General features: G+C 43.1%; 2 protein-coding genes across 5 annotated transcripts in view; both read right to left on the bottom strand.

Moving 5' to 3' along the window:
• Window positions 1–2,934: 2,934 nt before the first annotated feature.
• Window positions 2,935–97,313, bottom strand: hmgxb3 (HMG box domain containing 3). Of its 3 annotated transcripts, none has more exons than XM_041194113.1 (22): window positions 97,226–97,313; window positions 77,818–77,968; window positions 66,895–67,069; window positions 64,982–65,614; window positions 62,087–62,173; window positions 59,697–59,843; window positions 55,681–55,752; window positions 54,466–54,839; window positions 51,964–52,091; window positions 49,408–49,509; window positions 43,902–44,023; window positions 42,324–42,428; window positions 38,109–38,261; window positions 35,567–35,865; window positions 28,050–28,177; window positions 27,365–27,496; window positions 22,846–23,030; window positions 21,125–21,344; window positions 19,701–19,834; window positions 13,248–13,367; window positions 4,746–4,955; window positions 2,935–3,477 (listed from the first exon to the last, which is right to left on the bottom strand). In XM_041194113.1, the coding sequence occupies exons 2-22, from the start codon at window positions 77,964–77,966 to the stop codon at window positions 3,031–3,033; spliced, it is 4,122 nt and encodes a 1,373-aa protein (XP_041050047.1). In that variant the 5' UTR covers window positions 77,967–77,968; window positions 97,226–97,313; the 3' UTR covers window positions 2,935–3,030. The 3 variants fall into 3 exon arrangements, with proteins under 3 accessions (XP_041050047.1, XP_041050048.1, XP_041050049.1); XM_041194114.1 differs by having other exon boundaries at window positions 55,693–55,752; XM_041194115.1 differs by lacking the exons at window positions 2,935–3,477; window positions 4,746–4,955 and adding an exon at window positions 8,275–8,359.
• A 6,878-nt stretch (window positions 97,314–104,191) lies between these two features.
• Window positions 104,192–110,304, bottom strand: part of LOC121281291 (signal peptidase complex subunit 3-like) — a 13,502-nt gene continuing 7,389 nt past the window's right edge. The window contains exons 3-5 of one of the 2 annotated variants that reach the window (XM_041194160.1): window positions 110,087–110,163; window positions 109,682–109,797; window positions 104,192–104,349 (exon numbers count right to left, since the gene is read on the bottom strand). In XM_041194160.1, the coding sequence (XP_041050094.1) occupies window positions 104,217–104,349; window positions 109,682–109,797; window positions 110,087–110,163 (326 nt within the window). In that variant the 3' untranslated portion in view covers window positions 104,192–104,216. The remainder of the gene's footprint in view (window positions 104,350–109,681; window positions 109,798–110,086; window positions 110,164–110,304) is intronic. The other variant, XM_041194161.1, reaches the window with a different exon arrangement.

Here is a 110,304-nt window from a genome sequence, read left to right as displayed (position 1 = left end):
CACCCCCCACCCGACCTAAAGATCCTGGCCAATGTACTACCAATATCCAGACCAGCAACTGATGATGCAACACTATGAGCTAACAAAAATAAAACCTACAGTCCTCCAATCAATATGCTGAATACTTCAGATTCTTGCCATAAGTGTCGCACATTTCAGCAACTAATTGTAGCATTACCTATCTTTTTTGGCCTTTACTATTTTCGGAGGAGTACAACGAATACGCTGAAGATGAAGACTGGCTAACATTTCATTATGCATGAGAACATGTCATTCAGGTATCCCCAATGAGATTCCATACATCCTAAATTAAGTTTGCACATACAACATAAAGATAATTGTAATGCTATATAACCCACACTGTGATCAAACAGCATGAGCTTGGCTGGGAAGAGGAAGTGCTATTAAAATTTCTTTTGGTCAGATGACTACAAAAACCTAGATACTGAAGATACTTAATGTATCGATCAATGTTCTTTCCAGTGTGTATATTAACTTAAAGGTCAGGCTTTGCATTTACAGAAGGAAATGCAATGTAACTCAACTTGCTACTTTTTGCAATTCAAACCACCGGTAATGCTTAATCAACAAAAATCCTAAGAGCAAAGTTACCAAAACATTTAAAATTAACAGTCTTTTAAGGACTTCCATAACTCACTGAATAAATCATCCTTCACAGATCATAGAAGTCCATTTTACTATGTGGAAAATCACTAAGGGCAGTCATTTAAAGATTTGGACACTGTCGTCAGGACATGGAGCAGCACTCCTATGGATCTCCCGTCCATTCCTGTTGCAAAGGCATGTCACCTGAACCCAGGCTTCAGTTCTTTCCAGAGGCAGTTAAGTAGAATAAAATACATATATTTATGAACAATGAATCTTTAGAGGGGCTATATAGCTGAATCTTGACACATGAAAGATGTTATATTCCAAAATTGATGAGGAAGGTCATCTTATTATTCTGAAAGCAGGATGCTGAGAGAGTTAGACAGAGTCTGACCTAATTAGTAAGAAGCTCAAAATCATTCAAAGCATTTTAAACTAGCAAAATAACTGGTGAGAAACTGTCAAAGTATAAATCAACATTTTCCATCTTTAAGCAGTATTTTCGAAAAGTGAGAGGACTGGTCTTAGTAGTTGTGCGGACATCAAAGTGGTTGAAAGGAATAGTTCAGAATATAATTTACAGACATAAAGAAATAAGTTACATTTATATTGGACTTTTTAAGACCTCAGTATGTCCCAAAGTGCTTCACAGGCTATGAAGTAGTTTTGAACTGTTGTTATTAAGGAATAGAAGAAAATGTCACACTTATATGTCTGGAGTGCTTTTCTGAGGTTTGGGCTGAGATGCGAGGGATCTTTACTCTGCATCAGGCTGTTCTATCACCTGAGAGCACTTGATGCTCACACTAGATACACAAAAAGGAAATACTTCCATTCACCAGCATTATCAACACTCATCTTGATGAGCATTAAAACAACAACAAATATAAACAGCCACTTGATATTTCAGAGAATTTGAATACTGTTGAAAAGGGAATCATAGTACAAGATGAAAAGCTTTGGCAATATCAGGACAAATGCAAGAATGCCTAATTTCAAATGATCAGGACAATTTATACCCCTGGAGAAAGGGGTGCTGATTGATTGGCAACTAGACTCTGACTGGCTGTGTTGTTGCCATGGAGAAAGCAACAGGGAACTATAGGCTCTCCATGCTTCCAAGTAATTCAAAAAATGTACAAGGCTTGAACATATTCTTTTTGTTTGCAGAGAACGGAACCATGTATGAATGTATATTGCTCCTAGCAAGCCTAAATGAGCCACTTTACAAGCTTGAATATTATCTTAAATTGGTTGCTAGTGTAGCTATTAGTGCACTCAGGATTGTTCAGCAAGTGCTTCCTAATCACAGAATCACATCTAACAGTAGACATTTGGTTTTAGGTTTTGCAAACACGGACTGGTTGAGTACAATATGTACTCTGCCTATTACAAACAGCCGGAGGAACATGTTGTTTGATTCGATCAGCCAGTTGTTGCAGCAATACGGTCTAGGCACCTGGCATCACACCAGCACTGAAATTCATACATGACGTTGCTCAACTGTGTAGTCAGTAGAACGTCTTTTTGGATATTCTATTAGTGGAAAGTACCTTTTGTGTCGCCACTGCATAGTAGCAGCATGAAATAGCTTGCTTAACCTGCTGTTCAAATTTTTGAGATACCTTGCCTTTCCAGGTAGATGGGGCACTTTACAGATCTGAAAATATGGCCTTTGGCCCATTTGTGAGTTTGCGCGACACACAGCAAACAATGATCTGATCAGGGTAGTCATTGCCTGTAGGATGGCTTTTATGCGCTCTATTTCTGCAATGAGATTGAAAGGTGAGTAAATGACAAGGGTCCTATTCACACGATTGCTGGTAAGGCCAATCTTATAGCATGTGGAGCTATACAAACCGAAAACATATATTGACCGGTGAATGCAGCTTTGTGGTGGACAATAGCGAAGAAACCATTAGTGGATTTCTCAACTAACACATTGGAGAAAGGGAGTGAGTTGCACTGCTGCATCTCAAAAGGAAACTGGAGCGCAGGATGGAGCGTCTTAAGGTGTGTAAGATAATTTTTATATACAGCTGCAGATTCAAAGATTGTGAATGTATCACTTTTTTTAAAAATCAGAAATATGCATGGGGTAGGAGGTTTGGGCTTGTCCATCAAAAACACGTTTTTCATGGAAATTTATAAAAACGTTCAGCAAATCTTCAGAGAAAGCTTTGGCAAGATAGCTCTCTTTTCACCAGTAACAAATATAGACTGCCAAAGTTATCTCTGTGGTAGTATAATTTCAAGTAGAACCCACATCAAAGCTTCTTCAGCCCATGACCACTAATAGATTTTTTTAAAAATGAGGATAAGAAATCACAAACACACAATATTTTTAATTAAATAGAAGTTGTGAATAAATACATTACTTGACAAATCATTTTCCTTAACTAATATTAAGGATCAGTAATGTTATGCCAGCTCCTCAGTTTCACTCTCTGTGTTAAGGTGCGCTATCCCCAGTCTGTACAAACTATCCCGTATCACCACCTCTCCAGGTTGACAGCTCTGCAATACTTCATTGATTTGTTGGTTTACAATGTCTCTGCTGCTGAGGAAGTCAACCAAACGATTGTATAAAAAATAGTAAGTAGCATTTTCAAAAGTGATGGACTTTTGCCGCACATCATGCACTTTGCTGTCTGGAATAGCTTTGAGGAGATTGCTGTATGGTTCAAGTTCACTGCAAAGACTGGCAGAATGGTGTCTTGCTGTTGTGTTATTTTCTGCACTCTGATCTGCATCATGGTATACAATTCTGCGGGCATTAGACTTGGTTATAGGATGTTGAATGTTGCTCTCCGTTACAGCCACATCCATGGTGTAATGTTGATCAAGTAGCTCTGGACAGGATACATGCTGAAAGAAGAATCCAATTTTAAATCCACCAGCAGAATATCTACCATTGGGCTCTGAAATGCCTCCTTTATTACCTATTATTGTACAAAACCAGAAACTCATATGAAGCTTGTTAATGGCACATATCTAGTGATATATTTGGTTCCACTGAAAGGTTTCAGGACTCCTTGAGATTCTCACAGACAAAAAGGTGGGGGGGGGGAAGGAGGCACAGAGGAGGGTGCTGTTGATTGTGTATAATATAGTGCATGGAACCATTCATGGGGTTATTCAGGAAATATCCCCATTTCCCATTTATTCAGTTCAATCCCTGGGCACATGCAAGATTAGCAGCTTTAATTTTCAATACTGCTTTGGTGTTCCAAGTTGTGTCCTTGCAAAGGATAGAAAGAGAGAGAAAAGCCATGGTGCTGCAATCTGCTCAATGTCTAAGGCAATCAGGACCAAAAATGGAATAGAGAGAAAAAAAAACTATATTTACATAGTAATTCTCACATCCTCAGGAGATCCCAAACCAGACAGGCTTTGAAAATATAGTCACCGTTGCATAGGCAAATGTGTCAATCAATTAAAGTGTCAGCCTTGGTTAAGTGGTACCACTCTTGCATCCGAGTCAAAGGTTCAACTCACACTCGAGACTTGAGCACAAAATCTAGACTGACAACATCAATGCAGGACTGAGGGAGCGCTGCACTGTCGGAGAGGGTGTCTTTCAAATGAGACATTAAACCAAAGCCCCATCTGCTCCTTTAGTAAAAAGATCTCACTGCACAAAGGAGTAATTAGAAGGGATGACCAAAAGTTTCATCGAGGAAGTGAGATTTATGAGGGATTAGAGGAGAGAAAGGTGTAAAGCTGGAGGGGTTTTGTGTGAAAATTCCAGAGTATCCAGCTCAAGTGGGGTTGCTAATAGTGGGGCAAAGAAAGGACTCATTCACAAGAGGCCAGATGGAGAGTGGGTTGGAGTTGTGAAGAGAAATTAAACAGATGGAATATATGAGAGATGGAAAGGAAATGCATGGAAAAATTTAAAGCCATGACAATGTATATGAAAAGTTGAAAAATCATAGTTCATACAAATAGTTAACAGGCTAATGAACGTGAAGCAGAAACCATGTCACACTCCCGGGTTAGAAGCTACTTAAACATAGATAAGGATTATATTTAAATTATATTTAAACAAACATAATTCACTGGTTCTCAGGCCATGTGTTACAAAATGCATTAACTTTCAGCTAACTACAGTAAAAAGCAGATGCAATACAAACCTTTGGTGGCTCCAGCGGATCTGAAAAACAGCCTTGTTTATGTCCCCATATTTGTCCAGCAATTTCAGGGTACCGCACATCTGCATTTAATGCAACATGTGGAGCCATGTCAACCACATATACAGGGGGCCAGTAGCGTGAAGATACCAGGAGGTCAACATGATCACGTGCAGATTCTTTTCTTACAAGATACTTTGATCCACAAACAACCTGGTCACAAAATTTGGGAACTTTATTTTGCAGCAAATGATAATCAGCAATGCTAAATTCAGCAATTTGAAAAATGGAATGAAACGAACTTGCAGTGACAACACCTTTCACAACCTTAAGATATCCCAAAGCACTTCACAATGAAGTTCTATTGAATTGCAGTCAATGATGCAGAGAAATGCAGCAGCCTATTTTCAAACAGTAATAAGATAAATGGTCACATAATCTGTTTTAGTAATATTGGTTGAGGGGTAAATGTTGGCCAGTATACCAGGAAACTAAAATCATAAGATCATGAGTTCTAAGCTCCACTGCAGGTCAATCCAAATTGACCCCTTACAGCAGTAGTGAGTTGAAAGCACGTTCTTTATACAAGGTGTTAAACCAAGCCCTGTTGGCCTAGGCAAACGGACGTTAATAAAAAGCCCTTGGCTCTACTGGCAGAACAGCAAAGAGTTCTCCCAATGCCCTGGTCAACATTTATCTTTCAATGCACACCATCAAAGTACTGACCCTAACGTCACTATTTTTGAGAGCTAGCTGTGTGCAAATTAACTGTCATGTTAGTCTACAAGTAATTATAAGGTGCTGGCTGTGAAGAGTTTGAAGACATCCTATGGGTGTGAAAGGCATTTCATAAACACTAATTTGTTATTTTTAAGTTTTCCAATCAATTTAGGTTAAAAGTTACAGGTATTCCATTAAAAGAAAGGAATTCTACACAAGTATTCTGACAATTAGCTTTGTATTTGAACAAAGGGCCTTGATGGGAACATAAGACTTAGGAGGGGTAGGCCATATAGCCCTTCAAGCCTACTCTACCATTTGATAAGATCACAGCTGATCTGATTGTGGTCTCAACTCCACTTTCCTGTCTGCATCCCCATAACCCTTGACTCACCTATCAAAAAATCTATCTAACTCAGCCTCCACTGCTTTCTGGGGAAAATAATTCTATAAATTAATGGCTGTCTGAGAAAAAAAAATCTCTTCATCCCTGTCGCAAAAGGGAGACTTTAATGGTAAACTGTATCCCCTAGCTCTAGTCTCCCTTACAAGATGAAACTTCCACCCAGTATCCATTCTATCAAGTCCCCTCAGGATTATATGGTTCAATAAGATAATCTCTCATTCTTCTAAATTCCAGTGGTTATAAGCCCAACTTGTTCACCCTTTCTTCATAAGATAAGCCCTTCATCCCAGAAATGAGTCAAGTAAACCTTCTCTGAACTGCTACTAACACATTTATATCCTTTTTCAAATAAGTCTACCAAAACTGTACACAGTATTCCAGATGTGGTCTCATCTAGACCCTGTACAGCTGCAATAAAACTTCCCTACTTTTATATTCCATTCCCCTTGCAATAAACATCAACATTCCATTTGCCTTCCTAAGCACTTGCTGTACCTGCGTACTAACTTTTCGTGATTCATGTACCAGGACACCTAAATCTCTCTGTACCACCGAGTTCTGCAATCTGTTTCCATTTAAATAGTATATTGCTTTTGTATACTTTCTGCCAAAATGGACAAGTTCCCATTTTCCCACATTATACTCCATCTGCCAAATTTTTGCCCACTCGCTTTACCTGTCTATATCCTTTTGTAGGCTCTCTACCTCCTCTTGACAACTTACTTTCTTACCTACCTTGGGTGTCATTGGCAAATTTATACATTCCGTCTCCTCATCCAAGTCATTGATATAGGTTGTAAATAGCCGAGGCCCCAACACTAATCCCTGTGGCACTCCATTAGCTACAGCTAAACACGAAAATGACAGTATTACCGTGACTCGTTGCTTCCTGTTAGCTAACTAATCCCTATCCATACTAATATGATACCTTCTACACCATGAGCTCTTAATTTGTGTAGCAACCTTCGATGTGACATCTTACCAAATGCCTTTTGGAAATTCAAATATACCACACCTACAGGTTCCCTATTATGCTTGTTACTTCCTCAAAGAACTCTAATAAATTAGTTGAGCACTATTTCCCTTTTGTAAAACCATGCTGATTCTGCCTGATCCCACTAAGTATCCTGCTATAACCTTCTTAATAATGGATTCAAGCAATTTCCCTATGACAGGTGTTAGGCTAAGTGGTCTATAGTTTCCTGCTTTCTGTCTTCCTCCTTTCCTGAATAAAGGTATTACATTTGCTATTTTCCAATCCACTGGGGCCCTCCCAGAATCTAAGTAATTTTGGAAGTTTAGAATCAAATGCCTCTACCATCTCTGTAGCCAGTTATTTTAATACCCTAGGATGCAGGCTTTAGGTGTAATAGTTTTGCAAGTACTTTTTCCCTGATGATTGTAAGTTCCTCTCTCCCCTTCACCTCTTGGTTTTCAAGTATATTTGGGAAGTTTTCCAAGTCCCTTAACACTCCCTTATTGTAAATGCTTGAACCCAATTCCATTTCTATGGTATAAACTGGATAGGATGTCCACTGTGTTTTAAAAGGGTACTTACTACCAGAACTCACTCAAATCGCCAAAATCAAGAGAACTGTTAATTAATCCCTTTGTAATTACAGGACAGAAATGTGGATCCCCTAGGCACTTATTCCAAAGAAATTAATATGGTGGAAAATGTTCTAAACAAAGTGGCCCAGGTCTCAAGAGAGTGAGTTTACTGAGTCATTCTTCCACCTGTAAGGACTTTTTAAAATTCAGATTCTGGGAGCTCAGCATCCAAAAAGTGACTCCTGATGCATAATCTACTCAAACTGATTTCTATAGGGTGTCAGCAGACTTGTAGAATTGGTTTTAGTAACTCCAATAAGGCAAGAACACACCAGGGGGGCTTAGTGAAAAATAGGTCTTCCTCACTGCTGGTTTATATTGACGCAAGCTCTGTTGTCTCATCTGATAGGAACAGGAGCAGGCCATTCAGCTCCTCAACTTGACCTGTCATTCAGATGATGGCTGTCTGTACCTCAAATCCAGTTACCGGTCCCTGCCTTTTCTCCATATCTCTTGATACCCTTACCCAACAAAATCTGTCTGTCTTGGTGTAAAAGGTTGTGTCAACTGAAATTTCTACCATTTGTACAACTGAACCAATCATCTTCTCTTTTGAATTCCAACTTCCAAGAGTTAACAGCCAACAGTCCATTAAAATTTTGCTTAATTATTGTGCAATAGGTTTTAATAATTTGTATAAATAAAACCTAAATCCCTTTGATCCTCCGCAGCTGAGTCTCTCAACATTAAGAAAATATTCTAACTTTTCTAAAGAATATGAAAGCACCAAAGTGACGTACAACAAGGAGATCCCCTTATAATGCACTCACTCCTTAAGACTGCTGATCAATGGGACTGGTCTGTTTAAAGACTGAGAACCTTTCCTCTGTTCCATTCCCCAAAGAACTCTTCCAGGGCTTTGTCATGTTTTTAGCAAATTCTAAAAGACAGAAAAGAGCCTACAATAATCCTCTGCTGCCCATTCATAATTTCTAAACATATTTCTGTAAAAGTGGACAAGGTTATGTTCTCATTGATCATTACTGTGAAACAGGGTAACATTCAACTTCATTAACCATGCATTTCCTTTGACCTAAATGGTGTGCTCTAGTGTCAAAGAAACCATTGTGATTTCGCTTAAATTCAACAGTACTTTGCACATTTTTTGCATTTGTATTTTAAATGCTAAAATTATAATCCTAGAAGAAAACAAGTGAAGGTCTTTTCATAAAAGCAAATTCCCACAGAATGCAGTCACATGGCTTTCTGTTAATTTCCGACAGCATTCATGTTAAATGGAGCAGACATGAAATGCTGGATCAAAATAAAAGCAAAAAAACTGCGGATGGTGGAAATCCAAAAACAAAAATAAAAATACCTGAAAAAACTTTCTATTTTTACTTAGTTCTGTTGAAGAGTCATACGGATTTGAAACGTTAACTGTGTTCCTCTCCGCAGATGCTGCCAGACCTGCTGAGTTTTTCCAGGTATTTTTATTTTTGTTTTGAAATGTTGGGTCACTCAACTAAAGGTGGAAATTTAGATTACAACTCAACTACTGTTTCACCACCGCAGTGCACATACTTAGATGATGCAGATGCACCAAGGAAAAGAGCAACACAACATTCTGAGAATGATTGCAAATGATTTTTCAAATCTCAGCTGTGCCATACTCTTTAGTAACCAAGTGCTTCACTAAGGAAAAAGTGAAGGAGAGGAAATAGAGTAATGGCTATTCAATGCCACTCTCATTTACCTTACCAAGGCAACTGAAGTACTGCGTCTAGGCAAGGGAATGATATTTGGGCTAAGTGAAAACAAATGGGAAATTTGGCCTATGTGACATACTTTGCAAAAGCAAAATACTGTAAATGCTGGAAATCTGAAATTAAAAACCGAAAATACTGGAAAAAGTCAGGCCTGACAGCGTCTGTGGAAAGAGAAACAGAGTTATTATTTCAGGTCTGATTCTCTCTCTCCACAGATGCTGCCAGACCTGCTGAGTATTTCCAGCACATACTATTTTCATGCCATACTTTGTCATGGATATGGGCCAATTTCTGTAATTTCCCCAAAGTTAATTCCAGATCTTGGTGCAACTAGGTAAAGACTCACTTCTCCGGGTGGGGCAGAGGGGTATAATGAAAATAAAATTCAATCTTATCTGCTCAGACTTACCTTTGGGAATAAATCCAAGGCCACCACTGGTACACACATGAAAGCAGGTTATTTGAAGTGCTGTATGTTTCAGCAAAGGAGAACTAAGCAAAACTTTAAAATAAAGCAAAGAAAATCCTGCACCAAAACACCACCCTCAAATTATGGCTAGTCTCTATAGAGCTAAAGAACATTCTGCAAATACAGCTGTTTATGATTCAGAGCTGCAATGTTTCCAGATTAAAGTTATTTGAGGCAAACGAAATTACATGGACATAACATAAGAAATATGAGCATGAGCAGGACATATGAGTCCTCGAGCCTGTTCAACTATTAAGTAGAATCATGGCTAATCTTCAACCATTTGCTCCACCAATTCCAATATCTTATTATATCAGTCTTGCATATACTCAACAACTGAGCATCCTAAGTCCTCTGGGGTAGAGAACTCCAAAAATTAACAACTCTGAGTGAAGTAATCTCTCATCTCAATCCAAAATGTTCAACAGCTTATTCTGAGGTTGCCCTCCCTCCCACCACTAGCCTTAGCCTCTCCAGCCAGGGGAAACAGCCTCTCAACATCTACCTTGTTAGACTCTCAGAATTTTGTATGTTTCAGTACAATCACCTCTCATTCTAAATTCTAGAAATTAATCTAGTGAATCTATGTTTTTTAAATTCATTCATGGGATGTGGGTGTTGCCAGCATTTATTATCCATTACTAATTGCCCTTGAGAAGATGGCAGTGAGCCCCTCTTTAAAGTAGGCATATCATTCCTTAGGGGCAGAGATCAAATCTGTACAGTGATCCTGGTGTGATCTCACCAAAGCAGTGTACAATTGTGGCAAGACTTCCCTTACTTTTATACTCCAAACACCTTGTAATATAGGCCAACGTACCACTTGCCTTCCTAGCTGCTTGCTGTACTGCATGTTTACTTTCTGTGCTTGTGTACAAGGACACCCAAATCCCTCTGAACACAAACATTTAATAGTTCCTCACTATTTAAAAATGTTTTGTTTCTCACCATCTAAAATATTGTTTTTCCATTCTTCCTAGCAAAGTGAATAGCCTCACACTGCTCCACATTATACTCCATTTGCCCCCTAAATTACCACTCATGCAACTGTCTATATCACTTTGCAGATTAGTGTCTTGCTCACAGCTTTGTACTGTTGCCACACTTGGATACATTATTGGTCTCTTCAACTAAGTTATTAATATAGATTGTAAATAGCTGAGGCTCTACCACTGATCTTTTGGCACACTACCAGTAACAGCCTGCCGAACTAAAAATTACTATTCATTTTGTTTTCTGTCTTTTAACCAAACCTATATTCATGCTTCCCCAACCCCAGGTGAGCTTATCTTGTGTAGCAATCTTTTGTATGACACCTTATCAAATGTCTTTTGAAAATCCAAATATACAACACACCACTGTCCTGATCAAAGGTTACAGGCCTGAAATGTTAACTGTTTCTCACTTCACAGGTGTTGCCAAACCTGCTGAGTATTAACAGCACTTGTTGTTTTTATGCCATCCACTGGTTCCCCTAGCTACATCCTCAAAAAACTAAGAAAATTGTTAAACGTGATTTCCCTCGCCTAAAAACGATGTTGATTCTGCCTAATCACATTATGATCATGATATGCCCTTTTACCATGTTCCTAAAATATATTCTAGCATTTTCCCAACTAGTGATACCAAGCTAACTGCCTTGTAGTTCCCTGTTTTCTTTCCCTTTTTTGAATAGCAATGTTATTTGTTCATTCCATTCTACTAGGACTGATCTAAAATCCAGGGAAGTTTGGAAGGTTAAAGCCAAAGCATTCACTATTTCTGCAGCTACCTCACATAGAACTCCAGGATGCAGGTCATCAGACCCAGGGAATTTGTTGGCTTTAAATCCCAATATGTTCTCCAGTACATTTTCTATTCTAATATTCCTCAGCCATATTAGATTCCTTGCTCTCTACTATTTCTGGTATGATTTTGTATCTTGTGTTCAACACCATCCAGGACAAAGCAGCCCTCTTGAACGGCACTCCATCCACCAATTTAGACATTCACTTCCTCCACTATTGATGCACAGGGGCAGCAGTTTGTACCCTATACAAGATGCAGTGCAGCAACTCACCAAGGCTCCTTCGACAGCTCCTTCCAAACTTGCAACCCCTACCACCTAGAAGGGCAAGGGCAGCAGATACATGGAACACCACCACCTGCAAATTCCCCTCCAAGCTGCACACCATTCTGACTAGGAACTATATCGCCATTCCTGCACTGTCACAGTCTCAATATCTAGAACTTCCTCCCTAACAGCACTGAGGGTGTACCTACACCATAGGATGTAGTGGTTCAAGAAGGGCGCTCACCAATACCTTCTCAAGGACAATTAGGGATGGGAAATAAAAGCTCTCTTTGCTGGTGACACCCACATCCCATGAATGACTTAAAAAAGAAACTATGAAGACAGATATGAAATATTTGTTTAACATCTCTGTCATTTCCTTATTCTTATTTTATTTTCTCTTGTCTCAGCCTCTGAGCCCAAGTTTATTTTTGCTACTTTCTTTTTACAAACTTGTAGAACCTCTTAGGATCTGTTTTTATATTTCTTGCTAGTTTACTACTACTACTCTTATATTTTCTTTCTCTATTAACTATTTGATATTCTTTGCTGGATTCTAAAACTCTCCCAACCCTCAGACTTACTAACTTTCTTAGCAATATTCGAAGTGCCTTCTTTTAAGCTCTTTACCTCATTAGTTAGCCACACATAGATCAAATCTTCCCTGGCGTTTTTATTTCAAAATTGAATGTATGTTTGTTCAGAATTATGAAATATTTCTTCACCTGTTTTTCATTGTTCATTTACCATCATATCTTTACATCTGATTTTCCAATCTACCTTACCCAATTTGACACTCACATCTATGTAATTAGCTTCATTTAAGTTTAAGACTTTAGTTTCGGACCTAAGTATGTCACTTTTGAATTTAATGTGAAACTCTGCTATAATAAGATTGCTCTTTCCCAGAGGATCCTTTTCTAATGAACTCTATCTCATTCAAGACAAAACCTAAAATAGCCTGTTCCTTGGTTGGTTCCACAACATATTGCCACTAGGAAACAAAGTGTGAGTGCAAGACCTCACACAATATTCCAACTATGTGTTTATTAAAATTTTATATACACGTTAGCTATTGGCTTGTACATTCTATACCTTGTTATAAAATCTAGAATTCCTTCCTTTTTTTTTACAAAAAAAGAGCAAGCCCAAGCAACAAGAGATACTGGCTTTATTATCCTGTGGAACTGTAACCACAAAACCCTCTGATTTTCCACAGTACCTAGTATTAGCTATACATCTAAAGCATATGATTCATCACCAAACGATTTAAGTTCCTATCACAAGCCCAACTGCACTTGTGTCTCCTCTCCACAACAAAGGGAATTCTACATAAAGGTAATTCAGCAACTGGGGATTAGACAGGCATAACTGTCAATGGAACATTCCCAACTGAGGGGATACTGGTTGGAATGTCTGAAACCAACTTAGGTTTAAGATGGAAGATTGCGAGTTAAATAAAAGTTAATATTTAAAGTTATTTTAATAGCTATATTTCAATGACAAATAGGAATGTTTGCTTTCTAATACACCTTACCTGATGTAGACACAATTTATATACTTTTCCTCCTGTCACATCACATGGAGGTTGAATCTGTGAAGTTGATCCATCTAGCACGTAGGAATATAAAGCGAATAATGAAGATGACAGATGTTCCTGCAAAATATGTACCAGGGAAACATGACAAAGGGAAGTCAAAGCATATTTATCAGCTGTTTGGCACAAACAAGCTACATTCTGAAAACATTCAGGCAAAGAGTCAAAGAACATCAATTTTTAGGCTCAACTCTGGTGTGCTTTTAAATCAAGGCTGTTTCTCTCCCCAACCCGCCCAATTTTCTCCATCCTCTCCTGACCAGGTTGTCTCTTGCTGGGATTTGGGTCCATAGGTACTAGATACAGCTTTCAACCATGGAAATCACCAGAATTAGAACCAATCCATTCCTCTCCTTATATCCCCATTGATGCACCATCCAGCTGATATCAGGATAGCAAGGATCTTGACTGTTACTGCCTTAGCCAGCAAACAATGTGACTAATTGTAGTGCCCAGCCAAGACAAACTTAACAAGTATAGAAAAGCCATCAACCTTGCAGCACTTCATATCTGTATGGCTTTGTTTTTACAAAGGGCAGAATTTTTGCCCATCAGGTCATGGGGAGCTGCGAATGAAGTTACAGAACTGATACTGATGTTAATGTTAAAATGTTTTTCAAAAATCTAAAAAGAAATTGCCAAAATCAGAGAACATTCAAGTGATCACACAAGTTCCAGTGCAACGCACCAATTATACAAATGTAGGGTTCGGGTGAGATATAACATCCTTACGATCATGTTTTACTGATAGTCCTAATAACCGAAAACATGTAATATCACACCAAAATCTACACAGCATCCTCTCTATAACATACCCTGTCTTCAAATCTCCATCACTCCATTGTTGTGTAATTTAGAACAAAAATAACTTATATTTATATAACACTTTTAATGTAATGAATAGTCCAAGATGCTTCACAGAAGCATTGTAAGACAAAATATGAAGCCAAGCCACAAAGGGGGATATTAGGTCAGATGACCAAAAGCTATGTCAAAGTGGTAGGTTTTAAGGAGTGTCTTAAAGGAGGAAAGTGACGGTAAGAAGCAGGGAAGAGTAGGGAAGGAATTCCAGAGCTTGTAGCATAGGCAACTGAAGGCACAGCTTCAGTGCTGCAGCAATTAAAATTGCGGTTCCATAAGAGGCCTGAATTCAAGAAGGACAGCTATATCAGAGAGTTGTTGAGCTGGTGGAGATTAAAGAAGTTAAGGAGGGACGAAGCCATGGAGGGATTTATAAACAAGGATGAGAATTTTAAAATCAAGACACTGCTTGACTGGGAACCAATCTAAGTCAGTGAGCTCAGGGGTGATAGGGGGACGGGACTTGGTGCAAGTTAAGACATAGGCAGCAGAGTTTTGGGCGACCTTAAGTTCATGAAGGGTAGAAAGTGGAAGACCAGCAAGGAGAGTATTGGGACAGTGCAGTTTAGGTGTAACAAAGGCATCAATGAGGGTTTCAGCAGCAAATAAACTGAGAAAGGGGCAGAGTTACAGTGGTGGAAGTAGATAGTCTTAATGATGGCAGGAATTTGAGGTCAGAAGCTTATTTCCGGAAAAAATGTGAACAGACTGGCTTAATCTCAGACTGTTGCCAGGGGGAGGGAGGAAGTTAGTAGCTATGGCGCTGAATTTGGAGAGTGGACCAGAAATAAAGGCTTCAGTCATCCCAATATCTAATTAGAGGAAGTTTCTGGTCATCCAGTCTCAGATGTTGGAATAACAGTCTGATAATTTAGCAACAGTAGCGTCATCAACAAAGGTGAGATAGAGCTGGGTGCAGTCAGCATACATGTAAAAACTAACTGTGCCTTCAGATGATGTCACTGAAGGGCAGCATGTAGATGAGAAATAGGAGGGGGGTCAAGGATAGATCCTTGGGGAACAACAGAGGTAACAGCACGAAAGCATGAAGAGAAAGAATTGCAAGTGATTCTCTAGCTGTGATTAGGTAGATAAGAACGAAACCAAGTGAGAGTAGTCCCACCAACTGAATGACCTTGTTGGAGGATAGTGTGGTCAACTGCGTCAAAGGCTAGAGACAGGTTGAAAAGGACAAGGAGGGAAAGTTTACCTTTATCACAGTAACACTTTGTTAAGTAACTCTCAAGGACAATTAGGGATGGGCAATAAATGCTGGCCCAGCTAGCAAAGTCAACATCCCGTGAACGAATAAAAAAATACTATTTGTGACTTTGATAAGATCTATTTCGGTACTGTGGCAGGTGCGGAAACCTGATTGGAGGGATTCAAACATTGATGTCTGGGAAAAGACAGTAATGGATTTGGGTGGCGACAATACACTTAGGGATTTTGGAAAGGAAAGAGAGGATGGAGATGGTGCAGCAGTTTGCATGGACAGTGGGGTCAAGGGTTGGTTTTTTTGATGGGGTGATGATGACAGATTTAAAGGAGAGAGGTACAATGCCTGAAGAGAGAAACATTTACAATATCAGCTAACATGGGAGTTAGGAGGAGAAGCTGGGTGATTAGCAGTTTAGTGGGAGTAGGATTGACGGATCAGGAGGTGGGTCGCATGGAGAAGATGAGTTCAGAGAGGGTATGAGGTAAGGTAGAGAAGAACTAGAGAAAGATGCGAGTTCAGGGCTAAGGCAGTGGAATGCATTACAGGAAATTTGACCGGATGGGCAGGTGGAAGGGAGGGGCGTGGCAGAATTAGCCGACTGGTTTATCTTGATCTTAGTGACAAAAATGAGCTCCTCATGCTTACTGTTGAAGATAAGAATGGAGGAGACATGGAAGAGGGGCTTAGGAAGATGATTTGCAGAGAATAGAAGGGGGCTGTCTTTGCATTCCAGGATGGTCCAGAAATAGTGAGTAGTTTTAGCAGATGAGGGCAGAACCAGATAGTGTTTTAACTGATCTAGCCAGATCAAGCATGCATCATTAAACCAGTCATCTGTCTATGCTTTCAAGGCTGCATCCCTTGGACTTAAGGGAGCAGAGATGAGGGCCATACCAGGGAAACAGCCAGGGTAACACAGAGTAATGGTTTTATTAGGGTAAACAGGAAATAGGAAAGAGATGGTGATAAGGGAACATATGTTAATGCCCAACAATACAAGTAAAGCTATAGTGGCCTTTTGGTAGATCGTTGCTGGAAGCAGACAGGAGTTCTGCAAATATCACTGCTTTTTTAGAATGACATATTCCCAGCTGATTGCATTGTAGATAGCTTAATGTAAAACCTAACATTGGTTAACAACTGAAATTTTTTGGCAACCTTCACCAAACAGATGTGAAGTGCTAGCTGGATTACAAGGATCAGAGTTGAAGTTCACAATGCACTGGAACAGATTGTGGGAGACAACAGTCCAGCTTAAATTTCCCCTTCACAACTGGCAAAACCATGTAGAACTCTCTTGAGCTGTTTGGAAGCTAGATGGTACAAGTTTGAAAAGGACACGAGGAAGGAAGTCTTCACAGTCTGATAGTTAATTTCAATGTTGTAAAATACAAAATACTCAGCAATTACTCTACCCAGCCTATGACTACAGAAACAGTATTGGAATCAGTCAGAAAATTATCCTGGTTAACAAAAAGAGAATTACCTGGAAAAACTCAGCAGGTCTAGCAGCATCGGCGGAGAAGAGTTGACGTTTCGAGTCCTCATGACTCTGAGGACTCGAAACGTCAACTCTTTTCTTCTCCGCCGATGCTGCCAGACCTGCTGAGTTTTTCCAGATAATTCTGTTTTTGTTTTGGATTTCCAGCATTCGCAGTTTTTTGTTTTTATCCTGGTTAACCGTTTGGGTTATTACCACAGTGTGCAACAAAATCAATATTTTTGGATAGAAATGTTAGGCTATTTCAATCTATTACTTCCTTCAATCCTTAAAAGAGAAACCTCAGCAATTTTAGCAAATTATCTTATAGAACTGAATATCAGGAAACAGTAAACCTCACAGATAGTGATTTTGAAATGAAAAAGTTAAAACTTGGGTTATGATTAAATGATACAAGAGAAATTGTTCATTGTGGTCTATAAAACTTCTTTTTTTTATAATAGGAACAGGATCTTATCCAATTTTTATTTTACATATGAAGATTTACGAAGTCATTGGGCAGAACTTGCTGCCTACCGGGCGGCCTGGCCTAATCTCTGGCGGGCGGGGAGCCAATCCCCGCCGGAAAAGTGGGCCCCGCCACCATTTTACGTGGACGGGCCAATTAAGGCCCATCCAGTGTGACGTCCGGTGGGAGGTGTTATGTGCTTCCTGTGCGGGCTGGTGGGGGGGGGGGGGGAGAGATTCCCCAAAATTCCCCTTAAGGTTGGACGGGCAGGTCCTTTAATTATTTCAACGATCCTGTCAATGGCCTCAATTGGCCATTGACAGGTCGGCGGACTCGCAGCTGATTTTGCTGTGCCCCCGCCTTCCTGAAAATTTAAATATGGCGGGATGACATTGGGGGTTGCGCCCTATGTCATCCCGCATCATTTTATGCGTTGGCGAGCGGGCCCTGCCCCCTGCTCGCCAACGGCAAAGTTCTGCCAATTAATTCTCACAAGGATTATCAGAATACAGCAACCTATAAAGCATGTTCTGTGGAGAAATTAAGATGAAATTACATTGACCAAAAGAGAGCCTTTTTTTAATGTTATGAATACTTGAGGACCAGAAATGTACGTTTGGCTCAAATGTGAAAGTGCCATGAAATGCCACTTGGTCAGGCAAGCATGTAATGCTTCAGAAGAAGAAAATGTTGAACAATGCCAAACACTAGTTAGGCCACAGCTGGAGTAGTGTGTGCAGTTTTGGTTGCCACACTATAGTAAGGATGTGATTGCACTCGAGAGCTTGCCAAGGAGATTCACCAGGATGTTGCCTGGGCTGGAGTGTTTCAGCTATGAAGAGAGACTGGATAGGCTAGGGTTGTTTTCCTTAGAACAGAGGAGGCTGAGGGGGGACTTGATAGAGGTATTCAAAATTATGAGAGGCATAGATAGGGTAGATAGGAAGAAACTTTTCCCCTTAGCAGAGGTGTCAATAACCAAGGGGCATAGATTTAAGGTAAGGGCCAGGAGATTTACAGAGTATTTGAGGAAAAATATTTTCACCCAGAGGGTGGTTGGAATCTGGGACACTGCCTTACGGGGTGATAGAAGCAGGAACCCTCACAATATTTTAAAAGTGTTTAGATGAGCACTTGAAACACCATAGCATACAGGTCTATGGGCCAAGTGCTGGAAAATGGGATTAGAATGGCTGGCACGGACATAATGGGCTGAAGAACCTGTTTCTGTGCTGTATAACAATAAGACTCTAAGGATTGGCTTATTGAGCTTCTCCCTCCATCTGATCTTACAGGGAGTATGTTTACTAGAATGATACCTGAAATCCAAAGGTTGAATTATGAGGAGATTTTATACAAGCAAACATTGTACACCCTGCAATTTAGAAGATTAGTGGGTGATTTGATTGGTGTTTTCAAGATATTAAGGGGAACAGATAAGGTAGATAGCCAAAACTATTTCCGTTGGTTAAAAATAGGGACTGGAAAAAAAATCCCTTAACAAAATCTGAGATTTTAACCAGAAATAAACCTGCCTTTAAAGATCCGTACATTATGATTACATCAAGGCTTGCAGCATTAATTATTCCAAAACAGAAATATTCCTCCCAAAACCTACTAACATTATTAAATGTGGCCAGAATGCTATGTCGCTCCAATCCTGAAGTTTAAAGAATTAGAATCAGGGAATTAGTGTCAAAATATGTCATGTTCTCAATGATTAATAATCCGATATAGCACAAAGTCAGTGAAGGCAATTTACAGAATCACAGAGTGCAGAAGAGGCTCTTTGGCCCATTGAGTCTGCACCAACACATGAGAAACACCTGACCTCCCTACCTAATCCCATTTACCAGCACTTGGCCCATAGCCTTGAATGTTATGACGTGCCAAGAGCTCATCCAGGTACTTTTTAAAGGATATGAGGCAACCTGCCTCTACCACCCTCCCAGGCAGCACATTCCAAGCCGACACCACCCTCTGGGTAAAAAAGTTTTTCCTCCTGCCCCTCATCTTGAACTTGTGTCCCCTCATAACTGACCCTTCAACCACGGGGAACAGCTGCTCCCTATCCACCCTGTCCATGCCCCTCATAAACTTGTACACCTTGCAGGGCTTGACCCTACTTCAGGGATTCAACTTGAATGCACTAAATAGTACATCATTTGAAGTATTCAAAATTAAACTGCACAAATTCCCTACTCTGCATGGGGCAGCAAGGTACTAGTTTAAAGTCAAAACTATTTAGGCTAGAATGCACTCTGGAGCAGGATACGAATGGAGGGGAGGGGTGGTGGATAGAGGTGAGCTGTATAGGCTGAATCTTTGTTTCATGTTTTTTGTTTTGTACCGACGACTTACCTTGGAGTCACTGGGATGAAATGGAATGTCACATGACACTAGCAAGTTTTTTAGTTCAGCTTCACTGTAGGAGTTGAGCTCCTCTGGTTTGAAAACCTCATCGTGTAACAGTCTCACCAACATTCTTGGATTTCCTGTTGAAAGCAGGAATGGCATGTAATTCATTCTGGGTCAATAACACAAATAAGTCTCTATGATCTGTAAGATGATGTGAAATATCTATATTTCAAAGAATTTGTCTACCTTTAATTCTTTTCTTTTAAAAAAGATAAATTAAATTATGATTAGCATCTTTAGACCATACTAGTGCTACAGATATTGTAGAAGTGATAAACTTTTTGACAAGTGGTGCAGGTCATGGTTGACAACAACAAGAATTGGTATTTACATAGCTCCTATAACGTAGCAAAATATCCAATGAAGATTGAGACCCTGTGAACTCCATGGGATGAATTTTATGGGCCTTCAGCAGGTGTGCTTCCAGTGGGAAGGTGCACAAAATGGGATGGGTGCCCATCCCACCACCTTCCCACTCACCTCTGAGCTCACTCCTATAATACAGTGGCTAGGCAAGCGCCATAATAAAATGGCAAATTAAGGGTTAGTTAGGTTTGGTATCATGCACATTGACCCTAATAATATGTTGCCCGTGCCAACTGTGTTATGGCCCACACAATAATACATTTGGCCTGGGCAGCCCCCCTTAGATTGAACACCCCCCTTCCTTCCTACCAGCTCCCTCTCTTAAACCAACCCCCTCCCCTCCACTGCCCTTTCCTTAATGCACCCAAACCCTCCAAGCCCAAGGCCTCGTGCTTACTTGCTCCGGGGACCCAAGGCCTTGGGCTCATCTCTTCAACTGCAGTCCCAACTGATGCCTTCCTGGCGCTGCTGGGACTAATGAAGCTGCATCTCCAGAGAGCAGGACTTGCACCTCAGTGAGGGGCGGAAGTCCTACTTAGCCCTTGTTAATGAGCCCTGCAGTGCTTTATTGCTGTGGGGCTGTTTGGTATAGAGTTGGCTGGCTTCACACCAACATGGTTTCCAGAGGGGATGGGGGGGGGGGCCGCGCCCCACAACCCCCCTACCACACCCACCCCTGGAATTATTCCACCCCATATAGCTGATATATAATATTAAAATGAGAGATTAATGCTTGTATCATAATCAAAAAACCATTATCTAGCAATGATCCATGGTTGTTACTTTGGATTAATAACTGTATACTGACTATTAGCAAAAATCAATTAATGGTGGCTGCTAGGAATATATTATGACTCTTTCTCTAATTTTTGCTCCACCTAATGCAGAAAGGAAATCAGGAAATCCTGAGCCTCTGGTCAGTGCTTCCTTGTTGTCCATGCATCAAGATCAGGGACTCGTGTAGAAACACTACACTTAAACACACAAAAATTGTGTCTTACCAGCAACTGGCTGTGGCTGAGGGTTTTTATCTTTCTCACTATTAACCACGACAGATGCCCTCAGGAGTGGCGGAATGAATGGAGCAATTATGGAGGCATCAAATTTTGTGATGGGGATACTGGATGGAAATACTGCTTGTTCTATGGCTTCATTCTCCATTGTGGACCAAAAATCCTCCACGTTTACTTCATCTGAGGTAGGAAAATCGGGCCATGTAAACTGGAAAAGAATGTCAGAAAAGGATAAAGGCACACATGAAAAGGCAATGCAGTGTACTTGGTTAATGCTGCATGCTGTGCATTCCCAACATGTTGAATTCATTTGCTGCATCAGCAAAAAAAACATTAAAGTTCACTGAGAGCCACATAAGGGGTTACGCCATAATTCAGAGCATAAATGCACACCTACTGCTACTGAGGTGTACAAGATCAGGAAGATATTTGGTTTAATCCCCAATGTGTGCTATTTTGGTTGATGTCAGGCCAGAGTAAGGTAATTGGTCTCAGTTCCTAAGCAATTAGGTCGGGGAAAATGAGATAGCAGCTAGCGTCGCCACTCCAGAGCATCACCAAAATGTGGCTATCAGATGAATAACGGATTTATCTCAGTTGTGATGTGATCTACCTGCCTGCACATTAAGCTTGGGATTTGTATAAAGCAAAACTACATTAACAGTAAGGCAAAATATGTATAAGGAAGGCACTCAGTAGAGCCCACACCTCTGCCACACTGTGTTGACTCAAAATTGTTACAATTACACAGTTCTTTCTCGAGGCTTTTCCTTGCCTGGTTGATGCTCTGTAACTACAAAATTGAAAAAAGAAATCTTTGAGATGGCTTCAGGCCGCATCCAACAACCTGCTCTGAAAATGCTGCTCATATTTTGATAGCTTGAGAGAAATTCCACCATAACAGAGGTGACAATTGACAACATTCTAAATAAAACAACCCACACCATTCTAAAACAAAATATCTCCCAAAGTTAATGGATCCTTTAAAGAATTCCAGGATGTAGATCCGCTTCTTTGGTATAAAACTAATCAGTTCTTCCTTAGGCTGTACCCTATCTGTGTACCAAGTTTTGTTAAAATCCATCGATTGGTTTTTGTTTACAAACAGACTAACAACAGGGGTGAAAACGTTATCTCTGTCCACCTTCAGTGGCTGGTAAAAATGAGAATGAGATATTATGTATCGGGAAGAGGGCATAAATTAACAACAATCACAGGACCAATGCTCCTGCTATAAATAAATGGTCCCTGATGAAATTAATAGCATTTTCCTCCTGCACTGATACTCAATCATTTTGTCACTGCAGCTGATATGCTTTCCTCTAGCTTCTGGAACTTGCGAATTTGGACTGTGACAGAGTAAAAGACCGGAATTTTGAAAGTTAAGGTACTTCTGACTTGGCAGGTTCATATTGCTTCTGCAAAAAGAAGTGTTTTACAGTCAAATCTGGAGGCATCAAAAAAAAAATCAGTTGATCAATCGGTCAATAAAATCTCATGCAAATCATATCATTTAGGTAACAGATACCCAGGAATAATTGCTTGATAATAATCTGGGTATGGGCTTTAGATGACTGCAAACCAAGCAGAGGCAGTTAATCATTTAAGTGGAACACAAAGACAAGCTGGCTCATCCAATTGAGCAGGCTACGCAGGTAATCAAAAACTTGTAAAGTCCGATTGATCAAGTCACTAATTTTTAAACATACCTCAACATTTTTCAGTGCAAGAATATTCTCAGGGCTTCTCTGTGCTACCTCCAGCTTAGGTGCTACTCCACAGATCCCACAAATCATGTCATTGTAGTCACGGATGGTGAGGGACTCGAACGCCCAATAACCATTCCACAGAAGCTCTTGAAGCTGATTTAGCTGCTCATCAGACAAGATCTTCTCTGCAAAATAAGTGAGTCCACATATTAGACAACAGCATGAAGTTTCAGTTGGGGGGGCAAAAGGTCAGCGTGAGGCTGGTGGGGTGAACCTACTGCTTATTCTGAATCATCGATGTAGGGCCCAAGCCATTTTAACTCCCAAGCCTCATCAATGTCACAAGTTTCAACTCCTGCCCAAACCTGGCAGGAATGACCTGGACGTTTAGCAGCATAAGAAAGTGAGCAAGGCAGGACGCCACCAACATGGATCTGCAGAAGTATTTCCTAAATGTTAGGTAAGTTTTAGGGTGGGGCGAGGGAGGCAAAGGGGGAAGACAAGACAGGTAAGTTTTTTTTTATTAACATGAGCCTTGGCTATAATATCCTCAGTGATTGGAAAGCTCAACGGAGTATATCAATGACTAGAATGCAGCAATCCAATGATTTTCTCCTAGATTCTTCCATCTCTTTATATGTTTGTCTGTAACCTACAGTGAAACATGAGAACTTTTTATAATTTAAAAAATAATTAAAATCACTCCATTTTAGGATTTGACTAAATGAAGCTTTTCCATTGCTCAAATCTTTGCAAATGCTGACCGGAATTCTCTTATTCTTTTCAGAATTAAATCTTAAACTGTTAACTGCGACTCTATAAGCACATTTTTCTAAATTTCCTTTTCAGTGCTGGAAAGTGCATTTACCCCATGTTCAAACAGCTGTCTCTTAGTTAAAGCAGCTAATCTATCAATACCACGTGTTAAATTGAGGTTGGAGAAAAATACCAAAGTCTTAATACCAGGCATGCAAGCTCATGTCTTTTTGCTGTTAGATTGTCTTGCTTCTGTTAGATCATGCATATAACACTTAGCTATGCTGAATTCCTATTCTGCAACCTCATCCCATGGTTAACCCAAATATAATTGGGGGATTGAATCAAATCACAGCTTTTTTAAAAAACATTTTTTAAAACCCTTCAAAATACTGAGTTGACTGTGATATGTTTGGTGGGATGTCATGAGATTGTGAAAGGCTATATAACTACAAAACTCAGGGCCATAAGGATAAGATAGTCACTGAAAATCCAATAGCGAACGCAGGAGAAACCTCTACCCAGACAGTGGTTAAAATATGGAACTTGGAGATACTGAGGCAAATGGCATTGATGCATTTAAGGGAAGCTAGGTAAGCCCATGAGGGAGAAAGGAATAAAAGGGCATGTTGATAGGGGATGAGGCCCAAGTGGGCATAAACACTGGTAGAGATCATTTGGGCCCAGTGGCTTTCTGTGCTGTAGACCCAATGCAACACACAGCAGTTATGTGTTAAATGTAGCTCAAAAGCTTTCCATTTGGCTGTTAGCTGGAAACATTGCTTATGAACTAGTCATGTAGGAAATTTAATTTAAGTGCATCAATTGATAATATCTGTCTTGGTCAAATACAGGATAGTATTAGATTTTTAAATATGGGATGAAAAATTCAACATTATTTTAAGCAAATACATTGTTTTAAAAGAAATGGCTTTAAACAGCGATCAGAAGTACTTTTGTGCTTTTTAAAAATACTGTATCGGTGTTTTGATAATGAATGATGTCAATGCCGAAGAATAGAATACTTCTCTGTACACTTTGTTTCGATATCAATATGCCCAATTCACAAGGTTCAGATCCAGAACAAAACTCCCTCAGTTCTAACAATTTGTCCAAAACTCAGATTAACACAACCTAAATGCAGCCAGGCCTTTCCATTTCCAAATCAGCTATCTTTGTAATCCATCTATAAGAGATTTCAAATATACTGTTAACTTAAGGATGATTGATCATTATATCCCGTCACCAATTCTGAAATGGATTGATTTAAAAGCAGAGAAGGAAAAGGGGATGAGGGAAAAAAGAATAAATTCAATGCAATAATTTACACAATTTGTAAAAATTGATGCAGAGAGAACCAAAGATTTGATCAGGAATAAAATCAAGCAGTTATTATGGCTAGGAAGAAAACAGCTCAGCTTGTTGGACTGCTACTACAGATTTCTCCTCATCTTCTAGTCACACACGAGAAACATTCACTTTGGCTAAATTAAAAGTGCAACTACTTGTGGTAGTTACAGCTCTCTTCTTTCAACTTGAGTCCATCAGCCCAGCGGTTCTCAAACTGCAGTTTCAGGGGTTCCGCACTGCAGTGTTGGTCTTACAAGTAGGCAATTTCTCAGGATACCATGGTCAGGCGTAAACAAGTGAGTGGCGTCAGAAGGTGTACTCTGCTCCCTCACCCCATGTTCCTGTTCTTGTTCTATTCCTCCATCATTGCTCTGCTCCCCCCTTGCACCCTTACTGCTTTCTCAGTCCTCTTCTCTCCTCCTCTCCATTCTTCTGCCAATAGACAGACTCTGAAGTGTGAAACAGGCACATCCACACCACCTGATTCCTGTAAGCAAATGTTTGTTTTCTTAAAAAACTATCAAAATATGCTATGCAGCACTTTCTTATGACTAATATATAGTGTTGTGATTTAGATGAGAGATCCCCCATCATTACTAATCCATTTGAAAATGGGGTCCTTCAACCAAAAAAATTTGAGAACCACTGCATTAGCCTTTACATTTATATAACCTCACAACATTGAAGTTACATGTAAAGCCATCATTTTATTTACAAAAATAAATTTATTTTCATTGTTCATCAACATTATTCTGACCTGCAAATTATCTGCACATCCCCATCAATTTACAAAGAACAAGGAAAAGTACAGCACAGGAACAGGCCCTTCGGCCCTCCAAGCCTGCGCCGATCATATTGCCCGTCAACTAAAACATTTTGCACTTCTGGGGTCCGTATCCCTCTATTCCCATCCTATTCATGTATTTGTCAAGCTGCCTCTTAAACACCACTAACGTACCTGCTTCCACCACCTCCTCTGGCAGCGAATTCCAGACACTCACCACCGTCTGCGTAAAAAACTTGCCCCGCACATCGTTTTCTCCTCTCACCTTAAATCTATGTCCCCTAGTAATTGACTCCTCCACCCTGGGAAAAAGCTTCTGACTATCTCTCTGTCCATGCCACTCATAATTTTGTTAACTTCTATCAAGTCGCCCCTCAATCTCCGTCGCTCTAGTGAGAACAATCCGAGTTTCTCCAACCTCTCCTCATAGCTAATAACCTCCAGACCAGGCAGCATCCTGGTAAACCTCCTCTGCACCCTCTCCAACGCCTCCATATCCTTCTGGTAATGTGGTGACCAGAATTACAGGCAATATTCCAAGTGTGGCCTAACCAAGGTTCTATACAGCTGCAGCATGACTTCCCAGCTTTTATACTCAATACCCCTGCTAATGAAGGCAAGCATGCCACATGTGTTCCTGACTACCTTATCCACCTGCGTTGTCACTTTCAGTGACCTGTGGACCTGTACACCCAGATCCCTCTGCCCGTCAATGCACTTAAGGGTTCTGCCATTTACTGTATAATTCCTGCCTGTATTAAACCTTCCAAAATGCATTGCCTCGCATTTTTCCGGATTAAACTCCATCTGCCATTTCTCCGCCCAAGTCTCCAACCAATCTATATCCCGTTGTACCTTTTGACAACCCTCTTCACTATCTGCAACTCCTCCAAACTTAGTGTCGTCTGCAAACTTACTAATTAGCCCAGTTACATTTTCCTCCAAATCATTTATGTATACTACAAACAGCAAAGGTCCCAGCACCGATCCCTGTGGAACTCCATTAGTCACAACTCTCCATTCAGAAAAGCACCCTTCCACTGTTACCCTTTGTCTTCTATGACCAAGCCAATTCTGTATTCATCTTGCCATCTCACCTCTGATCCCGTGCGACTTTACCTTCTGTACCAGTCTGCCATGAGGGACCTTGTCAAAGGTCTTACTGAAATCCATGTATATAACATCCACTGCCCTTCCATCGTCGAACATCTTTGTCACTTCCTCGAAAAACTCAATCAAGTTAGTGAGACACGACCTCCCCTTCACAAAACCATGCTGCCTCTCACTAATACGCCCATTTGCTTCCAATATTGAACATACAAGCATTAGAACTACTATCATACTTTCAATTTAACTGTTCAAAAAGATTTCACAACAAATCTTATCCAGGAACTCCAAACAAAAATAGTGGGCAGCCCAAGTGTTCTGAAAATTAAAGTGAAAGTAACTACATAAAATAAAGGGATATAGCTCACAAAACATCTCAAAGCAGAAAAATAGTACCACAGGATTGCAATGCTGCAACTTAAAATAAGATAATAAATCAGATATCCAGAGTCTCCTGGCTACCTTTCAATAATAGAATCAAGGCCACCTGAAGCCAACCTGCACAAAAACTATTAAACCTACCTGTGAATTTTTGAACAGAGTTCAGTATGGGAGTGGTCACATCCCTTGGATCTTCCCCAAGCTTGATGTGGTTTCTTATTTTGAACAGCAAGTCCAAACTGACCAAAAGCTTGTTTCCAATATTAAATAAACCTAGAAAAGCAAGTATTAATTACTAGAATTCTTGAATTCTCTAAAATTTATTGAAAAACAACAGACATTTGCCTCTGAAAATTGCTAGATTTTAAGAATTATAGCAATGAGAAATTGTGCATGACTAGTCTAGAAGTACAAACTAAAAAGGTTTTTTTTATTCACTCATAGTTTAAAAGCCTGTCCACCGTGCTAGTTATACGTTTTTTAAATATTCATTCATGGGATATGGGCATCGCTGGCTAGGCCAGCATTTATTACCCATCCCTAATTACTTTTGAAAAGGTGCTGGTGAGCACCTTTCTTGAACTGCTGCAGTCCATGTGCTGTAGGTACACCCACAGTGGTGTTAAGGAAGGAGTTCCAGGATTTTGACCCAGCGACAGTAAAGGAACAGCAATATAATTCCAAGTCAAGATGGTGCGTGCCTTGGAGGGGAACTTCCAGTGAGTGCATCAAAAGTAATGAAATATGGATTGAGTGATAATGACATTGAACTGTCTATGCTGCTGTTCACTGACTCCAGGTGCAGCATTAAGGGTACGGTTCATACCTGAGCTGATGTCCATGAAGTTATGAAGCGCGAGACAGTGGGGATTCAAGCAGATTTTCGCCTGAACTATAACCACCTGGAACTGGCTTTCTGTCAACAGCCAGCATTCCTCAGGGCCAGCTACTGAGCTAGAACAAAAAGAAAAATGCATCATCAGCAATGTGACGTTCCATTCTATTTGTATTTGTAAGGTTAAGCAATAAAATTAGGATTTAGGAAATCACAGCACAGGAATGATCAGGATTGAAAATATCTGTTGGGTGAGGTATGTTGGGAATTGTGTTTCTTTTCCCAGTATTCCCTACAGCTCAAACCACTTACTAATGTTTTGGCACAACAAGGCTGTATGCAACAGGCTCCTATATTAACTGTACATGAAATAAATTCATTTCAAAGGGACAGTGTTTTATTTACTTCTGCGGCATAGAAATTGATAGCCATTAATTAAAAGAATTGTTTTGTGTGTTTTTGGAGCACAGGAGCGGTTTTATTACTTTGCACTTAACTCTTCAGTTTAATTATGAGTTGTTAACTTATTATAAGCCCATTAATGCCTGCACATTTCTCAACTGGTTGCTAAATCCGGGCAACTATCCCATTGATTTCCTCCTCTCCATTAGAAGGATCTTGCCATTTCCTCATTGTGCCCCCAACAACATTGCTGAAGTTATGGTGAAGAACCTCAGATATAAAACTGCCTTAGGACTCTAACAAGGCGGGATTGACATTCCAGTGTGCTACATTGGCAAAACGTAATGTGATTTTAAACTCAGGTACCAATGAGATAGCATAAATGATCTTGAGTTTGACAATTTGCCACCCCAAAAATTTGTGTCAACTTATGTAGAAAATTGTACTGTAGCTTGTAGACCTGGCCTCTCTAGCTCAGATCTCAACTGCTCAGTATTATGTATGGACTCCAGGTCAGAAGCCATTTACCCCTCTGCATATACATACCATGGGAGCACTGACTAATGTAAAGAGGACAGAACCTCTCTCTTTGCTCCCCACCCCCACCATCATCAAGGGAAAATTTTCAAAAGAGGCCCCTGGGACATTCTTTCTCATCCACCCCAGCCACTTGCTGATTCAGTGATTGGAAAGCAAGGAAACCTGAAGAAAATATGCTTAAATGAAAAGCAAGGGTGGATAGAGAGAAATTGATGTACATTTTGTGGGAAGTGACAGGGGAACCTAACCTTATGTATTTGGTACACGACACACAAATCTGTGCTCTTGATGAGCCCCAAATTAACTTCCTGCATTCTTTTTGAATCACATTATAGGAACTGAGTACAGTTAAATGAAAAATGCAGTACAAACTAGCAGCTGAACACTAAGGACTACATCCAAAAGTGCTCAGCAAAAGTAAAACGCTCCCACTGGACAGAGTTCAACAAAAGTGCATATAAATATACAATATGGTAGGCATCCAGACACATCACAAAGCTGAAACTGAAGTAGAGAAATGAACCTTAATAGCCTCAACACTGCCCTAAACACTGAATAGCAAGGATACTGCCATCTATTGGTGTATGTTTGAAATATCAGAAAAATGTTGAATGATTTCTAAATGCCAGACATTTTTGGCATTTTTTAATTGAAACTATTTAAAATAAATAGTGTAAAGTAATTCTAACAGTTTATAAACAAAATGTAAAAATAAAGTCTATTTTACATGCAATTTATAATTCAAGCAGATTATAACTATGACTGTACAGTCTTTAGAACATAGTAAGACAGCTCTGAGCAGACAATGCAACTTTAGAGAAGGGTTCACATAGCGAATACAGAATCACAGAATTGTTACAGCGCAGGAGGTGGCCATTCCGCCCATCCTGTCTGCACCGACTCTCCAAATGTGCATTTCATCTAGTGCCACTCTCCTGCCTTCTCCATGTAACCCTGCGGATTGTTTCTTTTCAAATAATCATCTGATTCCCCCTTGAATGCCTCAATTGAATCCTGACTCCACCACACTGTCAGGCAGTGCATTCCAGGTTTTAGCCACTTGCTGTGTGAAAAAGTTTTCTCTCATATTGCTTTTGTTTCTTTTGCCAATTACTTTAAATCTGTGTCCCAAGTTCTCAATCCTTTCACGAGTTTCTCCCTATCTACTCTGCCAGTCCCCTTACAAATTCAAAATGAGGTTCCTTTCACTTCGGTTCCTGTAGAGACAGTTTTAGGCTTACAGCTGTTTTGATCTTACACTGCCTCTGCCCTGCACACACAAAACTGCTGTCTGTTATACCCAGCACATCTCATTGAATTTAAATTCTCATTGTATCACCAGCCCCTTTGAACTCCACCTCTTCTAACAATAAGGCCCCTTTCATGGTACCTATTTTATTAGTAATATAAACAAATTGCTTGGTCTCTGCTAGCTAGGTGCCAGAATTCACTCCCCTTCTTGAATGCACTATTCCAAAAAATGCAAATGCATTCTACCTCTCTTATATCACAAAACTAGTACATATCAAAGCACCCAGACTAGCTGGCTTTAATCCAATTAAGACATACCCACAGACTAAACCTCTATTTTAAAAGAACAATATTTTCCAATAATATTATATACATTAATAGCTTCATGACACTAACCTAGAGGCTATCAAGGTCATTTTGGTGGGGCCTCTATCAAGGTCACTCTGAAACAGACTAATATGACTGTTTCTCAAGCTATCTCTTCCTTATGCAGAAGTGCTTGGTCTTCCAATGTTGAATCAACAGGTTAATTTTGTGCATTTGCAAAATACTCCCCATTCCAAATTTACAGATAATAAACATTGTTGGTTGCAAAGTAGCCGAAAGGCACAAAAGGCTTTGAAAATTAAGCTTTATCTGTATTTCAAAGATTAATACGCATGAACGCTCACAGTTGGTCACTCTTTGGTTGAGATACCTCTCCATATCAAATAGCATAGTCTAGACTTGACCATGACAGTGATATGGCCAGGTACCAAAAGGAAACGGCATCTGCACAACCACAAGGACAAGGGAAAAAAAATTGTCGGAGAAAGCAACAGAAATCCATCTCTGTGCACACACGCACTGGCAACAAGCATAACAGCGAGATAAAAAATCATCTTGCAGGACAGACTGACCTCTCACTGAAAGAAGTCCCAGATCAGAAGAACATAAGAAATGAGTAGGAGTAGGCCATATGGCCTCTTGAGCCTGCTCTGCCATTCAATTAAGAATATGACTGATCTGATTTGGCCTCAGCTCCACTTTCCTGCCTGTTCCCCATAATCCTCGACTCTCCTCTAGTTCAAGAATCTGTCCCTCTCAGCCCGAACATATGTAATGACTCAGCCTTCACAGTTCTCTGGGGCAGAGAATTCCAGAGATTAGTATCCCTGTGAGAGAAGAACTTCCTACTCATCTCCATCTTAAATGGGTGAACCCTATTTGTAAACTATGCCCCCAGTTCTAGATTCCCCCATGAGGGGAAACATCCTCCCACCACCTGTCAAGTCCCCTAACAATCTTACATGGTTGTAAGATTGTCTCTCGTTCTTCTGAACTCCGCTGAGTACAGGCCTAACCCACTTAACCTTTCCTCATAAGGTAACCTCTTTATCCCAGGAATGAATCTCACAAACCTTCTCTGAACTGCCTGTGTGATGACCGTTTTGTTTTGGGAAAAGCCAACGTTTGTGATGTACCTTTACGACCAAAGTGAAACTAAGAAAATTCTAACAATGTGTACTTAAACTTCTGGGACGTGCTCGTGATCTAGGCTGCTATGGAGCTGAAGCAAAATGCAAACAGGGAACTAAGTGGTTATCAAATTACAACTGGTCTCAAGACCCAGAAAGACAGATATCTGTGTGTAGAACAGAACCTGCAATTCAGAAAAGATCCTGGTGAAAAAGCAGGGAGAAGACTCTGAGACTAGAGCAGGGAATGTGTTATTGTGTGTGTTATACAATTGGAAAGGACAGAGAACTGATGACAGAGGAATCGGGGAAGTGGATTGGGCAAGACCTCTACTGCTGCTGTTTCAGATTCACCTGAGCCAATCAGACTGCTCAAAGGGGTCCGAGAAGGGAGCTTCTAGGCATTCTGTGCCATCAAAACTGTTGTGAGCCAAGCTGGGAAGGTTCTTCAAGGGTGTGTTTTTCGGGTATCAGACTTCGGATGGAATACAGCTGCCAATGAAATTGACTTGAGGGCCAAATCTATTGAGTGAGGAGTGAGAGATCCTACGTACTGGAGTCCAAGTTGAAAAGACTGAGAGATTGCACATTCTGTTTTTGTGCCGGAGGCGATGCGAGTGCTTATAACTATCTAACAGGAAACAGAGGGTAACGGTTGGCCAGATGTGACTAGTAGTGAGCCACAAGGATCAGTGCTGGGCCCTCAGCTTTTTACAATTTATATAAATGACTTGGATGAAGGAATTGAAGGTATGATGGCTAAATTTGCTGATGATACAAAGATAGGTAGGAAAGTAAGTTGTAAAGAGGACATAAGAAGCTACAAGCAGACATAGATAGGTTAAGTGAGTGTGCAAACATCTGGCAAATGGAGTATAATGTGGAAAAATGTGAAGTTGTCCATTTTGGAGGAAGAATATAAAAGCTAGTTATCTAAATGGTGAGAGATTGCAGAGCTCTGAGATGCAGAGGGATCTGGATGTCCTAGTCCATGAATCACAAAAGACTAGTATGCAGGTACAGCAAATAATTAGGAAAGCTAATAGAATGTAACTGTTTATTGCAAGAGGAATTGAATATAGAAGTAGGGAGGTTCTGTTTCAGTAGTACAGGGCAATGGTGAGACCATATCTGGAACACTGCATACAATATTGGTCTCCTTATTTAAGGAAGGATGTAAACGCATTAGAAGCAGTTCAGAGAAGGTTTACTAAACTAATACCAGGAATGGCTAGGTTGTCTTATGAGGTAAGATTGGGCAGGCTAGGCTTGCATCTACTGGAGTTTAGAAGAGTAAGAGGCAACTTGATTGAAACGTAAGATCCTGAGGGGTCCTGACAGTGTGGATATGGTGAGGATGTTTCCCCTTGTGAGAGAATTTAGAACGAGGGGCCACTGTTTAAAAATAAGAGGTTGCCCATTTAAGACAGAGTTCAGAAGAAATATTTTCTCTCAAAGGACAGAGTGTCTTTGGAACTCCCTTCCTCAGAAGGCAATGGAAGCAGCCTTTGAATATTTTTAAGGCAGAAGTAGGCAGATTCTCGATAAACAATGGAGTGAAATGTCACTGGGGGAGGCAAGAGATTACAGTCAGATCAGCCATGATCTCATTGAATGGCGGGGCAGGTTCGAAGAGCTGAAAGGCCTACTCTGCTCCTAGTTCATATGTAACAATGAGACACATATATTTATAAAAGCAAAATACTGCAGATGCTGGAAATATGAAACAAAAACAGAAAAAGCTGGAAAAATTCAGCAGGTCTAACAGCATCTGTGGAGAGAGAAACAGAGTCAACAGAGCTCTGAAGAAGGGTTATACGGACTTGAAATGTTAACTCTGCTTCTATCTCCACAGATGCTGCTAGACCTGCTGAGTTTTTCCAGCATTTTCAGTTTTTGTTTGAGACATATTTTTGTTGTATCAACTATTTAAAGTGAAATCTATCTTTTTATTTGAAATATCTCTGTCAATTAATGCTTGATTTATGTTGATTTTAATTGGTTTGTTAAAGTAAAAGTTTTAAAAAGTGAAATCTCTTCCATCAGTTTTCTTTCCATTGGTGTCACGAGAATTCCTTTCTTTTAAAAAAGTAATTGATCTCTAGAAGCATTGTAACACTTCTAATTTTCCCTCCTTAAATAAGGAGAACAAAACTGTATGCAGTACTCTAGGTGTGGTCTCAACAACGTCCACTTCAGTTATAGTAAGAATTTTCTACTCTTTTATTCCATCCACCTTGTAATAAAGGCCAACCAACACTCTATCTGCTTTCCTAATTACTTGCTGTACCTGCAAGCTAACTTTTTGTGTTTCAGGTACAGGACACCCATGTCGCCATGTACTGCAATATACTGTAGTCTCATTTTAAAAATAATATTTTGCTTTCCTATTCTTCCTACCGAAGTAAGTGACCTCACATTTTCCCACATTATAACTCTTCCGTTTCACCTCAGGCACAAAATAAGTTATTATTAATTTGTATATGAACAGTTCATTTTTGTTTTTAAACATCATATCTCCCTGCGAACAAATGGAGATGCTCTTTGTTTATAATTACTGCACTGCCCAGTTTTCCTGAAATCACAGAAGGAGTTGGCTTCTTGGTCCAGCACAGTTCAATAACTGGTTAGTGTTTAATTACAGTACGCTTGTGCATACATGCACAGTGCATGTTCATTGGCCAAAACCTTAAAGGTCGATGAGTGCTCCAAGTACATGCTGTTCTACCAGCATCACGTGTTATATTTTGATTTCCATTGTCCTCAACGGTCAAGGGTCAATTTCGTTGGTCACCAGCCATTTACAAGCCAGTTTTATTTTCTTTTCCTGCTTTTAAGATGTTCTGAGCAACATGTAGCACTGTGCTATGGACTGGTAGGACATGGGTTTGTGTTTCAGACTCATTATGCACCGAGCTCTCAAAATTAGTCGGTCTGTCTGCAGAAGCAACTGAGTAGATATGAAAAGGTGTTTAGATATTAGAAGACAAATAAATAAAACTTGAGCATGAAACCTCCCGCCTCCCATGCAGTGATGATCAATCACAGAAAAGTATTAATGGAAACCTGTCTGCAACCCTTAAGCAAAAGAAGGCTTTAAGAGGAGAATTGAATTAAAACATTTTTTAGGGTCCTGTATGGGTGACAGGGGCCCAAACAACATTTATCAATGAGATGTGCACCTGAGACAAATGGACACCTTAACCAATTGCTGTTAAAACAAATGTGGAGCACCATCTCAGTGGCAAAAAAGCTTTCAATCCCATTTCACCCACATTCTGCCAGTGTCCTATTTATAATGTTGAAATGTAGCAAGCTGAACAATAGCTCCCTTCAGCTCATTTTTAGTATATATATTTTAAAACTATAATTTCAGTTTTTATTTAGCATTGTAAATATATCTTCCTGGTATTGCTCAAGTTGACTCACAAGGAAGACTAAAAAAATGACCCCTAAGTGTGGTGGCTAAAGCATGATGTGAAATAAGTGTGATGTGAAATAAGTGTGATGCTTTCATGAAGTGCATGCTTGTGTGCATGATTTTCAATGTATTGTAGATGCTTGATTGGCAGAAGACTAAAATTGGAAGGTGTCCGTTTTAGCAAATACATTGCAATCTGGCATGCAGCTTCTGAAAAACTTAAAATCTAAAGTATTTTATACAATTTCACAGGAGTGATTGTTGATCCTTGTAGGGAAGCAACTGGTTTCTGCTCAATTCCCCCCAGTAGTATGGCAAGAGAGCATTAGCAGATACAAATATTTGCTTCAAAATTTCAAGGCATGCCAGTTGCTGCTCTGTTTAACAACACTTAAAACCAATAAATAACAACACTGAAGTAGTAAAAAGATCCTTACTTGTGGCCACCCTTGAACAACTGGCTGTCACACAGGCCACAGATGGTAGCTGAAGATTCAAAGTAATTAGGCCATGAATTTTGTTCAAGTGTTATGGTCTCGTTTACTGTCGACAATATCAACCGTGAGCTGTTCATTTCCTGAATTAGACTAAAAATTTCATGAAGTTCAGCCTCATTCTCAGGGATCTGAACTGTCCTCCTGAGCAGCAGTAATGTAGTTTGGCGCTGTAAATCTTTCGAGGCTTGAGTTAGCCCTTCCTCTGGATTTAGCAGACCCAACGAAAGTGCACTATTTATCTGAAATCAAAATGTAAAACTATATATTTTTAAAAATATATAAACCAAACAAAGAGCAAACAAAAGCTGTGTGCAATATCTTGAACATCTTTCAATTTTATTTCCTAGCTCTTTCTTCATCTCAATGGACACATCATCCTACAAATCAGTGTCATATCAAGCTGTAAGAAGTTTGATACTTTTCAATTAACTGTGAATACACGCTCTTTCTCATCTTCCCCTTGGCCTTTTAAAGTGGGGGAAAAAACCTAACCTTTTATGGCCTTTTCTGTCCTAGGTTCACTTGGCAGGAGAGCACCAGGGGCTTTCTGTTTCAAGACAAGACAAAACTGCAGTCGTGTCCCAATTAAATGAATGGGACAATGTAAAGGACCCCAATGGCTTTGGGCAGGTGAACTTGCCACCTGCTCAGGACAGGTCAACTTTGTGGATGGTAGGATCCTGCTAACTTTTAGGTGGGTAAGTAACCGAGGCAATTTTCAATGATTACCCGCTTGGGTTTTGCCAGATGGGTGGAGGTAAAATTGTACCCAAGATGACAGAAACAGGTACACCACCATAATAATCCAGAACAAAGCAACCCAATGTGACCTCACCTACCCCACCTTAAACATTCACTCTCTGCACCACTGATGAGCCACAGCTACAATGTGTACCATCTACATACCGCACTGCAGCAACTTGCCAGGGTTTCTTCAACAGCACCTCCTGAACCTGTGGCCTCAAAGAACAAGGGCAGCAGGCACATAGAAACTGCATCAAGTTCGCCTTCAAGTAACACACCACTCAAGTTCAGAACAATACCATCAACAATGATATTGTGACAATGTGGTTTGAGGCATAATAAAGAACAATTAATGTGTGCTCATTAGTCACACCAGATCAACAATTTAAAAAAAAAATTAATCAATATCTTAAAGGCAGCTAGTAATTGCATAAGTGGTAATTATCGCTCTTAACCACATAGTGAGGACAGATTTAGGATACAAGGGCTAGTAATTCAGAGGTTTGAATGAATAATCTGTGCTAAAATACTTCTCTTTTGTTGTGCATCCCCCCCCCCCCCCCCCCCCCCCCCCCCCCCCCCACTTCCCCCCCCTCCCCCCACCCTGTTCAGTTATGGGATGTAGGTGTCGCTAGCAAGGCCAACATTTCATAACAATCCCTGATTGCCCTTTAGAAGTGCCTCAAACTGCTGCAGTCCATGCAAGATCAGATTTCGGTAACAGTTCAAATCGCACAATGGTAGCTGGGAAATTTAAATTCAATTAATTAAATAAATCTGGAATTCAAAAGCTAGTATCAGTAATGATAACCACGAAACTACCTGTTTGTTGGGAAAAACCCATCTGGTTCACGATTGTCCTTTAGAGAAGGAAATCTGTCAGCCTTACCTGGTCTGTCCCATTTGTAACAGAGCCATAGCAATGTGGAGGATTTTTAAGTGTTTCTGAGATGGCCCAGCAACGAAGCTGTATCGAAGCTGTTACCAAAAGCTGGTTGTTACTGGTCATGGCTGGGAACTAAAAATGCCAGTTTTTAAGGAAAATGGCAGAGGGGGAAAAGTAGCCTTAGAGATGAAATCACCTAATGGTAAGAGCAGATATAATGAGAGATAAGCCAGCAGTGAAAACTTTATGGGTAAAATTAAGAAATAGAAACGATTTGGGAGATATGTATAGGCCCTTTGGGGAGCAGCTGTGAAGTGATATATTGCATAAATGTTGAGTTTACACAATCATGTAGCAGAGTGGCTTTAATGGGGGATTTTAACTTTCATATAGATTGGGCCAATCAGACTAGCATATGTCAGAACGGTAATGAATTTCTCGAGTGCATCTGGGATAGTTTACTGCAGCATTATATTTTAAAACCAACAAGAGGGCATGCTTTATTAGATTTAGTAATACGCCAAATATAGTTAACAGTGTGTGAACATTTGTCAAACAGTGATCGTGATGTGCCGTAACTTCCGGTGGAGTGGCGACTGAGTTGGATTGCCACTCCGCTTGTAATTACTTACCTTGAAATCCAGCCACTCCTATCTTACCCGACCTTCTGACTCAGGCCGGACAAGATCTGTGTAGCGCAGCAGGTTCTAGAGCAAAGGTGGGTTTATGCAGTTAAGTAGCAGGTCATACATGATCTCAGTGAATGATCAAACAAGCTCATGGGCTCAATAGCCTCCTTTTCCTTTATGAACCTTGCTACTGTAAACTATATGTCTTAGAAATAGTACTCACAACAGGTTTTGATGGCTTTATATCCTGTTTGTCTCTTGTGAAGTCATAGCCACACTTTGGACAGATTCCTGGTTTGTACCGGTTCATGTAGACATAAGAACATTTGGGATTTTTACATCGTCCTTTACCTCTGCAAGTTGCCAAACCTAGGTCCTTAAGAACACATCAAAACTTACATTAAGCAGACTATCAGTGCAACATGCCACAACTAGAAATTTAAATACAGAAGGCTTCATAAGGAGTCATATAATATACTCAGAATTACTTTGAGGGAAGAGAATCCACAAGCTCATGGGTCATAAAATAAGCGCAGTACAAGGTATGAAGAAGCATGCCACCGTTGGAACCCTAGGTACTCCGCCATATACAGTAGGTACTTGGTTTCTTTTACATGGTATACTACTGATGCCAGCTGTGCCATCAAGTGGAGTTGCTGAATAGATGAGTACTTTCCCACAGGGAGGAGCAAAGTTCACCTTTTGATTACTTACCTCATCCCTGACTTTCCTAAAAAAAATTATTATTATTCTACTCAGCAGAGACAGAGAGATTAATTTAAACACATCAAAAATAGTGGCCAGAATTTTCGGCTTGGCAAGGGTGGGCAGGGCCCACTCGCCGAGGCGTAAAATGATGCGGGGTGACGTCAGGAGTGCGTCCTGACATCATCGCGCGTCATTTAGATTTTCAGTTCAGTGGGCGTGCAGCCGAGTCGGCTGCGCACCCGCTGAACTGTCAAAGGCCTATTAAGACCATTTAAATATCAATTGAAGTAATAAACTGAGCTGCCTGTCCAACCTTAAGATTGGCGGGCAGGCGAAGAGCCCAGGCGGCCTTTGAATTTTTCATGGAACCTCATCTATGGGTGGGATGAGGTTTCATGAAGGGTTTATAAATTAAATAAATTTTTTATGAATGTTTCTTGATATGTTCCAGCTCATGTGATGCTGTCACATGAGGGGGCATGTCTTACAATATTTTCTTTTCTTTATTTAAATTTTTAAACCTTAAACTAATCTCCGAAGCACCGCTGTGCCTCAGGGAGATTTCTGCGCTCTTTCGCACACATGCGCGAAAGAGCGCAGGCCCCGATTCAGGGAATCCACCCCCCCACCCCCCACCGCACAGGAAGTGCACAGCACTTCCGGGTGCATGTCACGCTGGGCGGGCCTTAATTGGCCTGCTCACATAAAATGGCGGGGTGGACCCAATCGGGGGCACAGATGTTAAAATTTTAAAATGTCAATTCCAACTCGCCCATTTCCAGGTTAAACATAGGTGGGACAGAAGGAAGGCAACCAACCCACTTCTTGAAGACTGGTTGGAAATTTTAATATTTTTATGAGGCTGGTAGCCTCAGATTTAACTTGCTTTGCAAATTTAACCCTGGCCAGCCAACCTTTCTAGGAAACTCCTCAGTTTAAGGGGGTCTAAGAAAGATTTGGGAAGAAGGAAAGTGTATTTGCTTGTGGAGCAGGAGTGCTTTCCCGATAAACTGAAGCCCTTCCCTGGGATCAGACCAAATCCGCCTCAGGTCAGAGATTGACCCTAACATTCCTCCTGGCCTCAGCTTCTGGCTCTTTACCTGGGGCTCAACTGGAAGTCAAATCTGTCAAATGGGTGGGATCCCTTTTTTAAAATAAGGCTGCAAAATAACAAATGATGAAAGAATCATAGACAAAAACAAAAAAACTGCGGATGCTGGAAATCCAAAACAAAAACAGAATTACCTGGAAAAACTCAGCAGGTCTGGCAGCATCGGCGGAGAAGAAAAGAGTTGACGTTTCGAGTCCTCATGACCCTTCAACAGAACTAGGTGAATCCAAGGAAGGGGTGAAATATAAGCTGATTTAAGGTGTGGGGGGGGTGGGGGGAGAGAAGTGGAGGGGTGGGGGGTGGTGTGGTTGTAGGGACAAACAAGCAGTGATAGAAGCAGATCATCAAAAGATGTCACAGACAACAGAACAAAAGAACACATAGGTGTTGAAGTTGGTGATATTATCTAAACGAATGTGCTAATTAAGAATGGATGGTAGGGCACTCAAGGTATAGCTCTAGTGGGGGTGGGGGAGCATAAAAGATTTAAAAATAATGGAAATAGGTGGGAAAAGAAAAATCTATATAATTTATTGGAAAAAACAAAAGGAAGGGGGAAGAAACAGAAAGGGGGTGGGGATGGAGGAGGGAGCTCAAGACCTAAAGTTGTTGAATCCAATATTCAGTCCGGAAGGCTGTAAAGTGCCTAGTCGGAAGATGAGGTGTTGTTCCTCCAGTTGGGCTTCACTGGAACAATGCAGCAAGCCAAGGACAGACATGTGGGCAAGAGAGCAGGGTGGAGTGTTAAAATGGCAAGCAACAGGGAGGTTTGGGTCATTCTTGCGGACAGACCGCAGGTGTTCTGCAAAGCGGTCACCCAGTTTACGTTTGGTCTCTCCAACGTAGAGGAGACCACATCGGGAGCAACAAAAGCAGTAGACTAAGTTGGGGGAAATGCAAGTGAAATGCTGCTTCACTTGAAAAAAGTGTTTGGGCCCTTGGACGGTGAGGAGAGAGGAAGTGAAGGTGCAGGTGTTACATCTTTTGCTTGGGCATGGGTGGTGCCATAGGTGGGGGTTGAGGTGTAGGGGGTGATGGAGGAGTGGACCAGGGTGTCCCGGAGGGAACGATCCCTACGGAATGCCGACGGGGGGGTGAAGGGAAGATGTGTTTGGTGGTGGCATCATGCTGGAGTTGGCGGAAATGGCGGAGGATGATCCTTTGAATGCAGAGGCTGGTGGGGTGATAAGTGAGGACAAGGGGGACCCGATCATGTTTCTGGGAGGGAGGAGAAGGTGTGAGGGCGGATGCGCGGGAGATGGGCCGGACACGGTTGAGGGCCCTGTCAACGACCAAGGGTGGAAAACCTCGGTTAAGGAAGAAGGAGGACATGTCAGAGGAACTGTTTTTGAAGGTAGCATCATCGGAACAGATACGACGAAGGCGAAGGAACTGAGAGAATGGGATGGAGTCCTTACAGGAAGCGGGGTGTGAGCAGCTGTAGTCGAGGAGCTTCACTTCCTCTCTCCTCACCGTCCAAGGGCCCAAACACTCTTTTCAAGTGAAGCACACATTTCACTTGCATTTCCCCCAACTTAATCTACTGCATTCGTTGCTCCCGATGTGGTCTCCTCTACATTGGAGAGACCAAACGTAAACTGGGCGACCGCTTTGCAGAACACCTGCGGTCTGTCCGCAAGAATGACCCAAACCTCCCTGTCGCTTGCCATTTTAATACTCCACCCTGCTCTCTTGCCCACATGTCTGTCCTTGGCTTGCTGCATTGTTCCAGTGAAGCCCAACGCAAACTGGAGGAACAACACCTCATCTTCCGACTAGGCACTTTACAGCCTTCCGGACTGAATATTGAATTCAACAACTTTAGGTCTTGAACTCCCTCCTCCATCCCCACCCCCTTTCTGTTTCTTCCCCCTTCCTTTTGTTTCTTCCAATAAATTATATAGATTTTTCTTTTCCCACCTATTTCCATTATTTTTAAATATTTTTAAATCTTTTATGCTCCCCCCAACCCCACTAGAGCTATACCTTGAGTGCCCTACCATCCATTCTTAATTAGCACATTCGTTTAGATAATATCACCAACTTCAACATCTATGTGTTCTTTTGTTCTGTTGTCTGTGACATCTTTTGATGATCTGCTTCTATCACTCAGCAGGTCTGGCAGCATCAGCGGAGAAGAAAAGAGTTGACGTTTCGAGTCCTCATGACCCTTCAACAAAACTGTTGAACTACTCAGTTCTGTTGAAGGGTCATGAGGACTCGAAAGGTCAACTCTTTTCTTCGCCGCCAATGCTGCCAGACCTGCTGAGTTTTTCCAGGTAATTCTGTTTTTGTTTTGGATTTCCAGCATCCGCAGTTTTTTTGTTTTTATTTTTGCTTCTATCACTGCTTGTTTGTCCCTACAACCACACCACCCCTCTCCACTTCTCTCCCCCCCCCACCACCTTAAACCAACTTATATTTCACCCCTCTCCTTGGATTCACCCAGTTCTGTTGAAGGGTCATGAGGACTCGAAAGGTCAACTCTTTTCTTCTCCGCCGATGATGAAAGAACCATACTTTGGAGGATGATGGATGCTCTTATTAAGGAAACAGTGACACTAGTTAAACAGCGAAAACAAAACTCTAATCTTCTTTCATTGTCCATAAGGTACTTACAAAGGCACTTGCTTTGTTTGTTTTCGGAAGAGTCAGGCACACAGATTTGACTGGAGCTGCACTGGTTTGAGGTGATCCATTCTCCGTGGCAACATTTAATCCTGTCTATAACAAAAATGAAAAACACAGCTATCCTTTATCATGGCAAAGTTCCAAACAGGTTACTTTAAGCTCTTGCAGCAGGATGCTGAACCCCCAAATTGAAAGTGCCTTGTCTCACATTTTAAGTCAGCTGTTCTCACTGTTCATAATTTCTTAGGCAACCTGCCAGTATTGCTGCTATGATAATGAAACATACAAATTTTTTTGGTGGACTTACAGCTCCACAGTGCTGCACCACCTGTCTAATGATCAGAACAAGAATTTAATTCTGAACATAGGAACAGCAATAGCCCCTTAAAATGACGGAACAGGCTCAATCAGATCAAGACTAATCTTCATTTCTCTTGGCTACATTTACCTGCCTTCATTCCAATTCTTTAATACCCTTGGTGGAAGCATTCATCAGATTTTTCTGAAGTTTACTAATGCTAGATGATTATTAATTTATCTTTATATTGTAGTAAAGATAATCCTTAGCCTTTGCTTGTTAAGCAGGAGAGTTTAATTCCATTAAGTACCAGTGGGCTATTGAATCAGAGCTGATCTGTAATAATAATTTCAGGATGAAGCAATAAAAACTTTAATTAAAGATTGACACTACTTTAACATGGGGTCTTACCTAAATACTGGTGCACTGTCTACTCTCTGAAGCCAGTTGGAATTATGTCATAGCTCAGGATGGGAGTGGAAAATTGGTCCTTAGGAAAATGCTGCCATTAGCATATGGTTGGTAGGCAATGGGAGGTGGCTGGGAGGGAGGGTGCCAGGACCAGAAACACCTAAGGATTCCTGGTGGAGTCCAGAAAACCATTCCTACTTTTCTGAACCCATTAAGAATCCTTACAAAGAAAGTTTACCAGAGAGTCTTCTAGCTATTCTGCTGCCAGGTTTGGTGACTTGTTAGGATTTCTGCAGTTAAAATCTGGAGTGAAGAAGTAGAAATTGAGAAAGTATGACCACTGGAATAAGTGGGGTGAGAATTTGACGTTGGCGACAATAGAAGGTGAAACCTTCTATCAGGAAAGAACAGGCAGATCAGAGATAGAGAACAGACAGAGAAATGACAGTGGCACACAAACCTGCAGCGAACAAAAAGAACTGCCTACGGCCCGTCGTGAACTATGGCTAATTGTGGATGGATGACAGTTAAAATTGCATTGTAACACTGAAGACGTTATTCTGCCCGAACATTTGAAATCGTAGGAGGCTCTGCCTTCCTGAGGCAGGCTGCCCTCCCAAACAAGTTTCCTGATAAATAAAACTGCCATTCACTGGAATCGCATCAGGAATGCGGTACATCCACACACCCTTTCCACCTCCCTCCCGTCTGTCAATTTAATTGAGTTGAATTAAAATCAGCAATCATTCAGGAGTTTTTAATTAAAATGATAAATTTCCTTAACTGATATGTTTATCCAAGTCACATTGATATCATAAAAATTAAAATCACCCATTTTGGCAAATGTGCAAACTTGCCTGCTCTTCTCCATCTTCATAATTCGGGTGTAAAACAGAATGCCCCAGTTGCTTTAAGGTGCTAGGTTTCAGACCTGATGGAGGAGGGGAACTCATCAAGCTCTTTGCAGAGGAACCTCTAGCTAAAAAGGAACAACAGTTTTTAGCATCCTCCTATCAGAGTCAGTAAGATTTTTTTTTATATAAGGTTATCTTTTGATGGTTCCCAAGCATACAACCATTTCTCATGGCACAACATGTAGACAACAAACTCCAAGGTCTCTGCATAACTGGCACGTAGGAAGCACTGACAGTTGGTTTAAATGTAATTTTTCATCCCAATCCTATGGCATACAGACAGAATTTGTGTGGTCCCTTCCAGTCTGTAATCAGGATGTTTGTATGTAAGGTATGCATTTCCTTACCCTCAGAGCGATTCTTCCTAATTTAGAATAAATTCCAGCAGCAGACATTTTGGTGATTTTAAAAATAAAAAAGTTTATTTTCTATCACATGCTTGCCCCAGATGTTTGAAATGCAACGTCTCAATCACTCATCTCATTCACACTATCACACATAAAGATTACATACAGATGAAGTATAAAAATGGAATTTATAATTCAGTTTCTATGTCTATGCAGGCCTGGTGTCTTCTTAGTTGAGTTGATTCTTAGTTGGAGTGAAGGTCTTTTAGAAACAAAGGTTCCTCGTGAGCGGCAAAGTATCTTGTAGACAAATGGCAAGGAGATTGGTTCTCAGGTGGAAACTGGAACAAGTACAGTACTTGGGCTGCATTAGAAGACTTCAGTTTTGATGGTTCTGTTGTGTTTTTCCCCCAGATTTGCTTAGTTCAGGATATTTTAAACTGCAGTCCCTGAAAGTTAGTTTCAGTCACAGTTCTGCATGGTTAACACTTCTGGGGTCCAGACCACCACGATACAATAGCAGTTGAAAATGCTCATTCACTCTCATCTCTGCCCCAACTTGAGCTCAAATATTCTCCTTGGTTTAATACGGCAATCAGAGGTCAACTGTCTAGAGATCCCATATTTCTCAAACACTGGTTAAGCCTTAAACGATGAGATGTTCAAACTTTGCAGGTGGCTGCAAAGTACCCTTGCTCAGGTCCACGTTTAAATAAATATTGGCCACAAAATTGAATACTGTCCACAGTTTGAATGCCTATAGTCACATGTAAAGTTGCAGCCACCTTAACAGGTCTTGTGGCCGCTTTCACAAAGTATGATCTTACAGTCCGTAATAGCCAATGTCTGTATGTTTCAACTGAGCACGACACATGTTATACTCTATGGCCTGAATGTTTAGTTCGGTGGGTGGGTGTGATTGGCAGGTCTGGGATCGGCTAGGAAATGGACTGCTGACCGTGATCAGCCCCCAACTGCGATTTCATGCTGGCTGGCCAATTAACGGCCAGCCAACGTGAAGCACGCACTGAAAAGCTCAGTGCTGATGGGATGGGGACGGGAGGAGGGTGGGCGATGATGTCAACGCGGGGGTGAGCGGGTGCTGAGAGAAAGCTCCATGAAGGCAGAGAGCTGCCTCATTGGAGTTGCAGACCTGAAAATGTTCCCATAAAGTTTTAAAAAAAGAAAAAAAAAATGTCCGGGCATCACAATCAAGCACCTGAAAATAGAGATGATAAAAATGCTGTCCAACAATTTTTATTTTATTACGGAAACCTCATCCCGCCCTTGGATAAGGTTTCATGAAAAATGTAAAAGATGCCTGGCCGATTCGCCCCGTAAAGCTGGATGGGCGACGACAAATAGCAGGCAATTGTGCCGTTAGTGTGCTTAATTGCCCTCTTGTCAGCAGGCCGCTTCAGACTTTTGAGTGCACCTGGGCAAAACATCACGAGTGCACGATGACATCGGGATGTTCACCCGACGTCATCTTGCACAATTTCACACCCGATCAAGTCGGGCGCACATCCACCCGATCAACATAAAACTCAGCTCTATGATACAATGTGCTGCTGACTTAGTCTTTACCACTTTACTACCCCAACTATGTAACAATCTTCAAAAGAATTCTTGGAAAAAGTTTAAGAGTTACCCAAATTTTAAATGGATATTATTTTGTCTTCCTGTTCAATTACTTAGGTTCCACTTACAAAGATGATAGCAAATTTAAGCATTAAACAATACAGATTTTCATCCTTCCCATTTTACATTTCAATCAGCAACAAACAAAATAGTAACCTCGCAGAAAAATTTATACATGGCAATAAATGAGTTTTAGGACTACAATTTGATGAATGGATTCCAGTAATATGAAAACATTCAGCGTTTGACTTGCAGTCTCAAACGTAATGGGTGGAATATGTTCTAATGCTTAAAAAACAAGAAATGCAATGAATACAAGTAGAACAGAGCAGGCAATGTAACGTGTAAAAGAATGTGTAGCACTCAATCTTGAGACACAAGGGGCCAGATATTTGCAGCCTGATTTAGGCTGGATTGGGGGCTGGCAGCTGGAAAAGACGGCACCGACGCCATATGGCTGTACATCCCGCCGCTGTTTCCAGCTTCAGCAATATTTGTGAGGGCGGAGGGATCATGGGCCTCCAAATTTGCCTACACTTCTTAACAGGCCAATTAAAGTAGTTTAGGCCTTGTTAAAAGCCTGTCACTGCAAACTCTTTGGGCAGAATTTTCTGTCTGTCGGGCGGGTGGGCCCGACCCAATCTCCAGCGGGTGGGGAGCCGATCCCCGCCAGTGAATAGGGCTGCACCGCCATTTTATGTGGGCAGGTCAATTAAGGCCGCCCAGCGTGACATCCAGTGGGAAGCGCAATGCAATTCCTGTGTGGGCAGGGGGGGAATTCCATAAAAGCGAGAGTGCGCTCTTTCGCGCATGCGCACGAAAGAGCGCACATCTCCCTGAGGCTAAGTGCAGCCTCAGGGAGATCGCTGACACTTTGAACAACATTAAAAATAGAGAAAAAAAAAATCCCTAACATGTCCCCCTCATGTGACAATGTCACATGAGATGGGACATGTTCATAATTTACTGATTAACTTTATTAAAATTTTTAACACTCTGCATGAAACCTCATTCCGTTGGTGGATGAGGTTTCATGTTTTCTCTATTTGCCGTCGGGGCTCCTGGCCTGCCTGCCAACCTTAAGGTTGGACGTTGAATGGGCAGGTCCTTTAATTGTTTAAATGATTCTGTCAATGGCCTCAATTGGCCATTGACAGGTCGGCGGGCCCGCAGCTGATTTTGCTGCGGGCCCGCCTTCCTGAACATTTAATTGGGGAGGGATAACGTCAGGGGTTCTGCCCCACGTCATTTTACGCAATGGCAAGTGGGCCCCGCCCCCTGCTCGCCAAAGGCAAAATTCTGCCCTTAGAATGTCCCATGGGGTGACCAGCAAGCAGCAACTGTCTGAATCAGGCCAGTTTAAGGCAGGCGAGGGCCATGTCAGGGGCTATTCATAAAGGTCCGAAAAGTTTAAAGAAGTAAAGTGTTTATGCTTTTCAAAGGTTAGAGGGCTTACCCCTTTGAAGTTAAAGTTGCAACAGCCAATCACAGGTCAGGACAGGAGTCAGCATTGGTCCAGTTCAGTTCAGGGGATTCACTGAGGCTGAACAACACATCAGATGGGGCATTGCAGGCTACGTTTTTATTTACACCTCTGATTGCCCTTGAGGTGGTGGTGAGCTGTTTTCTTGAACCACTGGAGTCCATGTGGTGTAGGTACACCCACAGTGCTGTTAGAGAGGGAGTTCCAGGATTTTGATCCAACAACAGTGAAGGAACAGTGTCATATTTCCAAGTCAGGATGGTGAGTGGCTTGGAGGGGAACTTCCAAGTGGTGGCATTCCCATATATCTGCTGCCCTTGCCCTTCTAGATGGTAGTGGTCGGAAATTTGGAAGGTGCTGTTTGAGGAGCCTTGGCGAGTTCCTGTAGTGCATCTTGTAGATGGTAGACACTGCTGCCACTGTGCATCGGTGGTGGAGGGAGTGCATGTTTGTGGATGGGGTGTCTATCAAGCAGGCTGCTTTGTCTTGGAAGGTGTCAAGCTTCTTGAGTGTTGTTGGAGCTGCACTCATCTAGGCAAGTGGAGAGTATTTTATCACACTCCTAAATTGTGCCTTGTAGGTGGTGGACAGGCTTTATGGAGTCAGCCTAACCAGGACATTGTCTAGGTCTTGCTGCATTTGAACATGGACTGCTTCAGTGTCTGTGTAGTCGTGAATAGTGCTGAACATTTTGCAATCATCAGTAAACATCCCCACTTCTGACCTTAAGATGGAAGGAAGGTCACTGATGAAGCAGCTGAAGGTGCTTGGGCCTCGGACACTAGCCTGATGAAATCCTGCAGTGATGTCCTGGAACTGAGATGGCTGACCTCTAATAACCACAACCATCTTTCTTTGTGCTAGGTATGACTCCAACCAGTGAAGAGTTTCCCCCCGATGCCCATTGACTCCAGTTTTGCTAGGACTCCTTGATTTCACACTCAGTCAAATGTGGCCCTGATATCGAGGGCAGTCATTCCTCACCTCGGGAGTTCAGCTCTTTTGTCATGTTTGAACCAAGGCTGTAATGGGGTTAGGAGCTGAGTGGCCCTGGCAGAACCCAAACTGAGCTTCAGTGAGAAGGTTATTGCTAAGCAAACGTTGCTTGATAGCATGGTTGATGATCCCTTCCATCACTTTACTGATGATGGAGAGTAGGCTGATAGGACGGTAATTGGTCGGGTTGAATTTGTCTTGCTTTTTGTGTACAGGACATACCTGGGCAATTTTCCACATTGCCAGATAGATGCCAGTGTTGTAGCTATATTAGAACAGCTTGGCTCAGGGCGTGGCATGTTCTGTAGCACAAGTCTTCAGTATATTGCCAGAATATTGTCAGGGCCCAAAGCCTTTGCAGTATTCAGTACCTTCAGCAGTTTCTTGATATTATGTGGAGTGAATCAAATTGGCTGAAGACTGGCATCTATGATGCTGGGGGCCTCCAGAGGAGGCAGAGATAGATCAACCATTCTGCATTTCTAATTGAAGATTGTTGCAAATGCTTCAACCTTATCTTTGGCACTGATGTGCTGGGTTTCCCCATCATTGAGGGTGGGGATATTTGTGGACTCGCCTCCTCCTCCAGTGAGTTGTTTAATTGTGCACCACCATTCACGACTGGCTGTGGCAGGACTGCAGAGCTTAGATTTGATCTGTTGGTTGTGGAATCACTCAGCTCTGTCTATTGCTTGCTGCTTATGCTGTTTGGCATGCAAGTAGTCTTGTGTTATAGCTTCACCAAGTTGACATCTCATTTTTAGGTATATCTGGTGCTGTTCCAGCAGCAGAATTGTACTCGAACACAATCTGCAACCTCATGACCAGGCATATCCCCCACTCTACCATTACCATCAAGCAAGGGGGTCAACCCTGGTTCAATGAAGAGTGCAGGAGGGCCAGGAGCAGCACTGAGAGCTTTTATGCTAGCAAGTTACTGGAAAATAAAATGCTAAATATTTCATACCAACTGCTCAAATACCTGTGGCTTTGTTGTTTGTTGAAGACGCAGAGGAGTCTATTGCGTCTGCTTGATTGATGGGCATTGTGACCACTCGAATATAGGTGACCCCAGACTGTGGAGCTACAAAAACCAAAATATATCAGAATAGCGTAAACTGGGCCTCTCATGCGTCAATTTCTGAGTGGTATAATTTAGGAAAATTATCAAGACCTTGGAGACGGTTTAGAGGAGATTTACCAAGACAGTACCAGGGGAGACGCTAGAGAAACTGTCCTTCTTGAGCACAGAAGGAAATTGGGAGATTGAAGAAAGGTTTGAAACTGGTAAATAAGAAGTAACAGTCTCCACTGGCAGGATTGCCAGTAACCAGAGGACGCAGATCTCAGATAATTGGAAAAAAACTGGGGCAAGATTGAAAAATTGTTTTTAGACAGATAGTTTGGTCCAGCATGCACTGTCTAAAAGATTGGTGGAAGCACATTCAATTTTGAAAAAGGGAATTAGATATACACTTGTCAAGGAAACATTTGCCAATCTATAGGGAAAGAGCAGAGGGTTGTGGGACTTATCACTTTAGATTCACAGACAAAAAAAAACTACAAACTGTTAGTGAATTAATATAAAGTAGTCCACACCTCCCTAAATCACAAATTCTTGCAGGGAATTATCTCACTTATTTCATCTGGTGGTTTATTCTTCTTTGTCTCTCCCAGTAATAATCATCCTCTTTGTGAAACGGGAAAGAGGGATACTTTGACACCCTGCGCACATTTTAACATGGAAGGTTCCCTAGAAGACAATTTACTTACTATTATCACTAAGATGTATTACTTTGGTTGCGGGTTTAAAATTTGACTCTTAAGAAAACACATTGAGCTTATGCTGGTATATGAATGTAACTTTATTAGCTCTGGTGTCCCTCAAGGATCTAGCCTTGGCCAAATCCGTTTACTCATATACACACTATGCCTCAGCAACATCTTCTGAAAACACAGCAGCAGGCTCCAACATACAGTGATGACCCCATCTCTACCTCACCACCACTACCTCAATCGACCTTCACTGTCTCTACATTGTCCAACTATTTGTCTGACATCCAGCACTCAATGAACAGAATTTTCTCCAACTAAATGATAGAAAGACTGAAGCCATTGTATTCAGTTCCTGCGACAAACTCCACTCCAGTGCCACTGACTTCATCTCACTCCCTGGAACTATCTGAGGCCGTACCTTCATGGCAACTTTAACTTCATAGCTGACCTCGGGATGAGCTGCTGACCAACATTTGTGTCATCACCAAAACCTCCACATTTCCACCTCCATAACATTGCCTGACTCTGCCCCTGCCTCAGCTCATCTGCTGCTGAAACAGTCAATGTCTTTGTTATCTCTAAACTTGACTATTCAAACGCATTACTGCCTAGTCTCATTTCTTCCCCCATCCAAAAACATGACGTGATCTAAAACTCTGCTACCCATGTCCTTACTTGCACCAAGTTCCATTCACCCAACACACCTGTGCTGATTGCCCCACATTGGCTTTCAGTTAAGCAATGCCTCAAACTTAAAGGGAAGAATTCCACCCCACCCCCACCCCCCACCGTTGGGGGCGAAGTGCAGGAGGGGGCGCGGGCAGGCACGCCTCCGATCGGCACCCCCGATTGGGGGCATGCCGCCATTTTACGTGGACAGGCCAATTAAGGCCCGGCCAGTGTGATGTCCACCAGGAAGCACTAGGCAATCCCTGTGCGGGCGGGGGGTGGATTCCCTGAGGCTAAGTGCTGCCTCAGGGAGATTGGTTCCAAATTTTAAAATGTTAAATAGACAAAAACAAAATTTCCCTGAGATGTCTCCCCATGTGACATTGTCACATGAGTTGTGACATGTCCATCACTTTTAGTGAAACCTTTATTAAATATTTTAAAACCCTCATGAAACCTCATCCCGTATGTGGATGGGGTTTCGTGTTTTTTTTTTGAGCTCACTAGGCCTCCTGGCCTGCCAGCCAACCTTAAGGTTGGATGGGCAGGTCCATTAATTATTTTAAGTGCTTTTTAAATGGCCTCAATAGGCTCCCGCCGACCTGAAAATGGAAATGACTCAGGGTGACGTCGGGAGTTCCGCCCAACGTCATCCCGCACCATTTTACGCGTTGGTGAGTGGGCCCTGCCCCCCCGCCCTAACTTCTCATCTTGTCCCTTCCTATTTCTGTAACCTCCTCCAGCCTAGAACGCCCACAACCTCCACCCCTGGGACAGCTATGCTCCTTCAATTCTTGTCCCAATGATGTCTGTCCCTTCAGCTGCAAAGGCCCTAAGCTCTGGAATTGCCTTCTTAAATCTTTCTGCCTCTTTTCTCCTTAGAACCTAACTCTTTGATCAAACTTTTGGCAGCTGCCTTAATATCTCCTTAAGTGGCTTGGGATCAAATTTTATTTGATGATAACTTGGGATATTCTTATACATTAAAGGTACAAGTTCTTGAACTAATACAAGTTCTTGTTGTTGTTAAATAATAAATGAGTACAACTTAAAAAGTGTTATATGAACAACATTCTTGTTTCACCACACGAACCTGCGTTAGATGGGGCTGCTGGCAGGATAACACGTGGTCGTGACCGAGCAGCACCAGTCATTAAGCCAGATTTTGTTCGTCCTCTGGCTCTGTTTCTTTGTCGCACTTGTAAACCTTGTCTAGAAATACTGCAGGGGAGAAAGAAAGAAAACATATGCTTTGTAAAATACATTCCCATTCATGCTGCTCGCGAGACATTATGAACTGAATAATATTTGGGGGGGGGGGGCAAACAACATGAAGCCGACCAACAACACGCCGAACAGCCCCGTGGCAATAAAGCACTGTTAGAGTCAATAGGATTGATAACAAGCCAATATTATCCTTAAATGGTCATTTGTAATATGGCGGCTGGCCATGAGCTTGGGGGTGGGCAAGAAGGTGGTGGGATAGGTGCCCATGCCATTTTACGTGCCCCCACAACACCCCTGCCGGGGGCATGTAAAATTCAGCCCTAAGACAAACTAACATGTTTAATTGCTTCTGTATGTTTTTTATGCATTGGTTAACATTTACATGAATTCTTGCGTGTTATTGTTATGCAGCCATGAAACTGTTTTTGACATAATGTAGAAAGGAATTTACACCAAGGCATTAAAATAAAACAAAGAATAAATTAAATCCTTATGAGCCCAATAATTCCACTGATTTCACAGCAGCACTGCACATGGAGCACAGAGGGGAAGGTGATGTTAATCAACGTTCCCTCAATGCTGCGCAGCAACCCAAAACTCCCACGTTGGCTGTGCACAAGTTGGACCCTTTAAGCTACCACGCGTGCACATCCGCACAAAAAGATTTAATTGGGCCGTGTACAGCAAAAAACGTTAGAGTGGATGTTGATGATAATCCTTGAAATTTTCTCTCTATGGCTAAAGCTTTCCGTTTTATTGTTGGTGTGGTTGGGGGTGGGGTGTTTGGGGATTAAAGAAAACTCCAATAGGTGCAGTTTAGCCTGTGATTTGAATTGGTGGAATAAAGTTCAAATCTGCAGTTCTGTAGAGGGTGGGTGGGTGGGAGGGGGGGGAGAAAAAAATTGCTCTATTCACTACACAAAGTGACCAAGATGAAGTCTGAGCATCTTGTGCTATCAGAGTTGAGGTTTCAGTTACTTCACTTTGTGTTCATACATTGCTTTTTCACTGCAAAATTTCCTCTTTGTAACTTGTAACTTTGGAAGATAATTTGCAATAATAATTAATCAATTTCATAGAATCATAGAATAGTACTGCCCACAAGGAGAACATTCAGCTTCTTGAATATGCGCCAGCTCTAAAAGCAATCAAGTTAGTCCCACTGCCTGGCTCCTTCCCCATATCCCTGCAATTTTTTCCCTAAATATTTATCAATTCTGTTTTGAAAGCTACTATTGAATCTCTTTCCACCACCCTATTTAGCCATGCATTCCACATCCTAACCACTCATCGCATAAAAATATTTTATTCCAAGTGATCACAACAAACATTAATACCCCAATTATATAAGGGAATTGTAAATCTCTTCTCCAGAATGCAAAATTAGAATAGGTTAGAATGTTTTTAAAGACTGATGCATCCAATCATCTGACCAATTGACTCCCACCAAAAGCATTTATTGCTGCATTTGTCAATTCCTTTAAAAAGGAACAGTAGAATGCCTAGCTTGAAACACCATTCAAAGTTCTGAGGATAAAAATAGAGTGGGATGATCAAACATTTTAACGATGGTGTCTGTGTTTTGGGATCATGAAAATATTGTCTTTCTTAATCTTTGCCCAGGTACTTATTTTGGCAAGCATGGAAGTGTTCAGCAAATCAACAGGAGATTGTGCTCTTCTGGGGTGTTTTATCGACAGTTGACTACCTTCCCAATGCTTACTGCCTAGGTTCACATGTGATAAGTGCATTAAAATGTGAAGTGCAAAAACCAGACGGTTGATTATAGATTGATACTCCAGCTTGTGTTTACACCTCATCAGCCGCGAGGAGAAAGAGAGCTCAAAGTGACCTTTAATTACTTTCCTTTCCAATCTATACATTACCATGTTACATATTTACAAATACAAATCACTGGAAAGCAAATCAAAAAATGTGTACAATTCTTTGAAGTTTTAGCATGTATAAATGTATGATGGACAAATTAGGGACTAAGGTTTATGAAAGCATAAGCTACCTTTAATTTATCATTACTGACATTATTCAGTGGTTATAGCTCACTCCAGTCTTTAAATATCAAGTCATAAAGCCATACCACTCAATGCTTTTTGTAGGGAATCATCACTGTACAATGTATGCCCTGTTATAGTATTTGCTTTCTGTTTGTTTTTCTGAAAGCCTTCTAGTAGCTTCCTTTAACAACAAGAACAAGGCTTTCACATTTCAAACTAACTTTATGCATTTTTTTTTTGCAAATTACTGTACCCTCTCAAAACTATGCATCAATCTTATTTTGATGTAATTTTCTACCACTGTTGGCTACAAAGTTCAGAAAAGTATTACATTTATTTGAGAAAAAGAAACTGACCTTGATCCTGGTTTTGTACAGTTAACTCCATGGGAGCCACTGATAGTGCTGCTAGTAGCTTCTGATGTTTGGTGGTTTAGAACCTCTGGTTCCTTTATGGCACCTTCAGATTGTACTTCCACTGTATGCTCACCAGTCAATGCTGCATTGCAAAGCTGTACCGGAAGGACCCGTTCCTCTGTTTGCACTGTGGGCGCTGTAGTTGGCTCATTGGGTCCAACATGTATAGTTTGCTGCCAATTAGTTTGCATTGGTTGTTGTTCCTCCTCCCTTTGATCTTCTGAAGCTACACTTAGAAGCTGATTTACTGCCTGTGAACTTTCCAAACTGGACTGGGCTGTGTCCTTTGTGCCGAAAGACAAATCTGCTGTTTCCTGTCCATTTAGAGAAAATAAGCTTTAAAAGCTTGTGAGGTAAAATCTATTTGGTACTATACACATATGCTTATTTCTGCTTGACAAACAAGTTTTCAGAAAATTTTGCAATAGAGTGTACGGAAATAAAAAATTCTGTTCAATTGCTTAGATGGAATATGTGGTAAACCAAAATATGAGCCCAGTCTCTAATTCCTGTATGAACTTCAGATAATCTTATGATGACCTAAACTACTAACAAATTACAGAATAAAAAGATAGTGCGAGCTATTGCAATTTTCTGAAACTGCCCTGTCATTGCAACCACATTTATTAGCTTTAACCTAGTAGAACAAAACTCACATTTAGCTACAATGGAAATTTTGAGACTTCAGATTGTCTTGGCACATAAAAGCTACTTGGCTTTTTTTTAGAGAAATTAATGTTCAAGCTGTTTTTCACTCTGGCACCAAAACACTAAAGGACATTAAAACTGATCATGATTCTGTTTAAATTTAAGAGCAAACAGTTCCAAGGGTATGAATTTCCCTTTTAAAGGCACTCAAAATTAGAAAGGCCTCCTCTATTTGGAGGTTTGGTGAAGTTCAAAAGTTTCCAAATCCTTTAAATGAAGAAAACGTTTTTAATCCAGTACATTTATATAGTTCAATCTCTCAACCATCCTTTGCCGTGAATGATCAATATAAAAACAGCTTCACTAATGTGTTAAAGAGTGGATTTTGAAAACTGGAAAAGTTTCAGTTGCTAGTTACAAATTTCTGAACTTGAAATAATCACATTTAACACAAATAATTTTGATAGGAAAAAAATATCTTGATGAGAAACAGGACAATAAATATACCTTACAATATACCTTGCTTTCCTTCTCTTGGTTACATTCCACACGTACATTTAGTACCTGCAATTCCTTGCCCTGTTATAAACAAATCAAAATCAATATTCTAATAGTCCACATGCAAAACAGGATTTCTTAAAAATGCAAGTTACTTAAACAATGCATCAGCTTCATCTCAAAGTCTATTTTTAGTATTGTAGACATATAAAATGTTTTATGAGGTATGTTTCTCCCACCCGGCACCACCCCCCACCAACACTGTTAAACTCTCAACTTCAATTAACAATCACAAAAAGGAACCCACAAGGAGATACAGCTCCTTCTCAAAGGAAAGCTCTCAAAGGAAGAGCAGGCTGCAGGGCCAGAGGGGGGGGTAAGAGAGAAGAAGCTGCTGGGCCCGAGAGAGAGGCAAGAGACTACAGGGCCCACAGTGGGAGAGAGAAGAGGCTGCTGGGCCCAAAGGAGAGAGAAGAGGCTGCGGGGAGGGTGCGGGGGGTGGTGCAAAGAGGCTGCCGGTGGGTATGTTTGTGTGAGTTGGGTGAGAAAAAGTGTGTGTCAGAGAGGGGGAGAAAGAGAGTGTGTGTGCTTGAGATGGAAAGGGGAGACAGAAAGATAGATAGTGAGTGAGAGAGAGAGAGCAACTCTGCAAATGAGCATTATGATCTAGCGCCATAGCCCTGCCTTTTCCCCATACTCCTGCACATTCTTTCTATTCAAACAATCATCTAATACCCTCTTGAATGTCTCAATTGAACCTGCCTCCACCACATTTTCAGGTAGTGCGTTCCAGACTTGAACCACCTGTTATGTGAAAGCGTTTTTTCTCACATCACATTTGCTTCAGTTGCAAATCACTTTCAATCTGTGCCCTCTCGATCTTGATCCTTTTACGAGTAGGAACAGCTTCTCCCTATCTACTCTGTCCAGCCCCGTCATGATTTTGAGCATCTCTATCAAGTCTCCTCTTAGCCTTCTTCTCTCTAAGGAGAACAGTCCCAACCTCTCCAATCTATCTTTGTAACTGAATTTTCTCATCTCTGGAACCATTATTGTACACCTCTACTGCACTCTCTCCAATGTGTTCACATCCTTCCTATAACGTAACACCCAAAACTGTACACAATACTCCAGCTGAAGTCTAACAAGTGTCTTATATAAATTCAGTGTAACTTCCTTGATCTTGTACTCTATGCCCCTACTAATAAAGCCCAGGACACTATATGCTTTATTAACTGCTCTCTCCACTTGTCCTCCCACCTTCAATGGTCTATGCACATGTACACCCAGGTCTTTCTGCTCCTGCACCTTCTTCAAAATTCCACCCCTTATTTTATATTATCCGTCCATGTTCTTCCTACCAAAATGCACCACCTCACACTTCTCCGCAATGAACTTCATCTGCTACTTATATGCCCACTCCACCAACTTGTCTAAGTCCTTTTTACGTCCTCCTCACAGTTTACAATGCTCCCAAGCTTCATATCATCCACCACCTTTGAAATTGTCCCCTGAACACCAAGATCTAGATCATTTATATCAAGAAAAGCAAGGGTCCCGATATGAACTTCTGGGGAACTCCACTACACACCTTTCTCCAGCCCGAAAAATATCCACTGAACATGGGGAGGTCATGCCTGACAAATCTGTTAGAATTCTTTGTGGAGGTAACGAGTAGGCTAGACAAAGGAGATCCAATGGATGTTATCTACTTGGACTTCCAGAAGGTCTTTGACAAGGTGCCGCACAGGAGGCTGCTCAGTAAGATAAGAGCCCATGGTGTTAGAGGCAAGATACTAGCATGGATAGAAGATTGGCTGTCTGGCAGGAGGCAGAGAGTGGGGATAAGGGGGTCCTTCTCAGGATGGCGGCCGGTGGCTAGTGGAGTTCCGCAGGGGTCAGTGTTGGGACCACAACTTTTCACTTTATACATTAATGATCTAGATGAAGGAACTGAGGGCATCCTGGCTAAGTTTGCAGATGGTACAAAGATAGGTGGAGGGACAGGTAGTATTGAGGAGGCAGGGAGGCTGCAGAAGGATTTGGACAGGTTAGAAGAATGGGCAAAGAAGTGGTAGATGGAATACAATGTGGGGAAGTGTGAGGTCATGCAATTTGGTAGGAAGAATAGAGGAATAGACTATTTTCTAAATGGGGAGAGAATTCAGAAATCTGGAGTGCAAAGGGACTTGGGAGTCCTAGTCCAGGATTCTCTTAAGGTTAACTTGCAGGTTGATGCGGTAGTTAGAAAGGCAAATGCAATGTTGGCATTTATTTCGAGAGGACTAGAATATAAAAGCAGAGATGTGCTGCTGAGGCTTTATAAGGCTCTGGTCAGACCACATTTAGAATATTGTGAGCAATTTTGGGCCCCGTATCTCAGGAAGGATGTGCTGGCCCTGGAGAGGGTCCAGAGGAGGTTCACGAAAATGATCCCAGGAATGAAAGGCTTAACATATGAGGAACGTTTGAGGACTCTGGGTCTATACTCGATGGAGTTTAGAAGGATGAGGGGAGATCTGATTGAAACTTACAGAATACTGAAAGGCCTGGATAGAGTGGACGTGGGGAAGATGTTTTCATTAGTAGGAGAGACTAGGACCCGAGGGCACAGCCTCAGAGTAAAGGGAAGACCTTTTAGAACAGAGATGAGGAGAAACTTCTTTAGCCAGAGAGTGTGAATCTATGGAATTCATTGCCACAGAGGGCTGTGGAGGCGAGGTCAATGAGTGTATTTAAGACGGAGATAGATAGGTTCTTGATTAGTAAGGGGATCAAAGGTTACAGGGAGAAGGCGGGAGAATGGGGTTGAGAAACTTATCAGCCATGATTGAATGGCGGAGCAGATTCGATGGGCTGAATGGCCTAATTTCTGCTCCTATGTCTTATAGTTTTATTACTCTCTACTTCCTATTTTTCAACCAATTTTGTAGCCAAGTTGCTACTGTCTCTTATATTACTTGAGCAATAACTTGTCTCACAAGTCTGTTGTGTGGCACTGTATCAAATGCCTTTTGAAAGTCCATGTACAAGTCAACAGCATTACCCTCACTGACCTTTTCTTACCTCTTCAAAAAACTCCAGCAAATTAGTTAAACACGATTTCCCCTTTAGGAATTGATGCTGGCTCTTTCTTATCAACCCACATTTTTCTATGTAACTACTAATTCTATCCTGAATAATTGTTTCTAGAATCTTGCCCACCACTAAAGTTAAACTGACTGGTCTGTAACTGCTGGGCTTATCCTTACAACCTTTTTTGAACAAGGCGTAATGTTTGAAATTCTCCAGTCCTTTGGCACCTCCCCGGAGTCTAGGGAAGCCTGAAAAATTATGACCAGTGCCCTTGCAATTTCTGCTCTCCTTTCCTTCCTTCAATGCATCTAGTCCGGACCCAGTACCTTGTCAGCTTTAAGTACCGACAGTCTATTCAACACTTCCCCCTTATCAAATTTGAACCCTTCTAGTGACAGAGTTTCCCCATCTGTCACCATGGCCTGGGTAGCATCTACCTCCTTGGTAAAGATATTTAATAAGAGCTTGAATAGCAGAGGATGGCTTTTTATTTTTGTTCAACAAGTTGTTTCTATTCATACCTCAAAATTTTTTTTTGAAATTCATGTTTAATGTTGTGCCAAACCTTGCATTTCAAAATTTGCTCATCAGCCCCTTGAGCAAGAGAATAATGGAAATCTGGTTCCCCCCATGTGAAAAGGTTGGACAAGCCTGATCTAAAGTGAATGAATATTCTGAGCTAGAAATAAATTTATGATGGAGCTACAAAATGTATATGCTCTAGGAAGCAAATTGGTTAGAAAACCACCTCATCTTTAGTCCAAGCAATAAATTATCCTAAGATCATTATATATAGGGAAGTTTCTGGTTAACAATAAGATCACCCGAGGTCCAGTTTCAAAGATGGTCATTTTAAATGAAGCCAGCTTTTGTTTACTCCCAGGTGTTCCTGGCGCCTCTGTTGCGAGCAAAACTAGATTTAACCATTGTCAAATATGTTATTAAATTACCTTTGGAATCCATTTCCCCCCCAGCCATTTTCCACAATTTGGACACTGTGGGGGCTTGTGCCTTGTGACATAGGTAAATAAACAGTTTGGATTTGGACAACTGCCACGGCCTCTTCGTGTATAGGTTGTCTTCTGGGCAAAGATAGACTGCACAAAACAAAAAGGATTTCAAAACACAATTATTAGTTTCACAACATTCACAGAAACTTTTTTTGGACATTTCCAAATTCAAAAACAATGAGTAAACATAAAGGTGCTGTGCCACAGAGTGACTGGATGTCTCAGTCCTGCTCCTTATAAGCTTTGTTTAAATAAAATTGTTGTGTAGGATTGGCACATTAATATATCTTTGCTTAAGTATGTTTTTCTCCCTACATCTTGGTAAACCAATGAGTTAAATACGTCTAGTGACAAAACCAATTCTGGTAACAATGAGAGAGAAGGGAAAAAGTAAAAATATACTTGGACTGTGAAATTCAAGCATTTGAACTTTCAAGAGTCCTTTGGCCTGGAATGATTCAGTCTTAAACACAGCACTTTCCCAAAAAGTATTTCTTCTTCCGATAGGCTCGATAAAGGCATTCATAAGGGAATTAGATTATTATCTGAAAAGGGAGAATATGCAGGGCTACAGAAAGGGGGTAGGGGAGTGGCACTAAGTGAATTGCTCTTTCGGATCAATTGGGGGAGGCAGTGCCATAGTGGTATTGTCACTAGACTGGTATTCTAGTGACCCAGGGTAACACTCTGGGGACCAGGGTTCAAATCTCACCATGGCAGATGGTAAAATTTGAACTCAATAAAAATCTGGAATTAAAAGTCTGATGACAACCATGAAATCATTGTTGATTGTCATAAAAAAACATCTGGTTCATTAATGTCCTTTAGGGAAGGAAATCAGCTGTCCTGGTCTGGCCTACATGTGAGTCCAGACTCTTAAAATGCCTGTGACACCCACATCCCATGAATGAAAAGAGCCAACAAAGGCACAACGGGCTGAATAGCCTTCTTCTGTGCTATAATCATTCTGTGATTCTGTTTACAACTCAATAACAATGTTCTGCATCATACTGAGCCATTCAAGCCAGATGCAGAGAAAACAAATTAAAAGGAAAAGAAAACTCCAGAGGTTAGAAATCAGAAAAGAAAAACAGAAAATGCTGGAAAGCTCAGCACGTCAGTCAGTATTTGAGGAGCAAATGGACAAATTAATAACTAAACAATATGATTTTTTTTTTAAAATCACAAGCTGGTGCCCTTCCCCTGAAGCGGAGCTGTTCACACCAAGCATGGCCCAAGAAGAATAAGTGCACTGAAATTTACATTATAAATGTCTCCTTTAAATGACATTATAACACTGAAAATCATGGTCAAAACATATACTTTTCCTTAATCTCACAAATTGAAGATCAGAGTTTTTTCAAAAAATAGGAGATATATGCATTTGAGTGAGGGGACGCTGAATCCAGCTATAAGCATCTGCTATGCTGATCTGCTACCAGGAGTTATTTTTTACTTTTGCGAGGGATGAACAAATGATTGAGATTTCCTAGACTAGCTATGCCAAGCAGGTTTCAGTTCAATTGCTTTGTTTTGGTTCCAGTATAGGTTTGGAAAAAGGATTTTAAATGCAATATTTACATTATATACCTCATGTTAAAATTTAGATGAATGCACTACAAATTCTGGAAATCTGAAAGCAAAATAAACGCAGAAAATATAAACCACTGATGCTAGGAACAGAGGAAAGTGAAATGCTGCATGGACATTTGTTCAAATTTATAACTTGCTACCACAAGAAGCGATTAAGGCAAATAGCTTAGATACTTTCAAAAGGAAACAAGATTATAGCAAATGGGAAAATGGAATAAAAAGACTTGCTGAAAGGGTGAGATGAGGCAAATGAAATTGAAGGAGACTTGCACCAAGTATAGACATCAGCACACAGAATAGCTGGCCTGTTTCTGTACTGGATATCCTGTGTAATTGTATGTAGCTTACCAAGGAAAACCAGCCCATTAGAGTTTTCTAGTTATGGTTGTATTTATGTATTCTCTAAAGTATACAACAAACTAATAGCCTAGGCTGAGGGTAATCTCAATTAAGTGACACTGGTAGCATGTCAAGATGTTTACTCCAGTAAACACACACGACTGCAAATAAGGCAACTGCCAAACTTTCAGGTCATGCAAGCTGCAAGGGCAGATTATTCAAATAGTGTTACAGTTTCTCGGTTATAAAAGGTACAATGTGCATTAACAGAGGCTGCTGCCAAGAGAGAAACTGTACTTTAAAAAGCTGAAAATATAATAGGATGATCTTACAAAGTTTGTTACATACTTATATTCAGATATAGTTTAACCAAGGTATAGTATAATTTGAGTTCTGACCTTTTTTGCTGGAGCTGTTGATTGCTTGCTTGTCAGTGGTAACATTAGGAACTGGGTGGTCGATGCTGGAACATTTTCTCCCAAGTCCTTATGGAGAAAATTAATTCATGCTATCACTTCTTTATAATGACATATAAACAGGGATCATTCAAAATATACTTTACTAATTTCCATCATACATTCATGCTTTTTGTGCAAGTAGGTCAGTAAAAAAAAAAAGGTTTCTTCCCGAATTTGGCTCAAAAACCTTTAAAATCCCCATTGTCTCCCTCCCTAAAATCTGGTGTAGCAATGTGCTTGACGACCACTGAAGTACTTCTGAAGTGTAGTCACTGTCGCCTTATAGGGAAATGCAACAACCAATTGTATGCAGTACACATGTCACAAGTGCTTCTCTGGGCCCCAATTTACTACATTAAAACAAAGAGACTCAATTTTCTGTACAGATAAATACGTTCTAGTCTAGCAGGTTCTAGGAAATTGAGGGTGAAAATAGTTTAAAAAATCACTTATAGTTCAAATCCAAAGGCTGGCCAAAGCGCTGCACAGGGCCTTTATTGGTGCAAAAAAAATTCTGATCGCTAAATTATCAGTAAAGATTAAGGTCACTAGGACTGGAGACTTGGAACAAGTCACACAATTCCATCTTCAGTTTCTAATTTTTAAAAATTCATTCATGGGATGTGAACATCGCTGGCAAGGCCAGCAGTATTGCTTAAACTAATTGCCCTTGATAAGAAAGCGGTGGCGAGCTGCTTTCGTGAACTGCTGCAGTCCAGTCCGCCTTCGTGAACTGCTGTAGTGTAGGTACACAGTACTGTTAGAGTTCCAGGATTTTGACCCAGTCACAGTGATGGATGAAGGAGTTAGACTAAAAGTGATGCTTATAAGGTAAGATATTTATGAAAAATTTGCAATTATATTGGGTCTTTCTACAGTCAATGATGTATATTTGATGTGCATTTACTGCTACAATGTAGGGAAATGTGGTGGCCAGTCTGAGATGTAATAATGAATAGATAAATGCCTTTTGTAAGGGTGATGTTGAGACATGAACTCCCCTGCTCATCTTGAGAAGTGCTAGCGTCGGTGAAGGCTCGGTTTAACATCTCATCCAAGAAACATCTCAGACAGTCCAGCACTCACTCAGTACTGTACTGAAGGGCCAGCCTAAATTATCAACTCAAGGCTCTGGATTAGAAAATGATATTGAACTCTACAAACTTTGTTGCACAACTCCCAGTAACTGGGAACATAGCAAAATGGGCAGAGATCTGGACACAAATTATCCACCTAGTTTATAAACTAGTGATGTGATTGTTGAGCAGCAATTGCAATGTCATATTTTAAATGCTTTTTCTAATTTCATAACAATTTCTATCTGAAAGATACTACAAAGAACCCAGACAGCAACTACCATAAATTAAAAAATAAAGCAGGTATATGCTCCTCAGAAACAGAGAGCCACTGCAATTAGGTGGACAGCACAGCATTCACACAGATCTCCTAGAAGTATGCCAATGGGGGAAAGAGCTTTTGTCTTTTTTTTAAGTTTTCTCTTATTTAGAGAATGTCCCACCAGTACAGCTGTACTAGCCAAACAATAACAAAGATGCAGGAAAGCCTAACAAGGAAATATGCTATTCTGTCACTTCAACTGCATAAATATTAGAGTTAAAGACAGATCTTCCACTTATGTAGCACCTTTCACGGGCTCAGGACATTCCAATGCACTGACGACCACTGAAGTATTTCTGAAGTGTACTCCCTGTTGTATTATAGGAAAATGTAACAACCAATTGGAGGTGTAACAGGGTCGTGTAAAAAAAAATCATAATCATATGACCTCAGCTGGAGCGAAATCATCCAAAAACACATCAGTTTCCACAAGTAAGCTGACCAACACAGCTCTTCCTCACCGCCTCTCCACAGTCTCTAAATTGGCACACTACTTTTTCAACATCCAGTATTGGATGAGCATAAATTTCCTCCAACTAAATATTAGGCATACTGAAGCCACTGTCTTTAGCCCTACTACAAACTCCGCTCCTTAGCCACTGGTTCTGTCTCTCTCTCTCGGGCAACTGTCTGAGGCTGAACCAGGCTGTACGTACCCATGGTGGCATATCCGATCCACAGATAAGCTTTCAACCACATATCTAAAGCATCACTAAGACCGCCTATTTCCACTTCTGACATGCCTGACTCTGTCCCACCTAGGTTCATCTGCTTCTGAAATCTTCATCCATACCTTTGTTACTAAACTTGATTATTCCAAGGAACTTCCAGTCCTCCATAAAACTTGAGGTAATCCAAAATTCTGCTGTCCATGTCTTAACTCACTTCAAATCCATTCATCCGTTGTCCTTGCTTGCTGATTTACACTCACTCCCAGTAATTTCTGAATTTTAAAATATTCGTCTTTGTTGTCAATCCTCTCCATGACCTTCCCCTCCCTACCTCTGTAATCTTCTCCAGGCCCACATCCCTCCAAGGTACCTGTGCTCCCCTTGAACATTTCCGATTTTAATTGCTACACCATGGACGACCGTGTGGTGAGGTGAATTCCCTCTGTAAACTTCTCTGCCTCTACAGCGTTTCCTCCTTCAGACAGTTCTTAAAACCTACCTCTTTGATCAAGCTTTTGGTCATTTGCTCTAATGTCTCCTGTTGTGGCTCAGTATATTTTGTTTTATATTTCCCCTGTGAAGTCCTTGAGATGTCTTATTACATTAAAGGTGCTATATAAATGCAACTTGCTGCTGCTTGTGGAAGGCATTAATTCCACTTGGTCCTTATACTTATGGCTCACTTTCAATCTAAAAACATCTGTTAGCAATCTCAGTGTATTACTTTGAGATGTGAGGAGTGGACAAAGCAAATTCAGTTTCCTACCTGTTTGTTATCAATGCCAACAGCCTGTCCTAGAGCTTTATGAGGAGAAGTGAGACTTCCTGTTGGCTTACTCTGATTTGACAAAACTGCTATCACAGAATTAGGCTCCATAGTTTGCTGGTTGGTGCAGCTGGCAACACTTTCTGAGGCATCACTGCCTGTACCTATCAAGGTTCCTTCAATGACAACACAAGGGGAGTCATAAGGATGAGTTAATTCTAAAGAAGTCTCATTTGTGGCCAGTTCTCCTGCCACTTTATCATCTCCTGAATTGGAAAATTGAGACAGCATCTCCGATGTAACAATCTCCTGCATTGTTTCGGTGTGAATGAAAGCTTCATCGGTAATTCCATCAATAGCGATGCTCTCCTCGGTACTATCAATATGGCCAGAGTCTGTAAGTGTGCTACTAACTGTAAAGAGGCTTTGTATAGTGTCATGGGTAAGAGTCTGCCAGGTGGCATTGCCTTCACCTCCCCTCTGTGTGGGAGACTGTGCCAGCTGCTGACCATTTCCATCTCCAGATAAATTAGAAGTGGGAATTATAATATAACTGGAACGAGGAAGAATTTTGCGGAATCCTGGAATATCAGCTGGAGGGACACCAGTTGATGCACTGGTTAGATTATCACTCTGTAGAGAGAAAAAAGAACACAATGTGACTGCAATCCATTTATACAGCATTTTGGTTAAATTCAAAAACCAATATAAAGAGGCTAAGTCTCCACTTTTGCTAAAAAATAATTTATTATACTAATGCCAATAGCATGGCTGGAGAGCGCAGCTGATAAATGTTATTTCGGTGCAATCACTTGCAAGTTAGGCATTAGACTAAGAGGCCCAGATGACATCACACAGAGAAAAGGCTAAATAATAAGTTGTTATTTCAACTTAAAACTAAAGTCTTGAGAACTTTAGTGTTATTTTTCTTCAGTTAGATATAGCTTATTTTAATAAGAAATAGACATATTCAGGTTCATCTTTTTGTTGACAGCATTTCTTTTTTAAGTACAGATGGCGACACCCAATACTTTGGGTTGCTCACGTTTGATGACACCAGCACAGCGACTGAAATAAATCTCTGCAAAGTGAATCTAGAAATAATTTTTAATTATAGATAAATACAATCCAGTAAATGCCACAGTTTCTAAATTACTTGTTTTGAGCAAGTAATATTTAAGTATTTCAATTCATTGTAAAATTAAGTGATTGAAGGTGGACAATTAGAGTTAACATCACAACCTGATGAAATGTTGAAAAAGCTGTTTTATGCCAAACACTATCGTTAGAGAGGGAAACTAACATGATTGTAATTTTAGAACTTTCGCATACTCAGCAGGTATGATTACATGTTGCTGAGCTCACAGGCCAGAGGTCCTTCATTCAATTTGCCTCTCATTTAAAATCTTTGTTGTGTACTGCCCTCTCAAGCTCAAGTTTCTCACTGAAATCTCCTCCTTTAGCCTCTGTACCTGGAGACTCCATCAGCTTGGTGACTTCAAAAGTACTATTGGATACCCTTAGTCCCCTCCTATAATTTCTTTATCCTCCCACTCTTTCTTCCTCCACAGAAACTCCCCTAACCACAGCTGCCCCCTCAGTCTCATGATCACTCGTGGTCTATCCACTACAGATGCTTTGATCATTGGCCAGGCTGTCTCTGGCCACTTCCTCCCATGCTCCCCAACCATTACATAACCTATTAATTCCATTTGCCCATGAAAGAGAAGGAAATATAAAAAGACAAATTATTGCAGTTTACTCTTACACACTTTGGCACCACTGGATGCTGAACGATTGCCCACCCTCTTAGGAGGAGAGAAGGGGTTTATTAGGGAATTTTACAAAAGAAATTAAAGGCAGAAAAATATTTTGCCCTTCTACCCATGGCAGCTAGAAAAGAAAGGTTTTACCGGATCTATTCCTTCTTTTTCCAGCTTTGCCTTTTCAAGGTAAATACCCTTTTCAGCAACGCTGAGCCGCCTCCAGCTTTCACTGATTTTCTTGTTTATCTCAGACCGGGGCAAATTCGGAAAGTCTTGTTGCACTTTTAAATGAGTATCATAATAGTATAGTAAATATGCTGGCCTGAAACAAACAAACGACAGTTTAAAAAACAATTTCCACGCAGTTCATTGGTATTAACAAAAATAGCAGAAGTTTAGTAAAACTGTTGTCATTTCAGTGACTGGTTCCATTCTTATCAATATAATCATAATCAGAGAACCACTTGCAATAGCATCTCTTCTTACATTATTACCTATGACGTCCCCCAAGGTCCAAGCCTTAGTCCCTTCCTATCTCTCATCTAAATGTTGTCCCTTGACGACATTATTTGAAGGCACAGTGTTAGGTTTTATATGTATGCTGATGACACTCAGCTCTACTTCCCATAACTTCTCTTGCCTCCTCTACTGTTGCTAAATTATCAGACGGTTTATTCAATATCCAGTACTGGGTGAGCAGTTAACTAACTCCTTCAAATATTGGGAAGACTGAAGCCATCATTCTCCATCGGTCCTCCAAACTCCAGTCACTAGTCATCGACTCCATCCCTCTTCCTGGCAACAGCCTGAGATTGTCAGTCTGTTCGCAATCACTGTGTCACATTTGATCCAGAGATGAGCTTTAGACCTCAAAGTCATGCCATCACCTCCTTTTTCCAACTCTGGAGCATTGCCTGACTTTGCCCGTCTCAGCTCAGCTGCCCTCATTCATGCCACTGTTATCTCTAGACTTGACTACTCCAATGCAATCCTTGCTGGTCTGCCGTATTCTACCCTCTGTAAACTTGAGGTCATCCAAATCTCTGTAGACCATGCCTTAACTCACAGCAAGTCCCATTTCCCTATCACCCCTGGGCTCATTGACCTACAATGTCTCCTGCTTAAGCAACATCTTGATTTTGAAATTCTCATCCTTGTTTTCAAATCCATCCAAGGTCTCACGCCTCCCTACCTTTGTAACTTGCTCCTGCCCCACAACCTTCCGAGATACCAGTGTTCCTCTAGACCTGGCCCCTCAAGCACCCCCGATTTTAATCACTCCACCATTGGTGGCCATGTCTTCAGTTGCCTGGGCCCCAAGCTCTAGAACACCCTCCCTACACTTCTCTGCCTCACTACCTTGCTTTCTTCCTCAAATACACTCCTTAAAATTGCCCCCTTTGACCTAGTTTTTAGTTATCTGACCTAATATCTCCTTAGATAAAAATAAAAAAACTGCGGATGCTGGAAATCCAAAACAAAAACAGAATTATCTGGAAAAACTCAGCAGGTCTGGCAGCATCGGCCGAGAAGAAAAGAGTTGACGTTTCGAGTCCTCATGACCCTTCAACAGAACTAGGTGAATCCAAGCTGGTGATATATAAGCTAGGTTAAGGTTGGGGGGGGGGTTAGGGTAGAGAAGTGGAGGGGGGTGGTGTGGTTGTAGGGACAAACAAGCAGTGATAGAAGCAGATCATCAAAAGATGTCACAGACAACAGAACAAAAGAACACATAGGTGTTGAAGTTGGTGATATTATCTAAACGAATGTGCTAATTAAGAATGGATGGTAGGGCACTCAAGGTATAGCTCTAGTGGGGGTGGGGGGAGCATAAAAGATTTAAAAATATTTAAAAATAATGGAAATAGGTGGGAAAAGAAAAATCTATATAAGTTATTGGAAAAAACAAAAGGAAGGGGGAAGAAACAGAAAGGGGGTGGGGATGGAGGAGGGAGTTCAAGATCTAAAGTTGTTGAATTCAACATTCAGTCCGGAAGGCTGTTAAGTGCCTAGTCGCAAGATGAGGTGTTGTTCCTCCAGTTTGCATTGGGCTTCACTGGAACAATGCAGCAAGCCAAGGACAGACATGTGGGCAAGAAAGCAGGGTGGAGTGTTACAATGGCAAGCGACAGGGAGGTTTGGGTCATTCTTGCGATCAGACAGCAGGTGTTCTGCACAGTGGTCGCCCAGTTTACGTTTGGTCTCTCCAATGTAGAGGAGACCACATTGGGAGCAACGAATGCAGTAGACTAAGTTGTTCAGTGGTGGAGTCATGGTCCAGGGAGAGGTAAGAGGAAGTATCTGCGAGTTGACACTCAGCCTCCGTGAGGTAGAGGTCAGTGCGCACCACCAAACACATCTTCCCTTCAACCCCCTGTCGGCATTCCGTAGGGATCGTTCGCTCCGGGACACCCTGGTCCACTCCTCCATCACCTCCTACTCCTCAACCTCCACCTATGGCACCACCCATGCCCAAGCAAAAGATGTAAAACCTACCCCTTCACTTCCTCTCTCCTCACCGTCCAAGGGCCCAAACACTCCTTTCAAGTGAAGCAGCATTTCACTTGCATTTCCCCCAACTTAGTCTACTGCTTTCGTTGCTCCCAATGTGGTCTCCTCTACATTGGAGAGACCAAACGTAAACTGGGCGACCGCTTTGCAGAACACCTGCGGTCTGTCCGCAAGAATGACCCAAACCTCCCTGTCGCTTGCCATTTTAATACTCCACCCTGCTCTCTTGCCCACATGTCTGTCCTTGGCTTGCTGCATTGTTCCAGTGAAGCCCAACGCAAACTGGAGGAACAACACCTCATCTTCCGACTAGGCACTTTACAGCCTTCCGGACTGAATATTGAATTCAACAACTTTAGGTCTTGAGCTCCCTCCTCCATCCCCACCCCCTTTCTGTTTCTTCCCCCTTCCTTTAGTTTTTTCCAATAAATTATATAGATTTTTCTTTTCCCACCTATTTCCATTATTTTTAAATATTTGTAAATCTTTTATGCTCCCCCCACCCCCACTACAGCTATACCTTGAGTGCCCTACCATCCATTCTTAATTAGCGCATTCGTTTAGATATCACCAACTTCAACACCTATGTGTTCTTTTGTTCTGTTGTCTGTGACATCTTTTGATGATCTGCTTCTATCACTGCTTGTTTGTCCCTACAACCACACCACCACCCTCCACTTCTCTCCCCTAACCCCCGCCCCCACACCTTAAACCAGCTTATATTTCACCCCTTCCTTGGATTCACCTAGTTCTGTTGAAGGGTCATGAGGACTCGAAACGTCAACTCTTTTCTCCTCCGCCAATGCTGCCAGACCTGCTGAGTTTTTCCAGGTAATTCTAATATCTCCTTATGTCGATCAGTGTCACACTTTGTTTTGTAATGCTCCTTTGAGGTGCCTTGGGACATTCCATTACATTAAAGGCATTGTATAAGTTGTAGTTGTTGGGAGAAGGTCAGATACACCCACTATGAAGTTATCTCACAAATGAAACAATTTTGAGACAAAATTAAATTTTAAAATACTATTTAAAACAAGACCATTCATCAAAAATATGGATGCATTTTTACAAATTCTCTTTCATAGGCCAAAATGCCTTTTCCATGTCTTGACTTTTGTGAATCTTGGCTGACTTGTTTCTCCTTTAATTACAAAGACCTTATCACTGTCTCAGTTGAAATTCGCTTAATCAGTAGACTGGGAATTGACCTTAACAGAATTACCTGGAAAAACTCAGCAAGTCTGGCAGCATCGGCGGAGAAGAAAAGAGTTGACGTTTCGAGTCCTCATGACCCTTTGACAGAACTTGAGTTCGAGTCCAAGAAAGAGTTGAAATATAAGCTGGTTTAAGGTGTGTGTGTGGGGGGCGGAGAGAGAGAGAGAGAGGTGGAGTGGGGGTGTGGTTGTAGGGACAAACAAGCAGTGATAGAAGCAGATCATCAAAAGATGTCAACAACAATAATACAAAAGAACACATAGGTGTTAAAGTTAAAGTTGGTGATATTATCTAAACGAATGTGCTAATTAATAATGGATGGTAGGGCACTCAAGGTATAGCTCTAGTGGGGGTGGGGAGAGCATAAAAGATGTAAAAAAAAAACAAAATAAATAATTTTTTTTTTCTTTTTCTCTTTTTATAATGGAAATAGGTGGGAAAAGGAAAATCTATATAATTTATTGGAAAAAGAAGAAGAAGAAAAGGAAGGGGGAAACAGAAAGGGGGTGGGGATGGGGGAGGGAGCTCACGACCTAAAGTTGTTGAATTCAATATTCAGTCCGGATGGCTGTAAAATGCCTAGTCGGAAGATGAGGTGTTGTTCCTCCAGTTTGCGTTGGGCTTCAATGGAACAATGCAGCAAGCCAAGGACAGACATGTGGGCAAGAGAGCAGGGTGGAGTGTTAAAATGGCAAGCAACAGGGAGGTTTGGGTCATTCTTGCGGACAGACCGCAGGTGTTCTGCAAAGCGGTCACCCAGTTTACGTTTGGTCTCTCCAATGTAGAGGAGACCACATTGGGAGCAACGAATGCAGTAGACTAAGTTGGGGGAAATGCAAGTGAAATGCTGCTTCACTTGAAAGGAGTGTTTGGGTCCTTGGACGGTGAGGAGAGAGGAAGTGAAGGGGCAGGTATTTTATCTTTTGCGTGGGCATGGGGTGGTGCCATAGGAGGGGGTTGAGGAGTAGGGGTTGATGGAGGAGTGGACCAGGGTGTCCCGGAGGGATCGATCCCTACGGAATGCCGATAGGAGGGGTGAAGGGAAGATGTGTTTGGTGGTGGCATCATGCTGGAGTTGGCGGAAATGGCGGAGGATGATCCTTTGAATGCGGAGGCTGGTGGGGTGATAAGTGAGGACAAGAGGGACCCTATCATGTTTCTGGGAGGGAGGAGAAGGCGTGAGGGCGGATGCGCGGGAGATGGGCCGGACACGGTTGAGGGCCTTGTCAACGACCGTGGGTGGAAAACCTTGGTTAAGGAAGAAGGAGAACATGTCAGAGGAACTGTTTTTGAAGGTAGCATCATCGGAACAGATGCGATGGAGGCGAAGGAACTGAGAGAATGGGATGGAGTCCTTACAGGAAGCGGGGTGTGAGGAGCTGTAGTCGAGACAGCTGTGGGAGTCGGTGGGTTTGTAAAGGATATTGGTGGACAGTCTATCACCAGAGATTGAGACAGAGAGGTCAAGAAAGGGAAGGGAAGTGTCAGAGATGGACCACGTGAAAATGATGGAGGAGTGGAGATTGGAAGCAAAATTAATAAATTTTTCCAAGTCCCGACGAGAGCATGAAGCGGCACCGAAGTAATCATCGATGTAACGGAGAAAGAGTTGTGGAAGGGGGCCAGAGTAGGACTGGAACAAGGAATGTTCCACATACCCCATAAAGAGACAGGCATAGCTGGGGCCCATGCGGGTACCCATAGCCACACCTTTTATTTGGAGGAAGTGAGAGGAGTTGAAGGAGAAATTGTTCAGCGTGAGAACAAGTTCAGCCAGACGGAGGAGAGTAGTGGTGGATGGGGATTGTTCGGGCCTCTGTTCGAGGAAGAAGCTAAGGGCCCTCAGACCATCCTGGTGGGGGATGGAGGTGTAAAGGGATTGGACGTCCATGGTGAAGAGGAAGCGGTTGGGGCCAGGGAGCTGGAAATTGTTGATGTGACGTAAGATGTCAGAGGAATCACGGATGTAGGTGGGAAGGAACTGGACAAGGGGAGAGAGAAGGGAGCCAAGATAACGAGAAATGAGTTCTGTGGGGCAGGAGCAAGCTGAGAAACTGCTCCTCTCACCCATTCTAATCTGTCTCTCTCTGAACTTACTGCACTCCATTCTCTCAGGTCCAACCCTGACATTTTCATCAAACCCGCTGACAAGGGTGGTGCTGTTGTTGTCTGGCGCACTGACCTCTACCTCGCGGAGGCTGAGCGTCAACTCGCAGACACTTCCTCCTACCTCTCCCTGGACCATGACCCCACCACTGAACATCAAGCCATTGTTTCCAGGACTGTCACTGACCTCATCTCCTCTGGGGATCTCCCTCCCACAGCTTCCAACCTGATAGTCGCCCAACCTCGGACGGCCCGCTTCTATCTCCTACCCAAAATCCACAAACAGAACTGCCCCGGTAGACCGATCGTCTCAGCTTGCTCCTGCCCCACAGAACTCATTTCTCGTTATCTTGACTCCCTTCTCTCTCCCCTTGTCCAGTCCCTTCCCACCTACATCCATGATTCCTCTGACACCTTCCGTCACATCAACAATTTCCAGTTCCCTGGCCCCAACCGCTTCCTCTTCACCATGGACGTCCAATCACTCTACACCTCCATCCTCCACCAGGATGGTCTGAGGGCCCTTAGCTTCTTCCTCGAACAGAGGCCCGAACAATCCCCATCCACCACTACTCTCCTCCGTCTGGCTGAACTTGTTCTCACGCTGAACAATTTCTCCTTCAACTCCTCTCACTTCCTCCAAATAAAAGGTGTGGCTATGGGTACCCGCATGGGCCCCAGCTATGCCTGTCTCTTTATGGGGTATGTGGAACATTCCTTGTTCCAGTCCTACTCTGGCCCCCTTCCACAACTCTTTCTCCGTTACATCGATGATTACTTCGGTGCCGCTTCATGCTCTCGTCGGGACTTGGAAAAATTTATTAATTTTGCTTCCAATCTCCACCCCTCCATCATTTTCACGTGGTCCATCTCTGACACTTCCCTTCCCTTCCTTGACCTCTCTGTCTCAATCTCTGGTGATAGACTGTCCACCAATATCCATTACAAACCCACCGACTCCCACAGCTATCTCGACTACAGCTCCTCACACCCCGCTTCCTGTAAGGACTCCATCGCATTCTCTCAGTTCCTTCGCCTCCATCGCATCTGTTCCGATGATGCTACCTTCAAAAACAGTTCCTCTGACATGTCCTCCTTCTTCCTTAACTGAGGTTTTCCACCCATGGTCGTTGACAGGGCCCTCAACCGTGTCCGGCCCATCTCCCGCGCATCCGCCCTCACGCCTTCTCCTCCCTCCCAGAAACATGATAGGGTCCCCCTTGTCCTCACTTATCACCCCACCAGCCTCCGCATTCAAAGGATCATCCTCCGCCATTTCCGCCAACTCCAGCATGATGCCACCACCAAACACATCTTCCCTTCACCCCCCCCATCGGCATTCCGTAGGGATCGCTCCCTCCGGAACACCCTGGTCCACTCCTCCATCAACCCCTACTCCTCAACCCCCTCCTATGGCACCACCCCATGCCCACGCAAAAGATAAAATACCTGCCCCTTCACTTCCTCTCTCCTCACCGTCCAAGGACCCAAACACTCCTTTCAAGTGAAGCAGCATTTCACTTGCATTTCCCCCAACTTAGTCTACTGCATTCGTTGCTCCCAATGTGGTCTCCTCTACATTGGAGAGACCAAACGTAAACTGGGTGACCGCTTTGCAGAACACCTGCGGTCTGTCCGCAAGAATGACCCAAACCTCCCTGTTGCTTGCCATTTTAACACTCCACCCTGCTCTCTTGCCCACATGTCTGTCCTTGGCTTGCTGCACTTTTCCAGTGAAGCCCAACGCAAACTGGAGGAACAACACCTCATCTTCCGTCTAGGCACTTTACAGCCATCCGGACTGAATATTGAATTCAACAACTTTAGGTCGTGAGCTCCCTCCCCCATCCCCACCCCCTTTCTGTTTCCCCCTTCCTTTTCTTCTTCTTCTTCTTCTTTTTCCAATAAGTTATATAGATTTTCCTTTTCCCACCTATTTCCATTATAAAAAGAGAAAAAGAAAAAAAAAATTATTTATTTTTTTTTACATCTTTTATGCTCTCCCCACCCCTAGAGCTATACCTTGAGTGCCCTACCATCCATTCTTAATTAGCACATTCGTTTAGATAATATCACCAACTTTAACACCTATGTGTTCTTTTGTATTATTGTTGTTGACATCTTTTGATCTGCTTCTATCACTGCTTGTTTGTCCCTACAACCACACCCCCACTCCACCTCTCTCTCTCTCTCTCTCTCCGCCCCCCACAGACACACCTTAAACCAGCTTATATTTCAACTCTTTCTTGGACTCGAACTCAAGTTCTGTCGAAGGGTCATGAGGACTCGAAACGTCAACTCTTTTCTTCGCCGCCGATGCTGCCAGACCTGCTGAGTTTTTCCAGGTAATTCTGTTTTTGTTTTTGTTTTGGATTTCCAGCATCCGCAGTTTTTTTTGTTTTTAGCTATGGGGATTGACCTTGGTACTTTACTGGTTTCTATACATCAGCTTCTTAATGGATAAATTTGCCAAGCAACAGCCGCCGCAAGACTTCTAAATAAAGATGAAGTTTTGTTTCAGACCAACAAAAAGACTTAAAATATGATGAGGATGAGGGTTTTTATCCAAATACATATTACAAATAGTCAGCTTCAAAAACAAGCTACAAGGCTATCAAATCAGAAAATATTGTAAAGTTCTATATGCATTGCTATTTTGTCAAACACAATACTGGCATTTCCCACTCAAGTCTGTGAACCATAGAATTTTTCAACATATAAGCAAGCCCATTCAGCCCATCATTCCTGTGCTGGCTCTCTGAAAGAGCTATCTACTCAGTCCCATTCCTCCACTTTCCACTCCAGCTTATCCATTTCCCTCTACAAGTTATTATGGATTCCAATGGTTCTGATAGCCTATTCCACAACCAAACAATGCTTTGGGTAAAAGAAAATTCTCCTAACATTGCTTTGTTATTTTGATGATCTTAAAAACTTATGCCCTCTAGTTACTGATTCATCTACTGATAGAAATTGGCCCAGAACTTCTGATCTGCGGGAATGCTGGGGCGATCGCCGATGACTGAGAAGACTGCTGCACCCCCCCCACTTTTTACTTCCTTCCAGCTGGGACTTCTGGGTGGGTGAGTGAGTGGGCAGTTAATCAGGTCAGGGTGGGTAGGCGGTTGAGTTGGTGTGGGTTCTAGGTGTGGCAGTCAGGTTGGGGGGGGGGGGGGGTTGAGTTACGCTGTTAATCATTGAGTTACACCAAAGGCCAATAGTGTAACAATTCGAGGGTATCTGGGTAAGTAGCACCTTCCTAGTCCGAGCTTTCAATACTGAGATCAAAGAGACATTTGTGGAGTTCCAGGACAGTGCAAATATGCCCTACAGAAGTTTCAACTTCCCGGGCAATTACAGTGTCTTAACTTCTGATCCTAAAGCATAACAATACAGACGCCTCAACATTCGCCACTGTTAGCAATGGAAGTTCTGGTCCGTTATTTTTTCTCGAATTGTAAAACCCTTTATACTTTATGAACACTTTGATCAGATCTCCCCTTAACCTTTCCTGTTCTAATTAAAGACCTGCTGTTTCCATGGTCTCTCCTCATAATTAACACTCCTCATCCTTGATATCAACTAAATGAGTCTCTTTTACAACTTCTCCAGGACCTTGACATCCTTCCTAAAATGAGATATCTAAACAGTAGGCTAAATGATTTGTACAGGGGTAGCATTGCCTCACTGCTATTTTATTTTATATCGCTAGGACCTCATGTGCTCTTTTGCTTACAGCCCATCAGGCTCTGGTTCCCATTTAAAAATTTGCAAATTGGAATCACAAAGACTCCTGGCTCCTCTACTATTTAAAGTTTTAAATAGTATAGTAATAGTCTACTATTATCTTCCCTTCTTTCCAAAATGTATCACTTCACATTTCTGCTCAAGACAATGTGGCTGGGAAATGCACAGATGATTAACTTCAAAAAAAGTACGGCATGATAATGTCATAGAATAATCAATCCACTGTACAATTAAGCAGTTTATTGTGATCAGATTTAGAAAGAGTTTATTTAAAAAAAAATACATAAGAACTCAATTTCTGTTTTTAAACTACATTAAGTGCCCCAATTCAGTGCTATAGATCATACACCAGACTGATCGCATCCATGGTCACCCAAGTGGAAAGCACAAATATTTCCCATTGCTTTGCAAGGTCAGACCAAGTCTGGGAGCACCATATGCAAGTGTCTTTGAACATCTGCCAGTATTACTATGATAAAGACTGATATTATGACTTCTGGAAAAGCATAGTACTAGCCATTCAACTCATCGCATCTGTGCTAGCTCTCTAAAAGAACTATCCAATTTGTTCCATTCTTTTGCCCTTTCCCATCACTTTTCTATTTTCAAATATATATCAACTTCACTTTTTGAAGCGATCATGGATGCTATTCTCACTAGTTTCTCTTATCCTCTAGTTTTGTTATTGAACAACCTTTGCATTTGTGTCCTCTGTTACCTTATTTACCACATCAGAATCCCTCATAATTTTGTAGAACTCATCAGATCTCTCACCTCACTTGGTTCTAGTGAAGAGAGGACCATGTCATCTAGTCTCTCCTAATAACTCAAGCATCGCATCCCTGATACAATCTTCATATGCTTTTTTCATTAGCCTCTCCATGGTGTTGGCATCCCTCTGAAGGTAAGGTATCAAAAGCTAGACAACATCCTAGTACAGGCCCAATCAGTAATTTTGTTTAGATTTATCTGATTTCTGCATCAATCTAAACTTCAATATATGTCCAATGTTTAAGAAGCAACATTAAATGTGTGGACAGTGCTAGAATTCTCCAATATTACAACATGTCATTTTGAAAAGACACAACTCTTAATAGAAGCCTTACCGAGCTGTTAAAACCCAAATGGATCAAACTGAAGCGAACTAGATCTGGACTCAGGCTGTTACTGAACCAAAGCAAATCATTGATGTAGGTACTATTGTATGGCAATAAAGAAATTGAAGTGAGAAACTTTCACATGATGAAGTTAATCAAAGTAGTGTACTGCATATGTCTTCAAAAGAATCCTAACCATCCAGATAATCACATCACTGGCCGGAAAGCTGCACAGAATATCTGCTCCTAGATTGCCTCCAGTCAACAGGTTCAACCCATTAAAGATACAAACAGGATGATTGAGACACCACCACTAAATCAAACTTGACTGTTTTAGGATATGTGAGATTTCCGATGAATCGTACCTTCTGCAGGATAAAGAAATGTTATTTACCTGGGCTTTTTGCCTTTTTTACCCCCATCCTCACTTTGTTCTTTCCATTTTTTTTTCTTTTTGGGTGGAAAGTTTTTTGTGCAACTGTAACAGCCTTCAATTTCTTCTGTAACCAGTGTTATCTCTGCTCCATCATAGGGGGCATCCATTCCTTAAAGTAGAGGATACAGAAGATTAAAAACTATCTGCCCTAAAGTAAAATGCAACCATTTGTAACCTAATGAGTACACACAAAAACACAAATAGGAGCAGCAGTAGACCACATGGTTCATTAAGCCTGCTCCACCATTCAATATGATCATCACTGATCGTGGACTTCAGCTCCATTTTCCTGCCCGCTCCCCATGTCCCTTAATTCCCCGAGACCAAAAAATTTGTCTATGACAGCTTTAAAATGCATTCTGTGATGGAGCATCCACAACCCTCTAGTGTAGAGAATTCCAAAGATTCCCCACCTTTGGCCCCTTATTCTGAGACTGTGTCCCTGTGTTTTAGATTCCCCAACCAGCAGAAACAATCTCTCAATGTCCACCCTATTAAGCCCTTTCAGAATTTTGTACGTTTCAATGAGGTGGCCTCTCATTCTTCTAAACTCCAGAGAATACAAGTCCAATTTACTCAACCTCTCATCATAGGACCTCTTCATCCCAAGGAAAAATTCAGTGACCGTTCGCCAAAACGCCTCCAATGCAAGTATATTCTTTCTTAAATATGGAGACCAAAACTGCTTGTGTTTGAGGCTCTAAAGCAAACAAAATACTTTCAGATAAATATTGTTATATTAATACTCAATATAAACAAGTGAGAGGCTGTATGTTCAGTAGTCTCATTATTTAACAAAGAATGAAAGAACTTCAAGAATTCCTGATGGGGAACATTGAAATGTAAAATGATTTATTCAGTTCTGATCTACAAACTTATGGAGTCCCTTATTTGATATCAGCTCTAATCAACAAGGAACTTTAAGTGTCTCAAGAGATTGACACATTTTTGATCACCTGCTTATCGGGGTATCAGTGTATGAAAGCTTCAGGGCTAACTGTCCAGAGCGGAGGCCAATATCTTTCCAGTTACTCGACAAAGTAATGGTAAAATAGATTGAATATGGTACAGTGGTTCACAAATCAAGTTTCCAGAAGTAAAATTCATGTTGTGTGAAGCATCACCTTTTCAAAATAATGCTTAGTTTGAGAATTTTTTCAAGAGTCAGCACATTGGTGTAAAAGTGCAGAGGCTTATGATGTGTTAACGCTCAGGCTCAGTAAATGGTGCCATACTGTCATGGCAAGGTAGCAACTGAAGGCCCGATATTTTTCATACAATGATATCTTTGACAAGCTTGATAGGGATTTCCATGTTCAGTAAATGACATCTGCTAAATAAGTGAAGACAACAATTCCTTGGTATTTGACTACTCCTCCACTCTGTTCCCCACCTCCATCACACACCAGCCCATCCATTTAATATATTTGACAAAACACAAAGGTGAAAAGTTAAAACATAATTTTTCCAATCTCTGTCCCCACCACTTTTTGACATTTCCAGTTGCAGGACCATTATCATAGAAAATGCAACAATTCATCGGTTGGTTAGTCTAAAAATGAGTGGAATGAATGGAATCACAGCACTTTGAACTTGTAGGCATTTAAGATGTTCGTGAAGTGACAGAAAAACTAGTTGAGCCAAAAATGAAAGTACACTTTTAATGTATTATTCTCTGCTTCAGAACATTAAGACACTGAAGATTCTGTGAACATGCCAAGTGCTTCAACAGACACCCCCCTGTCTCCTTCTGGTATTTCAGATGATTTATATAATGTCAGATAATCTGCCTCCAGTTATGTTGATTGAGGGATAAATATTAGTCAGAACACCACTTAAAACTCCCCTGCACCTCTTCACATAGTTGTCATGGGATCTTTTATACCCATCTGAAAGGGAAGACTGGCCTTGGTTTAAGATCTCATCAAAAAGGCATCACCTCTGACAGTACAGCACTCTCTCAGTACCATGCTGAAGTATCAGTCTGTAGACTATGTGCTCAAGTCTCTGGATCAGAACTTGCAGGTACAACTTTGAGACTCAGTTGCAAGAGTGCTGCTGCTAAGGCGGATAGATGAAACAGACTTATTTTAGTTCTTTTGCCTTAGTCAGGTCATGGAATCAAGCCCCACTCGAGATTTGAGCACATAGTCCAGGTCGACACATCAGTGCGGAGATGTCTTGTTCAGATGAATGATAAACTGAAGTCCATGCACAAAATATCCTGTAGTGCTATGCAAAGACCAGGAAAGCTCCCAATATTTGTCCATCAACCAAGCGCAGAAAACCAGGTGATCTGCTGTTTGTGGGACATTGCTGGGTGCAAATTGGCTGCTGCACCTCTTACACTGCAATAATGACAGCACCTCAGAAGTACTTCATTGGATGCAAAGAACAATGGGATGACCAGAAGTTGAAAAAGGTGCTTTAGGAATGCAAGTTTATATTTTAAATCTATTGGCGTGCAAAAAAGAATCTACAAAGGTATCTGCACCCTTTTTCTCATCTCCTGATCCCCAAATGCAAATCACTTGCCAGAATTCCTCTGAAATATACTAGGAGGCGCTACACAGAGAATAGGGGAAAAAATGATTACTTCACTCAAAACTCTGCATTCCTACAAAGTAGGCCTGGTGTGACTTCATTGATAAATGCTAAATGGTAGGTCAAATTTGGTACTAACAAGCAATTGTCTCTAAATCTTTATAGAGGAGGTAGTCAACAAAGCATTCTGCAGGAGGCAAGAGAAGGCCACTTCACCTACAACATTATATTAAGGAACTTTGCCAGATTCTCTTACAAAAGCTCTTTAGGATTGACTATTTAATTGCACTGTTTCGTGTGCACAGTGCTTTTCTTTAAATTCACTTTAAGCTTAAAATATGTACTTTGGTTAATTATAACCCGTAAAACCTCGAAAATTATTTGACTCTGACATGCCAAGCTGATTATATGTACGTTCGTACATTTTAAAGACCAACGCACAGATTGTTGCAAATGGGCTAATGGTTAATGGTAGAATATGTAAAATGTACAGCTTCCAATTTGTGTGCATGGGGCAGGCAGGAAGGGAAGAGAAAAGGTCCACTCACAAAAAATGCTGTGACACAATTTCAAAACTCAAATCACTACAGCAATTCTCCATTCATCAGATTGCCAGTGTAAAACAAAGATCAAATTTTTATTGCTGCAAATTAATTGCATACAAGGTTACAAAGTACAGCATGTGTTTTATATCTCTACAGTTTCCACAGGGTCACGTGATTACAGCACAACAAAAAAAAATTCCCTCAAAAGATGCAATGGTCTTTACCTTGCTCATTGTCTGATGAGGTATGCATACTTCAATAACTAATGTTATGATCTCAGTCAAGACCAGCAACTTTTTTAAAAAAGAAATCCAAAATCTCAGTTATTTATACTGAAAGAATGAAGCACAAGATTCCATGGTTTAAAACAAAATATTTTTTACTATACAAGAGTCAAATCAAGCAAACACTAAATACTAACTTGGGTAACTACCTACACTCCAAAACCAAAAATCAATACAAGTTAAACATGAATTAACAGGCAAACTGCAGTCAATTATAAACTGTAAATTACACATTAAATAGCAGATACAATTAAGGCAGGTCCAAAGAATTGGCTTGGCTATCCGCTCAGCATATGTGTCATCAATCTCAATTCTTCAAAACTCTGTCTTCCTCATGGAGAATTTCAGCTCCTCTTTTAGGATTTAGTCTGGTCCCCAGCTGACAGCAGTGCACAACCAACCAGACTTCACAGGCACGGTCTTCTACACGTCTCGTTCTGGATGGTGTAAATCCACCAATTATCAGAAACAGCTGCGGCGCTGTATATGTGCCCATTCTGGATCGACCCTCTCTTCATCAGCCTGCCTCTACCGCACCACTGGATCTTCATCAAAGTTCTGATGGCTCAGTGCCCTTTATATATGGTTTCAACCAGTTTCTGTCTCCCCAGAAGCTTTAGTTTCCAATCTCAGTTCCAATCTTAGTTTCCTTAGAAACTAGGGTCAGTTTCCTTTCTCAATTTCCCTTTTCAAATAGGGATAAGCTTCAAAACTAGGGATTCCATCGCACCAAAAAATTTTTTCCCCTAACCCCTCCCTTCACATCGAGGACTTTAATCAGCCTTCAGCAAAAAAGGAAGAAGCTCAATTTGTATAGCATGTCCCACATCCTCTTTTGCTGGTTATAACTCACCATATTTGCAGATAAAAGTGAGTTTAAAGAAATAAGCACGGTGCAAATGAAACAGCACAATAGCAAACCATAAAAGTGCTTTTGTAAGACAATTTGCCCATGAAGTGACAGTAAGATTTCTGCATATAATGCTGTAGGCAGTTTTCTTGCCTTCTGCATAATCCTCAGGATGCTGCAAAGTGTTTCACCATCAATTAATAACTGTACAGCATTTCACTATGTTAAAGGTGCCATACAAGTTGCTGTTTAATTGAGAGTAATGATGTTGAGAGCTGGAGAACTCCCTGCTCCTCTTTTAAAAAAGCATTTGTTCATGGGATGTGAGCGTCACAAATAAGGCCAACGTTGATCACCCATTTCTAATTGCCCTTTAGCAGGTGCTGTTAAGCCATCTTCTAGAGGTGCCAGAGACTCCATGTGGTGTAGGTACACCCACAATGCTGTTTGGGAGGGGGTTCTAGGATTTTGACACAGCAATGAAGGAACAGTGATGTATTTCCAAGTCAGGATGGTGTGTAGCTTGGAGGGGAACTTGCAGGTGCTGGCGTTCCCATGCATCTGCTGCCCTTGACCTACTGAGTGTAGCCACAATATTTATATGACCGGTTCAGTTCAGTTTCTAGTCATGGTAACCTCCAGGATGTTGATGCGGGGGATGCAGTGAAGGTAGTGCTGATGAACGTCAAGGGAAGATGTCTCTTATTGGTGTGACAAAACTATAATAATTTTCATATTTTTACGGTTTATTGTGAAGTAGGTTTATGGGGGTAACTGTAGTTGGGTCTGGCTGATGTGATTTAATTATATTTGGGGTCAAGTGGACTGCAAGCTTGAAATCATCAAAAGAAGCTTCGTGCTTGACATGCTAATGAGTAAACATGGATGCTGGCTTTGCATGCAAGGTGTAACGTAATTTGCACTTTTAGATGAAGGGATTGTTGGATTTCAAGGGGATCTTAGTCTGTTTACAACTAGGCAGATAAGCAATGCCAAGGAGTATGTTTATTATTCCCAAAGTTTACTAACAATATTGGCAACATGAAAGTTTTTATATTATGAAGAAGATACAGTTTCAAAGACACATGGAACAATAGAATTTACATATTAGAAAGAGAGAAATATTTATATAAAGGAGAATGAAAGGCCTATGTGGGAGAAGGCCATGTAAGATCTAACAGGAGTATGTGAAATAGCCTTAACGAAGCCTCCAGCCATTTGTGTGGAAGTCTGCTATATAACGAAACTGAAGTTGGGGGAAAGCCATTTGGAATTCCACTGCCAAGCGGGTATTGTGTTAACTTGCTGGTCCTGTTTTAAACCCAAAATCTATTTTGGACTGCTGCCTTAAAGGGGGTATAACTAGGAATCAGGTCAGTTAGGAATTTTGGAATTTGTTATTGTAGTAAGTAATTGTAGTCTTATGTATGTGCTCAAAATCTTTTATGATGTTAATAAATATTTCAATTTAATTTTTAAAATCTCTAAAGGTCTTGGTAGACTCTTACTTCTGGAAGTCAAGTGTACACATCTTCTCGTAATAAATACAAATTGCAAAACCGTTATGATAACACAAGCAAGTTGCCTTTGTGAATTTGATCCGCATGGCACACATCTGCCACGTCGTAACATTGGAGACATAGTCACTGCCTGGATTTGCATGCCGTAAATGTTACTTGCTACTTATCCCAGGCCTGAATGTTGTCCAGATCTTGCTGTATGAGGGGAGGGATTGCTTCAGTATGATTCACAAATGGTGCTGAACATTATGCAATCATCAGTGAACACCCCAACTTCTGGCCTTATGACAAGGGGATGGTCATTGATGAAGCAACCAAAGACAGTTAGGCATAGGACTTCGTAACCCCACTGTGATGTCCTGGGCCTGAAATGACTGGCCTCTACAACCATCTTCCTTTGTATTTGATAAAACTCCAACTGGTGGAGCTTTTCCTTTGACTCCCACTGAATGCTGGGGTCCCTGTAACACTCAATCAAATGTCACCTTGAAGTCAAGGGAAGTCACTCTCACCTTACCCTATGGATTCAGCTCTTCTATTCATAATTGGACCAAGGCTGCAATGAGTTCAGGAACAGAGTGACCCTGGCAGAATCCAGCATAAGAATTGGGGAGCAGGTTATTGCTGAGTAAGTGCCACTTGAAAAACCTGTCAGAAATGCTTCCATCAATTTACTGATGATTGAGTAAACCGATGGTGAGGTTATTGGGTCAAACTTGCTTTTTGAGGACAGGATATACCCGGTCAATTTTCCACACTGTCAGTTAGGTGCACTGGGACAGCTTGGCTAGGGGCACAACTAGTTTGGTGATGATGGGAGGAAGGAAGCAGAGATGGATGGATTCACTCAGCATTTCTAGCTGAAAATGTTACATATGTTTCAGCCATGTCTTTGGCACTGGCATGTTGAGCTCGCTCATCAGCAGGGATGGGGATGTTTCTGGAGCTTCCTCTCCTCCTGCTACACTGCCCCATCCCCTCCCCTCTTTTATCCTCCTCCATACCATTCCTCACCCTATCCTCCACTCCTGCCCTTCCCCCTACACTCCTGACTGTCCCATTCACCCATCCCCTCTCACATTGTCCTCTACTCCCTCATACTCCACTACTACATCCTCTCCCACTTTCCCCATCTCCTTCATCATCTCCCACTCTTCCCATCTCCCTTCCCCTCTCCTTCCCACTTCCCCCTCCTCTCCCTTCCCCTTTCCTCTCCCCCTATCTCTTTCCCCTCCTCCTCCTCCTACCTCTTTCCTTTCCTCCTCCTCCTATCTCTGTCCCTTCCTCCACCAACTCCTATCTCTGTCCCCTCCTCCTTTCTCTTCCCCTCCTCCTCCTTTCTCTTTCCCATCCTCCTCCTCCTATCTCTTCTTTCCACTCCTCCGCCTCCTCCTATCTCTTCTTTCCCCTCCTCCTTCTCCCCTTATCTCTTCTTTCCCCTCCTCCTCCTCCCCTTATCTCTTCTTTCTCCTCCTCCTCCCCTAATCTCTTCTTTCCCCTCTTCCTCCTCCGTTTATCTCTTCGTTCCCCTATTCCTCCTCCGTTTATCTCTTCTTTCCCCTATTCCTCCTCCGTTTATCTCTTCTTTCCCCTCCTCCTCCTCCGTTTATCTCTTCGTTCCCCTCCTCCTCGTCCTCCCCTTATCTCTTCGTTTCCCTCCTCCTCCTCCGTTTATCTCTTCGTTCCCCTCCTGCTCCTCCGCTTATCTCTTCGTTCCCCTCCTCCTCCTCCCTTTATCTCTTCTTTCCCCTCCTCCTCCTCCCCTTATCTCTTCTTTCCCCTCTTCCTCCTCCATTTATCTCTTCGTTCCCCTCCTCCTCCTCCCCTTATCTCTTCGTTCCCCTCCTCCCCTTATCTCTTCTTTCCCCTCCTCCTCCTCCCCTTATCTCTTCTTTCCCCTCCTCCTCCCTTTATCTCTTCGTTCCCCTCCATGTCCTCCCCTTATCTCTTCGTTCCCCTCCTCCTCCTCCGTTTACCTCTTCGTTCCCCTCCTCCTCCCCTTATCTCTTTCCCCTCCTCCTCCTCCCCTTATCTCTTCGTTCCCCTCCTCCTCCTCCTCCCCTTATCTCTTCGTTCCCCTCCTCCTCCTCCCCTTATCTCTTCGTTCCCCTCCTCCTCCTCCCCTTATCTCTTCGTTCCCCTCCTCCTCCTCCCCTTATCTCTTCGTTCCCCTCCTCCTCCTCCCCTTATCTCTTCGTTCCCCTCCTCCTCCTCCCCTTATCTCTTCGTTCCCCTCCTCCTCCTCCCCTTATCTCTTCGTTCCCCTCCTCCTCCTCCCCTTATCTCTTCGTTCCCCTCCTCCTCCTCCCCTTATCTCTTCGTTCCCCTCCTCCTCCTCCCCTTATCTCTTCGTTCCCCTCCTCCTCCTCCCCTTATCTCTTCGTTCCCCTCCTCCTCCCCTTATCTCTTCGTTCCCCTCCTCCTCCTCCCCTTATCTCTTCGTTCCCCTCCTCCTCCTCCTCCCCTTATCTCTTCGTTCCCCTCCTCCTCCCCTTATCTCTTTCCCCTCCTCCTCCTCCCCTTATCTCTTCGTTCCCCTCCTCCTCCTCCTCCCCTTATCTCTTCGTTCCCCTCCTCCTCCTCCCCTTATCTCTTCGTTCCCCTCCTCCTCCTCCCCTTATCTCTTCGTTCCCCTCCTCCTCCTCCCCTTATCTCTTCGTTCCCCTCCTCCTCCTCCCCTTATCTCTTCGTTCCCCTCCTCCTCCTCCCCTTATCTCTTCGTTCCCCTCCTCCTCCTCCTCCCCTTATCTCTTCGTTCCCCTCCTCCTCCTCCCCTTATCTCTTCGTTCCCCTCCTCCTCCTCCTCCCCTTATCTCTTCGTTCCCCTCCTCCTCCTCCTCCCCTTATCTCTTCGTTCCCCTCCTCCTCCTCCTCCCCTTATCTCTTCGTTCCCCTCCTCCTCCTCCCCTTATCTCTTCGTTCCCCTCCTCCTCCTCCCTTTATCTCTTCGTTCCCCTCCTCCTCGTCCTCCCCTTATCTCTTCGTTCCCCTCCTCCTCCTCCCTTTATCTCTTCGTTCCCCTCCTCCTCCTCCCTTTATCTCTTCGTTCCCCTCCTCCTCCTCCCTTTATCTCTTCGTTCCCCTCCTCCTCCTCCCTTTATCTCTTCGTTCCCCTCCTCCTCCCCTTATCTCTTCTTTCCCCTCCTCCTCCTCCCCTTATCTCTTCTTTCCCCTCCTCCTCCTCCCCTTATCTCTTCGTTCCCCTCCTCCTCCTCCCTTTATCTCTTCGTTCCCCTCCTCCTCCCTTTATCTCTTCGTTCCCCTCCTCCTCCTCCCTTTATCTCTTCGTTCCCCTCCTCCTCCTCCCTTTATCTCTTCGTTCCCCTCCTCCTCCTCCCTTTATCTCTTCGTTCCCCTCCTCCTCCCTTTATCTCTTCGTTCCCCTCCTCCTCCTCCCTTTATCTCTTCGTTCCCCTCCTCCTCCTCCCTTTATCTCTTCGTTCCCCTCCTCCTCCTCCCTTTATCTCTTCGTTCCCCTCCTCCTCCTCCCTTTATCTCTTCGTTCCCCTCCTCCTCCTCCCTTTATCTCTTCGTTCCCCTCCTCCTCCTCCCTTTATCTCTTCGTTCCCCTCCTCCTCCTCCCTTTATCTCTTCGTTCCCCTCCTCCTCCTCCCTTTATCTCTTCGCTCCCCTCCTCCTCCTCCCTTTATCTCTTCGTTCCCCTCCTCCTCCTCCCTTTATCTCTTCGTTCCCCTCCTCCTCCTCCTTTATCTCTTCGTTCCCCTCCTCCTCCTCCCTTTATCTCTTCGTTCCCCTCCTCCTCCTCCCTTTATCTCTTCGTTCCCCTCCTCCTCCTCCCTTTATCTCTTCGTTCCCCTCCTCCTCCTCCCTTTATCTCTTCGTTCCCCTCCTCCTCCTCCCTTTATCTCTTCGTTCCCCTCCTCCTCCTCCCTTTATCTCTTCGTTCCCCTCCTCCTCCTCCCTTTATCTCTTCGTTCCCCTCCTCCTCCTCCCTTTATCTCTTCGTTCCCCTCCTCCTCCTCCTTTTATCTCTTCGTTCCCCTCCTCCTCCTCCTTCCATCTCTTCTTTCCACTCCTCCTTCCATCTCTTCTTTCCCTCTCCTTCCATCTCTTCTTTCCCCTCCTACTCCTTCCATCTCTTCTTACCCCTCCTCGTACTCCTTCCATCTCTTCATTCTCCTCCTCCTCCTCCTTCCATCTCTTCTTTCCCCTCCTCCTCCTCCTTCCATCTCTTCTTTCCCCTCCTCCTCCTCCTTCCATCTCTTCTTTCCCCTCCTCCTCCTCCTTCCATCTCTTCTTTCCCCTCCTCCTCCTCCCATCTCTTCTGTCCCCTCCTCCTCTTCCTTCCATCTCTTCTGTCCCCTCCTCCTCCTCCTTCCATCTCGTCTGTCCCCTCCTCCTCCTCCTTCCATCTTGTCTGTCCCCTCCTCCTCCTCCTTCCATCTCGTCTGTCCACTCCTCCTCCTCCTTCCATCTCTTCTGTCCCCTTCACCTCCTCCTTCCATCTCTTCTTTCCCCTCATCCTTCCATCTCTTCTTTTCCCTCCTCCTTCCATCTCTTCTTTCCCCTCCTCCTCCCATCTCTTGTTTCACCTCCTCCTCCTTCCATCTCTAATATCCCTTCCTCCTTCCATCTCTTCTTTCCCCTCCTCCTCCTTCCATCTCTTCTTACCCCTCCTCGTACTCCTTCCATCTCTTCTTTCCCCTCCTCTTTCCATCTCTTCATTCCCCTCCTCCTTCCATCTCTTCTTTCCCCTCCTCCTTCTCATTCCATCTCTTCTTTCCCTCCTCCTCCTTCCACCTCTTCTTTCCCTCCTCCTCCTTCCACCTCTTCTTTCCCTCCTCCTCCTTCCATCTCTTCTTTCCCTCCTCCTTCTTCCATCTCTTCTTTCCCTCCTCCTTCTTCCATCTCTTCTTTCCCTCCTCCTTCTTCCATCTCTTCTTTCCCTCCTCCTTCTTCCATCTCTTCTTTCCCTCCTCCTTCTTCCATCTCTTCTTTCCCTCCTCCTTCTTCCATCTCTTCTTTCCCTCCTCCTTCTTCCATCTCTTCTTTCCCCTCCTCCTTCCATCTCTTCTTTTCCCTCCTACTTCCATCTCTTCTTTCCCCTCCTACCCCTCCTTCCATCTCTTCTGTCCCCTCCTCCTCCTCCTTCCATCTCTTCTGTCCCCTCCTCCTTCCACCTCTTCTTTCCCTTCCTCCTCCTCCTTCCACCTCTTCTTTCCCTTCCTCCTCCTCCTTCCACCTCTTCTTTCCCTTCCTCCTCCTCCTTCCACCTCTTCTTTCCCTTCCTCCACCTCCTTCCACCTCTTCTTTCCCTTCCTCCTCCTCCTTCCACCTCTTCTTTCCCCTCCTCCTTCCACCTCTTCTTTCCCCTCCTCCTTCCACCTCTTCTTTCCCCTCCTCCTTCCACCTCTTCTTTCCCCTCCTCCTTCCACCTCTTCTTTCCCCTCCTCCTTCCACCTCTTCTTTCCCCTCCTCCTTCCACCTCTTCTTTCCCCTCCTCCTTCCACCTCTTCTTTCCCCTCCTCCTTCCACCTCTTCTTTCCCCTCCTCCTTCCACCTCTTCTTTCCCCTCCTCCTTCCACCTCTTCTTTACCCTCCTCCTTCCACCTCTTCTTTACCCTCCTCCTTCCACCTCTTCTTTACCCTCCTCCTTCCACCTCTTCTTTACCCTCCTCCTTCCACCTCTTCTTTACCCTCCTCCTTCCACCTCTTCTTTACCCTCCTCCTTCCACCTCTTCTTTACCCTCCTCCTTCCACCTCTTCTTTACCCTCCTCCTTCCACCTCTTCTTTACCCTCCTCCTTCCACCTCTTCTTTACCCTCCTCCTTCCACCTCTTCTTTACCCTCCTCCTTCCACCTCTTCTTTACCCTCCTCCTTCCACCTCTTCTTTACCCTCCTCCTTCCACCTCTTCTTTACCCTCCTCCTTCCACCTCTTCTTTCCCCTCCTCCTTCTTCCACCTCTTCTTTCCCCTCCTCCTTCTTCCACCTCTTCTTTCCCCTCCTCCTTCTTCCACCTCTTCTTTCCCTCCTCCTTCTTCCACCTCTTCTTTCCCTCCTCCTTCTTCCACCTCTTCTTTCCCTCCTCCTTCTTCCACCTCTTCTTTCCCCTCCTCCTTCCATCTCTACTTTCCCCTCCTCCTTCCACCTCTTCTTTCCCCTCCTCCTTCCACCTCTTCTTTACACTCCTCCTTCCACCTCTTCTTTACACTCCTCCTTCCACCTCTTCTTTACACTCCTCCTTCCACCTCTTCTTTACCCTCCTCCTTCCACCTCTTCTTTCCCTCCTCCTTCTTCCACCTCTTCTTTCCCTCCTCCTTCTTCCACCTCTTCTTTCCCTCCTCCTTCTTCCACCTCTTCTTTCCCTCCTCCTTCTTCCACCTCTTCTTTCCCTCCTCCTTCTTCCACCTCTTCTTTCCCTCCTCCTTCTTCCACCTCTTCTTTCCCTCCTCCTTCTTCCACCTCTTCTTTCCCTCCTCCTTCTTCCACCTCTTCTTTCCCTCCTCCTTCTTCCACCTCTTCTTTCCCCTCCTCCTTCCACCTCTTCTTTCCCCTCCTCCTTCCACCTCTTCTTTCCCCTCCTCCTTCCACCTCTTCTTTCCCCTCCTCCTTCCACCTCTTCTTTCCCCTCCTCCTTCCACCTCTTCTTTCCCCTCCTCCTTCCACCTCTTCTTTCCCCTCCTCCTTCCACCTCTTCTTTCCCCTCCTCCTTCCACCTCTTCTTTCCCCTCCTCCTTCCACCTCTTCTTTCCCCTCCTCCTTCCACCTCTTCTTTCCCCTCCTCCTTCCACCTCTTCTTTCCCCTCCTCCTTCCACCTCTTCTTTCCCCTCCTCCTTCCACCTCTTCTTTCCCCTCCTCCTTCCACCTCTTCTTTCCCCTCCTCCTTCCACCTCTTCTTTCCCCTCCTCCTTCCACCTCTTCTTTCCCCTCCTCCTTCCACCTCTTCTTTCCCCTCCTCCTTCCACCTCTTCTTTCCCCTCCTCCTTCCACCTCTTCTTTCCCCTCCTCCTTCCACCTCTTCTTTCCCCTCCTCCTTCCACCTCTTCTTTCCCCTCCTCCTTCCACCTCTTCTTTCCCCTCCTCCTTCCACCTCTTCTTTCCCCTCCTCCTTCCACCTCTTCTTTCCCCTCCTCCTTCCACCTCTTCTTTCCCCTCCTCCTTCCACCTCTTCTTTCCCCTCCTCCTTCCACCTCTTCTTTCCCCTCCTCCTTCCACCTCTTCTTTCCCCTCCTCCTTCCACCTCTTCTTTCCCCTCCTCCTTCCACCTCTTCTTTCCCCTCCTCCTTCCACCTCTTCTTTCCCCTCCTCCTTCCACCTCTTCTTTCCCCTCCTCCTTCCACCTCTTCTTTCCCCTCCTCCTTCCACCTCTTCTTTCCCCTCCTCCTTCCACCTCTTCTTTCCCCTCCTCCTTCCACCTCTTCTTTCCCCTCCTCCTTCCACCTCTTCTTTCCCCTCCTCCTTCCACCTCTTCTTTCCCCTCCTCCTTCCACCTCTTCTTTCCCCTCCTCCTTCCACCTCTTCTTTCCCCTCCTCCTTCCACCTCTTCTTTCCCCTCCTCCTTCCACCTCTTCTTTCCCCTCCTCCTTCCACCTCTTCTTTCCCCTCCTCCTTCCACCTCTTCTTTCCCCTCCTCCTTCCACCTCTTCTTTCCCCTCCTCCTTCCACCTCTTCTTTCCCCTCCTCCTTCCACCTCTTCTTTCCCCTCCTCCTTCCACCTCTTCTTTCCCCTCCTCCTTCCACCTCTTCTTTCCCCTCCTCCTTCCACCTCTTCTTTCCCCTCCTCCTTCCACCTCTTCTTTCCCCTCCTCCTTCCACCTCTTCTTCCCCTCCTCCTTCCACCTCTTCTTTCCCCTCCTCCTTCCACCTCTTCTTTCCCCTCCTCCTTCCACCTCTTCTTTCCCCTCCTCCTTCCACCTCTTCTTTCCCCTCCTCCTTCCACCTCTTCTTTCCCCTCCTCCTTCCACCTCTTCTTTCCCCTCCTCCTTCCACCTCTTCTTTCCCCTCCTCCTTCCACCTCTTCTTTCCCCTCCTCCTTCCACCTCTTCTTTCCCCTCCTCCTTCCACCTCTTCTTTCCCCTCCTCCTTCCACCTCTTCTTTCCCCTCCTCCTTCCACCTCTTCTTTCCCTCCTCCTTCCACCTCTTCTTTCCCCTCCTCCTTCCACCTCTTCTTTCCCCTCCTCCTTCCACCTCTTCTTTCCCCTCCTCCTTCCACCTCTTCTTTCCCCTCCTCCTTCCACCTCTTCTTTCCCCTCCTCCTTCCACCTCTTCCTTTCCCTCCACCTTCCATCTCTTCCTTTCCCTCCACCTTCCATCTCTTCCTTTCCCTCCACCTTCCATCTCTTCCTTTCCCTCCACCTTCCATCTCTTCCTTTCCCTCCACCTTCCATCTCTTCCTTTCCCTCCACCTTCCATCTCTTCCTTTCCCTCCACCTTCCATCTCTTCCTTTCCCTCCACCTTCCATCTCTTCCTTTCCCTCCACCTTCCATCTCTTCCTTTCCCTCCACCTTCCATCTCTTCCTTTCCCTCCACCTTCCATCTCTTCCTTTCCCTCCACCTTCCATCTCTTCCTTTCCCTCCACCTTCCATCTCTTCCTTTCCCTCCACCTTCCATCTCTTCCTTTCCCTCCACCTTCCATCTCTTCCTTTCCCTCCACCTTCCATCTCTTCCTTTCCCTCCACCTTCCATCTCTTCCTTTCCCTCCACCTTCCATCTCTTCCTTTCCCTCCACCTTCCATCTCTTCCTTTCCCTCCACCTTCCATCTCTTCCTTTCCCTCCACCTTCCATCTCTTCCTTTCCCTCCACCTTCCATCTCTTCCTTTCCCTCCACCTTCCATCTCTTCCTTTCCCTCCACCTTCCATCTCTTCCTTTCCCTCCACCTTCCATCTCTTCCTTTCCCTCCACCTTCCATCTCTTCCTTTCCCTCCACCTTCCATCTCTTCCTTTCCCTCCACCTTCCATCTCTTCCTTTCCCTCCACCTTCCATCTCTTCCTTTCCCTCCACCTTCCATCTCTTCCTTTCCCTCCACCTTCCATCTCTTCCTTTCCCTCCACCTTCCATCTCTTCCTTTCCCTCCACCTTCCATCTCTTCCTTTCCCTCCACCTTCCATCTCTTCCTTTCCCTCCACCTTCCATCTCTTCCTTTCCCTCCACCTTCCATCTCTTCCTTTCCCTCCACCTTCCATCTCTTCCTTTCCCTCCACCTTCCATCTCTTCCTTTCCCTCCACCTTCCATCTCTTCCTTTCCCTCCACCTTCCATCTCTTCCTTTCCCTCCACCTTCCATCTCTTCCTTTCCCTCCACCTTCCATCTCTTCCTTTCCCTCCACCTTCCATCTCTTCCTTTCCCTCCACCTTCCATCTCTTCCTTTCCCTCCACCTTCCATCTCTTCCTTTCCCTCCACCTTCCATCTCTTCCTTTCCCTCCACCTTCCATCTCTTCCTTTCCCTCCACCTTCCATCTCTTCCTTTCCCTCCACCTTCCATCTCTTCCTTTCCCTCCACCTTCCATCTCTTCCTTTCCCTCCACCTTCCATCTCTTCCTTTCCCTCCACCTTCCATCTCTTCCTTTCCCTCCACCTTCCATCTCTTCCTTTCCCTCCACCTTCCATCTCTTCCTTTCCCTCCACCTTCCATCTCTTCCTTTCCCTCCACCTTCCATCTCTTCCTTTCCCTCCACCTTCCATCTCTTCCTTTCCCTCCACCTTCCATCTCTTCCTTTCCCTCCACCTTCCATCTCTTCCTTTCCCTCCACCTTCCATCTCTTCTTTTCCCTCCACCTTCCATCTCTTCTTTTCCCTCCACCTTCCATCTCTTCATTTCCCTCCACCTTCCATCTCTTCTTTCCCTCCACCTTCCATCTCTTCCTTTCCCTCCACCTTCCATCTCTTCTTTCCCTCCACCTTCCATCTCTTCTTTCCCTCCACCTTCCATCTCTTCTTTCCCTCCACCTTCCATCTCTTCTTTCCCTCCACCTTCCATCTCTTCTTTCCCTCCACCTTCCATCTCTTCTTTCCCTCCACCTTCCATCTCTTCTTTTCCCTCCACCTTCCATCTCTTCTTTCCCTCCACCTTCCATCTCTTCTTTCCCTCCACCTTCCATCTCTTCTTTTCCCTCCACCTTCCATCTCTTCTTTTCCCTCCACCTTCCATCTCTTCTTTTCCCTCCACCTTCCATCTCTTCTTTTCCCTCCACCTTCCATCTCTTCTTTTCCCTCCACCTTCCATCTCTTCTTTTCCCTCCACCTTCCATCTCTTCTTTCCCCTCCTCTTTCCAACTCTTCTTTCCCCTCCTCATTCCAACTCTTCTTTCCCCTCCTCCTCCTCTTTCCATCTCTTCTTTCCCCTCCTCCTCCTTCCATCTCTTCTTTCCCCTCCTCCTCCTTCCATTTCTTCTTTCCCCTCCTCCTTCCATCTCTTCTTTCCCCTCCTCCTTCCCTCTCTTCTTTCCCCTCCTCCTTCCCTCTCTTCTTTCCCCTCCTCCTTCCCTCTCTTCTTTCCCCTCCTCCTTCCCTCTCTTCTTTCCCCTCCTCCTTCCCTCTCTTCTTTCCCCTCCTCCTTCCCTCTCTTCTTTCCCCTCCTCCTTCCCTCTCTTCTTTCCCTCCTCCTTCCCTCTCTTCTTTCCCCTCCTCCTTCCCTCTCTTCTTTCCCCTCCTCCTTCCCTCTCTTCTTTCCCCTCCTCCTTCCCTCTCTTCTTTCCCCTCCTCCTTCCCTCTCTTCTTTCCCCTCCTCCTTCCCTCTCTTCTTTCCCCTCCTCCTTCCCTCTCTTCTTTCCCTCCTCCTTCCCTCTCTTCTTTCCCCTCCTCCTTCCCTCTCTTCTTTCCCCTCCTCCTTCCCTCTCTTCTTTCCCTCCTCCTTCCTCTCTTCTTTCCCCTCCTCCTTCCCTCTCTTCTTTCCCCTCCTCCTTCCCTCTCTTCTTTCCCCTCCTCCTTCCCTCTCTTCTTTCCCTCCTCCTTCCTCTCTTCTTTCCCCTCCTCCTTCCCTCTCTTCTTTCCCCTCCTCCTTCCCTCTCTTCTTTCCCTCCTCCTTCCCTCTCTTCTTTCCCCTCCTCCTTCCCTCTCTTCTTTTCCCTCCTCCTTCCCTCTCTTCTTTCCCCTCCTCCTTCCACCTCTTCTTTCCCCTCCTCCTTCCCTCTCTTCTTTCCCCTCCTCCTTCCCTCTCTTCTTTCCCCTCCTCCTTCCCTCTCTTCTTTCCCCTCCTCCTTCCCTCTCTTCTTTCCCCTCCTCCTTCCCTCTCTTCTTTCCCCTCCTCCTTCCCTCTCTTCTTTCCCCTCCTCCTTCCCTCTCTTCTTTCCCCTCCTCCTTCCCTCTCTTCTTTCCCCTCCTCCTTCCCTCTCTTCTTTCCCCTCCACCTTCCCTCTCTTCTTTCCCCTCCACCTTCCCTCTCTTCTTTCCCCTCCTCCTTCCCTCTCTTCTTTCCCCTCCTCCTTCCCTCTCTTCTTTCCCCTCCTCCTTCCCTCTCTTCTTTCCCCTCCTCCTTCCCTCTCTTCTTTCCCCTCCTCCTTCCCTCTCTTCTTTCCCCTCCTCCTTCCCTCTCTTCTTTCCCCTCCTCCTTCCCTCTCTTCTTTCCCCTCCTCCTTCCCTCTCTTCTTTCCCCTCCTCCTTCCCTCTCTTCTTTCCCCTCCTCCTTCCCTCTCTTCTTTCCCCTCCTCCTTCCCTCTCTTCTTTCCCCTCCTCCTTCCCCTCCTCCTTCCCTCTCTTCTTTCCCCTCCTCCTTCCCTCTCTTCTTTCCCCTCCTCCTTCCCTCTCTTCTTTCCCCTCCTCCTTCCCTCTCTTCTTTCCCCTCCTCCTTCCCTCTCTTCTTTCCCCTCCTCCTTCCCTCTCTTCTTTCCCCTCCTCCTTCCCTCTCTTCTTTCCCCTCCTCCTTCCCTCTCTTCTTTCCCCTCCTCCTTCCCTCTCTTCTTTCCCCTCCTCCTTCCACCTCTTCTTTCCCCTCCTCCTTCCACCTCTTCTTTCCCCTCCTCCTTCCATCTCTTCTTTCCCTTCCTCCTTCCATCTCTTCTTTCCCCTCCTCCTCCTCCTTCCATCTCTTCTTTCCCCTCCTCCTCCTCCTTCCATCTCTTCTTTCCACTCCTCCTCCTCCCATCTCTTCTTTCCCCTCATCGTCCTCCTTCCATCTCTTTCCGCTCCTCCTCCTTCTATCTCTTCTTTCCCCTCCTTCCATCTCTTCTTTCCCCTCCTGCTCCTTCCATCTCTTCTTTCCCCTCCTCCTTCAATATCTTCTTTCCCCTCCTCCTCCCATCTCTTCTTTTCCCTCCTCCTTCCATCTCATCTGTCCCCTCCTCCTCCTCCTTCCATCTCTTCTTTTCCCTCCTCCTTCCATCTCATCTGTCCCCTCCTGCTCCTCCTTCCATCTCTTCTTTCCCTCCTCCTCCTTCCATCTCTTCTTTTCCCTCCTCCTTCCAACTCTTCATTCCCCTCCTCCTTCCAACTCTTCTTTCCCCTCCTCCTTCCAACTCTTCTTTCCCCTCCTCCTTCCATCTCTTCTTTCCCCTCCTCCTTCCATCTCTTCTTTCCCCTCCTCCTTCCATCTCTTCTTTCCCCTCCTCCTTCCATCTCTTCTTTCCCCTCCTCCTTCCATCTCTTCTTTCCCCTCCTCCTTCCATCTCTTCTTTCCCCTCCTCCTTCCATCTCTTCTTTCCCCTCCTCCTTCCATCTCTTCTTTCCCCTCCTCCTTCCATCTCTTCTTTCCCCTCCTCCTTCCATCTCTTCTTTCCCCTCCTCCTTCCATCTCTTCTTTCCCCTCCTCCTTCCATCTCTTCTTTCCCCTCCTCCTTCCATCTCTTCTTTCCCCTCCTCCTTCCATCTCTTCTTTCCCCTCCTCCTTCCATCTCTTCTTTCCCCTCCTCCTTCCATCTCTTCTTTCCCCTCCTCCTTCCATCTCTTCTTTCCCCTCCTCCTTCCATCTCTTCTTTCCCCTCCTCCTTCCATCTCTTCTTTCCCCTCCTCCTTCCATCTCTTCTTTCCCCTCCTCCTTCCATCTCTTCTTTCCCCTCCTCCTTCCATCTCTTCTTTCCCCTCCTCCTTCCATCTCTTCTTTCCCCTTATCCACCTCTCCCCTTCTCCTCTCCTTTCTCTCCCTCTCCTAACTCTTCTCTCCCCCTTCTCCTACTCTCTTCTCTCCCCCTCCTCCTCTCTTCTTTCTCCTCCCTTTCTCCCTTCCTTCTCTCCCCCTCCTCTCTTCTCTTCCCCTCCTATCTTCTTTGCGCATCTCCTCCTCTTTCTTCTGCCCCCCTCCTCTCCCCTTCTCCCCCAACCCCCTGCTCTCCCCTTCTCCCCCACCCCCCTCCTCTCCCCTTCTCCCCCTCCTCTCCCCTTCTCCCCCACCCCCCTGCTCTCCCCTTCTCCCCCACCCCCCTGCTCTCCCCTTCTCCCCCATCCCCTCCTCTCCCCTTCTCTCTCCCCCTCCTCCTCCCTCTCTCCCGGTAGTGTCTCTACTGCTCACATCCTCACAAACACACTCAAAGCCTGACGGCCAATGAGCTGCAGCCTTATTGTCCTGTGTCTCCTCCAACGCTGCCCACACTGCTGGGAGGGGGATGGGGAGGAGGGAATCACGCAAACCTCCCGTCCCGGCAAACTCCAGTCGCGCGCCAGAACCTAAAACATTCGCCCCCACAAGCGCTCGACCTCTGCCGCCATGAATTTTTTACTCTTACCCTGGCTGCTCGTGGCGATTTTAAGAATTCCAGTTCCGCACCTTTCCGCTCCGCAGACAAAATGGCGCCGTTGCTAAGTTGTATTTCTCCAATCCGATCACGTCGTCTATTTGCCCTGGGTGCGAGTTAGCCAATCAGAGCAGCCGTATTTCGCACGTGGCGAGGCGAAGTGACGACCGCGGGGGAGGCTGGGCTTTGGGCGCGTGCGCAGTTACCAAGTCAGAGCTAGTCTGAAAGCACCATCTTGGTGCAGGCGGCGAGAGAGAGCGATGAGGGAATTGAAGTATAAATATGTGGGGGAATTGAAGAATTAATGTGTGGGCATTGAATAATAATATGAGGGCATTGAAGACTCTGTCCAGGGGGGCTGAAGAATAAACATGCGGGCGATTAGAGGCAGGTGATGGCATAGTGGTATTGTCGCTGGACAAGTAATCCAGATACAAAAACAGAATTACCTGGAAAAACTCAGCAGGTCTGGCAGCATCGGCGGAGAAGAAAAGAGTTGACGTTTCGAGTCCTCATGACCCTTCGACAGAACTTGCTGCCAAGTTCTGTCGAAGGGTCATGAGGACTCGAAACGTCAACTCTTTTCTTCTCCGCCGATGCTGCCAGACCTGCTGAGTTTTTCCAGGTAATTCTGTTTTTGTTTTGGATTTCCAGCATCCGCAGTTTTTTTGTTTTTATATAAGTAATCCAGATACTCAGGTTAATGCTCTGGGCTCAAATCCCGCCACGGTGGAATTTGAATTCAATAAAAATCTAGAATTAAAAGTCTAAAAACCCATCTGTTTCACTAATGTCCTTTAGGGAAGGAAATCTGTTGTCCTTGGGTATCTTCAGACCCACAGCAATGTGGTTGACTTTTAAGTGCCCTCTGAAATGGACTAGCAAGCCACTACAAGTCACAAAAAAGGAATGAAACCGGACGGACCACCCAGCATCGACCCAGACACCGGAAACCTGCTGACCCTGCAAAGTCCTCCTCACTAACAGCCGGGCAGGCGGTGGCTAGTGCCAAAATTGGGAGAGCAACAGCCTGATATAGTCATCCTCACAGAATCATACCTTTCAGATAATGTCCCAAAGCTGTCTCACAGGCTAGTCAAGCAACAGTCTGACCTAGTCATACTCACGAAATTGTATCTTACAGATAATGCCCCAGACATCACCATCAGCATCCTTGAGTATGTCCTGTCGCACCGGCAGGACAGACCCAGCAGAGGTGGTGGCACAATGGTAAACAATCAGGAGGGAGTTGCCTCAACATCGACTCCAGACCCCATGAAGTCTCATGTTATCAGATCAAACATGAGCAAGGAAACCTCCTGCTGATTACCATGTACTGCCCTCCCTCAGCTGATGAACCAGTGCTCTTCCATGTTGAACATCACTTGGAGGAAGCATTAAGGGTTGCAAGGGCACAGAACGTACTCTGGTTGGGGGACTTAAATGTCCATCACCAAGAGTGGCTCGGTAGCACCACTACTGGCCGAATCCTAAAGGACATAGCTGCTATACTGGATCTGCGGCAGGTGGTGAGGGAACCAACAAGAGGGAAAAACGTACATGACCTCATCCATGACAGTATCAGTAGGAGTGACCACCGCACAGTCCTTATGAAGACAAAGTCCCATCTTTACATTAAGAATAGCTTTGATCGTGCTGTGTAGCACTACCACCATGCTAAATAGGATAGATTTCAAACAGATCTGGCATCCATGAGGCGCTGTGGGCCATCAACAGCGGCAAAATTTTACTCCACCAAAATATGTAAACTCATGGTCTGGCATTTCCCCACTCTACCATTACCATCAAGCCAGGGCATCAACCCTGGTTCAATGAAGAGTGCAGGAGGGCATGCCAGGAGTAGCACCAGACATACTCAAAAATAAAGTATCAACTGGTGAAGCTACAACACAGAATTACTTGCATGTCAAACCACGTAAACAGCATGCGACCGACAGAACTAAGCAATCCCAGAGCCAACAGACCAGATCTAACCTCTGCATTCCTGCCACATCCAGTCATGAATGGTGGTGGACAATTAAACAATTAACTGGAAGGGGAGGCCCCGCAAATATCCTCATCCTCAATGATGGGGGAGCCCAGCATATCAGTGCAAAAGATAAGGCTGAAGCATTTGCAACAGTCTTCAACCAGAAGTGCCAAGCGGATGATCCTCTGTTGGTCCCCAGCATCACAGATGCCAGTCTCCAGCCAATTCAATCACTCCATATGATATCAAGAAATGGATGAAGGCACCGGATACTGCAAAGGTTATGGGCCCTGACAATATTCCGGCAATTGTACTGAAGACTTGTGCTGCTCCACATTGAGGCTACCCTGCATCATGTTGTCTGGCACTACCACCATACTAAATGGGATAGATTTCGAACAGACCTAGCAACTCAAGACTAGACATCCATGAACTTGGAATAGCCAAGTTATTCCAGTACAACTACAACACTGACATCTACCCGACAGTGTGGAAAGTTGCCCAGGTGTGTCCTGTACACAAAAAGCACGACAAATCCAACCCGGGAATTACCACCTACTCTCGATCATTAGTAAAATGATGGAAGGGATTATCAACAGTGCTATCAAGCAGCACTTGCTTAGGAATAATCTGCTCACTGGTTGATCCCCTAGCTTGGTGGTAATGGTAGAGTGGGGATATGCCTGGCCATGAATTTACAGATTGTGGTGGAGTACAATTCTGCTGCTGCTGATGATCCACAGTACCTCATGGATGTCCAGTCTTGAGTTGCTAGGTCTGTTTGAAATCTATCCCATTTAGCATGGTAGAAGTGCCAGACAACATGATGGAGGGTAGCCTCAATGTGGAGAAGGGTCTTTATCTCCACAAGGACTGTGCGGTGGTCACTCCCACCGATGCCATCATGGACAGATGCATCTGTGGCATGCAGATTGATGAGGACGAGATTAAGTATGTTTTTCTCTCTTGTTGGTTCCCTCACCACCTGCCGCAGATCCAGTACAGCAGATACATTCTTTAGTACTTAGCCAGCTCGGTCAGTAGTAGTGCTACTGAGCCATTCTTGGTGGTGGACATTGAAGTCCCCCACCCAAAATGCATTCTGCATTCTTGCCACCCTTAGTGCTTCCTCCAAATTGTGTTCAACATAGAGGAGTACTGATTCATCAGCTGAGTGGGGGGTGGGGTGGGAGGCGGTGGGGAAGGTACATGGTAATCAGCAGGAGGTTTCCTTGTATTTGACTTGATGCCTGGAGACTTTATGGGGTCTGGAGATATTGTTGAGGGCTCACAGGGCAACTCCCTCCCAACTGTGTACCACTGTGTCTCCACCTTTGCTGGGTCTGTCCTGCTGGTGGGATAGGACATACCCAGAGATGGTGATGGTGGCGTCGATGACATTTTCTGTAAAAAATATGATTCCATGAGGCTGATTATGTCAGACTGTTGCTTGACTAGTCTGTGAGATAGCTCTCCCAATTTTGGCATTAGATACCAGGTGTTAGTTAGGAAGACCTTGTAGGATTGATAGGGCTGAGTTTGCCGTTGTTGTTTCTGGTGCCTAACTTGATGCTGGGTGGTCCGTTCGGTTTCATTCCCTATGGACTTTGAAATAGCGTACCAAGCCACTCAGTTGTATCAAATGGCTACAGAGGGCAGTTAGGAGTCAACATGGGGTCACATGTAGGCCAGACCAGATAAGGACGGCAACTTTCCTTCTGTAAAGGACATTAGTGAACCAGATAGGTTTCTATGACAATCGACAATGGTTTCATGGTCACTGGACTTTTAATTCCAGCTTTTTTATTGTCTCCAGCGCAATACCCTGTTTCTTTGGATTACTGGTCCACCAACAACATCAATAGCCACTGCCTCCCCAGGACACTAGTCCCAGTCCAGTTCAAGTGGAGCCCATTCCAGCAAAATAGCTTACTCTTCCCTGAGTACTGATCTGTGAATCAAAACCCCTTCTTTCCACACTAGTCCTTGAACCACACTTTTCATACTCTAATCCGCTTGACCCTATGCCACTTGACGCATGACTCAGGTAACAATCCAGAGATGATTACCTTTGGTGTTCTGCTTTTAATTTGGACCCTAACTTCTCACATTCTCTTAGCAAAATATCATTCCTGGTTCTACCTGTATCGTTGGTTTCCCTGTAGACCACGACAATTGAATTCTCGCCCTCCAACTTCAAGTTCCTCTCCAGCCGCAAGGGGATGTCCCTAACCCTGGCACCAGGCAGGCAAAAGAACCTTCGGAGTGCCCGACTGCAGCTGCAGAGAACAGTATCTATCCCCATCTCCTATCAGTACAGCATTCCTTTTTGCTCCCACTTAAATGGCATACTTCACCATGGTGCCATGGCCAATCTGCTCATCCATCTTGCAGACCTTCTCCTCATCCACACTGGTAGCAAGCACCTTGTGGACAAACTCAGGGCTGAGGCTACATCACTACATGCCAATCCCTCGTCCTGTCGCAGTCACACCCTCCTGTCCCTGACCACTGACCAACTCTAAGGCTCTACCTAGCCTAAGGGGTGTGACTGCCTCCTGGAACAGTGACCAGATAACTCTTCCCTTCCCTGATGTCACCAGCACCAACCCCCCCATCGCCACCACCCAATGTCTGCAACTCAGGCTCAGCTCAGCAGCTCGAGCTGAAGTTGCCTAAGCTGCAGACACTCACTGCAGTTATGGTTGGCCAGGATTGCAGTGCATTCTACAGATTTCCACATACTGTAGTCACAGCACACCACTAGCCCTGCCATTTCTGTCCAACCTTATTAGTCAATTAGTTGATTTACACTGATGTGTAAATGTGGGGGGAATTCATCATTAAATCTTTTGTGGATAGTGTTTGGGAACAAATGCAGGATATCAGTTCCCATAACTCATTCCCCAGCCTTAAAGCAAAGTGACAGTGATAGTGGAGGTTTGTGTGTGAACCAGCGGTTTGCCCTCTGTGAGACAAACATGTGGTGGCTCCAGAGAGGGATGGGGGATTGCTCTTGATTTTTGTTATTTTACTGCAATCTGAAGCGGTAAAAAAAAGTGACAGAACTTTTTTTCTTGATTAATGAAGCAGATGGTCACAACATTTGCCAGTCACAATCATCGACTCCTCACCCTCCTCACAGCCTGACACTCACCCTTATCGAAGGACTGCTTCTTGCTCCAGCTTTTGGCTCCACTTGTGTTAGCCATAGCTCAGCTGGTAGGACTCTAGCTTCTGAGTCAGAAAATTGTGGCTTTAAGTCATGCTCCAAGACTTGAGCACAAAAATCCAAAGCTGACACACTAGTACAGCGCTGACAAAGGGGTCATATTTCAATGGAGATACAAATTGAGGTCGTCTCAAGTTGACATGATCCCATGGCACTATTTCGAAGAGCAGCAGGGGAGTTATCCTTGGTGCCCTGATTAATATTTATCACTCATTCTTCATCACAAAAAGATTATCTGGTCATTATCACATTGTTGTTTGTGTGAATTTGCTCTGTGCAAACTGGCTGCCGTGTTTCCTATATTACAGCAGCAATTACAAAGCTCTATATAAATGTAAGTCTTTCTTATTTCTTTCCACTTACAAAAATGCACAAGATCATGAGCAAAACTCAGACATCATGCCTCTCGCGATGGATTCATGTACAGAGTTGGCATATCTATTGAAGCTTCATCACAGAAAATAGTGTGATCGAACAGCAGGGGAGTACAGCAATTGTAGCTGCGCATGTCTTTCAGGCTTCACTTGTATAAGAAACTTCCAGCACTTCTGTGACTATGGATTCCAGATATTAGTGATGTGCCAGAGTGACTTGTCTTTTTATCCAGTCTATACAGAAATTGGAGAACATTCTTCAATCGTTGAGTATGTTGTCAGAGAACAGATTTTTAGATACTGAGGGAATCAAGGGATATGGGATAATGCAGGAAAGTTTAGTCGAGGTAGATCAGCCATGATCTTATTGAATAGCTAAGCAAACTTGAGAGGCTGAATGGTCTACTGCTATTCCTTATATTCATGGACATCTATCCACAAAAGGCTGCATTTTTAAAAAGCAATATTGAGTATCCAATCATTGATAAGGGCAAGGATATCTGTAACTGAATGATATAGCTCAAACAATTCACACTGGGGTATCCCATTGGGTCTGTCTAAGCAATGCCTATGTATTTATATACTATGATCAGCAAGCAGTAAACAGAATTTCTTAAAAGTACAGACCTGTATTCCTGCTAAGTTTCTAAAATTCCTTCCAGGCCACATTTCCACAGACACCAATAATCTTCCTAACCTGAACTAATGTTGGTAGGTTTTGCAACCATGGGTTAATCGAGGGGAATTACTGTACAGATTGATCCTGTCCTCAACAACTGCATGTCCAAAAAATATTCATTTTACAGCAATGTAGCCTGATTTTCTTTGCCCCCCCCCCCCCTCCCAGTCCATGATCAGTGAAGTGAACTATACCTGTACAATTCCTGTCCTGTCTATGCCCAAAACGATTATCACACACAAATTGAATCTGGACCTCTGTACTGCACTTGCCTCTGTATAACACAAGCCAGTGCATTCACCCACTAAACCATTCAGGAAGTTGTGTCTTCCGGAAAAATTAAATTGATGCCAAAGTATTTTAACTTACTCAATGAATAAAAGTAACATCTGGCTGAAGTAGCGACTAAACTTGAAAGTTCCTAATTGCAAGATCAATTTGGCTCTCACATTGCACTAAAGTTTATCCTCAACATTTATATATTAATCCACACTTGCAACAGAATAATATCCATTCTCAATGAAGACTAAACATTTGACTAGAAATAATCGAATAAAAGGGTGGTGCATTTTCTTTAGCAGTCTTTTATTAAAAACAATGGGCATTGTTTAGTTAAATTACAAAAAGTTTAGATATGGCAATGAAAATAGCTTTCCAAATACAGAATTGCATGGTTCAGACCTGTACCCAGCCCTTTCTCTTTTGTATCAATCACTTCTGAAATCTTCATAATTTTCAGGTAATGGCATTAATTTCTGACCAGAGGCAGGTATTAGATACAATATTCCAGCATTTGGAACAATATTCCACGAAAGGGACAAGGAGACATTCTTATTTCCTCTTGGGGATGGAGGCGAGGGAAGAAAGTGGAAAAAAAAACATTAACAGTAGCTGCACATTGTTCAAATCACAATCATCTGACAATTCCAGAAGCATGGTTTTGACAACACTAGACATTTAGCTTCATACTAGGATAAATTGAAAATCCCTCTTTTATTTGCTCCGCGCTGTCTTTTGGTGAAACAGAGAATAGAAGCAGTAGCAAGTAATTCGGCCCTTCGAGCCTGCTACGCCATTCAATAGGATCATGGCTGATCCTCTATCTCAACGTCATACTCCCGCTCTCTCCCCATACCCCTTGACACCTTTAGAGTCCAGAAATCTGTCTATTTCTTGATTGGTAAGGGGATCAAAGGTTACGGGGAGAAGGCGGGAGAATGGGGTTGAGAAACTTATCAGCCATGATTGAATGGCGGAGCACACTTGATGGGCCGAATTACCTAATTTTTGCTTCTGTCTCTTATGGTCTATTTCCTTCTTAATTATATTCAATGATTTGGCCTCCATAGCCTTCTATGGTAGAGAATTCCACAGGTTCACTACCCTCTGAGTGAAGAAATTTGCCTTCATCTCAGTCCTAAGTGGCCAACCCCACATCCTGAGACAGTGAACCCTTGCACTAGACCCACCAGCCAGAGGAAACATCATCCCTGCATCCAGCCCTGTCAGAATTTCATACCTTTTAATGAGATCCCCTCTCAATTTTCTGAACATCAGTGAATGCAGGCCTAGTCCACCCAATCTCTCCTCATACAACAATCCAGCCACCCCAGGAATCAGTCTGGTGAATCTTTGCTGCATTCCCTCTATGGCAAGTATATCCTTTCTTAGGTATGGAGACCAAAACTGCACACAATACTCCAGTTGTGGTCACGTGCAGTAAGACATCCTTGCTTCTGTACTCGAGTCCTCTCACAATGAAGGCCAACATATCATTTGCCTTCTTAACTGCTTGCTGAACCTGCATGCTTGCTTTCAGTGACTGGTGTACAAAGACAGCCAAGTCCCTTTGTACATCAAATTTTCCCAATCTATAATATTTAAATAATACCCTGCCATTCTGTTTTTCCTATCGAAGTAGATAACTTCACATTTATCCACATTATACTGCATTTGCCATGTATTTGCCCACTCACTCAACTGTTCCAAGTCCCCTTGAAGCCTCTTAACATCCTCCTCACCACTCTCACCAAGTTTTGTGTCATCAGCAAGCTTGGAAATATTACAAAACAAAAACAGAATTACCTGGAAAAACTCAGCAGGTCTGGCAGCATCGGCGGAGAAGAAAAGAGTTGACGTTTCGAGTTCTCATGACCCTTCGACAGAAATATTACATCTGGTTCCCTCATCCCAATCATTGATATATATTGGGAACAGCTGGGGACCAAGCACTGGCCCCACTAGTCACTGCCTGTCACTCCAAAAAAAACCCATGTATTCCTACTCTGTTTTTGTCTGCTAACCAATTCTCAATCCATGCCAATATATTACCTCCAATCCCCTGTATTTTAATTTTGCAAACTAGCCTCTTATGTGGGACTTAATCAAAAGCTTTCTAAAAATCCCAATACACCACATCCATGGTTCTCCTTTATCTATTCTTCTAGTTACATCCTCAAAAAATTCCAGTGGATTTGTCAAACATGATTTCCCTTTCATAATTCCACCTTGACTTTGTCTAACCCCATTGATATTTTCTAAGTGTCCTTGTCCTGCACCATGGAGCGATGCTTATAGGTCCATAGAAGTTTTTAAAACAAACTTTTTCAACAAATAAGATGACAATGATGGAACAGATGGTATCGAGGAATATCAATATAACGTCACAAAAATATTAGTGTTATTTCTGCACTCTTGCAATTCTGGCCTCTTGCACAATCCCAGTTTTAATCGCTCTACTATTAGCGGTCATGCCTTCAGCTGCCTATGTTCTAAACTCTGTAGTTTTCTCCCTAAAACTCTCCATCTCTCTAGCCTTCTTGAAGACACTGCTCAAAACATTTTGACCAAGTTTTTGTTCACCTGTCCTAATATCCCCTTATAAGGCTTAGTGTCAAATTATTTTGATAGCCCTCCTGTGAAGCAACTTGTAATGTTTTACTACATTAAAGGCACAGTAAAATGCAAGCAATTGTTGGTTTAGGATCCCAATGTATTTCTACTCCAAAGATTCACAATTTCCACATGGTAGTTTCTCAATCTTAAACGAGGCCGAGACTGGAAACTCCAACTCCCACTAGTATTCCCATCACCCGCAACACTTTCCATTCACTCACAGACAAAAGACGTAAGCTGAACAGATAAGTCCACACTTATGAACTTAATCGGCCAGTGCGATTCAGTTATCCTTAAGTGAATTATTTTACACTGAATGTCCTCTACTTATTCCAGTATGCAGAAAACTATCATGCTGATAGATCATGTTATTCAAGAAAACAATGCAAATGCAAATATCAGAAATATGAATAATGCAGAAGATAAACTACTAAATAAACAACTTGGCAGAAAAGTTGAAACTGTACTTGAAGCCATAGGTACTTAATCATTCACACCCTCCCTGACAGCACTGTAGGTGTACCAACACCACAGGGACTGCAGTAATTCAAGAAGGCAGCTCACCACCACCTTCTCAAGGGCAATTAGGGATGGGCAATAAATACTGGCTGAGCCAGTGATGCCCACATCCCATAACTGAATAAAAACATTGGCTGTGTACTCTCACTGAATGTGTGCTTCCATTTTTGTTCCCTGCCACCCTCAATAAAAACATGCATTTGGTGCTTCACAGAAATGTAATTAGACAAAAACTGACACCGAGCCAAAGAAGATGTAAGGTAGGGAAGAGAAAGATGACTAAAATCTTATTCAAGTTGGCTGATTTCAAGCAGGGTATTAAGAGAAGGGGCTGGAGAGGTTTAGGGAGGAAATTCCAGGGCTCAGGGTCAAGATGGCTCATGCAATGACTCTCAACGTTGAAGGGATTTCAGGGAGCATAAGAGGCTAGAGCTGAAGGAATGCTGAGTTCTCAAAGGATTGTAGAGTTTGACAATGTTATAGAGCTAGGAAGGGGTGATGTCATGTAAGGATCTGAACAGAAACGTGAGAATTTTTAATTTGAAATACTGGGAGAATGGGAACCAATCAGCGAGCATGGGGTGATGGGTGAAGTGGTCTTTGTTCAGCAGAGTTTTGGATGAGTATAAGTTTATGGAGGATTAAGGATGTGAGGACAGCCTGGGGAGCATTGGATTGGTCGAGTCTTGGGGTGTGGATGAAGGATCTAGCAGCAAATGGGTTGAGGTGGAAACAAGCAGCTTTGAAGATAAAAGATTGAGCTTTTGTGCAGGACAGGATGTGGGACCAGAAGCTCATTATGGGTCAAAAAGGATACTGCAGTTGTTAACAATCTGGTTCAATCTGAGACAATAGGTGGGGTGGGAGATAAAATCAGGGCAAGAACATGAAATATTTAGCTTGGACTGAAAGATGATGGCTTTGGTCTTCCCAATGTTTAACTGGAGGAACTTGTGACTGACCCAGGACTAGATGTCAGACCACATACAAGCAGTGTAGCGGTCAAGGGAAGTAGTGGAGAGGTAATGCTGAGTGGCATCAGCGTACATGTTCGGACCCCAAGTTTTTAGATGAAGTCACCAAGAGGCATCACATAAATGAAGAACAGAGATAATGACACAGGAACAAAAGCCATTGCTGGAGATGCTCTAGGTTTAGTTGCAGAGGTAAGAGTGGAACCAAATGAGACTGTTTTACTGAGTGGAACAACAGAGCAGAGGTGTTGGAGGAAGTAACATGGTCAACTAAGTTGAAGGCTGCAGAGAGGCTATAGGATAGTGCACCACAGTCATAATCACAGAGGATGTCATTTGTGACTTGGATTAGGGCTGATTCAGTGTGAGACAAAAATCTAATTGTAGAGATTCAAACTTGGAGTTAAGGGAAAGTCTTGGTTAGTGACATTGCAATTAAAGAATTTGAGAAGAAAGGAACATTGAAATGGGGTGGTAATTTTGAGGAGGGGACAGTGGCAGCAATTTTGAAAGGTGTGTCTGAGAAGAGGCAGGTGTGCCTGACAGGATGGGTGTGTAAAGGATGTTTCCTCTTGTGGGAGAATCTAGAACTAGGGATCACTGTTTATAAATAAGGGGTCGCTAATTTAAGACAAAGATGAGAAGAAATTTTCTCCCTCAGAGGGTAGTGAGTCTTTGGAACTCCCTTCCTCAAAAGGCAGCGGAAGCAGAGTCTTTGAAAGTTTTCAAGGCAGAGGTAGATGGATGCTTGATAAACAAGGGGGTGAAGGGTTACTGGGGGTAGGCGGAACATTACAGTCAGATCAGCCATGATCTTATTGAATGTCAGAGCAGGCTCGAAGAGCCAAAAGGCATACTCCTGCTCCTTGTTTGTGTGTTCATAAGAGAGAAAACCATTTAAAATGTTGACTACAGTGGGCCAGGGAGGAAAATTAGATGGAGATAAATTCAAGGGAGCAGGGGATCAGTAACATGGACAAGGTGAGCTCAGAGGGCACAGGATATATAGGAAAGAAAGTAGAGTAAGAGGCTATTACTTCATATTTCTGTATTAAACTGCTTGTCACCTGACTTCCCATTTCTCCTGTTTCCATTGTCCTGAACTGTTTTATTGCTCTTCTACTTCTGTCACCAGCAAATTTGCATACACCCTATTCCGCGGAATGGCACTGACCCTTGGGATACATCATTTCCCTCCTGCAATCTAAGCAATACAGTTTAATCCCAACCCATTTTTCCCTTACATCAACCTACGTTCTATCTCTGCTACTATATTTTTTCTATCCTATAAGCTTGATTTTTTTAAAAACAAGCCTCCCATGAGATACCTTATTTAATGGCTTCTCAAAATCCAAGATCTTATTTACCCAACTTCAAAAAACTTTATTAAAGTTTCCAAACGTTACTCAACTTAGGCAAATGCATGTTGGTTCTCCACGATTATTGCAAGCATTTATAAATGCTCGCTAATTTGACTTTGAATTATGAATTTTAAGAGTTTGTCCATGAGGGTCATTCAATGAACTGATCTACAATTACCAGCTTATTCTTCCTGAACAACAATTTTAGAATAACTTCCAAACACAGAGCTTATAGCTTAGAATATAAAAAAGTTTGATTTTATCGGAGATCATAATTGATACAAACTGTCAACTCTCCAGTACATTGAGACCTATAGCAGCAAAATGTAGTTAACAAACGAGAAAGGTTGTATAGTTCACCAACAACCTTTTCGTTTTCTCTTCCTATTTTCTTAATAATAATAATATATATTTTTTACTCACTGCAGACCATTTCCATCATCCAAAAATAAATATTTGGGACTCATATCATGAAGATTAAGTCTAGGATTCTCTCCTCGCTGAAGGATTTTATCCCATAGGACCACTTGATTCAATGTCTACATTGTAAGTTAACAGAACAAAAATAGAAGAAATTAATAAAAAATAGGTGCAGGAAGGAATTTTAAGACTGTACTATACCGTCAAGTAAATATTACTATAAAGCACAGGACAGAGCAATAACGTATCACTGTGCATTACTACAAAAGAATCAGATTATTGAAAAAATGGAACATCATACTCAAATAATGATTAACGGTAAGAATACATAAACAGCACATCCAAATAGATGAATTTTAGGCAGTCTGCACAGCATCAATGAATCACATCTAGACAAATTCAACTTACATTCTTCTCTGTAGCATATTCCACTGCTAGATACAGGAAAAGCTGCTTAACATTCCAATTGAATACTGGCCCCAGATGTAGATAAAAAGTTAAAGGAAATATGGGTTCTGGATAAATTCATTTAATAGAAGTCCTCAACAATAAGTGCTTTTTTAAAATGGCTATTTGCCAAATAAGAATCATATAAAATGACCTCGTAATAGCTTCCTTTCTAGGCT

This window comes from Carcharodon carcharias, chromosome 8 (genome assembly GCF_017639515.1).
Source record: "Carcharodon carcharias isolate sCarCar2 chromosome 8, sCarCar2.pri, whole genome shotgun sequence".
NCBI classification, from domain to species: domain Eukaryota; kingdom Metazoa; phylum Chordata; class Chondrichthyes; order Lamniformes; family Lamnidae; genus Carcharodon; species Carcharodon carcharias.
The sequence above is the reverse complement of the archived record's forward strand: the minus strand, read 5'-3'. Positions and strand labels throughout refer to the sequence as shown.

Excerpts from the sequence above, each read along its gene's own strand:
- hmgxb3 (XM_041194113.1), bottom strand. The coding sequence starts at position 77,966 with ATGGATGCCCCCTATGATGGAGCAGAGATAACACTGGTTACAGAAGAA. Across the intron at positions 59,844-62,086 it reads CAACAGCTCCAGCAAAAAAG|TCTATCTTTGCCCAGAAGAC; the intron begins GTCAGAACTCAA and ends TGTTTTGTGCAG. Across the intron at positions 19,835-21,124 it reads TCAGCCACAGCCAGTTGCTG|GAAATCCAAGAATGTTGGTG; the intron begins GTAAGACACAAT and ends TGCTTTCAACAG.